The sequence below is a fragment of the Megascapheus bottae genome, chromosome 22 (genome assembly GCF_031878675.1).
Source record: "Megascapheus bottae isolate mThoBot1 chromosome 22, mThoBot2.hap1, whole genome shotgun sequence".
Lineage (NCBI taxonomy): Eukaryota > Metazoa > Chordata > Mammalia > Rodentia > Geomyidae > Megascapheus > Megascapheus bottae.
Genome location: NC_143530.1, coordinates 15,020,778 through 15,136,779, shown reverse-complemented (window position 1 = coordinate 15,136,779; position 116,002 = coordinate 15,020,778). Strand labels below are relative to the sequence as shown.

The 116,002-nt window shown below is 46.8% G+C and overlaps 8 protein-coding genes, 1 long non-coding RNA gene and 1 other non-coding gene across 15 annotated transcripts; 5 read left to right on the top strand and 5 right to left on the bottom strand.

Annotated features, from left to right (window-relative positions):
- Positions 1-8,975: 8,975 nt before the first annotated feature.
- Positions 8,976-24,441, top strand: Mog (myelin oligodendrocyte glycoprotein). 2 transcript variants are annotated; one of them, XM_090356159.1, is made up of 8 exons: positions 8,976-9,145; positions 13,006-13,353; positions 18,275-18,388; positions 19,946-19,966; positions 20,473-20,493; positions 21,222-21,338; positions 21,586-21,606; positions 21,906-24,441. In XM_090356159.1, the coding sequence occupies exons 1-8, from the start codon at positions 9,067-9,069 to the stop codon at positions 21,917-21,919; spliced, it is 735 nt and encodes a 244-aa protein (XP_090212285.1). In that variant the 5' UTR covers positions 8,976-9,066; the 3' UTR covers positions 21,920-24,441. The 2 variants fall into 2 exon arrangements, with proteins under 2 accessions (XP_090212285.1, XP_090212284.1); XM_090356158.1 differs by lacking the exon at positions 21,906-24,441 and having other exon boundaries at positions 21,586-21,869.
- On the bottom strand, positions 23,113-27,248 carry Zfp57 (ZFP57 zinc finger protein). Its single transcript, XM_090355239.1, has 3 exons — positions 26,761-27,248; positions 25,995-26,084; positions 23,113-24,263 (listed from the first exon to the last, which is right to left on the bottom strand). The coding sequence occupies exons 1-3, from the start codon at positions 26,885-26,887 to the stop codon at positions 23,113-23,115; spliced, it is 1,368 nt and encodes a 455-aa protein (XP_090211365.1). The 5' UTR covers positions 26,888-27,248.
- A 3,832-nt stretch (positions 27,249-31,080) lies between these two features.
- On the top strand, positions 31,081-65,288 carry LOC150047987 (uncharacterized). The gene is made up of 3 exons (XR_016539320.1): positions 31,081-31,204; positions 63,102-63,312; positions 64,443-65,288. It is a non-coding gene; the product is annotated as an uncharacterized LOC150047987 (long non-coding RNA).
- LOC150047989 (pre-mRNA-splicing factor ATP-dependent RNA helicase DHX16) lies at positions 40,894-57,881 on the top strand. Of its 2 annotated transcripts, XM_090356145.1 has the most exons (20): positions 40,895-41,256; positions 43,982-44,229; positions 44,551-44,713; positions 44,965-45,021; positions 48,131-48,385; positions 48,515-48,718; positions 48,802-48,993; positions 49,845-49,955; positions 50,125-50,240; positions 50,954-51,164; positions 51,317-51,415; positions 51,527-51,679; positions 53,636-53,776; positions 53,983-54,145; positions 54,238-54,356; positions 54,464-54,531; positions 55,643-55,805; positions 55,907-56,068; positions 56,227-56,403; positions 57,650-57,881. In XM_090356145.1, exons 1-20 carry the CDS (start codon positions 41,050-41,052, stop codon positions 57,776-57,778), a joined length of 3,138 nt encoding a protein of 1,045 aa, XP_090212271.1. In that variant the 5' UTR covers positions 40,895-41,049; the 3' UTR covers positions 57,779-57,881. The 2 variants fall into 2 exon arrangements, with proteins under 2 accessions (XP_090212272.1, XP_090212271.1); XM_090356146.1 differs by lacking the exon at positions 44,965-45,021 and having other exon boundaries at positions 40,894-41,256.
- Positions 56,551-56,654, bottom strand: LOC150047990 (U6 spliceosomal RNA). The gene has a single exon (XR_016539360.1). It is a non-coding gene; the product is annotated as a U6 spliceosomal RNA (small nuclear RNA).
- LOC150047988 (uncharacterized protein C6orf136 homolog) lies at positions 57,863-60,130 on the bottom strand. Its single transcript, XM_090356455.1, has 5 exons — positions 60,000-60,130; positions 59,482-59,570; positions 58,731-58,755; positions 58,246-58,335; positions 57,863-58,196 (listed from the first exon to the last, which is right to left on the bottom strand). Exons 1-5 carry the CDS (start codon positions 60,042-60,044, stop codon positions 58,083-58,085), a joined length of 363 nt encoding a protein of 120 aa, XP_090212581.1. The 5' UTR covers positions 60,045-60,130; the 3' UTR covers positions 57,863-58,082.
- Positions 65,289-83,826: 18,538 nt separating the features above from the next.
- Positions 83,827-86,154, bottom strand: LOC150047986 (uncharacterized). The gene is made up of 3 exons (XM_090356156.1): positions 85,741-86,154; positions 85,007-85,082; positions 83,827-84,578 (listed from the first exon to the last, which is right to left on the bottom strand). The coding sequence occupies exons 1-3, from the start codon at positions 85,962-85,964 to the stop codon at positions 83,832-83,834; spliced, it is 1,047 nt and encodes a 348-aa protein (XP_090212282.1). The 5' UTR covers positions 85,965-86,154; the 3' UTR covers positions 83,827-83,831.
- Positions 86,155-88,328: 2,174 nt separating this feature from the next.
- Positions 88,329-91,389, top strand: Polr1h (RNA polymerase I subunit H). 4 transcript variants are annotated; one of them, XM_090356165.1, is made up of 5 exons: positions 88,329-88,435; positions 88,515-88,670; positions 88,915-89,015; positions 89,624-89,733; positions 91,309-91,389. In XM_090356165.1, exons 2-5 carry the CDS (start codon positions 88,535-88,537, stop codon positions 91,331-91,333), a joined length of 372 nt encoding a protein of 123 aa, XP_090212291.1. In that variant the 5' UTR covers positions 88,329-88,435; positions 88,515-88,534; the 3' UTR covers positions 91,334-91,389. The 4 variants fall into 4 exon arrangements, with proteins under 4 accessions (XP_090212291.1, XP_090212293.1, XP_090212292.1 ...); XM_090356167.1 differs by having other exon boundaries at positions 88,335-88,431; XM_090356166.1 differs by having other exon boundaries at positions 88,344-88,435; positions 88,503-88,670.
- A 1,884-nt stretch (positions 91,390-93,273) lies between these two features.
- Positions 93,274-96,377, top strand: Ppp1r11 (protein phosphatase 1 regulatory inhibitor subunit 11). The gene is made up of 3 exons (XM_090356164.1): positions 93,274-93,549; positions 94,858-94,966; positions 95,877-96,377. Exons 1-3 carry the CDS (start codon positions 93,481-93,483, stop codon positions 96,077-96,079), a joined length of 381 nt encoding a protein of 126 aa, XP_090212290.1. The 5' UTR covers positions 93,274-93,480; the 3' UTR covers positions 96,080-96,377.
- Positions 96,378-96,724: 347 nt separating this feature from the next.
- Positions 96,725-102,433, bottom strand: Rnf39 (ring finger protein 39). Its single transcript, XM_090356162.1, has 4 exons — positions 101,914-102,433; positions 100,343-100,365; positions 100,042-100,133; positions 96,725-98,337 (listed from the first exon to the last, which is right to left on the bottom strand). Exons 1-4 carry the CDS (start codon positions 102,274-102,276, stop codon positions 97,757-97,759), a joined length of 1,059 nt encoding a protein of 352 aa, XP_090212288.1. The 5' UTR covers positions 102,277-102,433; the 3' UTR covers positions 96,725-97,756.
- Positions 102,434-116,002: the final 13,569 nt, after the last annotated feature.

The following is a 116,002-nucleotide window of genomic DNA, read 5'->3' as shown; positions in this document are numbered from 1 at the left end:
GTCAAGGGAGCATGACTTTGTGGTAGAGTGCTCACCTAACATGCACAAAGCCCTGGGTTCAATTTCTTGGTACCGCATACACACAGAAAATGCCAGAAGTGGTGCTTTGGCTCAAGTAGCAGAGCACTAGTCTTGAGAAAGCCCAAGGATAGTTCCTAGGCCCTGAGTTCCCCAGGATAGGCAAAAAACAGAAACAAAAAACAAAACAAAAAATCCTTATTTTGCCTCATAATCATGGCAGCGACACCAATATGCAAAAATGAAGTTTGTAAAATCATAAAATTTACAGCTGGGCACTGGTGGCTCACACCTGTAATCATATAATCATAGCTACTCGGGAAGCTGAGATCTGAAGATGGCTGATAGAAGCCAGCCTGGGCTGGAAAATATATGAAACCCTCATATCCAATTAACCACCAAAAATGTCAGAAGTAGAGCACTAGTCTTAAGCAAAAAGGCTTAGGGACAGTAAGCCCTTGAGTTCAAATTCCAAGACCAGCATAAATGAAAAATAAATAAATAATATTACATTTATGACAGCAAAAGCTAACAGTTAATATACTTAATAGTATTTGATTAAACTTAGAACTCAAGCAGGAAGTGGAAGAGGCTGCCTTGTCCCTCAGGTAATTTACAACTTGTCTTGCCACCCTATGGAGCGGTACCACCTGTTACTCTACTGACAAATATTCTTCCACTTAACAAATGTCAAAGTCTGGGGCCAGGAGCATAACAGCCTAGTGGTAGAGTGCTTGCCTAGCATGCATGATGCGTTGGGTTCGATTCCTTGGTACCACATACCAGAATTGGTGCTGTGGCTCAAGTGGCAGAGTGCTAGCCTTGAGAAAAAAGTGTCCAAGGACAGTGTCCAGGCCTTGAGTTCAAGTCCCAGAACTGGAAAAAAAAACAAAACAAAGCAAAAGAACAAAAAACAACAACAACAACAACAAAAAATGTCAAGGACCCAGTCCCTTTACTGTGTGTGCCCAGCAGAGGGCTTAACCTCAGGACCTGGGCAGGCTTTTTCACTCAAGGCTGGTGCTCTATCATTGAGCCACAGTTCCTCTTCTAGTTTTTTTGAAAGCTCATTGTAGTAGATAAGAATCTCAAGGAAGGGGCCGGGAGTTTGGCCTAGTGGTTTAAGTGCTTGCCTAGCATGCATGAAGACCCGGGTTCGATTCCTCGGTACCACATACATAGAAAAAAGCCGGAAGTGGTGCTGAGACTCAAGTGGTAGAGCTCTAGCCTTGAGAAAGTCCAAGGACAGTGCTCAGGCCCTGAGCTCAAGCCCAGGACTGGCAAAAAAAATAAAATAAATAAATAAAACTAGGAAAAAAAAAAAAAAGAATCTCAAGGAAGCTTGGTGTCATTGGCTCATGCCTGTAATACTAGCTACTCTGCAGACTGAGATCTGAACCGGAGACTCCAATTAACCACTAGAAAATGGGAAGTAGGGCTGTGGCTCCAGGGGTAGGGCTGTAGCCTTGAGCTGAAGAGCTCAGGGACGGTGCCCAGGCCCAAAGTTCAAGCTCCATGACCAGCCCCCCCCCCCAAAGAAAAACAAGCTGGAAGTAGAGCTGTGGTTCAAGTGGTAGAGCACTAGCCTTGGGCACAAAAGCTCAGCTTTGCCCAAAGCTGTTTTATCATGTCAACCAGCCTCTCAAAACAGTCCCTCCCGGGCCGGGAGTTTGGCCTAGTGGTAGAGTGTTTGCCTAGCATGCACGAAGACCCAGGTTCGATTCCTCGGTACCACAGGCTCAAGTGGTAGAGCTCTAGCCTTTAGAAAGTCCAAGGACAGTGCTTAGGCCCTGAGCTCAAGCCCAGGACTGGGTGAAAAAAAAAAAAAAACAGTCCCTCCTGGGGCTAAAATAGAGTTCAGAGATAGTTTCCAGGGTTAGTTGCTCTGAATCAAGTACATAAATGTAGACCTATGGGTGTTAGGCTGCAAGAAAGTACCTGAAGGCAAATCTACAAGCTGAAAGGGAACTAAATGTGAAGACTGGAGATGTAAAAAAAAACAACAACAACAACAAAAAAAAAAACAACCACCACCACAACAACTAAACAAAAAAGCTAATTTGCATTCATTTGTGCAATAAATTTATTCTATTACATACCCTCCCTAGCCTGTGTGTGAGAGGGTTCAGAGAAAACAAAACTACTGCCCTTCTGAGGCTAATAGTGTATGCACCGGTTCTAGACAATAAATGGTATCAGGAGAGGAGAAACAGAATTCCCAAGTCAAAGATAAAGAAACTGAGGTGTTAGCTAGGTGCAGTGGCTCAAGCCTGTAATCCTAGCTACTCAGGAGGCTGAGATCAGAGGATCAAGATTCAAAGCCAGCCAGGCATAAAAGGACCTGAGACTCTAATCTCCAATTAACCTCAAGAAAACAGGAAGTGGGGCTTGGCTCAAGAGTAAGGAGGTAGCATTGAGCTGAAGAGATCAGGGACAATGCCCAGGCCTAGTTCAAGTCCCATGACCCACAAAAAAAAGAAAGAAAGAAAGAAAGAAAGAAAGAAAGAAAGAAAGAAAGAAAGAAAGAAAGAAAGAAATTGAAATGGAGATGTCTTTAAGCTAAATCCCCAGAGTCAAAGCTGTCCCTAGGCAACACTTGAATCTGTGGTGCTCTACAATGTTCTGGGAAGGGTAGGCCTGGAATGTGCATCTAGGTATTGGTATAAGAAATGCTTAAAGACTATCCTCTAGTGTCATTCCAGGAATCCAAGTCAGAAAAAGGCATCTTATTGAATCTTTCACTTCCCAACCAAAACACCCAATATGTTGCCAGAAAGTTTAGAACAGCTAAATAAGCTCAGTCTTTGCATTCAGCAATAGAATTCAGGAAAAACATAAATATAATTGAAAAGTTTATTAGAAGATAAATAATAGGTGTTAATGGCTCATGCCTGAAATCCTAGCTGAGGAGGCTGACATTTGAAGATCCATGTTCAAAGCCAGCCCAGCAAGAAAGTCTGTGAGGCTCTTACCTCCAATTGACCACAAAAACAAAACACCCAGAAGGGGAGGTATCGCTCAAGTGCTAATGTTATCCTGGCACAGCGCCAGGCCCTGAGTTCAAGCCCCGACCCAAAAACCAAAAGTGAAGATTCACCCAGATCTGTCCTGACTTGACCACCAAGATATAATATTCAATACCTTCCCCTGCCTGTATTAAACTTTAGCCAATCCTGAGCAGACTATGAACCTGAGCTCAACCAATCTGAATGGAAAGGTGTGGCCCATTTCCTAAGTAATAAAATCGGGGCTATAGCCTGCCCATCCCATGCTCGTCACATTTTAGCTGGTTGAGTAACTATAGAAATAAATTTTGCCTGGCCAAGACAATTCTTTGTGTTCATGTCTTCAAGTTGTGACTCTGGTGATTCATGGATTCATATTTCTAACACTCTCTACCCACATTACATTGTCAGGAAAGTTTAGATTTATCAGCTGAGCATAGCATCTGCCAGCTGTATAGGCCTTACTTCTCTGCCTGAGTTTCTACTAACCCCGTATCACTTCTGCTGAGAAACTGTAGTTTCTTACCTGGGCCTACTGATTAAAAGGAAGATTAAAAACTAGGTACCCAGCCTAACTTTGTGTCTAGGTCCTTTGATCTGAGTCTTTCCTTCTACCGTCTTCAGTCACTTTGAGTTCCAGAAAGGACAGACCAAAATGCTGACTTCCTCAGATGGGCAATGACTTCTTAGTTACAAAATGTGAAACTGCCCTAAAGAAAGAGAACAGCTGAAAGTTCAGGACAAACCAGCTTCCAGGCCACAGTGACTTGTTCCCTGGCTTCACTCTGCCAGAGCCCCTTGGGAGAGCAGGACTGAGATAATAGTCTACCAAGCCACACCTGTGATGTGACTGAGTCACCCATCATTACGCACACCTCTCTTCCTTGGCCACACGTAATCTGTACCCTGAAGATGGCGGAAGCTGTACTCCAGTGCTGCCCTTCACCTTAGCTTTTTAGGTAGAACTCCTAGAGTTTGGGCCTGGGGTTTAAAACTGGCTTCATCTAACCCTGTTTCTAGTATATATCCCATCCAATATTCCAGATTGGAATACAAGAATTATGAAACTTGTCCAGTGCTGGTGGCTCAAGCCTGTGATCCTAAGGATTGCAGTTCAAAGTGAGGCCCACAGGAAACTAACCACCAAAAAAGCCAGAAGTAGAGTCGGACACCAGGGCTCATGTCTGTAATTCTAGCTACTGGATCTGAGGATCCAGGTTCAAAGCCAACCCAGGCAGGAAAATTACATGAGACTCATCTCTAATTAACCACCAAAAAGGCCAGAAATATGGCTCAAGTTGTAGAGGGCCAGCATTGAGCAAAAAAGCAAAAAAAGAAAAAAAAAGTTCAGGGTGCCAGTGGCTCAGGCCTGTAATCAGCTGCTCTGAAGGCTGAGATCTCGGGATCAAGGTTCAAAGCCAGCCCAGGCACAAAAGAACCTGAGACTCATCTCCAATTAACCTCTAGAAAATGGGAAGTGGGACTTGCCTTGAGGGTAGGGCAGTAAGTAGCCTTGAGCTGAAGATCTCAGGGACAGCGCCCAGGCCAAGTTCAAGCCCCATGACCCACAAAAAAAAAAAGACGATTTTTCTCCAATTAACCACTCAAAACCTGGGAGTGGCAGAGGCTAGCCATGAGCCAAAGAGCTCAGGGTCAGTGCCCAAGCCTGGACTTCAAGCCTCACAGCAAACAACCAAAGTAAAAAGCAAAGGGACAACACTCAGGCCCTACATTCAAGCCTGAGTACCAGCACAATTAAAATAAAATTAATTAAAAGAGCCTTAAGTCTAGAAATTCTAAGCAATGTAATTATTCCTCTATGCAGTTTTCATTGCCAGGAAAACAGATAGTTTGGACAGCAAAGGTAGGGTAGTGGGGGGAGGGGTAGCAATCCAAGAAATAAGCAGTTGCTCAGCTCCAAAATGGCCACCACCGCATTTTCCTGGCGTGGGGCATCTGCATAGTGACAGAAGGGCCATCACCAGGGGTCCACCCACCCCCCCTCCATGGGCCAGGTGTCAAATGGCCACCTAGGTGTGTCTTCCCATGAGCTATTGGCTAAGCAACATCACAGGATCCAGACGTCCTGGGGCAAGCTAAATTCAAAAGGAAGCAGACTATGGAGGGAAAGCAGTAGCCAAGAAGAACAGAAGCCAGAAGCAGCAGCCACCGCAAGAAGAGCTTGGCCAGTAGCGTGTGCGTGTCCAGGTGAGCTGGTCATCGCTACCTAGTTCTCTCCGCCCATCCCCACCCGCAGCTCCTAGGAACCAATAATCTATGGAGAACCCGATGACGTCATCGGTTGCTGGGCAGACTGCAAGCTTAGGGGCGGGAGGAGAGGGAAGAGGGTGATTCTCACACAAATGAAGTGGGTATTCCTACCTGGAAAGGAGGCAAGGACGATCGGGGAAAGAGGAGGAAGAAAAAGACCAGATGCTATTCCAGTCTAACTTCCATTCTATGCTGGCTTGAACATCCAGGGATGGGAAACTAATGCCTGAAGTCCATTCCTGCCCTGTCTGGACTGCTCTGAAGGAGATATTTTATTCTTTGTATTGAGCTGAATCCTGGCTTCAGGATCTTAAACCCAACTCTTCTCCTTCATTCAGGACAGCCACAGGACAGCCACTCTCCCACAAGGCAGCCATAGCACCTTGGTTAAAATCAGCACAAATCCATTCCCATTTCTGAGAGAGAAGAGGGAAAGTGAGCCCTAAGAGATTGGTTTCACCTGATACACCAAACTGAAGTGTGATTTATTTAAAAGATAACAATATTGATGAATTTCAAATAACAATAAGAGAAGACACAAGAAATGGAAAATATTGATAGATTCTTAAAAATTAAATCTCTGTTATAACACTATTTTGTTCCTTGCCCATTTGTGTTTTTAATTGGGGGCAGAAGAGTTAAAAGCTCTCATTATTAAAAAAAAAAAAAAAAAAAAAAGAGGGGCTGGGAATTTGGCCTAGGGGTTAAAGTGCTTGCCTAGCATGCACGAAGACCCGGGTTGGATTCCTTGGTACCACATACATAGAAAAAAAGCCGGAAGTGGTGCTGAGGCTCAATTGGTAGAGCTCTAGCCTTGAGAAAGTCCAAGGACATTGCTCATGCCCTGAGCTCAAGCCCAGGACTGGGGAAAAAAAAAAAAGTTATTCATGCAATGACTGTCCCCTGGAGCTCCCTCTAGTGACACATTACAAGTATATGCGACATATATTCAAAGAAAACTATAGATTTACTTTGCAAGGTGGGGAGATTTTCAAGGTATAGTCTTATTTTGTAACAATCAAAAATTTTTTTCAGTTATGGGACTTGAACTCTGGCCTGGGTGTTGTCCCTGAGCTCTTCGGCCCAAGGCTATCACCCTTCCCCTTGGCCTGTTGTTCCTGAGCTCTTCAGCTCAAGGGTACTGCCCTGCCCCTCAGAGCAACAGCGGGGGGGCAGAGTGAGGGGGGTCACTTCCAGTTTTCTGGTGATTAGTTGGAGATAAGAGTCTCATGGACTTTTTAGTACCCAGGCTGGCTTTGAACTGTGATCCTCAGATCTCAGCCTCCTGAGTATCTAGGATTACAGGTATGAGCCACCACACCCAGCTCAATTTTTTTTTCTACTCAGGTTGCTGAGAACTCAGGTTTAAAGCTACCCAGGGCAAGAAAATCCATGACACATTTATCTCCCCCATGAGCTTTTCACAGCTGACCTGCCCAGGCAATTCCAAGCCTTCTGCCCAAGGAAATTTTCTTTTTCTGGAAGGAGAGAATGTCCACTTGAGGGGAAGCCAAGATGCAGATCTTGACTTTCACCTTCACTGCTCCAGAACAGCCAAACTCTACTTTGTACCTGAACTCCAGCTGCTTTGGAGTGAGACAGTAACTCTGCTAACTAAAATTTGTCCCGCTAGCCACTTTTGCCTGTCTCAGACAAAAGCAGAAATATCTGGCCCAGGCACATTCCTACCCTTTACTTCCCAAACATAGGTTTTTGTAATTACAGAAATACTCTAGATTTGTGTTGTTCAATAGAGTAGCTGGTAGTTCTAGTGCTCTGAGAATGTAATCAATGAACCGAATCTTTTGTTTTGTTGGTCATTGGGCTGGACCACTTTGAACCATAGCATCACTTCTGGTTTTCTGGTGGTTAATTGGAGATAATTCTCACAGACTTTCCTGTCTGGGTTGGCTTTGAACCAACATCCTCAGATCTCAGACTCCTGAGTAGCGAGGATTACAGTGTGAGCTATCAGCACTGGACTGTTGAATCTTAATTTTAATTAGTTCCCATGGCCACTAGTGGTTAGTGATTACCATATTCTGGACAACTTGGCTCCAAGTTGTCCATAATGTGTGCGTGTGTGTGCATGTGTGTGTGTGTGTGTGTGTGTGTGTGTGTGTGTGTGTGTGTACTCAGGACTTAAGTACTATGCTTGATCTTTTTGCTCGAGGCTAGCATTTTACCACTTGAGCCATACCACCACTTCCATTTTTTTTGGTGGTGAACTGGAGGTAGTCTCACTGACTTTCTTGCCCAGGCTGGTTTCAAGCCACAATCTCTAAATCCCACCCTCTTGAGTAGCTAGGTTTACACCTGTGAGCCACGCTTACACCCAGCTATTATACTACTTCCATCTTGTTTGGTTTAACAGGGCATCTTTCACATTGGAATCAGGAGTCAGTACAGTGGCTCATGACTGTATGGGAGGCTGAGATCAGGAGAACTATGATTCAAACCCAGTCTAGGCAAAAGGTCCTCAAGACAGTCTCAACCAATAACTTGGTATGATGCAGAACAGCTGGAGGTGTGGCCCAGAGGTGAAGGATCTGCTCTCTAAGTGAGTAGGCCTTGAATTCAAAACCCTAGCACTGGAAGAAAAAAGAATGGAAATAGGGCTAAAAATGTTCAGTGCTACAGCATTTACCCAGCATTTTCAGAATCCTGGGAGGATTGGAACTCAGAACCTGGAGCAAATTCTGTTCTCACTTAGGCAGTTTTCCACTGACTCTAGATAAGGAAAAGGTCAAATCTTTGCTTTCCTCTCACATTCCTCTGTGACACCAACAAAATCAGAGATCAGTGCTAAAGCATCCTGTCTGCTAGCTCTGTCCCCTAACCCTGCCAAGACTGATCGCTGATTCTCTTCTTCCACTTGCCTTTCTGAGAATAGAAAGACCATCAACTGTGACGTCAGTCTTATGACTCTCCCAAATGTGGGGTTTTTTTTTGTTTTTTGGGGTTTTTTTTGCCAGTCCTGGGCTTGGACTCAGGGCTTGAGCACTCTCCTTGGATTTTCTCAAGGCTAGCACTCTACCACTTGAGCCTCAGAACCACTTCCGGCTTTTTGCTACGTATGTGGTACCGAGGAATTGAACCCGGGCCTTCATGCATGCTAGGCAAGCACTCTACCACTAGGCCAAACTCCCGGCCCCAAATGTGGTTTGTGGGGAAAGCTGACTAAGGCCAACTGACCTGCCCCATATCTCTGAGCACACAGAAAGATGACTGGATTTGCAGTGGTAGAGGAAGTTTGACATCTGGCTGAATGGCCGAGTAATGACAGTTATGAGACAAGAAATACAACTCCAAGGCCGAAATTCTCTGTCAGCCAACAACAATTGCTCTTCTTTGGCTAGCTCCTGAAGTCGAGAAGGAGCTTCACACAAACATTGGCCTCTTCTGCGGTCCAGTGACTGATGGATTCCACTAGCTAGCCCCTAGATGCCTGCTTAGACTGCATTGCTGGGAGGGGGAAATGGAGAAATGCTCAGTACCAGGCAGCCACTGCTCCATTGCTCTGAGGGGGATGGGAAAGGCGAACCCTGCTCATCCCTTGGTCTGTAGTCCTTTTGTGTAATTGCTGGGCAAGGGTGACGTGGGACTGTGCCTACTGGCACAGCTGCAGCAGGGTCCCAGTGGAGGCAGGGCTCAGGCAGCAGGGCCCTCCCACATCCTCTCTCGAACTTCTCAGGAGCAGAGGACATGCAACCCCAGGGCCTCTGCTTGGCCTGACCCTACCACGGGGTCTCTGTCCCCACTAATAGTGGAGATGGCCCTTTTATGGAGCACCTCTCTACCCACCTGCCTCCTTGCCCTTCTCTTTCTTCAGCTATCTTCTAGCTTTGCAGGTAAGATGTGTTTATTCCTGTTCTGCCCAAGATCTAACAACAGAAAAAGTCAGATTTTCTGAGCTAACCTCTTTCAGTCATCTTCAAATGCTGTATGACTTTCTTTTCTTTAAATATAGATCTACTAAAAGCCAGAAATGGTGCTGTAGTTCAAGTGGTAGAGCACTAGCCTTGAGGAAAGCCCATGGACAGTGCTCAGGCCATGAGTTCAAGCCCCAAGACTGGCGGGGGGGCGGGGGGGAATCAATACATACCTTACAAAATTACAACAAACAAACAAACAAGAGAAGGAGTGGGTTGAGAGGATTGAGTTAGAACATTGAAAAAGGTGACATTGATTAAGATGCATTATATTCATAAATTGCTTTTGTTGAATGGCAAATCCATTGTATAACTACTTACAGATAATAAAAATATTTTAAAAAAGCAGATCTACTGATGTTGCATTCTCCCCTCAGAATCTTCATGAATCCTTACAGAGTAGAATCGAAACTTGATTTCCCTGTGGCTCTTAGACTCCAGTCCATAGCTTCATTCATGTTAAGTACATGTTCCACCATGGAACTGGAGGTTTAACCCTGGTTAGAGTTTTCACCTCTCAAATGGAGACAAATAATTATCTGTTGGAGTTGCTGTCAGGATTAAATGAGGTGAGATCTATAACATGCTTAAAAACTGACATATTTGCAGTAAATTGATAAATGTTATAGCATCTTGCTATATTTGAATGCTTGGCTCTGCAGAGCAGAGGAGTCAATAAAGGGAAGTCCTTTCAGGGAGCCACCAACTGACAGGGAGCTGACACCAGCTCTCAGGGAGAAATCAGCCTCATCTCCTAGTAGCTCAGTCTCATTTGGGAAACTCAGCCTGTACAGAATAAACACCTGGAAGATGCCCAGAACAGGATTCAGAGCTGGAGTGAGGTTGAACTAGAGAGGGTGTGGTCTCACAGCCACACTAAGAGTAAACTCACTCAGCAGATAATTGTGAAGGACACAATGTGAATAAGAATGAAGTGCTGGGCCGGGAGTTTGGCCTAGTGGTTAAAGTGCTTGCCTAGCATGCATGAAGACCCAGGTTCAATTCCTCGGTACCACATACATAGAAAAAAGCTGGAAGTGATGCTGAGGCTCAAGTGGTAGAGCTCTAGCCTTGAGAAAGTCCAAGCACAGTGCTCAGGCCCTGAGCTCAAGCCCAGGACCGGCAAAAAAAAAAAAAAAAAAAAGAATGAAGTGCTGAGGAGTGGAGTGACAGTTAAAGAGGATGGAGTGACCAAAAGCAAAACCTCTAACCTAATGGAAACATAGGAATGAACTTTAGGGCGAGGCCAAACAGGAAGGCTCATGAGTGTCTTAAATGTCAAGATACTGTCTACCTTCCCAGGTGAAACCTGAAGGCAGGACTTAAGGACCAGAGAGAGGAATACAGCTGGCAGGAGAGTGGGTAGCAGCTGTTAGGACAACTCCATTCTAGAGCACTCCCAGTAGTTTCTTTGTAACTAGAGACTATATTGTGCTTTGTCTTAAGTATATGCTCAAGGGGGAGGAGGGAGAGGGGAAAAGCTCCTCCTAGGCTCTTGAATTCTATTTGTAATTTGGAGCTGGGGAACATATGTTGTGGGAGTCAAGGTCAGGGAGGGGGCAATCAAATGAAGAGAAAAAGAAGGGTAGGCAACACAATCATAATATTCAGTGTGAAAAGCTGAACCAGGTAAATTAAGGAGCTGGATAGGATTTAGAGAAATGGGAAAAGGATGAAAGGGATGACATTGATTAAGATGCATTGTACTCACCAACTGACATGAATCAAAACTCCTTTCTATAATGACTTAAGGATATATATATGTATATGTATATATATATATATTTTTTTATCAGCCTTAGGGCTTGAACTCAGGGCCTGGGCACTATCCTTGGGCTTTCTCAAGGATAGAGCTCTACCCTCTCAGAGCCACAGTCCTTAAGCCCCGTTTAAGCATAATTTTTAAAATTAGGAATAAAAAATAAAATGACGCTTAGAGCTGGGTGTTGTAGCTTAATCCTGTAATCTAGTGGTTACTCAATAGGATTGGAGGGTTGTAGTTTGAGGCCAAACTGGACATAAAAGTTCAGGAGTTTCCATCTGTATAAGTAGCAGGCAGTGCATGTGCCTGTCCTTCTAGCAGTAAAAGAATCACAAATGGGATTGTTGTGCAAGCTGGTCCACACATAAAGTCAGATCAGATCACAAAAATAACCAAGCTGGATGCTGGCAGCTCACATCTGTAATCCTAGCTACTCAGGAGGCTGAGATGCAAGAAGGATTTAGGTGCAAAGCCAGCCCAGACAAGAAAGTCCATGAGACCCTTATCCCCAATAAATTAGTAAAAACAAACAAAGGTCGAAAGTAGAGCTGTGGCTCAAGCAATAGTATACCAGCCTTGTACGAAAAGAAGCTCAGGGGCCTGGAGTTTGGCCTACTGGTAGAGTGCTTGCCTAGCATGCACGTAGACACAGGTTCAATTCCTCAGTACCATATACATAGAAAAAAAAGCTGAGAGTGGTGGTAACTCAAGTGGTAGAGTTCTAGCCTTGAGAAAACCCAAGGACAGTGCTCAAATCCTGAGTTCAAGGCCTAGCACTGGCAAAAAAAAAAAAAAAAAAAAAAAAAAAAAAAAAAAAACCTTAGGGCTGGGAATGTGGCTTAGTAATAGAGTGCTTGCCTATCATTTATGAAGCCCTGAGTTCAATTCCTCAGTACTACATAAACAGAAAAGGCTGGAAATGGTGCTGTGATTCAAGTGGTAGAGTGCTAGCTCAGGGGCAGTGCCCAGGCCCTGACTTCAAGCCCCAGGACTGGGGGGTGGGGGTGGGGAAACTGGGTGCTAGTCCTTTAATCCTCCCTACTCTGTAGGCTGAGATATGAGCACCCCACGTCAAAGCCAGCCCAGGCTAAAAGTCATCTGCAGTCATGCAGCAAGACTCTTATCTACAATTAACAATGGTGGGGGAGAAGGAAGCGGCCTTATGGTGAGGAGCCAAAAAAAGCGCCCCCATTCCCAGGTAGTAACCATCTTGCTGTTTATATAAACTATGAGTGACCCAAAAGCGCACATAAATTAAAGAAACAGAATTGTGGTGCCATTAAGTCCCAGGAACTGACCTGTCTGTGCTAAAATTAACCAAAACTCAGGTAAATTCAAGGGATGGCATTTGTTTTCCAAGCCATAAAACTACTCTCTGACAGTTGAATGGGCCATTAGCCCAGGGAGTTCCCTAATCCTTACCTTATCTCACCTGACCTGACTAACCCCCCCATGACTGTAAATCTGTGATTTTTGCTTTTAAAAAGACTGTGTGGACCCTAATTAGCAACTCCTTCGAGTTCCCTGCCTGGCTTGTAACCCGCAATAAACCTTGCTTTTGCATTCTCGGTGGTTTTCTTTGGGGACCCAGTCTCAGGGCACAACAATGGCTGAAGTGGAAGAGTGCGGAGCCTTGAGCTGAAAGAGCTCAGGAACAGAGACGAGGCCCAGAGTTCAAGCCCCATGATTGACAAAAATAAACAAACAAATAAATATAAAAATTAAAAAAAGAAGAAGCTCAAAGAAAGAGCACAGTTCAAGTCCCAGAATCTGCACACACACACACACACACACACACACACACACACACCCCTAATGTAAAAAGGGTTGGCGGATGGTTCAAGTGGTAGAGGACTTGATAAACCCTAATCCTATAAATAAACCAATAAATAGTTGTCCTTCTCCTTCCCTGTTTTGAAGCAGCCTGGCCCCCCCTCCCCAGGCACTTGTCTCACTGATGAAGGCTCCCCCGCTGACCCTCTGACCCTCTGTGTCTTCTCTTTGGTGTGTTGGACAGAACAGTTCAGAGTGATAGGACCAGGACACACCATCCGAGCTCTGGTTGGGGATGTCGTGGAACTGCCGTGCCGCATATCTCCTGGAAAAAATGCTTCGAATATGGAGGTGGGGTGGTACCGCCCCCCCTTCTCTAGGGTGGTTCACCTCTACCGAAATGGCAAGGACCAAGATGCAGAGCAGGCCCCTGAATATCGAGGCCGAACAGAGCTGCTAAAAGAGACTATTGGAGAGGGCAAGGTGACCCTCAGGATTCGGAACGTGAGGTTTGCAGATGAAGGAGGTTTCACCTGCTTCTTCCGAGATCATTCTTACCAAGAGGAGGCCGCCATGGAGTTAAAAGTGGAAGGTGAGTCAGGCCAATAATTAATAGGCAATACTATTTGTTGGAGTGGTCATGATTTCCCTCGAGACTTCAATTGTTCTTCCAACTAAGATCCTTCAACCCACACAGCTATACCACTGGGGATCTGTTTTGTAGAAAGACATATTAGTAAACAGGAACTGCTGTGCTCTCAGTGTCTGGTGCATCATTGTTTGGGCTGGGAAAGAAACTGGAATCAAAGCCAGTACCCAGGAGCAGAAAGTGACTAATTACATAAGGGTATCTGTACGATGAATATTGTGCACACATTTAAAAGGTTGTTTTGTTTGAGTCATTCCCATAGTGGATCATTCCCATAGTCCTAGTGACTCTGGAGGCTGAGATCTGAGGATCAAGGTTCAAAGCCAGCCTAGATAGAAAAGTCCTTGAAACTCTTATCTCCAACTAACTAAGAAAAAACCAGAAGTGAAAATGTGGCTCAAGTAATAGAGCACCAATCTGCCTTGAGCAAAAAAAAAAAAAAAAAAAAAAGCTCAGGACAGCACCCAGGCCAAGTTCAAGCCCTAGTACTAGCACAGGCATGTGTGTGCAAACACACACACACACACACACAAATTATCCTTGGTAAAAAATAGAGTCCATGTGAATGAACAAGTAGGGACTTACAAAAAGAAAGAGAGGGGCAGGGAGTTTGGCCTAGTGGTAGAGTGTTTGCTTAGCATTCATGAAGATCGGGGTTCAATTCCTTGGTACCACATATACATTGAAAAAGACAGAAATGCGGGGCCGGGAGTTTGGCCTAGTGGTAGAGTGCTTGCCTAGCATGCACGAAGACCCGGGTTCAATTCCTCGGTACCCCACATACATAGCAAAAAGCTGGAAGTGGTGCTGAGGCTCAAGTGGTAGAGCTCTAGCCTTGAGAAAGTCCAAGGACAGTGCTCAAGCCCTGAGCCCAAGCCCAGGACTGGCAAAAAAAAAAAGAAAAAGAAAAAGACAGAAATGGTGCTGTGGCTCAAGTGGTAGAGCTCTAGCCTTGAGAAAGCCCAAGGACAGTGCTCAGGCCCTGAGTTCAAGGCCCAGGACTGACAAAAAAAAAAAAAAGAAAGAGATATCACATGCAGATTTCTTCTCTTCATCCCTTCAGTTCTCCAGAACTCTTTTTTCGATGTTTTATGTGCTGGATGACTTGGGAGTTTGTTTATTTTCTTACTTAATCACAGGAAAAAAAAAAAGTATGGCAAGGTAAATTAGACAGAAGGAAGCTTTGAGAGTGAATTGCTTGTTCACTGAGGACTGTTCAGAGAGCCAGGGCCTCAGATCCTCTCCCCTGCCCCCTCCCCACCTGCAGTGCCAACATCAGACAATCTGACACTCTTGTCTCTGGGGTTGGGGGAGACTGCTGCAGTGTGGGACCAGAAGACAGCATTGTACGCTGAATAACAAAGCGCTATTTCTAGAGATGGATAGCAGGGACATGAAAATAGCTCTGTGTGTCACAAAATGTTCTTCAGGCAGCTGTTTTTCCTGGGGATTTTTTTTTTTAACACACAAAGAAGTTAGACGGAGAGGCCCCCAGTTTACAGATGATTCTCCTAGTTCTTGCTTAACAAATTCCTGTCACGAAGGCCTCCCTCAACGTACTGTTCAGCCTATGACCACCACGAGGAAACAAAAGAGGAAAAGAAAGAGGGGGAGGAGGATAAGGAGAAAAGATCTGAAACAAAACCCTTTTCCTCTGCCTCAAGGAAAAAAGTTTCTCTTCTGAGTTTATTTCTACCTTCCAAGCTCTGGGTAGCAAAACAGATATTTTTTTGTAAGATTTTCCTCTCTTTCTCTAAAATGTTTCCTCCCTCCTTCCCACCCCAACTTAAAAATGTATGCAAGAGTTAGATATAATGGCATGATGACTGGAATTCCAGCAGCATGCTAGGCTAGAGGCAAGAGGATGGCAAGTTTAAGGCAAGCCTGTATATAAAGAGACCTTGTCTCAAAATACAAGTAGTCACACATACAAAGTAAAGAGAATCTATCTTGCCAACCTGATTCCTACTTATAGCTCTCCTCCTGAGTTGCTAAGGCAAATCCCAAGAAGCATTATTTCATTGCTAAATGCTTGAGAATGTATCAAACATAAGACCACAACACAGGGCCAGGAGTTTGACCTAGTGGTAGAGTGCTTGCCTAGCACGCACAAAGACCTGGGTTTGATTCCTTGGTACCACATACATAGAAAAAGCCAAAAGTGGTACTGTGGTTCAAGTGGTAGAGCTCTAGTTTGAGAAAGCCCCAAGACAGTGCTCAGGCCCTGAGTTCAAGTTCCAGAACTGGCAACAGAAAAAGACCACACAAGGCTGGGAGCATGACCTAGTGACAGAGTACTTGCCTAGCATGCATGAAGCCCCGAGTTCGATTCCTCCATACAATATACACAGAAAAAAGCCAGAAGTGGTGCTGTGGCTCAAGTGGTAGAGTAGTGCTAACCTTGAGGAAAAACCCAAGGACAGGGCCCAGGCCCTGAGTTCAAACCCCAGAACTGGGAAAAAAAAATAAGAACACATAAAAAGAACCACAATCTAAAAGTCTATACAATCATCAAACATTCTCAAGAGATTCTGATATTTGAATGTTTTGTTCTTGGTCATGGGGTTTGAACTTGGGGTCCCAGAGCTCTACAACTTTGAGCTACAATGTCACTTCTAGTTTTCTGGTGGTTAATTGAAAATGAGAGTCTCAAGGAGTTTTTGCCTGAACAGGATATCTCAGCTTCCTGAGTAGCTAAGATTTATAGTTATGAGCTACTAGTGCCCAGCTTTATTCTGATTTTTTTAAATTGTTGGGGTAATATATAGAGGGGTTACAGTTACGTTCATCAGGTAGTGGGTACAATACTTCATGAACATTGATACCCCCTCCCATGTTTTTCTTTCACTTGCCCTCCCCATTCTGATTTTTTTTGGGGGGTCATGGGGCTTGAACTTTGCCTGGGCATTGTCACTGAGCTCTTCAGCTCAAGGCTACTGCCCTACTTCTCATTTTCTAGAGGTTAATTGGAGATAAGAGTCTCAAGTCCTTTTGTGCCCAGGCTAGCTTTGAACCTTAATCCTCAGATCTCAGCCTCCTGAGTAGCTAGAATTACAGGTGAGAGCCACCACCCCCGGCTCCATTCTGATTTTTTAAATATGTATTTTTACAAATGGTTTAAATAAGATCCAAACAGGCTCTACTGTTTGGTGGATGGTGTTTGACTCTATAATTTTTTCCATGGTCTGAATTTTACTGGTTGCATTCTACAGTGCTATCTAATACAATCCTCTATGCTTTGTATTTCCTGTCAACTGATGGATCTAGATCTATCTATCAACAGATCTAGATCCTGTCAACTGATAAACCTAGGTAGATTCATTTGGGCAAGTTTTTTTTTTTTTGGTCAGTCCTAGGATTTGAACTCAGAGTCTGGGCACTGCCCTTGGACACTTTTTGCTCAAGGCTAGCACACTTGAGCCACAGCGCCATTTTTGGCTTTTTCTGTGTATGCAGTTCCTGGGAATCAAACCTAGAGCTTAATGCATGCTAGAGGAGCATGCTACCACTAGACCATGGTCCAGGCCTTGGGCAAGTTTTTCGATGATGTTATATATCTGGAGGCTGACAAAAATCTTTTTGTCCATTTTTTTCTATGACTCTAATCTTTCATGAAAGTGTAAGAGATGTGCAAAAAATAAAAAAAAAGAAAGAAAAAGGAGAGAAGGGGAAAAAGAGAGCAGGAAAGAGACAGGGAGAAGGGAAATTACTCTTTATGTGTGTAATGCCCAAGTCTCAGGATGACCACCAAGAGACCACCAAGAGTCAGACATTACAAAATGCAAAAGCAAGGCTTTATTCAGGCCGGCTAGCTCCAGGCCTCTGTCCTAAGCATCCTCAGAGGGAGCTCAGGAGGAGGCCACAACCTGCTTTTTCACAGGGCTTTTAAAGGCAAAGACCACAGATTTACTGCAACACAGCAATCAGCTATTGGAGTGAGATAAGGTAGGGGTTAGGGACACTTCAGGGCAGTGGAAGCTAACAAGAGGTTCCCATGCCAGTAGAATCCTAATTAGCTGTCTGAGGGTAGTTTTATGGCTTTAGAAAACAAATGCCATCTCTTGAATTTACCCGAGTTCTGGTTAATTTTAACACAGACAGGTCAGTTCCTGGGACTTAGTGGCACCACAATTCTGTTTCTTTAATTTATGTACACTTTTGGGTCACTCACAGTTTACATAAACAACAAGAAGGTTGCTGCTTCAGAATGGGGGCGCTTTTTTTAGCTCCTCAATGTATAAGCTGTTTTCCATATGTATAGGGAATCAATAACATTCAGGAGGCCCGGAGTTTAGCCTAGTGGTAGAGTGCTTGCCTAGCATGCATGAAGACCCAGGTTTGATTCCTTGGTACCACATACATAGAAAAGCCAGAAGTGGTGCCGTTGCTCAAGTGGTAGAGCACTAGCCTTGATAAAGCCTAAGGACAGTGCTCAGGGTCTGAGTTCAGTCCCCAGAACTGGCGAAAAAAAAATAAAGTTAAAAAATTAAATAAATAAATATACACATATTATATAGAGAGATTAAATAAAATATATGTATATATAACGTTCAGGGAAAATATTCAGCCTAGAATTAACAACATTCAGGGGGGAAAATAACTGAACATATACTTTTCTTTGTCATTATTTCCTAAATAGCACAGTATGACATTTACATTGTTTTTAGTATTACAATCCAAAGACAATTGAAAGTATATGGAAGTGGGCTGGAAAGTAGCTCAGTAGTGCAGTACTTACTTAAGTAGCATGCTGTGGCTCTGGATTCCATCCCCAGCAGTGTCAAAAAATAAAGTACTTGGGAAGATGTGTATAGGTGTTGTGTGTTGGGAAAGCGGGCTGGGCAAAGTCAATTGTGCCTTTCAGACCCCTTCTACTGGATCAACCCCTGGGTGCTGGTTCTCATCGCTGTGCTGCCCGTGCTCCTCCTGCAGACGGCTATGGGCCTCCTCTTCCTCTACCTGCAGCACAGACTGAGAGGTATGCTGCTGGGCCTGGGCCCAATGGGGCCTTCCCTCATCCTTAGAGGCCTTGAACTCAGAGGCCTGGGCATTGCCCCTGAGCTGTCTGTGTTCAGGGCCAGCACTCTACCACTCTACCACCTGAGTCACGTGTGTCTATATAAAGAGTCTCAGTGATTTTCCTGTCCAAGCTGATTTCAAACTCCAATTGTCATATACCAGTCTCCACGTGCTCCCAGGTTACCTTTTGCGCGCGCGTGCTCGTGTGTATGTGTGTGTGATGAGACTTGAACTCTGCCTGGGCACTGTCCTTGAGCTCTTCAGCTCAAGGCTACCACCCTATCCATGAGCCAAGACCCACTTCCCATCTTCTAGAGGTTAATTGGAGATAAGAGTCTCAGGTCCCTTTTGTGCCTCGGCTGGCTTTGAACCTTGATCCTCAATCTTAGCCTCCTCAGTAGCCAAGATTACAGACTCGAGCCACCTCACCCAGCCCTTTATGATTCTGAAGTGAACGTTCTGTCAGTGTTTTTTAAACAGCTTCCTCCATCTTTTCCACTCAACACTGAGCACTTAGGTTCAGTTGTGGACCAAGCTGTTGTATCCAGAGCTTTCCTTCTGAGACACCTCACTGTTCTCCCCAGAGCCAATCCACTAAATGTTGACACCGCATTTACTAAAAGAACAAAGCAAGGAGAGCTTGGGACCTGGATAACTGGATCAACAATTAAAAAAGAATTTGGTGGCACTGCAATGGAACCCAGGGACTTAGGCATGCTAAACAGGGTTCTACGATTGAGCCACACTCCATCCCAACAGTGGAAACTTATCCTCTGGCCTTGAACTTATCTCAGAGCCTGATAACAAAAAGCTTTCAACATGGCTGAACAACAACAAAAAAGATTGAATTCCATCCTAGACACTGAACCATGAGCAAAACTCTCAGGTTCTCCAAGAGTGACAGCTGCTTGGTGTGTTGATATTCTCCCTTGTAAATCGCAGGGAATATTAAAGAGGATAACATGGAAAGTGCTAAATGCAGAGCCAACCACAAAGTACGGGCCTATTAAATCTAGCTTCTACCTTCTCATTCAGATTGGGAGTGGCTTCAGATTTACAAGTGACAGCCAGCAGGGTGGAGCAGCCACTTGACCAGAGAACTAGGAAGGGAAAAGAACAGTGGGAGGGAGATAGTAAAACCTGATGACTTGAAGAATTGCTGCTTGCCTAGACTGGTGGTGAAAGATGGCTTTTGCATTATTTCATTACTTGATCTACACAATAGCCAGATAAAGCCACCTCAACGCCTCCTAGTTTCTAACTTAAGTGTTCTTCCCAGTCACCTAAGGATGCTTCCAAGCTGCCCCCATAAGAGCCCAGAGTGGGAAGCGGTGCTGTGGCTCAAGTGCTACAGTGATAGCCTTGAGCTGAAAAGCTCAGGGATAGTGCCCAAGCCCAGAATTCAAGTTCCACAACTGACAAAATTATAAAAAGCCCAAGGTGCTGAGTGTGTGGAAGGGTATCCATCTCACACCAGACAATGAACTAATTGGACAATTGCCTTTTTCTGTTTTAGGAAAACTTCGAGCAGAAATACGTGAGTTCCAGGCTTGCGCTCTCTCCCACTCTCTCTCCTCTTAGTGCCTCCTGTTCGCTCTTTTGGCCTGGCATGTTTTCTCAGTCTCTGCATCTCTAATACCCCATGCTCCCTTCAGATGGGAAATTCGCTACTTAAAACTAACCAGGGATAGAGGTGCAATCCATTGAGATGCACTGTAACCACGTGAAGAAATGTCAGGAAAGCTCAGGCATACACAAGGGAAGAAAGACCACAACAGATCAGATTTTAGCCTTCTGTCCACTTCATCTTTCCTAACAGTCACAATAACCAGCCCCTTGTGCAACCAAAAGCCCCAAACTAACCAGTCAAGAATTGTCAACAACCTACTGTGCTTCCTTTGTCCGTAGTCTTCATAGAAGTCAAATCCTATAGCGTAGCCTATCCTGTCAGGGCTAAAGTCAGTCCCATCTGAAATTAACAAAAACCCAAGAGCTAGGACACCAGGATACTAGCAAATTCATTTCCCATTGTTCCTCTTTCAGAGAATCTTCATCGGACTTTTGGTAAGTACAAGTATTTCACTTGGGTTCCAGTCATCTGGGGAAACAAAGTTCCCTGGCTGCTGGTAGGTGCCCTCTTTTTCCTTTGAGTAAGCCATCATTTGCAACCAAGATTGGAAAATAATGGCAAATACTTCTATACCACTGTGTGTGCCTGTGTGTCATTCCTGGGATATGAACTTGGGACCTGGGCACTGTCCCTGAGCTTTTTTGCTCAAGGCTAGTGCTCTACCATTTAAGCCACAGCTCCACTTGCAGCTTTTTGGTGGTTAGTTGGAGCTAAGTCTTACAGACTTTTCTGTCCAGGCTGGCTTCAAACCATGACCAGCCAGATAAAGCGTCCTAAGTAGCTAGGATTACAGACATGAACCATTAGTGCTGGTTTTTGTTGTTTTTTTTAATAAAATCCATGGCTCATCACATTTAATAAAATCCATGGCTCATCACACACACACACACACACCACTAAATCCATAAAAGGTTGGTGAAAATAAGCTCATCACACTTAAAATCCATGGCTCATCTCACACACACACACACACACACACACACACACACACACACACACAAACATACCACTAAATCCATAAAAGGTTGGTGAAAATAAAAATTGCTGCTTTTCTCAAGTCCATCTTTAGCTGGTCTGAGACTGCAGGTTAGAAGTCTAGTAGGGCAAAGGGCAATGCGTGGGGCAAAAACATTGACATTGTTTGTTCTGGTGAATAATTCAGATCCCCACTTCCTGAGGGTTCCTTGCTGGAAGATAACACTCTTCGTAATCGTGCCAGTTCTTGGACCCATGGTTGCCTTGATCATCTGCTACAACTGGCTACACCGAAGACTAGCAGGTGCAGCGAGGGAACAGCCAACAGAGGCCACACACTAGTGGGGAACCCAGCCAGAGTGGGCAACTGGAACTGGGGCTCAAGATCCCAGAGTTACGATTTCATTCATTCTGTTCCCGTGCTCATTCCCTGCCCCTCAAGGAAACGGGAAAGAGGGCAGTCTGTCTCCAGTGTCCACAGGGAGGGTGGGAGGGAGGTGTTGCCTTTCACTGGTTATCTGCCTGTCTACCTGTTTCCTTTTTGTTTGCAGGACAGTTTCTTGAAGAGCTAAGTAAGTTCCCTTTTTTAAAAAAATCAGCCAAGAACAAAAATGCCCAGAAAGACTGACCAGAGGGTTGGGGGGGGGACCCTCTAGTGAGGGATAATAGGAGGCAGCTGTTGCACAAGTTTATAGGGGACTGAATGGAACGCCAGGCCACTCGTACCTGCTGCCTAATTTGTACTCAGCAGCCTCCTTTCCTGTTCTCTACATAAGATAGGTGACCCCAGAGGGCTTTTCATTTCTCTGGTTCAGTGGTTTCAAGGTAGAAAACAACTGACATAAATTTTCAAGTTCTTTTTTCCTTCTAGGAAACCCCTTCTGAGTGTTGACACATTTGGACAGCTGTGCAAGAATTTGGTTGGTCCAGAGTCTTTTCCTTGAGACCATGTCATCCATTCAGTGGACTCTGCCGTGGACACATTCCAATCTGCATATCCACACACACACTGAACTCCAAACAGAATTGACGTCCCTTCTGTCTTCTACTTTATTTCTTCCTTTCCCACTTTTTGTCCCATTTTTCCACTCCTCTCTTCCACCAGGAAGCGCTCTATGGCAGATCTCCTCTTTCCATCAGAGAACACTTACTCAAGAACAGAAAGCAACAGATGGGAGGTGCCGTGCCATGACCTGGAGTCTGAGAACCTCCTACTACAAATTACAGTCCATCAAGTTTACAAATGGTGGCTGGCTGCTTCTTCCACGACTCCAGCCATGAGCAGAGGATCAGAGTAGAGTTAGGAGTGATGTTGACTAAGCTGCAGATGAGAATGTGAACCCTTAACTAAAACCTAGGGATAGCTTCCCAGATGGATTCCACAGAATACTGCCAGATCCCACCTCGTCTCAGCAGCCTAAGGAAGAACTTCAGTAGCAAGTGATGAGAACCGGGCCATATGTTATCTCCGGTTCTACATCTACATCTTCTCTGTCCTTCTCCCCCTCCCCCCCTCCTTCTACCCCCCATTTCTCCTCTCTCTCCCCTTCTTCCTACTTATAACCCTATCACAGAATCTACTGTTTTATTCAACGATTACTACTTGGTGGTCTGTCAGACACAAAGAAACAAGCTAGGTGCTAATTGTTAATAATATGAGTTTCTATGTGCACACTTCCTTTCCCTTTTCTGTGTTGTATTTCTCTTATTTATCTTTCTATCTATTCTCAGCCCCTCAACCCAAGCCTCCAGGCCTGAGAGGCAAATCCTCAGCAAACCAGAGTTAAAATAGAAAGGCCTTCCCCCCCCCCAATTTATTCATTTTTGTTGGTTGTAGAGCTTGATCTTAGGACCTCAGTGCTGTACCTGAGATCTTTTGCTCAAGACTAGAGCTCTACCACTTTGAGCCAGCTCCACTTCTGCTTATCGAGCGGTTAATTGGAGATAAGTTTTACAGGAAAGTTTCTGCCCGGGCTGGCTTCAATCTGAGATCCTCAAATCTCAGCCCCTTGAGTAGCCAGGATTACAGGCATGAGCCACCTGCGCCTGGCTGGCCTTTTATTTATGTTTCAAAACCTTCATTTATCTTTTGCTTTCCTTCCTTTTTCTACCTTTTTCCTTCTTGTCCTCTCATCCTCTGGAGCCACGGGAGCCATTTCCTGATTGCTTGCAGTCCTTTGTAACCATGGGGGATCCGGAAGGTAGCCTAGCCAGTGACCCAGGACTACCCGGCATTCTGCACAGTTAAGTGGGAAGTGTGCCATAAGTTGTAGGCTTTTGCCTTTAGTCTTGTTCCAGTGATCCACAAGGTCCTCCTTCACCTTAAAACAGAGGTCACAGACGGGACAACAGTAGATTTTCTGTTCTGAATAGTGGAACTTCTGATGGTTGGACAGAGAGGCTTTGTCATTGAAAGTCAAGGTACAATGTGGGCAAGACAAGCCCTTGCTTCTTGAGCGCTTCACTGGAGGAGAGTTGGAAGTGTTACCTCCTAAGTCTATGCTACTGGAAGCTGAGGTTGTAGTGACAGAAGTTGGGGTCACATGCACAAGCCCCTGGGTGTGCCTTTGGCTCCTAAGTACAGGTTCCTGGAATCCAGTGGTGGAAAGTGGAAGCACAACAACAGAACGCTGGGTTCCAGCCACTGGCTCCTTCTCCTGATGTATCTTCAGATGGCGTTTGACCTCTGACCGGTCCCGGAAGCGCTTTCCACACACAGGACACGAGTGGGGCCGGTAGCCCAGATGAACACGGCGGTGCCGGCTCAGACCGGAAGCATCGCAGTAGGTCTTGTCACAGAGATTGCAACGGAAGGGCCTGTCTGCTTGATTCTGGCGCTTATTTTGTCCGGGGAGCTGGGAGTCCCCCTCCGACTGCACTGGGTTACTGATGTTACCCGTCTGGGGCCTCTGGACACCCGTCTGGGGCCTCTGGGTACACTTGTGGTTGAGCAATAGGGAGTGCCTGCTGAAACCTGCTCCACATCTGGGACAGGTAAAAGGTGGTCCAACTTGGGTGGTCCTGCGCACTAGGATCCTCCAGGTCTCGGCTCCATCTGGGGCAGGAGTCCTCTCATTGCCCTGATCTTGACCTGGTTCTCGATGTTGCGGCTGCGATGACTGCCGCCGTTGCCGCTGCGGCCTCTGCGGCCGCGGCTGCTGCTGCTGTTGCTGCTGCTGCTGCTGCTGTTGCTGCTGCTGTTGCTGCTCTTCCTCCTTCACTTCGCATCCTGTTGGGAAAGAAGAGAATTAACACAGGATTCACTATGACAACACATGCTTTCTTTTAGTGAAAGCCCCTGGCTCCATCCCTTCCCACCCAACCTATTTCACCCTCACCCTAGGACTCAGACCAGAATTAAGAACTAGGCTTTCCAAATTATAAACCAATAAAGGTCTTAAGCACCATCTGCCAATAATATGAGATGTCTATGTTTGAAATCAGTCATCTCTCATTTTTAGTATTGTTCACTCCTGCAAACATTCCATAGTACACAATAATCTTCTTCCCCGACTTCACCTTTCATTGAGTTAAGCATCAACCACAGTCCAAAAGTATTAAATGACCAAAAGAAAAAAAATTCTTCCACCCCGCCCCCTCAATGTTGGGGCTTGAACTCAGGGCCTGCATGATGTCCCTAAGCCTCTTTGTGCTCAAAGCTAGGGTTCTACCACTTGAGCCACAGTATTGTTTTGAGCTTTGAGTAGTTTATTAGAGATAAGAATCTCAGGGACTCTCCTGCCCCAGCTGGCTTCAAGTCAAGATCCTCAGATCACAGCTTTCTAAGTACCTAGGATTAGGCCAGGAGCTTGGCCTAGTGGTAGAGTACTCGCCCTGGGTTCAACTCCGAGGTACCACATACACAGAAAAAAAGCTGGAAGTGGTGCTCTGGCTCAAGAGGCAGAGTGCTAGCCTTGAGAAAGTCCAAGGACAATGCCCAGGCCCTAAGTTCAAGCCCCAGGACTGGCCAAAATAAATAAATCAATAAAGTACCTAGGATTACAGGCATGAGCCACTGGCACCCAGTTTAAAAAGAATTGAGAAATGCTACATTCATTTAACTTTTTTGTATATGATAACCATTTTATGAGTATTTAACCTTATTAACAGAATCCAAAGCTATCGGTGCTGGTAGTTTTGGGTATTACTGTTAACCTGGCTGGGTATCTCTTACCCATTTACTCCTGTCCCAGAAAAATGGCTCTCCTTTTCCAGCCCATCATCCCACTGCTTCATTTTTCTCCCCCCAGTTTTTTTTTTTGGGTGGGTCATGGGGTTTGAACTCTGCCTGGGCCCTGTCCCTGAGCTCTTCAGCTCAAGACTACCACTCTATCCTTGAGCCACAGTCCCACTTCCCATTTTCTAGATGTTAATTTACATAAGAGTCTAGGGTCCTTTTGTGCCAAGGCTGGCTTTGAACCTTGATCTTCAGATCTCAGCTTCCTGAATAGCTAAGATTACAGGCGTGAGAGACCAGGCCCAGCTCAAACGAACATTTTCTTCAGAAGAGTACCACTAATACAGCAATAGGATCTCTCAATTGCAACAAAGTAAATGATGTTCCCTTGTTTTGAAAGATATTCATCATGAAGTTAAGGGACGTGAGCCTTTAATTTCATGGTCCTTTCCAAGTCTAACTAGGCTGGAAAGGTATGTGCTAGGAGAGACTACAGAGCCTTGATCCTCTCAGTTCTCCATCCCTCCAGGAATGCTCCTAAACCCTTTATCATCTGCTCATTTGCACTTTTTTTTTTTTTTTGCCAGTCCTGGGCGTGAGCTCAGGGGCTGAGCACGGTCCTTGGACTTTCTCAAGGCTAGAGCTCTACCACTTGAGCCTCAGCACCACGTCCAGCGTTTTTGTATGTATGTGGTACCAAGGAATCGAACCCAGGTCTTTGCGCATGCTAGGCAAGCACTTTAACCACTAGGCCAAACTCCCGGCCTCATTTGCACTTCTTACCTGAAGGGAGACCCATGTTGTTTGGGGGACAGCGGTCTTCTCTCTCCTGTCTCTCCTGCCTCTCTTGTGCAAGCCGTCTATTTACATCTCCTTAAGGAAGAAAAATATTCTGGCTTATGAGTGGGAATGAGTTATATTGGTTCCAGACTTTGCCCTTTCACATCTGATGGAGATAACAGGCCATCTCCGATGTACCCATTTTAAAAACCTTAATTTAGATCACTTGCATGTAGGAAAATGACATTCAAAAGGTTAGGTCTTAGCAAAGTGCCAAGCTAGGCAAGCACTCTCCCACTAGACCAAACTTCTGGCCCCTGAACAGACAATTTTAAGAAGGTTTTTATTGTTACAAATACTGTCTTTGCTTTCTGTCTTTTTCTTCCTTCCTTTCTTTTTTGTTCCTGGGATTGAATTCAGGGCCTAGGGGCTGTCCGTGAGTTCTTTTGCTCAAGATTATTGCTCTACCACTTGAGCTACACCTCTACTTTTGACTCTGAGTAGTTAATTGGAGATAAGAATCTCACACACTTTCCTGCTTTGTCTGGCTTTGAACTGCCATCCTCACGTCTGTCTTCTGGCACTAGGATTTATAGGCATGAGCCACCAGCAACTGGTTTCATGTTAGTTTTAATTTCTTTTTCTTTAATCTTTAAGCTTAGTCTCTAGGGTCAGAGAGGCGGACAGTGAACTATTTTACCTGCCTAGGAAAACAGCTGCTCTATACCCCTAGGCCAAAGGGGTTCTCTGAAGGACCACAGCCTCTTACCCACATATGACAGGTTCCTCAAGGTTTCAGACATAACATCCAGGTAAAGGATCCTCTGACCTGTATCCAAACATTCCCACTCTTCCGGAGTGAAATTCACAGTCACATCCTCCAAGGACACTTGCATTTGGAAAAGCGGGACAGACTAGGAAAGTTTGTAAAACGCAGTCTCAAAGTTCAGAGAATTGAAACCTAAGAGAAAAATAAAACCATGGAATGAAGAGAAATATGGAGACAGGCACAAAAATCAGTAACTGTCTCATAGAAAGGAAACAATGAAGACAAAGAAAAAAAACGTGGCAGAAAAAGGTGATATACTGACTACAAATAGAAAGGGAAAAAATGGACAGGGAACAGTAGTAGCTCATGCCCGGAAGAGTATCAACAAGTGGCCGAGATCTGTGGATCAAAGTTTGAAGTCAACCAAGGCAGAAAAGCCTGTGAGACCCTTTTTTTTTTTTGTCAGCTCTAGGGCTTGAAGTCAGGGCCTGGGCACTGTCCTTGACGCTCTTTGCTCAAGGTTAACACTTGATTACCACTTAAGCTGCAGGGCCACTCCCAGTTTTTGAATGGCTAATTGGAGGTTAAGAGTCTCACAGGGACTTTTTGTCCAGGTTGGCTTCAAACTGATTTTCTGATCTCAGCCTCCTGAGTAGCTAGGATTACAGGCATGAGCCACCGGTACCCAGCTCCAATAAACTAAAAACAGAAAAGGAAAAAGCTGAAAGTGGAACTGTGGCTCAAGTGGTAGAGTGCTAGCCTTGAGCAAAAAAAGCTCAGGGACAGTGTTCAGGGTCAAAGTTCAAGTCCCAAGACCACTAGCACAAAACACACACACAGAGACAGAGAGAGATGAAGACAGAGAGACAGAGACAGACACAGGGATGGACAGACACAGGGACAGAGGATTGCTACACTAAAAAAATTTCAGAAAGTATTCAATGAAGATAGGGGGGTAGAAAGGCTTATTGGTCCTATTTCTGTTCAACTTGTAACATTCTGAGACTCTATAGAACTAACAGGCATGGAACAGATGAGCATTTCACAAGTCTAGGACCCAGTGCTCCTTTTTCTAATTTGTTCTCCTAATCTTTATCCCATCTTTCACCAGGAGTCTTTCTTGGCTTCTAGCAGGACTGCCGCCACCTGTCAAGCTAAGAAAGCAGCACCTTTTCCTGTAGTGTCTCTGGCTTTACTTCTGACTTGGCCCCCAGGACTATCTACTTCCTGCTAAGAAGGCAAATGTAGAGGTTCTGCTAGGACCTGAGGGTTAATATAGCTTCCTGTGACATATATTTTAAAGGGAAGTTTTCCTTGTTTGTTTCACTGTCCAAATCTGCTTTCCCAAGTGAGAAGACCTTTAATTCCCTCAAAGCCTGAGCCCAAAAGCTCAAGAACCTGATTTTTCCTGGGTTCAGCTACCCTGTCCAATAATGCCAGGCTGGGATTAGGTATCCCAGCATGCTTCTAGTTACTGGCTGGTGGCCCACCTCTAAGAACCTGAGGTGTGGGGGGAAACACACCTATAAGGAAAATGCTATCCTGAGGTAACAGTTCCTAAAGCCATTTTAAAAAGCTGAATGTGTGAATTTGTTCGAGGATACTCCAGATTCCCAGGAGAGACAGTGACTGCATCTGAGATCCAGGACCATTGAAAAGCAAGGAATCTGGCCTGCATCTGTCATAGCCACCTTGAGCAAATCTTTGTCTTCTTGGATATGCTTTCAAATCCGAGAAATGAAAATAACCACACTCTTTTAGGATGCTTCTCCCAGGACTGAATGCACAGTGTTTGCACAAGTCAAACCCAGGACCTGACTTATGCTAGACAAGGTAAAAACCTCCAATACGCCTATGGCCTGGATTGTGTATGCGTGTGCGCTTAGAAATTCAACTTAGGGCCTGGGTGCTGTCCCTGAGCCTTTTCTTGCTCAAGACCAGCTAGTTCATTACCACTTAAGCCACAGCTCAATCCTCAGTTTTTTAGCTTTTTGGTAGATAATTGGAGATCAAAAGTCTCAAAGACTTTCACCTGGCTTCAAGCTGATCTTTAGATTTCAGCTTCCTTAGTAGCTAGGAATACAGGTGTGAGCCACCAGTAACTGCATTTTTTTCTATGTATGTGGTACTAAGGAATTGAATCTAGGTCTTCCTGCATGCTGGGCAAGCACTCTTACCACTAGGTCAAATTCCCCGCCCCAGTAACTGGATTATTAATTCAGTGTTCCTCAATTTACAATGGGACTACATCCTCACGAGCCCACCATAATTTAAACACCATAAAGAAACCAATTTAATACATTTAATCTACAGTATAATAGCTTCCCCCTCCTAATCTCACGGCCAATTGGGAGCTGCAGCTGGCTGCCCTGACTCAAAAGGAAAATAAAAGTGTTCTATATACCACACATTGTTCAACTGGGAGCAAAATCAAAATTCAAAGTATTTCAACTGAACGTGTGAGGTTTTCCACCAACGTTACATTTTCAGTATCACAAATTGAAACATCACAAACCAGGGATCTTCTACACAGCTAATCCTTGTTAAGAATACAACAGCACTCACTTATTCAGGACTCCCCTACTCAGACACTGGAGTTTCCTCTTCACTTTTTAAAAGTTTCTGCTCCCACACAAACATGGCTACAGCCAGCCTCTTCCTGCTAATAGCAAACTCCCCTCCTTCCAGAGGCAAAGAAAAACGTTAAAAAAAAAAAAAGTGATCTCTTTGGGAAAGAGTAATGGAATTCAAAATATCAGCAATAAAAAGGAACATTTAGATTTCTAATTCATTTCACCTCCCTAAGATCTGAAGTTGGTTTTCTCTCCTCCTGCCTTCCCTACTTACAACTATGAAAGAACAGGGCTAGAATTATTTCCCCATTTTTCCAACAGCTTCAATTACGGTGTCCTTAAGATCCTGGCCCTCTCTTCATGCATCCTTAGGGCAGCTCTTCCTGAGGGTGAGTGTCAGGAAACAGTCCTTGGTGCTGATTCTAACTTCTGGGGGAACTCGCAGCAGCAGCAGCAGCAGCAGCCATCTCCGACCCTCCATTCCCTTTGATGGTATTTGGATTCCGGAGCTTAACAGGGCTCTGAAGTGCAAGTCTGGGTATTCACCGTGGGTTTATCTGCCTGGCCCCCACCCCTTCACAATGTAAACTCGCGGAGGGAACGTGTCGCCATCTTCCAGTCCTCTTAGTCCCCTCTCTCCCTTTCTTCTCCTGGTTTCTTTCCCACAGCCATATAGATATTTATGTCTGGGAGAGCTCAGTCCATCCAGCCACGTGAGTCCTTCGCCCCTCGGAGACGGAAAATGGCTCTTCTACATGGGTCCTCCGGAGCAGCCCGGGGAAGGCTGCGTGCGTGAGCTCCCCGCTCAGACCTTGGCGGTCCCCGCCCGGCCCCGGGATCACCGCTCCGGGAAGAGACTGGGGGCCCCCCTGCGAGCCTCCCGGGCGGGAGCCAAGGCGATCTGGGTGGCTGAGGCCCGCACAGCAGGTGCCCGTAACTCTCCGCGAGCCCGCCAACCTGCCCCGAAACATTCCCGATCAGCCAGGCGCAGGTGGTTCGCGCCTGCAGTTCTAGCTATCTTCCCCCTCCCACCCACCCACCTACCCACCCACACACCCCAGAGGGTTCGAAGCCAGCGCGGGCACTAAAGTCCGAAAGACACTTGTCTCCAACTAACCATCGGCAAAAGGCCGGGAGCGGGGGGTGTGGCTCCAGGAGTAGCGCGCCTGCCCCTTGGAGAAAAAGGCAAACCGAAGCCTCGGTGCCGGCACACACCCAGCACAGTCGCCCCGTTGCCCGTCGGTCCCGAAACTCCCATTCTGGGACCCCCCCCCACACACACTCTTGGCACGTGCTCGGAGCCCATTCTTCCAGGGCGCCGAGTTTCCAGGGTCGAACTCAGGTTTCCTCCAGGGCTGGAGACTGTCCCCGGGGACACGGCGCGGTCTCCCCTCCACGGCCGAGCGGTGTTCGGGGTACAGCCCCCACCCCCATCGGGCCCTAGCCAGGCCTGCGCGACTCCTCCCAGCGTTACTCACCGTCGGCGCGCCGAGTACGCAGACTCCCCGGGCCTGGTGTGGGGACCGCAGCTTCCGCCCAGCTCAAGCCCGAGCGCGCGACCCCGCCCCAGCTCCGCCTGCTTCCGCTCTCTCCCACCCTCCCAGCTATCCCGCCAACTGACCCACGTCGGGCCGGGGTCCCCACTCGGTGCGGACTCGGCACCCCGAGAAGCCGGACTCTGGGAGCGCACCGCCACGCGCGCCCCCCCCCGTCGCTCTGCCCCGCTGCGCTCCAGACGCCCCCTTACTTCCAGACTTACTTTACTCTAGCGAAGCGTGAGGACCAAGTGACACCCGCTTCCAAGGCACAGCCACCGCGGCCTGTGGGGCGCGGCCGAGGAGCGCCAAAGACAACGAGAACTTTGCAGAGGGGTAAGAGGCCAAACGGATATTTAAAGCAGAGGCGGCCAGAAAGCACCTGCGTCAAGTCTTGTATACTTTTCGCCAAGTTCTAGAATCCAATTCAACCCTCGCAATGCTGCTTCCCCTGATTAGCTCAACTGAAATCACAACCCTTAAGTTTTCGTTGCACTTAATTAGCACTTAATATAGTTGACTATACAAGTGACTACACATTTTTTTGTAAGCTGGATGCCAGTGGCTCACACCTGTAACCCTAGTTACTCAGGTGCCTGAGATCTGGGGATGGAGGTTCAAAGCCAGCCTGGTCAGGAAAGTCAATGAGACTATTATCTCCTATTAACCATCCAAAAAGCTAGAAGTGCAGCTGTAACACAAATGGTAGAGCACCAACCTTGAGCAAACTTTTGCTCAGGGACAATGCCCAGGCCATTATCTCAAGGTTCAGGACTGGCATCAAAAAATATTTTTAAAAAAGTAAACACAGACTTGCTGTTCTGATCATTTTCAAGAAAGGAAACATGCCTCAAGATGTTGAGCCTTGCCAAACACCAGATCTCACAGCACCAGAACTTAAAATCAAAGTCTCTACAGTAAAAGCAAATGAACTTGGTGGGAAAGGAGATGAGAGGCACAAACACTGGATAGAAAAGTGTTGTAATTTCCACTATTTTCATACTGCCATGAAACATGGCTAGAGATGAGGGTATATGTTCCATTATATATGAGGAAACTAAACCAGACTTTCAGTAAAGATGGGGTCTGACTTTGTTTTTTTTTTTTTTAGTCAGTTGAACTTAAGGCCTGGGGCACTGGTCCCTGAGCTTTTGTTTTCAAAATTAGCACTCTTAACACTTTGAGCTACAGCCCCCTTCTGGTTTTCTGGTGGTTAGTTGGTCTCAGACTTTCCTCCCTAAGCTGGGATTTCAGCCTCTTGAGTAGCTAGAATTATAGGAGTGAGCCACCAGTGCCCAGCTGACTTGCCAGCTCTTGCCTCACCCATATCTTAACTTGGTTCCAAATCATTTGATTTACAAAACAAGACATCCAGGCTGCACACCCTACTTTACTGATAGCACTGCTATCCTAGCCTGGTAGTCGTGGGTTTTTTTTTGGGGGGGGCATTAATTTATATTCCTACCTACAGAGTATAAGGGTCCTGAGCAGCAGGGTTCCCTCTCTCCTATCCTCATCATTTGTTATTTTGTTTTTCTTAATGATAACCTCTTCACTGGGGCGAGATAAAATCTCAGTGATAAGCTGAGCACTAGTGGCTCACACTTGTGAATCCTAGCTACTCAGGAGACTAAGATGTGAGGATCAAGCTCAAAGCCAGGCCTAGGAAAAAAATTTGTGAGACTCATTATCTCTTTTTTTTTTTTTTTTTTTTTTTGCCAGTCCTGGGCTTGGGCTCAGGGCCTGAGCACTGTCCTTGGACTTTCTCAAGGCTTAGCACTCTACCACTTGAGCCTCAGTACCACTTCCAGGTTTTTTCTATGTATGTGGTACCGAGGAATCAAATCCAGGTCTTCGTGCATGGTAGGCAAGCACTCTACCACTAGGCCAAACTCCCGGCCCAAGACTCATTATCTCTATTTAACCACCCAAAACCCAGAAGTGGAGCTGTGTCTGAAGTGGTAGAGTTCTAGCCTTGAGCAGAAAGAAAACTGAAGGACAGTACCCAGGCCCTTAGTTCAAGCCCCAGGACAGAGAGAGACAGGAATACTGACGATAACAGAAGCCCATGGGATAATACTAGAGGCAGACACAATATACTTCTGCATCCGTGTTGGGCACAGACCCAACTTGTCAATTCCTGTACACAAGCCTGGAGCCAACCAACCAACAATATGTGGAGACTAGGCTAGAGGATTTGGTGAAATGTGTTGACTGTCCTCCATGCTGCTTCAGACAACAGTCAGTGCTCACCTTCGTGTAAAACACAGCTTCTCCCTGTGCTCACACTTGTTCCCAACGGGTGTGAGTCAGGCTGACAGTATCATAGGTCTTCACTGTGGGGAGATGGTTCCGGGATAATAACAAGGAGCAGGTTTCCTGGGTCACTCATCTTGATAATTTGTACTACACACATCTCTTTTGGGGAATTGCCTCTTTTCAGTCTGCTTTTTCCTACTATTGGCTTTTTAATTTTTCCTGCCGATACTGATACAGGTGTGTGTGTGTGTGTGTGTGTGTGTGTGTGTGTGTGTGTCTGTGATGCTCAAGGTTACAGCTGATTTGTATAACAGTCCTCCTAGTTCTACAGTCCACAGCTAGGGTTTCAACCCTGCAGCAGGCAATATGTACTGGTGTTGTAGTTTCACTGCTGACTGCTGCCTCTCTTGTCTCCCAGATTCTTGTCCTAGAAACTTAAAGTGCAAAGAATTTTTTGTGTGTGGGGGTCATCAGGCTTGATCTGAAGGCCTGGGCATTGTCCCTGAGCTCTTCAGCTCTAGGCTACCACCCTACCCCTGAAGCCACAGCCCTACTTCCTGGTTTTTTTGTATGTGATGGGGGTCAGGGGGCTTGAACTTGGCCTGGGCTTTGTCTCTGAGCTCCTCAGCTCAAGGCTACCATCCTACCCTTGAGCCAAGCCCCACTTCTGGATTTTCTTGAGGCCAATTAGAGATAAGTCTCAGGTCCTTTTGTGCCCAGGCTGGCTTTGAATCTTGATCCTCAGATCTCAGTAGATAGGATTACTGGCGCGATCCACCACCCTAGCCCCATTTCCTGTTTTCTGGAGGTTAATTGAAGATGAGTCGCTCCTTCTTTAATAATGCTGAAGCTGGCTTTACACTACGATCCTCAAATCTCAGCCTCCTGAGTAGTTGAGATTACAGGTGTGAGCCACCTTGCTGGCCAAAGTACAAAGAATTTTACTCAGGACTATGTCATCCAAAAGATAGTGCAGGTTATCTTCCAGTAAGGAAGTCTAGAAAGTTTTACATTCTGATTGGTTATGTGCAAATAAAGCGAAGAACTGGTTCTATTCTGGTGCCTGTTGGTCCCAGGGCTTGAACTCAGAGTCTGGGTGCTGTCACTAAGCTTTTTTGTTCAAGACTAGCACTCTACCACTTCTGCCACAGCTCCACTTCTGGCTTTTTTGGTACAAAATGGGAGAAAAAATGCTCATGGACTTTGCTGGATGGCTTTGAACATCAGTCCTCAGATCTCTGCCTCTTGAGGAGCTAGAGATTATAGCAGTGGACCACCAGCACCAGGCAAAACTGTAGCTCACAATTAGGTCTAATTAGATCTGTCCCATGTCCACTAAGATTATAGAGAATCAGGAAAGATGTGGGATTCTTTTCCCTAGGATTGGGATTTTATAAACAGTCTTGCATTTTTTACAGTCTGGTCTCTTAAGCTTCCTGTGGGCTGCCACTCTACCACTTGAGCTTCACCTCTAACCCAACTTTTTACTGGTTAGTTGGAAATGACTCTTGAAGTTTTCTGCCCAGCCTGGCTTCAAACCAACCATCTTACCCGCTTGAATAGCTGTGGTTACAGAAGTGAGACACCAGTGACCAACTCTTTGTTTTGTTTTGTTTTGTTTTCTAAGATATTTTATTAGCATATCTTAGTTATAAAGAGTGGGTTTCCTTGTGACATTTCCATACATAGGTACAATGTACCCCTTTGACAGCCCCCATCTCTCTTCCTTATATCTACTTTTTTTTTTTTTTTTGCTAGTCCTCAGGCTTGAGCTTGAACTCAGAACCTGGCCATTGTCCCTGAGCTTCTTTTGCTACCATTTGAGCCATGGTGCCACTTCCAGCTTTTTCTGTTTATGTGTTACTGAGGAATCAAGCCAGGGCTTGATGAGTGGTAAGCATGAGTGCTAAGCACTCTACCACCAAGCCACATTCCCAGCCCCTCCCTCTTTCTTAAAGCAGTTTCAATAGGGCTGGGAGTTTGGCCTAGTGGTAGAATGCTTGCCTAGCATGCACGAAGACCAGGGTTCAATTCCTCAGTACCACATACATACAAAAAAGCCAGAAGTGGTGCTGAGGCTCAAGTGGTAGAGCTCTAGCCTTGAGAAAGTCCAAGGATAGTGCTCAGGCCCTGAGCCCAAGCCCAGGACTGGCAAACAAACAAACAACAAACAAAAAAACCAGTTTCAATAGATTTATTGTACCATTAAAACACTTGGGTATGTTCACCCTTGTTCATTCTCTCCATTTCCACCCTCTCCTTTACTCTGCTGATTACCTATCCCCCCCAACAAAGTCTGCTTCTTTCTCTCTTCTCTCTCTCTCTCTCTCTGTGCTGGTACTGTCCTTTAGCTTTTGTACAAGGCTAAGACTCTACCAATTGAGCCATAGCTCTGCTTCCAGCTTTTTGGTGGTTAAATGAAGATAACAGCCTCATAGCCTTTCCTGCCTGGACTGGCTTTAAACCACAGTTCTCAGATCTCAGCTTCCTAAGTAGGTAAGATTACAGGCCAAGTGTAAGCTACTAGTACCTGAATCTGTCTGTCTGTCTGTCTGTCTGTCTATCTATCTATCTATCTATCTATCTATCTATCTATCTATCTATCTGCATAACCATTCTATTGCTCTGTCTTCCCACCCCGCTATTATATCAGTAAGGTTCTTCATTTATTTTTTTTTTTGGATGTGGGACTTGAACTCTGGACTTGGGTGCTGTCCCTGAGCTCTTCATTCAAGTGCCACTTCCCGTTTTCTGGTGGTTTAGTGGAGATAGGAGTCTCTCAGACTTTAGTGCCTGAGCTGGCTTTGAACCACGATCCTCAGATCTCAGCCTTCTGAGTGGCTAGGATTACAGGTGTTAGCCACCGCACCGGACTACAATTTCTATTTCCTTAATGGTTGAGTGATATTCCATTTGTTGACTGTGTATCATATTTTCTTTATCCATTTATGTATTATTGGGCACCTCAGCTAACCTGGATATTGTGCGCCAGGCCTGTTGTGTTTTGTTTTTTGGTTTTTTTTTTTGTCTTTTGTAGATCATGTGTCTTCATCTCTGGGCCTGGGCGCTGTCCCTGAGTTCTTCAGCTCTAGGCTACTGCCATACCCCTTGAGCCACAGTCCCACTTCCCATTTTCTAGAGGTTAATTTGGAGATAACAGTCTCAGGTCCTTTTGTGTCCAGGCTGGCTTTGAACCTCAATCCTCAGATCTCACCCTCCTGAGTAGCTAGGATTACAGGTGTGAGCTGTTGGGTTTTGTTTGTTTGTTTTGTTTTTATTGGGACATGTAATTGACGAGGGACCATCTAGGATTGAAGAGTCTTACTGGAAGTAAAGCTGAGTGGATGGAGAGGTGCCTAAGTCCATCTCTAACTCCTCACTCCCACCTGTTTCCTCTTCTCCTCCACCTCAGCTCAAGATCTCCTTCAGTGAGACTGCTCTGGAGACCACGTACCAGTACACCTCGGAGAGTTTGGTACTGGAGGAGCTGGGTCCGGAGCCTGAGCCCCCCAGTTCCTCCAGCCCCCCAGAGGCCCAGCCTGACGACGAAGAGGATGAGGAGGAACTGCTGCTCCTGCAGAGGGAGCTCCAGGGCGGGCTGCGCACCAAGGCCCTAATTGTGGGTAAGTGGAGGAATGCTGACCCGAGGGCGCCGCCTGGTGTTACAGAATTAAGGGTGTGTGTTGGCATTGTAGTCCCAGGTTTACAAGCCACACCCACTTGCCATCCATGTGGGATCCTCTCCCTTCTCCCTTCCATTTGTCTCTAGGAGTCACATGGCGGCTTCCTCCAGTTTTGTTCAGTATTACTGTTGTCTGTTTTCTCCAAGAGAGAAGGCTGGGAATCCCAACTTTGTACCCCCATGAGTTATTTAATTCTGTTCTTCTTAATGGTTCACAACTGAAATGAACTACAGTTGTGTGGAAGAACTAAGGAGACGCCTCAGTGCCCCCCCCCCCCCATTGCTCCTGCTTGCCTGTTGTTTTTTAACTTTCCATAATAAAATTTGACATTGTTCCAACTCTCTTGCTGTTCCTCCTTGGGAAAAAAAAAAAAAAACTGCATGTGAGGGGAGATGGATGGTTAAGGGAAGGAAAATCTCATTAAGGGAAGGAAAAGGTTCACCTTTGATTTATAGAAAAGGTTCTGAGAACAAAAGCCATATAACGAATGATTGTTGTCCTTAATGTTCTATGTTATCTCTCATCTCTTTTGCTGTCCCTTGGGTATCTCATATTGTTACAGTTATCTGATATATTTGTTATGTGATATATTGGATTTATTTGTATTTGGTTATTTGAAATTGGATAGGGAAGGGGGGAAAACCAAGACGGGGAGGGGGGGTCAGGTAATGGGGACCAAGACATGTGAAAGGGTATCAATGTATGTGAATTAATGCACCCTCTATCTGGCAAATATCATGTAACCCTTTTATTAATTACAATAAAAATATTTTTAAAAAAAGAAAAAAAGAAAAGGTTCTGAGAAGCTAAGTGCTAGTGGCTTATGCTTGTAATCCTAGCTATTCAGGAGGCTAAGATCTGAGGATCACAGTTTGAAGGGAGCCCAAGCAGGAAAGGCCATGAGACTTATCTCCAATTAACCATCAGAAAATCAGAAGTGGAGCTGTGGCACAAAGTAGTGGAGTGCTAGTTTTGAGTGAAAAAGCTCAGGGACAGAACCAGGTCCTGAGGGCAAAGCTCACACTGACACCATTGGGTTCTGAGAAGCTGTGCATGGTTTCATGAAGGATGGCAAAGCCAGGAGGAAGGGCAGCTGAAGTAGTGACTAGACTGGAAATGCAGTGGGTAAGGAAGAGACTATTGCTTGAGTTACTGCAGAATCTCCATACCTGCCAACTCATAACTCATAGACAACATTATCTCTAGAATGAATGAATCGATGAAAAAAGCTAAACAGAAGCAGATATCAGCTGGTTCCTGGTGGCTCATGTCTATAATCCAGACTACTCAGGAGGTTGAGACCTGAGGGATCCCAGTTTGAAGCCAACCTGGGCAGAAAAGTCCCCGTGAGAGTCTCCAATAAAAAAAGCTGGAAGTGGTGCTATAGCTCAAGTGGTAGAGCACTAGCCTTGAGCACAAAGAGGACTGTGGGTAACACTTCTGTTAGGGTCCAGTCCCCCAGTATTAGGGTCCGTGACGAAGGGAACGAGTCTGACACAAAAGCAGAAGTGAAACAGACTTTTATTTTGCATCTAGCATGGAGAATCATATTGACCGATCAGGGCTGTCCCTAAGATGTGAGTGAGAGTGCCACCCTGCCTAATCTCACAGGCTACTTTTATAGGCCACCAGCCATGTGGCTGGGATTGGCCATACACAGGTGGCCATGGAATCTCAACATACTTGAGTGATGGTTGGGGCAACCACTGACACCTTTGCTGTGTGAACTGACCTATCATCAAGGTGGGCTTCCTGCACACTGCCCTGACGACAAAGGAAAGGGAGGGAGTTTCCTGGCAGGCCAAGGGGGTAGGGTGGGGAGGAATTTTGGTAACTCCACCTGGTTTAACTGCTCTTGTAATCTGAGAATTTACAGCCCCTGCCTTAAGTAATCGTTTGTCCTGAAGATGGGAAATGCCTATAGGGGATGGGTTTTGGGGGAAGTCAAGAAAGGGACCCCTTCAAAACATCTATTTTACTCCTTGGACTCTGCCTTGTTGAGACCGAGTGTCTTCATGTGGCCCAAACTGATCTCAAACAATCTTTCTGTCTCAGCCTTGCAAGTACCTGCAATGAAGAGCTGTAGCTAAAAATAAAGAGCTGAAGCTGAGAAGCTATAGCTAGTCTGAATCCATCTTGTTTAAACTACCTCCATCTTGCAGACAGCTGGGAGATGATTTCCCCTAAACCCTGCTGGGAAGGATTACAAAGTGCCATAAGCTGTTCTCTCAGAGACTTAGTGGAGACAGCGGAAATTCTTCTCCAAGTCAGTAGCCATGAGGTATTCACTCAAAGACTTAGTGGACACACCTGGAATTCGTCCCTGAGTCAGCAGCTGTGCTTCACAACAGTTTACAGTTAATAAAGCAGATAAGGGGTTAAGGAGTCCATCAGTGTAAGGGTTAATTAACTATAATATTATGAAAATGGAGATTCCCCAGACTTGTTTGTTCTGTACCATAAAAACTGTCCTGATTCTGTGCTCAGGGCCTCCAAACGTCACTGGCTTTCATGGGCGCGGAGGACCAAGCTCAAGCTTGCTAATAAATGGCTCTTTGTGGCTTGCATTGGTCTTGGTCTCTGGTGGTCTTTTGGGGGAATCTCGAACTTAGGGTACAACACAATCACAGGCACAACCAACATACCTAGCAGGGTTTTTATATTTGTCTTGATTTTAGCTCTTTTATTAGACAAAGTTGCGTAGTTATAAGCCCATCACTGCAGATTGCAGTGACAAAAATTAGAGCCCCCTTTTTTAATTAAAAAAGCAAAATCTACTAGAAAATTGATAATATATCTGTCAAAAACATCTCAAGCCAGGCACCTATGGCTCATGCCAATAATCTCATCTACTTAAGAGGCTGAGATCTGAGGATTGTGGTTTCAAAGGCAGGGCAGGCAGGAAAGCCTAGTGAGACTCATTAATCACCAAGAAGCCAGAAGTAGAAATGTGGCTCAAGTGGTAGAGTACTAGCCTTGAGCAAAAAAGCTCAGGGACAGCACCCAGGCTCTGAGTACAAGACCCAAGACTGGCAGATAAATAAACAGTATAAAGTAGGGTTACACAAACTGTCGCAGATCTGCAACCCACCGGCTGTGGACAAGGTGGTAACAGAGACCAAAACAATGCAACTGAGGATTGGTGACAAGGGGGGACCTGTAGCCTTCTGCCAGTTTCAGATGGTAAGTTTCCATTAACCTGGTTTTTATTGCCTTTAGTTCAGGGAAATATGTGAAGAAAGTCAGGTATAAGCTTCAACAAGTGACATTTTATATATAAATGATAGACTACTGCATCCTCTACCAAACTAAAGCTAAACAGTAAACAGCTTACAATATGCATAAACCATAGTCTACCCAGTTTAGGGTGGAATTAACCCACAATCAGAATAGAAATCTGAAATCTTGTTAAAAGAGGACTGCTTGATCTTTCTAGGAAACTCCAAATCCTTTCTGGTCTCACAGCTTGGCTTTGCATTGTTTTATTTTATTTTATTTTTTTTTACAGTCCTGGGGCTTGAACACAGGGCCTAGGCACTGTCCTTAAGCTTTCTCAAGGCTAGCACTCTACCCCTCAAGCCACAGCAGCTTCCAGCTTTTTCTGTTATGTTAATACCAAGTTATTGAACCTAGGATTTCATGCATGCTAAGCAAGCACTCTACCACTAGGCCAACCTCCCAGGTGCTTGGTTTCTTGATTGATAGCATTCTCAGACCTCCATCTCACAATCTTGACAACCTTCTCAGTATCTGCGGCTTCAGATACAAATCCACTTTGCCAAATTTTTATTTATATATACACATACACACACACAAACAAAACCATATTTTCGAATAAAACATTCTATAAAACATTTAACGTAATATGAATATATACAACATAATAAAACATATATATATATTTTTTTAAGAGTCAAGGTCTCCCCATTCTGTTAAATCAATGACTGCCCAGCATCCACGTACTGACCATTAGGGGGCGACCGAGAGGTCCCATACGAACGGAAGTGAAAACGTATTGCCTCAAACGAGATTCGGCGAGACTTGGACTCTGTCGGCCACCGTCGCGCTTTAGTCAAGAACGGGGCATTTGTTTCCGGGCTCGAGCGGCGCGGAAGACGGTTCGTGGGACGGTTTAAATCCCACCTGAGAGGCAGCTCGGCTGCAGAGCCAAAGCTCCGAGCTTCGGCCGCCGCGGCTCGGCGGGCTGCGCGGCCGGGAGCCGAGAGCGCGCGTGCGGCCATGGCGGCGCCGGCGGAGCTGGAGCGCTGGGTGCAGGAGGAGCTGCACTCGGTGCTGGGGCTGAGCCAGCGGCACGTCGCGCGGTTCCTCATCGCCAACGCGCAGCGCTTCGCCTCCCCCGAGGAGTTCCTGCAGCGCCTGGAAGACACCGACACGCTGGACCTCAGCGGGCCCGCGCGGGACTTCGCCCTCCGGCTGTGGCACAAGGTGTGCGGGGCGGGCGCGGCGGGGCGGCGGGGCGGCGCCCTGTGAACCGTCGGCAGCGTCTCCCGTCCTCCCTCCGTCGTCGAGGCACCGCTCTGACCTGCCCCAGCTCCTCCGCGTCACGGGAAGGGCGCACGCGTAGTGCCCGGGGTGAGGACGGAAAGGGGACGGGCCCGCCTCGGCGGTCCACGGGCCGGGACTGGGATGGCCGCGGGGGCCGGGGCTCCGGAGTGGGGAGTGGGCGAGGGGGAGCTCAGCGAGGCCCAGGCCCCGGTGCCCCGCCTGCAGACACGCACGCCGGCCCGCGCCTGTGCGGTGTGGGGCTTGACCCGGGGAGCCAGGCCCAGGCCGGGCTTCGTGAAGTGCTGGTTTTGTTGTTCCGCCCTTCACCGAGCCCTTTCCTGCAAGGCCCTTCCTAAATTGCACATTTGAATTCATAGCGTAAAAGTTGTTTCTGTGTTTCTTCCCTCGTCCTCCTCCTCTCCCAATTCTCCCCTTTTTTTCCTCTCTCTCTCCTCCTTTCCTCTTCCTCCTCCTCCTCCTCTTCCTCCTTCTCCTTCTGCTCCTTCCTATTCCTCTTGGTGGTACTGAGAGTTGGACTCAGGGCTTGTACTTGCTAAGCTAATGCTCTACCACATGAGCCCCTGCTTCTACTTTTCTAACAAGTTTCCAAATGATTGCTGGTGGTCCCCGAACGACAAGTCAAATAACCAGTCTCTAGAGGGTGTGTTAGAAACTCTGTGGGAGAGCTGAGGAAGGGAGAGTAGAGATCAAGGAAAGCTTCTCCCCAAAGACCTGGAATCTGTCAGGATGAGACTGGGGAAAATGTAGGTATAAAGGTAGGCTGAGGCCTGGGAATGTGACCTAGTGATAGAATGCTTGCCCAGCATACAGGAAGCCCTGGGTTTGATTCCTCAGTGACTACACAGAGAAAGCTGAAAGTGGTGCTACCAGTGGTAGAGTGTTGAAGTACAGGAGCCAGGCACCAATAGCTCACACCTGTAATTGTAGCTTTTCCAGAGGCTGAGATGTGAGGATAAGGTTCAAACCAGCCTGAGCACAAAAGTTTGTGAGACTCTTATCTCAAGGTTAGCACTCTGGAGCTGAAGAGGTCAGGGACAGTGCCCAGGCCCAGAGCTGAAGTCCTAGGACTAGCAAACAAAAACAAACACGACCCCCAAAAGGTCTGGGCTTCCTTGTCTTCATATTCCTTCTGCCCAGCAAGTGCTCAGTAAGCATAGACTCTGAATAAAAGTGTACATATGAAAATGACCCTATATGATGCTTAATGAGAAATGAGGTGAACAATGTTATAGAAGGAACTTGGATCTCACTGGCAGGGCACTTGCCTAGCATGTGTGAGGCCCTGGGTTGAATCCTCAAGACTGAAATAAATAAAAAGAGCAGCTGGGTGCTGCTGGCTTATGGTATATAATCCTAGCTACTCAGGAAACTGAGATCTGAGGATTGCAGTTCAAAGCCATCCTGGGAGAAAAAGTCTATGGGACTTTTGTCTCCAGTTAACCACCAGTGGGGTCAGTGACCTTGGACCTGCACAATTGAGTACACAAGGATGTAAGCCGTTTTCATGATTTTGGGCTGTGTCAGTTGCTTCTCATTTAACCTATTTGAGACTAGATGGCTGTTTTGTACAAATGTAACTCCTGGCAGTGTCCTGGTTTAAAGAAAGGTATTTAAGGTTGGAACTTGAAATTAACAGTGCTACAGTCTTAAGCTCACCTTAAGCTGGAGTCTTGGGCTGCGAACTTAGGCTGTAGTCCTCCCAGCCCATCTTTTTCGTCTTCTTCTTTTCCCAGGCTTCAGCCCCAAGGCTGCCGGCTAGCTCTGGCAGATCACAGTCAAAGCCAGTCTGGGCATGAAAGTCTGTGACTCTTATCTCCATTTGACCACCAGAAAACTGGAAGTGATGCTGTGGGTCAAGTGGTAGAGCACTAGCCTTGAGCTGAAGAGCTAAGGGATAGGGCCATTGCCCAGACCCAGGGTTCAAGCCCCACAACTGACATTAAATAAATAAATATGTATAACACCAAAAGTAAGTGCCATGAGCCTAAGGACACTATATGTCTGTTAACTAGGTTGTCCCAGGAGTCTGGTTCTAAGCCATGCATATGAAGGGTTTTATGTAGGAATGGCTTACTCATTGGGAAGAACAGAGCTATGCAAAATGTTCATGAGGTCAGAGATTTTTTTTTTGCCAGGGCGGTGGAGAGGGAGGTCGGTCATGGGGCTTGAACTCAGTGCCTGGATGCTGACCCTATGCTCTTTAGCCCAAATCTAGTCCCCTACCACTTGGAGCCACAGTGCCACTTCTGCTTTTCTGGAGGGTAATTGGAGTTAAGAGTCTCAGACTTTGGTGTCCTGGCTGGTTTTGAACTGTAATCCTCATATCTCAGCCTCCTAGTAGCTGGGATTACAGGCGTGAGCCACCGGTGCCCACCTGAGGGCGGAGATTTTTGTCCCTTCTTTATTTCTGTATTCATGGTCCTGTGCATGGGACAGGCTTCAGTAAATGTCTTTTACGCATCAGTAGATGACTAAAAGGAAGCTTAGCATGTAAGGGGTCCTTGTCCAATCTGATGAAGTCAAGTAGCAGAGACTGAAGGCTGACTTAATATGACTTATTTCCTTCTTTACATTAGAAACAGAGCTTTGTGGGGGGCCAAGATCAGGAGTTGTTCATACACCGCATTGTCTCCTTTATTGGCAGGTACCACGGAAGCCGGTGGTAGAAAAGCCAGCTAGGGTGGCAGAGCGAGAGGCTCGAGCCCTGCTAGAGAAGAACAGATCTTACAAGTTGTTGGAAGACAGTGAAGAGAGCAGTGAGGAAACTGTGAATGAGAGTAAGAGCAGCCTCCAGAAAAAGCGTAAAAAGCGGAAGCATCTCAGGAAGAAACACTATGATGAGGAGGAGGAAGAAGAGGAAGACATTTCTGAAAAAAGGAAAAGGAAGACAGGGTAAGTGAAAAACTTGGGGAAAAAGGATGGAGCAATGGATGATGGGAAACTCTCCCTCTCTCCTTCTGTCATGGGACTTGAACTCTTGGCCCTGGCACTGCCCCTGAGCTCTTCAGCTCCAGGCTATTGCCCTCCCTCTTGAGCCACAGCGCCACTTCCAGTTTTCCAGTGGTTGATTGGAGATGAGTCTCATGGTCTTCAGTGGCCAGGCTGGCTTTGAACCGTGATCCTCAGCCTCCCGAGTAGCTAGGACTGCAGGTGAGAGCCACCACGCCCAGCTCTTTTGGAAACTCTTATTTGATGCTGTGGTCGGGTCTGCAGGGAGAATGAAGAGCAGACAAAGAAAGCAGAATCAGAGGACGAGTGGGAGCGGACAGAACGAGAGCGCCTTCAGGACCTGGAAGAACGTGATGCCTTTGCGCAGCGAGTTCGTCAGCGGGACAAAGATCGGACGCGCAATGTCCTGGAGCGCTCAGACAAGAAGGTACGAGCCGCTTGTTCTGTCCTGTCCATTCCAAAGTCCTGACTGTAGAGACAGTGACCTCCAGGAGTGTGTTACTCTGTGGTGCGAGGACCCCTGCAGGCCTCCTGGCAAAGGTGACTGTGTGTACAACACATCGATGCCTCACTGAGAGGAGTACAATGTCTACCATGTTTGGGACTCTAAGAGGAAATGGCCATGGGTGTGAGGGCTTTTTTGCCTCATGCCCCTCTCCACTCTTGGTTTCTTCTCAGGCTTATGAAGAGGCTCAGAAGCGCCTCAAGATGGCTGAAGAAGACCGGAAAGCCATGGTGAGTCCCAGGGGTAAGGAACCTGAGATCAGAAAACAAAAGGAAGGACTGCATGATGGTTGGCCATAAGGAAGGGTAGGCAGAGGAGGTGCAGTAAGGATGCTGGTGGATGGGCAGGCCTCTAGAGGACAGACCTGATTGACAGGACGCACTGAGACAAGACTTGAGTGGTAGAGGGGAGAAAACCACCACACACACTCTCTGATCTACATACATTATACATCAGGAAGTGAAATGTGACTTTTTTTGTCCAGGACTTAATGAGATCTTAGGCAGCTAGAATCTTCTGCAAGGGGTGCCTGGAGGATCAGGATGGCTATCTACCACCCAGAGCATGCTGACCAACCACTCAGCTTAGACATGCTGTCTATAAATACCCTCTTCCCACCTATGTTGGTGTTCCCTGTGGTTTTCTGATCTCCTTGAGGTGGTGGTCTTGTGAGAAGGGACAGAGCCCGTTGACTCATGAACTTGGCTTTTCCTTTTTTGGGTCATGGGCTTGAACTCACTCTGGTAGTGACCAGCTCAAGGCTACCACCCTACCTGTGGAGTTACAGCCCCACTTCCCGTTTTCTAGTGGTTAATTGGAGATAAGAGTCTCACAGTCTTTTAGTACCCGGGCTGGCTTTAAACGATGAGTCTCAGATCTCAACCTCCTGATTAACTAAGATTACAGGCATCAGCCACTGCACCTGGCTATGAACTTGGCTTTTTTTGATGTGAAATTCAGGTAGAGTAGGCAATTTCCCAAACACTTGATTCCATAGGTCACACTTAAATTTCTGGAAAGAATTTTTATTTCCGGGTGGTAATGGAATTTGACTTAGACGTATTGCACTTGCTAGAAAGGTGTTTCACCACTTGAGCCATACTTCTAGCCATGGTTTTGCTGGGTACTTTCTGTTGTTGTTGTTTTGTTTTATTTTGCCAGTCATGGGGCTTGAATTCAGGACCTTGCTACTGTCTGTCTTTGAGATTGTTTTGCTGTAATTGAGAAAATTCTGCCACTTGTGCCACAGAAGCACTTCCAGTTTTTTCTGTTTATGTGGTATGAGGAATGAACCCAGAATTTCATGCATGCTAGGTAAGCACTCTAGCACTGAGCCACAACCCCAGTTCCATTAGTTTTTTGTTTGTTTTTGCCAGTCCTGGGGCTTGAACTCAGTGCCTGGGCACTGTCCTTGTGTATTTTCTCAGGGCTAGCACTCTACCACTTGAGCCTCAGCACCACTTCCTGCTTTTTGCTATGTATATGGTACCAAGGAATCGAACCCGGGTCTTCGTGCATGCTAGGCAAGCACTCTACTGCTAGGCAAGCACTCTACCACTAGGCCAAACTCCCGGCCCCGCCCTTATATTTTTTAAAGAGAGCTTCTTGCTATAACTTATACTAGCCTATAACTCAAAATCATCTTGGAATTACAGACATGCCCCACCATATCCAGTTTAAATGGTTATCTCTCACCTTATCTCACCTCTCACCTATCACCTATGAGGTTGAAGGTGCTTTATTGTGGTAATCAGAGTAGATTATAAGCAAACTCTATTTTAAATTTTCATAGGAAACACAATGTAGTAACTAAATAGAAAAGTAGAAAACAGAAACAGTACTTTCTGACTGTGGAGCATTGGTTGGCTTTGTTTCACAGCAGGGAGGTTTTCCCAGTCGCATGAGAGACAAGAAGGTGGATCATGGCTGGAGTTACCAGGGCCCTGGGAAACCTGGGTCAAAAACCAGGTGACCAAAGCATAGGGAGAGGTTAATCCTAGAAAGCCATATGCCCATCATATGAAAATTCACCCAGGTGCTGGTGGCTCATGCCTATAATCCTAGCTACTCAGGAGGCTGACATCAGAGGATCACGGTTTGAAGTTGGCTCAGGCTGGAAAGTCTGAGATTCTTATCTCCAGTTAACCACCAGAAAACCAGAAAAGGCACTGTGGCTGTGGTGGTAGAGTGCTAGCCTTAAGCACAGATTCCCAGAGACAGTGCCCAGGCCTTGAATTCAAGCCCCAAGACCAGGGAAAGAAAAAAAGCAACAAGAGACCCGGAGTCTGGCCTAGTGGTAGAGTGCTTGCCTAGCACGCATGGAAACCTTGGTTCAATTTCTTGGTACCACACAGACAGAAAGTGCACCACACAGACAGAAAGTGCACCACACAGAAGTGGTGCTGTGCCTCAAGTGTTAGAGCTCTAACTAGCCTTGAGAAAACCCAAGGACAGTGCTCAGGCCCTGAGTTCGAGGCCCAGGATTGGCAAAAGAAAGAAAAAGTGCTGAGCATGGTGGCTCACACCTGTAATCCTAGCTACTCAGGAGGCTGACATCTGAATAAGGTTCAAAGGCAGCCCGGGCACAAAAGGACCCAAGAGTCTCATCTCCAGTTAACCTCTAAAAAACGAGAAGTGGGGCTTGGCTCAAGGGTAGGGAGGTGGCCTTGAGCTGAAGAGCTCAGGTACAGTTCCTAGGCCAAGTTCAAGCCCCATGACCCACACAGAAATTAATAAAAACCAAAAACAAAAAGAAAACCTTTTTCCTCTGCTCTAGTTCCAATATATATATACATGACTATTATATTTCTATACACACATATGTCTGTATATATATCTGCATATAGAAGCACATATTTTTCTATAAAAACATGTATGTATAGGTGTGTATGTGTGTATATATGTTTATCTGTTAATTCCTCCTACCCAAGCTGCAGCCATTGAGTTCAAGACAATAGCTGAGGCTGAGTACTACTGTCACCCTAGAGATTTCTGTCCTTGTCTCAGTGATTGGCAGTGTGTGATCTGTGCTTTTGAATGGTTGGTAAGTCTGTTTTCCCCTTAATAATACTTTGAATAAACTAGTAAGTGAGAAGTGAGTAATTGCCTTGATACATCCATCCTGACAAGAGATTACTAGCGTGCATGAGATGTGTCCAGAAGAAGATGGCTTCCAGCTCAGTACTGCTTCTGGAAGGCAGTGTGCAGGGTCAGTGCTAAGAGGCCAGCCTTGGCCTGCATTAGAGGGCATGGTTCAGAGCAGGGCGCAAGCTTGCATACTTGGGGTGGGTAGGGTAAGGTGTTCCTGCCACTAGGATGGACTGCCCCTTCCTTCCATAGGTCCCTGAGCTGCGGAAGAAATCCCGCCGAGAGTACCTGGCCAAGCGGGAGCGAGAGAAGCTGGAGGACTTGGAAGCAGAGCTGGCTGATGAGGAGTTCCTCTTTGGAGATGTGGAGCTCAGCCGCCATGAACGCCGGGAGCTCAAATACAAGCGGCGAGTGCGGGATCTGGCCCGCGAATACCGGGCAGCTGGTGAGCAAGAGAAGCTGGAGGCCACCAACCGCTACCACATGCCCAAGGAGACCAGGGGACAGGTGAGCTGAAACATTCACAGGATGGAGCGTGCCTTGGCTCCTCCACGAGGAGAGGTAGTGATGAGAGGAGGCGCTGGGCACAGAAGGCCACCCCTGTTTTCTGGTGTTTACCTGTGGCTCTTTCCATAGCCAGCGCGAGCTGTGGACCTCGTGGAAGAGGAATCGAGCGCTCCTGGGGAAGAGCAGCGGCGATGGGAGGAGGCCCGGCTTGGGGCGGCATCACTGAAATTTGGGGCTCGAGATGCTGCCTCCCAGGAGCAGAAGTATCAGCTAGTGCTGGAGGAGGAGGAGACCATCGAGTTTGTCTGTGCCACTCAGCTGCAGGGTGATGAGGTAAGAGGGAAACCAGGACAATAGGAGGACGACCCCCCACCCCAAGCTAGCCTGTCGCTCATAGCCCTCCTTTTCTTCCTTAGGAGCCTTCAGCTCGCCCTCCATCAGTACAGGCCCAGCAGAAGGAGTCGATCCAGGCTGTCCGTCGCAGCCTCCCTGTGTTCCCGTTCCGAGAGGAGCTCTTGGCTGCCATCGCTAATCACCAAGTCCTCATCATTGAAGGGGAGACCGGCTCAGGGAAGACCACCCAGATCCCACAGTACCTGTTTGAGGAGGTTAGTCACCACAGCCTCCTGTCCAGGGCATTAGGGCTCACAGTCCTGTTCAAGCTCTGTTTTATAACTGAAGGGTTGTTCACCTGTCTTTTCTACTCGATCTTGTGGCTCTTGAGAAGAAAGATCATCTTTGCATCTCCTCTCATGGTAGGCGTTCACTACACTCAGGGGGAAAGGCCTAGGAGACAGATGGAATGGGCTGCATGCAGGTCAGGGTTGTCTTCATATTTCATCCCAGCATGGCCTCCTGGGTACCAGAGAACAAGGAGTTAAAGGGCTTGTGTCCTGTGCATTGTACCCTTTTTTTTTGCCACGCAGGGGCGTCATGGAGCTTGAACTCAACCTTGGTACTATCCCTGAGCTCTTTAGCTTAAGGCTACTGCCCTACTCTTGAGCCAAGCCCCACTTCCTGTTTTCTAGAGGTTAATTGGAGATGAGACTCTCTGGCCCTTTTGTGCCCGGGCTGGCTTTAGACCTTGAGCCTCAGATCTCAGCTTCCTGAGTAGCTAGAATTACAGGAGTGAGCCACCACGCCCCTTGTGTTGTACCTTTTTTGTTCCCCATTGTTTCTGGGCTTGCCTTAGCTGATCTGTCCCTTTCTAGCTCAGAGTTAGCAAAACCCAGACCTTGATGACGACCAAAATGGTTAGCTGCAGACCCAAATGACTGCAGGGCTGGCTAAGCACCTCTTTGGGTCCTGTCTCTTGTCCTGTTTGCCTGTCTTTCTCCTTTTCAGCCTTTCTCTTCTCTCCTTTTCCCTAACCTTCCTGGGTTTTGTATCTTCTTTGAAATGTGGCTGTCTCTAGGAGGCATATTTAGTTAGCAGTTACTTTTTCTCTTTTGTCTTTCAGGGCTACACAAAGAATGGTATGAAAATCGCCTGCACCCAGCCCCGCAGAGTGGCAGCCATGAGTGTGGCCGCCAGAGTGGCCCGGGAGATGGGTGTAAAACTTGGGAATGAGGTGAGCTATGGGAATTCAGGGGCGAAAGGATCTGCTAGGGTGGGAGACTCAGTCCTCATTGCCCTTGGGTCCCACCCCTGGGAGTATGCTTTGTACCCTGTCCCCTGTCCTCACGTTCCCCTCAGGGGACATAAGTTCACTCTCAGTTGCCAATGATCCTTGTCACCAGGTGGGTTACAGCATCCGCTTTGAGGACTGTACATCGGAGCGAACAGTCCTCCGCTACATGACCGACGGGATGCTTCTCCGGGAGTTCCTCTCTGAACCCGACCTCGCCAGCTACAGGTACACGCAGAGGTCTGATCTGGACTTCTTCCTACTCAGCTGTCCTCTCCTCCTTCATCCTTTAATCTTCTCCCCTTCCACGTAACCATTGCCTTCTGAGCATCCCATCCAGTCTTGATTCCGTTGTTGAAATAGTCCTCTAACTGACTGTAGGTCTGGCAGAGTGGTACTGTGAAGACTGGAATTCTTTGAGACCAAAGGATATGAAGGGCTATTAGACAGAAAAGCCTCAGGCCTTGTGCCAGGTGACTCAGTGGACTCTGGAACCTGAGGGATTAAGATTACAGGGTGGCACATCAGTTCTACACCACAAGCAAACTCTTGATGGACTCAAAGATGTCTGAGTTATCCCAACCCTGGCTTCCCACCTCTGTATCCTGGCCACTTTTGTCTGTGTTCATGAGTCCTTTGCTTCTGTTTTCACCCTTTTTCTTTCTTTTTTTTCCCCCTACCCCTAGTCCTGGGGCTTAAACTCAGGGTACTGTCCCTGAACCTGTCTCTGTTCAAGGCTAGCACTCTACCACTTGAGCCACAGCGCCGCTTTCAGCTTTTTCTGTGTATGTGGTACTGAGGAATCAAATCCAGAACTTGATGTATGCTAGGCAAGCTCTCTACCCCTAGGCCATACTCCCAGCCCCGCTCCTTTTCTTATAGGAGGCCTGGTATTGAGTTCCAGATCTCCTCCATCAATGCTGCTCCCATTCCTTCCCCAGCGTGGTGATGGTGGATGAAGCTCATGAACGGACCCTGCACACAGACATTCTCTTTGGGCTGATCAAGGATGTGGCTCGCTTCCGGCCTGAGCTCAAGGTCCTGGTAGCTTCTGCCACACTGGACACTGCTCGGTTTTCTGCCTTCTTTGATGATGCCCCTGTCTTTCGAATCCCTGGCCGCAGGTTTCCAGTTGATATCTTCTATACCAAGGTGCATACTTGGGAAGGATGGATTTAAGTGGGAGGCAGAGAAGCTGGGGCCTTTGGGAGGGGAATTGTGGGAAAATGTATGCTGAGTTGGGAGAAGGGAAATTTGTCTATGCCGTGGACCCTCCCCCCCAGCTCTGTCCTCTTCCTCCCCAGGCTCCAGAGGCTGACTACCTGGAAGCCTGTGTTGTGTCTGTGCTGCAGATCCATGTGACACAGCCCCCTGGGGACATCCTGGTGTTCCTGACTGGACAGGTGTGTGTGCTATAGTGGGAAGGGGCTAGTATATCCCTAGGGAAGACGACAGGGCAGGGTGTGGGTCTCCATGACTTTGGGATAGCTGATGCTCTTGTACCCCACATCTAGGAGGAAATTGAGGCTGCTTGCGAGATGCTCCAGGATCGCTGCCGCCGACTGGGCTCCAAAATCCGGGAGCTCCTGGTGCTGCCCATTTATGCCAACCTGCCCTCTGACATGCAGGCCCGAATCTTCCAGCCCACACCTCCTGGGGCCCGAAAGGTCAGTTGAAAAAATCTCCACTACTTTTTTTTGGTCTGTCATGTGGCTTGATGTCAGGGTGTGAGCACTGCCCCCTGGTACCTTCTGCTCAAGGCTAGCACTGTACCACTTGGAGCCACACATTATGTCCAAGAAACCCCCACTCTTTCCCCCCTCCACTGTGCACAGGGTGGGTGGTGGAGCACAGGCCTGTGCTGGGCACTCGTGCAGATGCGGCTGAGGAGCAGCCAGGTCCTCTTCCAGGCTGTAGGAAGAGGAATGTGATGGACACTGAGACTAAGTACACAAACCAGGTGTGACACCACAAAGGTTGAGGGGATGGGAAGCCCTTAGTATGCTGGGAGGTAGAATATGAAATGGAACTTGGAGAAACCAAAGGGAAGATACCAGAGGGAGGCCTGAGGTGTGCTGGAGGTGAGAGTGTGAGCCTCATGAAGGCTCATTAGAATAACAGTGGCCCAAGACCATCCACTGTGCGCTGAGATGCAGGGGACTTTGCTTTTGGCAGAGTGGCAACTAAAGGATTGTAAAGTGGGTTTGGGGTGAGCGCAGTGGTGGAGTACTTGCCTAGCATGTCCCTCATGTTGGAGGGTCTGGCTCCTGTCCCTAACACTGCAACAACAACAACAGTCAACAAAGGGATGAGTAACACAAAGTCTAGCCTAGCCTCAGAACTTGTATCCTGATAGGAGGAAATCGTGCACAAGCTTTTTTTGTTTGTTTGTTTGTTTGTTTTTGTCAGTCCCGAGGCTTAAACTCAGGGCCTCAGTCCTGTCCTTGGGCTTTCTCAAGGCTGGCACTCTACCCTTGGGCCACAGCACCACTTTTGGCTTTCTCTGTGTATGTTGGGACCAAGCAATGAAACCAGGGCTAGGCAAGCAGTCTACCACTTGGCCACACTTGCAGCCCCAGAAAGCTTCTCTGATGAGGAGAAGGTGAGGAAGACAAAAAGAGAAAGGAGTCAGGCTGCTGCCCGGGAGAAGAGCTCTTTAGAAGGAACAGTAAGGAGCAAAAGTGCTAGAGGAGGTTGGAAAGGCAGCTGGGGCTTAGGGCCTTACTAGTTAAGGTTCTTGGATTGACTTTTTTTTTTGGGGGGGGGGGGGGGCGCTGTCCCTGAACTCTTCAGCTTAAGTCTACTGCCCTACCCTTGAGCCAAGCCCCACTTCCTGTTTTCTAGAGGTTAATTAGAGATAAGAATCTCAGGTCCTTTTGTGCCCGGGCTGGCTTTGAACTCTGCTTCTCAGATCTCAGCCTCCTGAGTAGCTAGGATTACAGGTGTGAGCCACTGCACACAGCTTTGGATTGACTTTTGCAGTGAGGAAGCTGGCAGTGATGTGACAGGTTTCTACGGTAAATGACCACTGTGGCCAGACACTGGTAGCTCATACTCCTGCCTACTCAGGAGGCTAAGTTCCAAAGGACTATGGTTCAAAGCCAGCACATGCAGAAAAGTTCAATAGACCCCTTCTCCATAGTCAACAAATCAGGGCTAGAGGTGTGGCTGATGTGGTAGAATGCAGGTCTAGCAAGTATAAGGTTCTGAGGTCAACTCTCAGTATCACCCCTGGGCTAGGGAAAAAGGGACCGTTCAGATGTCCAATGAACCCTTGGAATAGAAGCCAGGATGTGGCTGTAGGGAGGCTGTTCCAGGAAGCGGTATGTGAGGGTGAATATGGAAGTGGTAGCAAGGAGGATGGGGACAAGAACCTGCACACCACTATCGCCCATCTCTGGAAGAAGAGCCTGGTGTACTCTCCATTTTCTTCCTGCACTGCGTCCCTGCTGACCCCATTTGTCTTACCTGTTTGCCGGTCTTCTCACCTTCTGGTCTTAGTCATTAATTCCTCTGCCTCCCCCCGACACACACTGCCCTTGATTCTCCACTCCCAGCTTTCCAAGATTATTCTTCCTGAGTAGCCAGTGGGGGTTGGATTGATCCCATGTGCTTGTCCTCAGGTGGTTGTGGCAACCAACATTGCAGAGACTTCACTGACCATCGAGGGCATCATTTATGTACTGGATCCCGGGTTCTGTAAGCAGAAGAGCTACAATCCCCGCACAGGCATGGAGTCGCTCACTGTCACACCCTGCAGCAAGGTCAGCCTTGGTCACCATGGGGTACCATGGGGTAGGGAAAGGCAGAATTGTCCCCTCAGGGGACAACTCAGAAGCAATGAGGGTAGCCCCACTTAGGGGAGAGGAGAAGAGCAGTTTGCATCCTCAGATTTCTTGCCTAAATACTGCCTTTTCCTCTGTCTTCCCTGACCCCATGATCAGCCAGCCTACCTGTCCTTACTTTCCAGGCCTCAGCCAATCAGCGTGCTGGGCGAGCAGGTCGAGTGGCTGCAGGGAAGTGCTTCCGCCTGTACACAGCCTGGGCCTATCAGCATGAGCTGGAAGAGACCACAGTGCCTGAGATCCAGAGGACCAGCCTGGGCAATGTTGTGCTGCTGCTTAAGAGCTTAGGTGAGTGGGTTTCAAGGTACTCTGGAGAGGCAGGGAAGGGGTGAGCTCCCTGGCCTGTATGTTGGGTCTTTATCCTTCACGTCTTTCTCCAGGGATCCATGACCTGGTGCACTTTGACTTCCTGGACCCTCCGCCATATGAGACCCTGTTGCTGGCTTTGGAACAACTGTACGCTCTAGGAGCCCTCAATCACCTTGGAGAGCTCACCACGGTGAGGTGGCTGGGTGGCAAGGGCTGCGAGTGGATAAAGTGAGAGACCCCTGTTGAATGAAGCAGGGAAACTGCGGGAAGACTCACCTATCTCTTTGTTCTTCTTAGACTGGTCGAAAGATGGCAGAGCTGCCTGTGGACCCCATGCTATCTAAAATGATCTTGGCCTCTGAGAAGTAAGTCTTCTGCCGTTCCCAACCCCAGAGATGCTGCTCTGACTCAGGGGTCATCTCTTCCTCTTTTTCTCTTCTTGATCGTATTGTCCTTTAGCAAATAACAAGGTGTTTAAAACTCTCATTGTCCCCCTCCAAAATCTATTGTATGAAATACCATCACAGACATGTGCCAGTGGATTGGACATGTAATCCTAACTTCTCAGGAGGCTGAGATCTGAGGATTGTGGTTTGAGGACAGTCCAGGGAAGAAAAGTCAGCAAAAGCTTTATCTGGAACTGACTGCAGGTGTGACTTAAGTGGTAGTGTGCTAGCCAGGAGTAAGCATGCCAATCAAGAGACCAAGGCCCTGAGTTCAAGCCACAGTGCAAAACAAAAAAAACCACAAATAAAATATCAACACGATGTGCTCTTGATCATAATATTAAGTGGATAAGGTTGACAACACAGAAAATCCTGGGCTGGGAATGGAGGTGGAAGATTTCCTTCTGTAAGAGGTAGGGAGATAGGGCTGCTCTTCCTGCTTGCTCATTCCTGAGGTTTCAGGCTGGAACATGTAGATGTTGTAGCTGTGTGACTCCCTCTTTAAAGCCATTCCTCTACTGTGGTTGTCAACTCTCCCCAGGGCACACACCATACCTTTCTACAAAGCACCTTCAGAAGTCCCCAGTGCTGGGTCGGGAGCATGACCTAGTGGTAGAGTGCTCGCCTAGCATGCATGAAGCCCTGGGTTCAATTCCTTGGTACTAGATACACAGAAAAAGCCAGAAGTGGTGCCATGGCTCAAGTAGTAGAGTACTAGCCTTGAGAAAGCCCAAGGAAATGTGCCCAGGCCCTGAGTTCAAGCCCTGGGACTGAAAAACAACACAAAAGTCCCCAGTGCTTTTCCTGGCCCTGCCTCAGGTGCCATTATCCTATATAACAGGATGGTTACACTATGGCTCCCCACTCATCCCTACAAAGCTGCTGCTGCCACCACCAAAACAAATTCCCTGGGGGATTTGTAGCCACTGTCCTAACTAGCTCTTCCACGTAAGACTCCACCAGTGATCACTCTCAGTGTGTGCCTCTTCTTAGGTGCCGTGCTTTGAACTGTCGTTCTTTTCCTGTTCAGGTACAGCTGCTCAGAGGAGATCCTGACAGTGGCCGCCATGCTTTCTGTCAACAACTCCATCTTCTACCGGCCTAAGGACAAGGTTGTCCATGCTGACAATGCCCGTGTCAACTTCTTCCTCCCTGGTGGAGACCACCTGGTTCTGCTAAACGTGTATACACAGGTCAGTGGCTTGCGTGAGTGGGAATGTGGGGACGTGGGAGACTGTGGTCCTCTGGTATACTGAAGGAGCCTTCACTTTTCTTTTGAACCCTCTGTGTCTAGTGGGCTGAGAGTGGCTACTCCTCCCAGTGGTGCTATGAGAACTTCGTGCAGTTCAGATCCATGCGCCGAGCCCGGGACGTGCGGGAACAGCTGGAAGGGCTCTTGGAGCGTGTGGAAGTTGGGCTGAGCTCCTGCCAGGGGGACTACATCCGGGTCCGCAAGGTCAGTGTTTCTTCACTCTTCTGCCGTCTGCCCAGAACCCCCAGAGGATTACAGGTGTGAGCCAACACACCCGGCTTCCTTTGTATTTCTCTTAGCCTTAAATGAGGGTCCTCCCTGCCTGTCTGACTCCATTGACTTTCTTCTTGCCTGCTCCCTAGGCCATCACTTCTGGTTACTTTTACCACATAGCACGGCTGACACGTAGTGGCTACAGAACAGTGAAGCAACAGCAGACAGTGTTCATTCATCCCAACTCCTCCCTCTTTGAACAGCAGCCGCCCCGCTGGTTGCTTTACCATGAACTTGTCTTTACCACCAAGGAGTTCATGAGACAGGTAAGGCATTATTATTTGCCCAAGTAGGGGGAGATTGTGTGGGGAGATGGGATGCTGACAAGCTAAGAACCAAGATTCGTGTTTCTGGGACTAGTACAGAAAAATACACTGTTTTCATTTAGGATCAGATGGAAAAACTTTTTTAAACAAAATATGGAACACTTGATGAATTTGCCTGTAATCCTTATACAGAGGCCATAGTGATCTCTCCATTGATCCAATTTTAATATCTGTGCTAGAGAAGCAAGCATGACCATTAACTTTTCTTTTACATTATTCTCATTTATTTCAACCCTACAAACATATGTAAAGTATTCCAATGACATCAATTCTTAATTTCACTTTGTAGCTCCTCAAAGCTTGCTTCCAAGCTGGGCGCTAGGGGCTGACACCTCTAATCCTAGCTGTTAAGGAGGCTAAGATGCGACCTTTGAACATCAAAGCCAGTTTCCTGGAACAATAAAGTTTCAGTGTGACTCATATATCAGCTAAGCACTCAAAAAATCAGAAGTAGAGCTACAGCTCAATGGGTAGAGCCCTAGCTTTGAGCACAAAGACACCACCTATGCCAAGTTGAAGCTCCACAACCAACCACAAAGCTGGCTTCCCCATTCATACCTGCCCTCCTTCATTTCCTGGGCAGAGGACACACAAGCCACCTTCTATTATGAGTTTTCAGGCTCAGCTGCCCTAGGGGTTCCAAAAGACATTCTCTCTGTCTCTCTCTCTCTCTTTTGGCCAATTCTGGGGCTTGAACTCAGGGCCTGGGCACTGTCCCTGAGCTTTTTTGCTCAAGGATAGTACTCTACCTCTTGAGCCACAGCCCCACTTCTGGCTTTGTCTGTGTATGTGGTGTTGAGGAATCGAACCCAGAACTTCATGCATGCTAGGCCACAATCCCAGCCCCCAAAAGACATCATTTCTAACAAGTGGCTTGGTGTATTCTAGCATCTGAGAACTGTAACTCATATTCAATGACACTTAAATGTGTGTTAATGTGTTTAAACATTTCAGTGTTTGAGGTATTTGGATTACGATGGTAAGTAAAGCAGATGGGGGTCTGTCCTCGAGGATCTTTTCATTTCAGTTTGTTCTTAGAGTAGCTTACTTGATATTTTGAATGTAAAGCTGTATCTGTGCTTTAGGTATGTAACCCAGCCAGTACCTTTTCCCAGCCCTGCACTCAATGGGAAATGAACCTGGTAGACCCACACACTTGGGATTACTGATCTTTTCTCTCTTCTAGGTGTTGGAGATCGAGAGCAGTTGGCTTTTGGAAGTAGCTCCCCACTACTACAAGGCCAAGGAGGTCGAAGATCCCCACACAAAGAAAATGCCAAAAAAAATAGGCAAGACACGCGAAGAACTGGGCTAGAGAAAAGGACAAATGGAAAGGAACACAAACAGATCTTGATACCAGCACTTTTTCTTTCTGTACATTGTTTAATACCTGTTAAATAAAATTATTTTTGAGTAAAGCTTGTGTGAACTTTTGGGATGCACAGAAAGTGACATCTGAAGTTCCATCTCATACCATCACGTAACTATTATTTACAAGTCAAGTTACACAGCATGAGATGGGAAGGAAAGGGGAGGCAACTGGCTCTGCAGATCTTTGCTGTCTCCACCTCCTCTTGTGCGTAGCGAAGTTTTCAGTGCAATTCCACCCAAGTTCTGGATCAGGCTTTGGGACACAGGTTTAAGCTGGGCTCGGGCTCTGACAGCCCCAGAGTCACCAGAGCTCCCACTAGCAGCTTCTTCACAGGTGATGGAGGTGAATGTGAAGGCATCATCTGCAGAGAGAATAATGAAGTGAAGACCCCACCCAGCTCCAGAACTTACTTTGTCTAAGTGATGTCGGCAAATGAGGCCACTGGAATTCAGGTGGAAGGTGGAGAAGGCATGGTAGGTCCCGGCAAAGGAAGAGACTTTCTAAAGGAGAAGCTACTGTCCAAATGCTTAATTAAAGGAATTTTTTTGGTCACTTGTAGAGCTTGAACTTGGGGCCTACATGCTGTCCCTGGGCCTGTCTGTGTTCAAGGATGCTTTACAGTGCCACTTCTGGTTTTGTTTTTGTATTCCTGGGTCATGGGGCTTGAGCTCTACCTGGGTGCTGTTCCTGACTTCTTCAGCTCAGAGCCAAACCCCATTTCCCATTATCTAGAGGTTCATTGTAGATAAGAGTCTCAAGTCCTTTTGGTCCAGGGCTGGCTTTGAACCATGATCCTCAGATCTCAGCCTCCAAGTAAATAAGGTAAATAGGATTACAGGTGTGAGAGATAAGTCTTACAAGGAATTTTCTGCCTGGACTGGCCTCAAACCCTTACTCTCATATCACAGCCTCCTGAGTAACTAGGATTACAGGCATGAGCCACCAGAACCCAGCTTCAAGCATCTAGAGAATGGTAGGTCCCACTAGTTCACCCAGTGCTGCCTTTGACTTTAATCATCTTACCTCAACCTCTTACAATCCTATCCTGCCAAGTTTGACCACCTAGGGAATCTTAAAAATCCCAACACTCAGGGCCAGAGTTTGTCCTAGTGGTAGAGTAATTGCCTAGCATGCACAAAGACCAGGGCTCGATCCCTTGGTACCACACACAGAAAAGCTAGACGTAGTGCTGTTGCTCCAGTGGTAGAAGTGTAGCCTTGTAAAGCCCAAGAACAGTGCTCAGGCCCTGAATTCAAGCTCCAGAACTGGGGCACACACACACAAATTAGCAGGATCAAAAAAAAACATACTGGGGCCGGGAGTTTGGCCTAGTGGTAGACTGCTTGCCTAGCATGCATGAAGACCCGGGTTCAATTCCTCGGCACCATGTACATAGAAAAATCAGAAGTGGCCCTGTGGCTCAAGTGGTAGAATACTAGCCTTGAACAAAAGCTCAGGGATAGTGTGCAGGCCCTAAGTTCAAGCCCTGGGAAGAGGGGTGAGAGGGTGGAGGGGTGTGTGTGACTAGTGGATACCACACTGGCTTCTGTTCAAAGAAGGGGAAGAACTTGTTTGAGAAGCAGCCTAGAACCTTGTGGGGGGAAAAGGGACTAGCGTACAGCACCTCCCCCTTGCCCGATTCTCACTTGGTTCGAATGTTGAGGATCCCATTGATGAACTCCACATCTGATGAGTAGAGAGAGTAGTCGTGGGAGTGAAGCAAGAGACTGGGGAGCTGGGGGAAGAAGATGGCGTCGACTCAGTGGGAAAGAAAGCATGCTGTTAGGTCTTAAGCTTACTGCGTTTTTTTATTGTTTTTTGAGAGGCGGCCTAACTATGTAGCTCAATCTGGCCTTGAACTCCTTCCGCATCTTACTCCCTCAGCCTCTGAAGTGGTGGTGTGGCCTCTGCCACCATACACCAAGCCCAGCCTTTTACTTTTCTATTTGTAGGGCTCAGCCCCCTCCAAGGGCAGTGCCATCTGATCCTGTGCTTACCCTTCCTCAGTCCAGATGAAAGAGCATCTTCTTCCTCTGGACTGTGTTTAAGGGACTGTTGTATATCTGCCTTCTGGTCTAAGAAGGAAATCAGGTCTCCAACCTCTCTTCAATGATTGCCTACATCCTTTCTCACTACAGACGAAGGCCACTTGGAACAGACTTACCTCTTGTCTTAATTTCTCATACATCACGGCCAGGTGCTCTTGCATCCTGGGATCTCCTGAAGGCGTGGCAGGGGAGGGCTGGGCAGCTCCAGGGGCTTGGAAAGGTATCAAAGCCCCAGGAGGTCCCTCAAAAAGGCTCCTAAGCCCATCCAGGCATCCACTGTGCAATTCAGGTCCTGGCTCCTCCACCCCCTTTTCCGGAGGGAGAGCCACCCATGGTGAGTTGAGGGTCAGGGTAGGAGAGAGAGGAAGAGAGGGAATTTGGGAAGAACACAGGATTGGAGGACGTGGGGGTAGAGGGGACCAGAAAAGAGAAGATGGACAAGTGTCTTAAGTGGTAGAGCACTAGCCTTGAGCAAAAGAAGCTCAGAAGGGGAGAGAGAGGGAGAGGAAAAGAAAAGAAAAAAGGAATTTAAAGGCTTGGTTAATGGGAAGAACGGGTCAGTTTCACTGCGTAGGGTGACCGGAAGGGATAACCATGGCGATGTCCCAAGCAGAGGGAACAGTCAGTGCCACAGCCCTCAGGTGAAAGTGCACCTGAGGGCTGGCTGTGCAACTGTGACCTGGCATGGCCAGAACTGGGGAAGACACGGAGGTCAAGGAGAGTGGAGACTGGCATAGTAGTAGGAGGGCCCTTTAGGCTTTAACCAGGCTCTGGCTTTTGCTCCAAGTGAGATGAAGAGCCTAGGAGTGACACATCCAGTCCCTGCTTTCCATAGGGACCCTCGCATCATATCCCAGACAGCCCCCAGAACCAGCGGGCAGCCACAGTCCTCACACCCCAGCCCCACGCCTTCCTTAACACTAGCCCAGAAGATCCTGTGGGCCTCTCCAGATAGTTCACAGGGAATCCTCCTATTTGTCTATTGCTAATCCCAGAGTTAATCCCGCTGTGTCATTCCCACCCCCCTCCCCACAGTGCCTTAAGAAGGCAGAGGGGAAGGTGGAAGGCTCAGGGAATGGCTAGGCTCACCTGCTTTTGGTACAGCCTTTTTAGGCGGCAGGATTTTTGACATCTGCACCCCCTCTCTTGCCCTCTGTGTTGCCATCCTTTCCATCCTAGCCCTAGTTTTTTTTTGTTGTTATTTTGGTCAATTATGGAGCTTGAACTCCACAACTGGGTCTGGATGCCAATCCCTGAGCCTCTTTCTGCTCAAGGCTAGTGCTCTACCACTTGAGTCACAGCACTACTTCTGGCTTTTGCTGTTTATGTAGTACTGAGGAATTGAACCCAGGGCTTCATGCATGCTAGGCAAGCACTCTACCATAAAGCCACATTCCCAGCCCTTGATTTCTTTACTTTGTGGGGATTTTCTTTTTGCCAAAGTTTGAACTCAGAGCCTTAAGCTTCCTCTGGGCTGGCACCCTACCACTTGAGCCACACCTCTAACCCAACTTTTTACTGGTTAGTTGGAAATGGAGTCTTGAATTTTTCTGCCCAGGCTGGCTTCAAACCAACCATCTCAACCACTTGAGTAGCTGTGGTTACAGAAGTGAGCCACCAGTGACCAACTCTTTGCTTTGTTTTGTTTTCTAAGATATTTTATTAGCATATATTAGTTATAAAGAGTGGGTTTCCTTGTGACATTTCCATACATAGGTACAATGTACCCCTTTGACAGCTCCCATCTCTCTTCCTTATCTCTACTTTTTTTTTTTTGCTAGTCCTGGGGCTTGAGCTTGAACTCAGAACCTGGCCATTGTCCCTGAGCTTCTTTTGCTACCATTTGAGCCACAGTGCCACTTCCAGCTTTTTCTGTTTATGTGTTACTAAGGAATCAAACCAGGGCTTCATGAGTGCTAAGCACTCTACCACCAAGCCACATTCCCAGCCCCTCCCTCTTAGAGCAGTTTCAATAGATTTATTGTACCATTCAAACACTTGGGTGTGTTCACCCTTGTTCATTCTCTCCATTCCTCCCTCTCCCTTACTCCCTCCTGCTGATTACCTATCCCCCCACAAAGTCTGCTTCTCTCTCTCTCTCTCTCTCTCTCTCTTTCTCTCTTTCTCTCTCGCTCTTGCTGTCTCTCTTTCTCTCTCTCTGTGCTGGTATTGTCCTTTAGCTTTTTGTACAAGGCTAGGATTCTACCACTTGAGCCACAGCTCTGCTTCCAGCTTTTTGCTGGTTAAATGAAGAGAACAGCCTCATAGCCCTTCCTGCCTGGACTGGCTTTAAACCACAATTCTCAGATCTCAGCTTCCTAAGTGGCTAAGATTACAGGCCAAGAGTGAGCTATTCATGAATATATGAATAACCCTTCTATTGCTCTCTCTTCCTCCCACCCCTCTATTATATCAGTAAGGTTCTTCATGTTTGGTTTTTATTTTTGGATGTGGGACTTGAACTCTGGGCTTGGGTGCTGTCCCTGAGCTCTTCATTCAAAGCTACCGCCCTACCCTTGGAACCACACTGCCACTTCCAGTTTTCTGGTGGTTTATTGGAGATAGAAGTCTCTCAGACTTTAGTGGCTGGGCTGGCTTTGAACCACTATCCTCAGATCTCAGCCTCCTGAGTGGCTAGGATTACAGGTGTTAGCCACCGCACCTGGCTACAATTTCTGTTTTCTTAATGGTTGAGTGATATTCCATTTGTTGACTGTGTATATATCGTATTTTCTTTATCCATTTATGCATTATTGGTCACCTCAGCTGACCCGGATATTGTGCACCAGGCCTGTTGTGTTTTTCTGTTGTTTTGTTTTTTGTTTTTTTGTCGGTCATGGTCTTGATCTCTGGGCCTGGGCGCTTTCCCTGAGTTCTTTAGCTCTATGCTATAGCCCTACCCCTTGATCCACATCCCCACTTCCCGTTTTTTAGAGGTTAATTGGAGATAAGTGTCTCAGATCCTTTTGTGTCCAGGCTGGCTTTGAACTCTGCTTCTCAGATCTCAGCCTCCTGAGTAGCTAGGATTACAGGTGTGAGCTGTTGGAGGGTTTTGTTTGTTTTTTGTTTGTTTTTATTGGGACATATGATTGATGAAGGACAAGGGGGGATCTAGGATTGAAGAGTCTTACTGGAAGTAAAGCTGAGTGGATGGAGAGGTGCCTAAGTCCACCTCTAACTCCTCGCTCCCACCTGTTTCTTCTTCTCCTCCACCTCAGCTCAAGATCTCCTTCAGCGAGACTGCTCTGGAGACCACGTACCAGTACACCTCGGAGAGTTCGGTACTGGAGGAGCTGGGTCCGGAGCCTGAGCCCCCCAGTTCCTCCAGCCCCCCAGAGGCCCAGCCTGACGACGAAGAGGATGAGGAGGAACTGCTGCTCCTGCAGAGGGAGCTCCAGGGCGGGCTGCGCACCAAGGCCCTAATTGTGGGTAAGTGGAGGAATGCTGACCCGAGGGCGCCCCCTGGTGTTACAGAATTAAGGGTGTGTGCTGGCATTGTAAGTGGGCTTTGACCTCAGACCTCAGCTGCTCCTTTAACCAATGGGAAAAATTAAATACACATCAGATTGTAAAACCATAGCTCTTACCTAGTACTTCATTTTAAGCATTGTGATTAAAAATGTAAGAATTAAGCCATCATTAAAAAATGTAACCATTAAGCCAGGCCCCATGACCCACCAAAAATAAATAAATAGTAAGAGATCAGGCAGGCTTGAGTTTAAATTCTAGCTTGTATCTTGTGTGTAAGAACAGAACACATCTAATTAATCTGGTCAGAATTTGTCACTCATGAAGGGAGGTTAATAAAAACTATACCCAGGGCGGGGGTGATTGCTCAATGTTAGATTGTTTTCCTACAATGCTTGAGGCCTGTGTTCAATACTCAGCAATACAGTAGTAGTAGGAGGAAGAGGAATAATAAATATCCCTTGCAATGTGAGAGGATTGTGAAACACCTAGAATTCTAGTTAGATATTATATTACCCAGCCTCTCCCAGGATTATTGTGAGGTTACAGGTATAATGCCTAGGGCTGGGAATGTGGCTTAGTGGTAGAGTGCTTGCCTGGTATTCATGAAGCCCTGGGTTCAAGTCCTCCATGCTACATAAACAGAAAGAGCCAGAAGTGGTGCTATGACTCAGGTGGTAGAGTGCTAGCCTTGAGCCCAAGAAGTTCAGGGACAGTGCCCAGGCCCTGAGTTCAAGGCTCAGGACTGGCAACACACGCGCGCGCGCGCGCGCATACACACACACACACACACACACACACACACACACACGAATTTCTAGCCAGGTGGTAGTGGTGGTGGCTCCTGCCTGTAATCCTAGCTACTTAGGAAGCTGAGATCAAAGCAATCCAGGGCAAGCAATGTGATCCTCAGCTAAGCAGCAAAAAGTCCAAAGTGCAGCCATGGCTCAAGTAGTAGAATGCTAGTTTTGCAGGTGCACCCCAAGACTTGGAAGACAGAATAGCACTTCCTGTGTGCCAAGTGCCTTTAGTTCTGGGAGTGGGAAGAAGGCACTCATCCATTCTCTCTCCTGATCACTCCTCTCTTGCAGATGAGTCCTGCCGGCGGTGACCCATCTTCCAACCATGGGGACATACCTCACTCTTTTCCCTCAACTGAGGATCCTGGAGCCCAGACATTTCAGAGCAGACAAACCCTGAAAATGAGCCTGGCAAGAAAAGGGCAGCCAACATCTTCCAGCTTGCTAGTCCTATTCCATTTCTGGAAGCAGAGCCAACTGTCCAATTTCTAACTCACCCCTGGGTCCCTGGTGGGGTCAGACAGGCTGGAGCATCCATAGGACGTCCAGGAGTGAGCACCAAGAACTCAGCTGGGGTGGAGATGGGGTCACTCCTCCCCACACTGTCCTCTGACTCTGCAGTACTCACTGGGGACCCTGCGGTTTAACCATCACCCAGGAGGGCCTAAATCCTACTGCAGATACAAGTACATCTCCCTATCCTCACCACTCCTTCCCTAGGCCACCACTCCTTTGTTAACAGCTCCTGCCTCTTGTCTGGACCACAGCCTGGTTTACAAATCCCACCAACTCCTGGGCCCCATTGCCAAAGTCCCAGGTTTACAAGCCACGCCCACTTGCCATCCATGTGGGATCCTCTCCCTTCTCCCTTCCATTTGTCTCTAGCAGTCACATAGTGGCTTCCTCCAGTTTTGTTCAGTATTAATGGGTCTCAGTTTTCTCCAAGAGGGAAGGCTGGGAATCCCAACTTTGTACCCCCATGAGTTATTTAATTCTGTTCTTCTTAATGGTTCACAACTGAAATGAACTACAGTTGTGTGGAAGAACTAAGGAGACGCCTCAGTGCCCCCCTCCCCCATTGCTCCTGCTTGCCTATTGTTTTTTAACTTTCCATAATAAAATTTGACATTGTTCCAACTCTCTTGCTGTTCCTCCTTGGGGGGGGGGAAAAACACTGCATGTGAGGGGAGACTGATGGCTAAGGGAAGGAAAATCTCATTAAGGGAAGGAAAAGCCAAGGTTCAGTTTTGATTTATAGAAAAGGATCTGGGAAGCTAAGCGCTGGTGGCTTATGCTTGTAATCCTAGCTATTCAGGAGGCTAAGATCTGAGGATCACAGTTTGAAGGGAACCCAAGCAGGAAAGGCCATGAGACTTATCTCCAATTAACCATCAGAAAATCAGAAGTGGAGCTATGGCACAAAGTAGTGGAGTGCTAGTCTTGAGTGAAAAAGCTCAGGGACAGAACCAGGTCCTGAGGGCAAAGCTCACACTGACACCATTAGGTTCTGAGAAGCTGTGCATGGTTTCATGAAGGATGGCAAAGCCAGGAGGAAGGGCAGCTGAAGTAGTGACTAGACTGGAAATGCAGTGGGTAAGGAAGAGACTATTGCTTGAGTTACTGCAGAATCTCCATACCTGCCAACTCATAGACAACATTATCTCTAGAATGAATGAGTCGATGAAATAAGCTAAACAGAAGCAGATATCAGCTGGGTCGTGGTGGCTCAAGTCTATAATCCAGACTACTCAGGAGGTTGAGACCTGAGGGATCCCAGTTTGAAGCCAGCCTGGGCAGAAAAGTCCCCGTGAGAGTCTCTAATTAAAAAAAAAAAAAAAAAAAAAGTTTGGGCCAAGAGTTTGGCCTAGGGGTAGGGTGCTTGCCTAGCATGCACGAAGACCCAGGTTCGATTCCTCAGTACCACATACATAGAAAAAAGCCAGAACTGGTGCTGAGGCTCAAGTGGAAGAGCTCTAACCTTGAGAAAGTCCAAGGACAGCCCTGAGTTCAAGTCAAAGACCAGAAAAAAAATTCAGAGTGAAGAACTGTAGCTAAAAATAGCTAAAGCTAGTCTGAATCCATCTTGTTAAAACTACCTCCATCTTGTAGACAGCTGGGAGATGACTTCCCCTAATCCCTTCTCAAAGGTTTACAAAGTGCCTTAAACTATTTGCTCAGAGACTTAGTGGAGACATCGGGAATTCATCCCGAGTCAGCAGCTGGGCTTCACAACTGTTTACAGTTAATAAAGTAGCTAAGGGGTTAAGGAGTCCATCAATGTAAGGGTTAATTAACTATAATATTGTGAAAGTGGAGATTCCCCAGACTTGCTTGTTCTTTTTTTTTTTTTTTTGCCAGTCCTGGGCTTGAGCCATTTCTGGCTTTTTCTAAGTATGTGGTACCAAGGAATTGAACCCGGGTCTTCGTGCATGCTAGGCAAGCACTCTACCACTAGGCCAAACTCCCGGCCCCCAGACTTGCTTGTTCTGTACCATAAAAACTGTGCTGATTCTGTGCTCAGGGCCTCCAAGTGTCACTGGCTTTCATGGGCGCGGAGGACCAAGCTCGAGCTTGCTAATAAACGGCTCTTTGCATCTTGCATTGGTCTTGGTCTCTGGTGGACTTTCAGGGTGATCTCAAACTTAGGGTACAGCAAGAGAATACTTTTTGCTAAAGAGTTCTAGTATTCTTGCCAGGTGAGGTGGCTCCTACCTGTAATCCTAGCTACTCAGGAGCCTGAGATCTGAGGATCGCAGTTCAAAGCCAGCCTGGGCATTAAAGAACGAGAGACTCTTATTTCCAATTAATCACTAAAAAATGGGAAGAGGGGCTGTGGCTCAAGGGCAGGGCAGTATCCTTGAGCTGAAGAGCTCAGGAACAGTGCCCAGGCCCAGAGGTAGGGTGGTACCCTTGTGCTGAAGAGCTCAGGGACAACGCCTAGGGGGAGTACAAGCCCCACACCCACCAAAAAAAAATACACAAGCCACGTGCTGGTTGCTCATTCTTGTAACCATCTATTGAGAAGACTGAGATTTGAGGATCCAGGTTCAAAACACACCCTAGCAGGAAACTTGGGTGGTCCTGCGCACTAGGACCTTAAAGGCCTTAGCTCCATCTGGGGCAGGAGTCCACTCATTGCTCTGACCCTGACCTGGTTCTTGATGTTCCTCCTGTGGCTGCCGCTGTGGCTGCGATGGCTTCCATTGTTGCTGCTGCTGCTGCTGCTCCTCCTCCTTCACTTCGCATCCTGTTGGGAAAGAAGAGAATTAACACAGGATTCACTATGACAACACATGCTTTCTTTTAGTGAAAGCCTCTGGCTCCATCCCTTCCCACCCAACCTATTTCACCCTCACCCTAGGACTCAGACCAGAATTAAGAACTAGGCTTTCCAAATTATAAACCAATAAAGGTCTTAAGCACCATCTGCCAATAATATGAGATGTCTATGTTTGAAATCAGTCATCTCTCATTTTTAGTATTGTTCACTCCTGCAAACATTCCATAGTACACAATAATCTTCTTCCCCGACTTCACCTTTCATTGAGTTAAGCATCAACCACAGTCCAAAAGTATTAAATGACCAAAAGAAAAAAAAAAATTCTTCCACCCCACCCACCTCAGTGTTGGGGCTTGAACTCAGGGCCTGCATGATGTCCCTAAGCCTCTTTGTGCTCAAAGCTAGGGTTCTACCACTTGAGCCACACCATCAGTTCTAGCTTTGAGTAGTTTATTAAAGATAAGAATCTCAGGGACTCTCCTGCCCCACCTGGCTTCAAGTCAAGATCCTCAGATCACAGCTTTCAAAGTACCTAGGATTAGGCCAGGAGCTTGGCCTAGTGGTAGAGTACTCGCCCTGGGTTCAACTCCAAGTTACTACATACACAGAAAAAAAGCTGGAGGTGGTGCTCTGGCTCAAGAGGCAGAGTGCTAGCCTTGAGAAAGTCCAAGGACAATGCTCAGGCCCTAACTTCAAGCCCCAGGACTGGCCAAAAAACAAAAAAAAAAAGTACCTAGGATTACAGGCATGAGCCACTGGCACCCAGTTTAAAAAGAACTGAGAAATGCTACATTCATTTAACTTTTTTGTATATGATAACCATTTTATGAGTATTTAATCTTATTAACAGAATCCAAAGCTATCGGTGCTTGTAGTTTTGGGTATTACTGTTAACCTGGCTGGGTATCTCTTACCCATTTACTCCTGTCCCAGAAAAATGTCTCTCCTTTTCCAGCCTATCATCCCACTGCTTCATTTTTCTCCCCCCAATTTTTTTTTGGGTGGGTCATGGGGTTTGAATTCTGTTTGGGTGCTGTCCCTGAGCTCTTCAGCTCAAGACTACCACTCTATCCTTGAGCCACAGTCCCACTTCCCATTTTCTAGATGTTAATTTACATAAGAGTCTAGGGTCCTTTTGTGCCAAGGCTGGCTTTTTGAACCTTGATCTTCAGATCTCAGCTTCCTGAATAGCTAAGATTACAGGCGTGAGCCACCAGGCCCAGCTCAAATGAACATTTTCTTCAAAGGGGTACCACTAATATAGCAATAGGATCTCTCAACTGCAACAAAGTAAATGATGTTCATGATATTCATCATGAAGTTAAGGGACGTGAGCCTTTAATTTCATGGTCCTTTCCAAGTCTAACTAGGCTGGAAAGGTATGTGCTAGGAGAGACTACAGAGCCTTGATCCTCTCACTTCTCCATCCCTCCAGGAATGCTCCTAAACCCTTTATCATCTGCTCATTTGCACTTCTTACCTGAAGGGAGACCCATGTTGTTTGGGGGACAGCGGTCTTCTCTCTCCTGTCCCTCCTGCCTCTCCAGTGCAAGCCGGCTACTTACATTTTCTTAAAGAAGAAAAATATTCTGGCTTATGAGTGGGAATGAGTTATATTGGTTCCAGACTTTGCCCTTTCACATCTGATGGAGATAACAGGCCATCTCCGATGTACCCATTTTAAAAACCTTAATTTAGATCACTTGCATGTAGGAAAATGACATTCAAAAGGTTAGGTCCTAGCAAAGTGCCAAGCTAGGCAAACACTCTCCCACTAGACCAAACTTCTGGCCCCTGAACAGACAATTTTAAGAAGGTTTTTATTGTTACAAATACTATCTTTGCTTTCTGTCTTTCTTTTCTTCCTTCCTTTCTTTTTTGCTGCTGAGATGAACTCAGGGTCTAGGGGCTGTCTGTGAGTTCTTTGCTCAAGATTATTGCTCTACCACTTGAGCTACACCTCTACTTTTGACTCGTTGAGTAGTTAACTGGAGATAAGAATCTCACAGACTTTTCTGCTTTGTCTGGCTTTGAACTGCCATCCTCACATCTGTCTTCTGGCACTAGGATTTATAGGCATGAGCCACCAGCAACTGGTTTCATGTTAGTTTTAATTTCTTTTTCTTTAATCTTTAAGCTTAGTCTCTAGGGTCAGAGAGGCAGACAGTGAACTGTTCTACCTGCCTAGGAAAACAGCTGCTCTATAGCCCTAGGCCAAAGGGGTTCCCTGAAAGACCACAGCCTCTTACCCACATATGACAGGTTACTGAAGGTTTCAGCCATAATATCCAGGTAAAGGATCCTCTGACCTGTATCCAAACATTCCCACTCTTCTGGAGTGAAATTCACAGTCACATCCTCCAAGGACACTTGCATTTGGAAAAGCGGGACAGACGAGGAAAGTTTGTAAACGCAGTCTCAAAGTTCAGAGAATTGAAACCTAAGAGAAAAATAAAACCATGGAATGAAGAGAAATATGGAGACAGGCACAAAAATCAGTAACTGTCTTATAGAAAGGAAACAATGAAGACAAAGAAAAAAAACGTGGCAGAAAAAGGTGAAACACTGACTACAAATAGAAAGGGAAAAAATGGACAGGGACCAGTAGTAGCTCATGCCCGTAAGAGTATCAATAAGTGGCCGAGATCTGTGGATCAAAGTTTGAAGCCAACCAAGGCAGAAAAGCCTGTGAGACCCTTTTTTTTTTTTTTTTTTTTTGTCGGCTCTAGGGCTTGAAGTCAGGGCCTGGGCACTGTCCTTGACCCTCTTTGCTCAAGGTTAACACTCGATTACCACTTAAGCTGCAGGGCCACTCCCAGTTTTTGAATGGCTAATTGGAGGTTAAGAGTCTCACAGGGACTTTTTGCCCAGGTTGGCTTCAAACTGTGATTTTCTGATCTCAGCCTCCTGAGTAGCTAGGATTACAGGCATGAGCCACCGGTACCCAGCTCCAATAAACTAAAAACAAAAAAGGAAAAAGCTGAAAGTGGAACTGTGGCTCAAGTGGTAGAGTGCTAGCCTTGAGCAAAAAAGCTAAGGGATAGTGTTCAGGGTCAAAGTTCAAGTCCCAAGACCACTAGCACAAAACACACACACACACAGAGACAGAGAGAGAGAAACAGACAGACAGAGACAGAGACAGGGACAGGAACAGGATTTCTACACTAAAAAAATTTCAGAAAGTATTCAATGAAGATGGGGGGTAGAAAAGCTTATTGGTCCTATTTCTGTTCAACTTGTAACATTCTGAGACTCTATAGAACTAACAGGCATGGAACAGATGAGCATTTCACGAGTCTAGGACCCAGTGCTCCTTTTTCTAATTTGTTCTCCTAATCTTTATCCCATCTTTCACCAGGAGTCTTTCTTGGCTTCTAGCAGGGCTGCCGCCACCTGTCAAGCTAAGAAAGCAGCACCTTTTCCTGTAGTGTCTCTGGCTTTACTTCTGACGTGGCCCCCAGGACTGTCTACTTCCTGCTAAGAAGGCAAATGTAGAGGTTCTGCTAGGACCTGAGGGTTAATATAGCTTCCTGTGACAAATATATTTTAAAGGGAAATTTTCCTTGTTTGTTTCACTGTCCAAATCTGCTTTCCTGAGTGAGAAGGCCTTTAATTCCCTCAAAGCCTGAGCCCAAAAGCTCAGGAACCTGATTTTTCCTGGGTTCAGCTACCACTGTCCAATAATGCCAGGTTGGGATTAGGTATCCCAGCATGTTTCTAGTTACTGGCTGGTGGCCCACCTCTAAGAACCTGAGGTGTGGGGGGAAACACACCTAAAAGGAAAATGCTATCCTGAGGTAACAGTTCCTAAAGCCATTTTAAAAAGCTGAATGTGTGAATTTGTCCAAGGATACTCCGGATCCCCAGGAGAGGTAGTGACTGCATCTGAGATCCAGGACCATTGAAAAGCAGGGAATCTGGTCTGCATCTGTCATAGCCACCTTGAGCAAATCTCTTTGTCTTCTTGGATATGCTTTCAAATCCGAGAAATGAAAATAAACACACTTTTTTAGGATGCTTCTCCCAGGACTAAATGCACAGTGTTTGCACAAGTCAAACCCAGGACCTGACTTATGCTAGATAAGCTAAAAACCTCCAATACACCTATCACCTGGATTGTGTATGCGTGTGTGCGCTTGGAAATTGAATTGGGTGCTGTCCCTGAGCTTTTTCTTGCTCAAGACCAGCTAGTCCATTACCACTTAAGCCACAGCTCAATTTTCAATTTTTAGCTTTCTGGTAGATAATTGGAGATCAAAAGTCTCAAAGACTTTCACCTGGCTTCAAGCTGATCTTTAGATTTCAGCTTCCTTAGTAGCTAGGAATACAGGTGTGAGCCACCAGTAACTGCATTTTTTTTCTATGTATGTGGTACTAAGGAATTGAATCCAGTTCTTCCTGCAGGCTAGGCAAGCACTCTTACCACTAGGTCAAATTCCCCGCCCCAGTAACTGGATTATTAATTCAGTGTTCCTCAATTTACAATGGGACTACATCCTCATGAGCACACCATAGTTTAAAACACCATAAAGAAACTCATTTAATACATTTAATCTACAGTATAATAGCTTCCCCCTTCTAATCTCACGGCCAATTGGGAGCTGCAGCTGGCTGCCCTGACTCAAAAGGAAAACAAAAGTGTTCTATTTACCACACATTGTTCAACTGGGAGCTAAAATCAAAATTCAAAGTATTTCAACTGAACATGTGAGGTTTTCCACCAACGTTACATTCTAAGTATCATAAATTGAAACATCACAAACCAGGGATCTTCTACACAGCTAATCCTTGTTAAGAATACAACAGCACTCACTTATTCGGGACTCCCCTACTCAGACACTGGAGTTTCCTCTTCACTTTTTAAAAGTTTCTGCTCCCACACAAACATGGCTACAGCCAGCCTCTTCCTGCTAATAGCAAACTCCCCTCCTTCCAGGGGCAAAGAAAAACGTTAAAAAAAAAAGTGATCTCTTTGGGAAAGAGTAATGGAATTCAAAATATCAGCAATAAATAGGAACATTTAGATTTCTAATTCATTTCACCTCCCTAAGATCTGAAGTTCGTTTTCTCTCCTCCTGCCTTCCCTACTTACAACTATGAAAGAACAGGGCTAGAATTATTTCCCCATTTTTCCAACAGCTTCAATTACGGTGTCCTTAAGATCCTGGCCCTCTCTTCATGCATCCTTAGGGTAGCTCTTCCTGAGGGTGAGTGTCAGGAAACAGTCCTTGGTGCTGATTCTAACTTCTGGGGGAACTCGCAGCAGCAGCAGCAGCAGCCATCTCCGACCCTCCATTCCCTTTGATGGTATTTGGTTGGCATACAGGATTCCGGAGCTTAACAGGGCTCTGAATGTTAGGGTCCGTGATCAAAGGAACGAGTCTGACACAAAAGCAGTCTAGCATCAAGAATCATACTGACCAGTCAGGGCTGTCTCTAAGATGTGAGTGAGAGAGTGACCTCGCCTAATCTACAAGCTACTTTTATAGGCCCCAGCCATGTGGTTGGGCTGGCCATACACAGGTGGCCAATGGGATTCAACATGGTTGATTGATGGCTGAGGAAACCACTGACACCTTTGCTGTTTGAACAGACCTATCATCTAGGTGGGCTTCTGGCACGCTGCTCTGAGGACAAAGGAAAGGGAGGGAATTTAGCTCCCGCCTTGGGTCAAGTCCTCCTTTGTCATGAAGATGGGAAATGCATATAGGGGATGGATTTTGGGGGAAGTCAAGAAAGGGGTCCCTTCATTCCCCCCCCCTCATTTTGGAAAATGAGTCAAATCCTTGACTCTTCTTCCAACTCCATGTCTTCTTGTTGTAAGGGAGTATATTGAGCCTGTAGTACTAGCATTTTAACCGCTCCAATCCTCTTTTGTATGAACTAGATCAAGGCATGGACCAGGCACGGGCCAATTGTGACTAATAAAAGTAACATAATTATTGGACCAGCCAGGGGTACCAGCCACCAGGCCAAGGGGTTTTGAAGCCACCCTAATTCTATGTTAACTGGAGAGCGTTGATGGAGCCCTTCACAAAGCTTGTCTAAAGTTTTTATGTTTTCTTCCACTAGCCCAGATTCATTTATATAATAACAACACTCTTCCCTTAGGAATATGCAGGTCCCACCCTCTGCAGCTGTGAGGAGGTCTAATGCCCTTCAGTTCTACAGGGCTACTCCTGCTAGAGAGTTAAGTTGTCTCTGCAAGGATGCCAGCGACACTGAAGAGGCACGAGTGGCCTCATCCAGTTTATCCTCAAATTCCTGTTCTAATTTCGCCTTAGGGCACCCCCGGCAAATGCTGCCCCTCCCACAGCAGTGACCAGGCTTACCCCTTCCATCATGGGGATGAAGACTGCCCTTTTGGTCAGAGGGTGGAGTAACAACCTCTGAAGAATCTCTCCTCTTGTGTAGAGTTAACTGAGGAACCGCTGTTACTAAAATACAAGGGGACATGGTTTAATATATGGCCACAAGGTTCCATTACACCAAAACATGCTGCCAAGGGGAGATACTAGGTTGCCTGAAACTTTTTGCCATATTCCACAAGTTGAGTTGGTTGGTAAGACTAAGTTCCCACAATCGGGGAGGGGGAGGGAGGGTGTTACAGTAGCAAATGTAAGTGAACTGTCCCTCTGGATCCCATTTAGGGACTCCAGAAAGTGACTCCTGACATTCAGTCACCTTTTGTGCTGGAGGATTGAAGGTCTCTGCTGACAGGGGAACTGCCATGATCAGAGGTCTCGTTAGGAGTGCACACAGGAAACACTGGGTAAAGTCTACTCCTCGAACAGGCCGATTAAGTAAGTCCACAGATTCTTGTACAACCTGAGGCCACGTATGGAGGGAGTGTTTGGGCATTGCTAGGCTCCCTTTCTGTGCCTTCAGTATTTGAGACTGTAGGAAATCTTCAGAATCCAAAATACTTTGTTGTACTGTTCTTGGATCGAGGGGTGCGGGGGTGAGTTCTCGTGATATAAACCACACTGCTTCCAGGGGAGTTGAGGCTATAGAGTAAGAACGATATATCTGCCTCGACTCCCAATTCCCACCGCTTATCCCATGGATCTGAAATAGTTAACTTCAGAATACATGTCCCTTCACAATTGGGGGGGTCCCATGTGAATAAAAGTGACCTGGGGTCCCCAGTGCCATGTATTTTACAGGACCAATAGGGGCAACCCCCATAATAATCTGTATATGTAGCCCCTTGTTTATACCAGCTCTGTGTCTGGTCGTAGAGAAAACATAAGTACAACTTAGTTATGGAAGGGCCCCCCATTATGGTGGAGGAATCTACTACTTTAGGTTGTATCTGAAAGGAAATGGGTCCCGAGCACCCAGTTATAGGGCAGTCCCCCCATCCTATGACCACATTTTTGTCCGCACAATAAGTTGCCCCTTCTGTTTTCCTGTTCTTAAATCGTCAGTGATAGCTGCTGGCATTGGGAGTGTAGAAGCAGAAACCAAAGATGAACAATGCCAGGGGCATTGTCTTTTGAACCTTAGCTTTAGTCCACGGTCTGTGGGATCCATTGGCAGTGGTTCCCATTCCTGGGAGATGTTCTTGTCCTGGGCTCGTTTGACATGACACGTGTGAATCCAAGTCCTAATGCCTTCTACTTTCACCGCCGTAGGGGTGGTCAGGATGACAGTGAATGGCCCCTTCCAGCGGGGTTCTAGGTTTCCCACCTGGTGGCGGCATATCCAAACCAAGTCTCCAGGTAGGTAAGATGCAGCTCCACCTCTGTCTCAGTGTGTGCAGCTCAGACCCCTGCGTGGGCTCTTCTCAAGACAGACTGTAGCGCCTGGAATGACTGGAGCACAGATTGGTCAGTCATTTCTGCCAGGACAATTTCTTGTAATTGTGGACAGAGTGGGGGGGTCTTACAAACATTATTTCAAAGGGGGTAATCTTGTTCAGGTAGGGTGTACTCCGTACCCTAAGGAGGGTGAAGGGAAGATCCACCCATCCTCCGCCAGTCTCCAGAATTAGCTTTGTCAAAGTTTCCTTAAGAGTCCGGTTCATTCTCTCTCCCTGTCTGGAGCTCTGTGGCCAGTAGGCACAGTGTAGTTTCCAATTTGTGCCCACGGCTCTGGCCAGTGCTTGTGAGACCAGGCTCACAAATGCAGGGCCATTATCTGACCCGATTGCTAGAGGCAACCCACATCTAGGGATTATTTCTTCTAATAACCTGTTAGCTACCACTCCTGCCATCTCATGTTTGGTGGGGAAAGCTTCCACCCACCCTGAAAAGGTGTCTACAAAGACCAACATATATTTGTGCCGTACTTTCCCTGTTTTCATTTCTGTAAAGTCCACCTCCCAATAGATTCCTGGTTCTCTGCCTCTTTCCCTCCTCCCTCTTCCCATCCTGGTCCCTCCTGCATTTACTGCTTGACCTTGGGCACATCTCTCTACCACATCCTGAGCCATGCGCCCTACCTTAGAAACCTGAAACTGCCTCCCCACTAGCTCCTTGAGTTTACGTGTTCCCAAATGGGTACCCTGGTGTATCTGGCCTACTAATTTCTTCCCTAACCTTCAAGGAACAATTATCTTTCCTGTCCTGGTCTTAGCCCAGTCCTCCCTCATAGTCTGATTTGGTCCATTTCTGCAAATACTTTAAGTCCTCCTCAGAATAGTCTGGCTTCTCAAGTAGGGTCGGTGCTGGGAGTGTGACCAGCTCTTGTGCCATGTCTTGAGCCTCCTGTTTTGCAGCTTGATCTGCTAATTGGTTTCCTTTTGAAACAAGATCATTCCCCTTTTGGTGCCCTGGGCAGTGCATGACAGCCACTTCCTTCTGGTCGCAAATAGCCTGAAGAAGGGCCAATATTTCTTCTCTATTTTTAATTCCTTTCCCTTCCGCTGTCAGTAACCCCCTTTCTTTGCAAATAGCCCCATGTATGTGGAGAGTAGCGAAGGCATACCTATTATCTGTGCTGATGTTGACCATTTTACCCTTAGCCATCTGAAGTGCCCTAGTCAGTGCTATTAACTCTGCTTTCTGTGCAGAGGTTCCATGAGTCTTTCAGTAAAGATGGGGTCTGACTTTTTTTTTTTTTTTTTTTTTTGGTCAGTTGAACTTAAGGCCTGGGGCACTGGTCCCTGAGCTTTTGTTTTCAAAACTAGCACTCTTAACACTTTGAGCTACAGCCCCCTTCTGGTTTCCTGGTGGTTAGTTGGTCTCAGACTTTCCTCCCCAAGCTGGGATTTCAGCCTCTTGAGTAGCTAGAATTACAGGAGTGAGCCACCAGTGCCCAGCTGACTTGCCAGCTCTTGCCTCACCCAAATCTTACCTTGGTTCCAAATCATTTTATTTACAAAACAAGACATCCAGGCTGCACACCCTGATTTACTGATAGCACTGCTATCCTAGCCTGGTAGTCGTGGGTGTTTTTTTTGGGGGGGCTGCACTAATTTATATTCCTACCTACAGAGTATAAGGGTCCTGAGCAGCAGGGTTCCCTCTCTCCTATCCTCATCATTTGTTATTTTGTTTTTCTTAATGATAACCATCTTCACTGGGGCGAGATAAAATCTCAGTGATAAGCTGAGCACTAGTGGCTCACACTTGTGAATCCTAGCTACTCAGGAGACTAAGATGTGAGGATCAAGCTCAAAGCCAGCCCTAGGAAAAAATCTGTGAGACTCATTATCTCTTTTTTTTTTTTTTTTTTTTTTTTTTGCCAGTCCTGGGCTTGGGCTCAGGGCCTGAGCACTGTCCTTGGACTTTCTCAAGGCTTAGCACTCTACCACTTGAGCCTCAGTACCACTTCCAGCTTTTTTCTATGTATGTGGTACTGAGGAATCAAACCCAGGTCTTCGTGCATGGTAGGCAAGCACTCTACCACTAGGCCAAACTCCCGGCCCGAGACTCATTATCTCTAATTAACCACCCAAAACCCAGAAGTGGAGCTGTGTCTGAAGTGGTAGAGTTCTAGCCTTGAGCAGAAAGAAAACTGAAGGACAGTACCCAGGCCCTTAGTTCAAGCCCCAGGACAGAGAGAGACAGGAATACTGACGATAACAGAAGCCCATGGGATAATACTAGAGGCAGACACAATATGCTTCTGCATCCGTGTTGGGCACAGACCCAACTTGTCAATTCCTGTACACAAGCCTGGAGCCAACCAACCAACAATATGTGGAGACTAGGCTAGAGGATTTGGTGAAATGTGTTGACTGTCCTCCATGCTGCTTCAGACAACAGTCAGTGCTCACCTTCGTGTAAAACACAGCTTCTCCCTGTGCTCACACTTGTTCCCAATGGGTGTGAGTCAGGCTGATAGTATCATAGGTCTTCACTGTGGGGAGATGGTTCCGGGATAATAACAAGGAGCAGGTTGACTGGGTCACTCATCTTGATAATTTGTACTACACACATCTCTTTTGGGGAATTGCCTCTTTTTTTTTTTTTTGCCAGTCCTGGGCTTGAGCTCAGGGCCTGAGCACTGTCCTTGGACTTTCTCAAGGCTAGAGCTCTACCACTTGAGCCTCAGCACCACTTCTGGCTTTTTTCTATATGTGGTACCGAGGAATCGAACCCAGGTCTTCATGCATGCTAGGCAAGCACTTGAACCACTAGGCCAAACTCGCGGCCCCAAATTGCCTCTTTTCACTCTGCTTTTTCCTACTATTGGCTTTTTATTTTTTCCTGTCGATATTGATGCAGATGTGTGTGTGTGTGTGTGTGTGTGTGTGATGCTCAAGGTTACAGCTGATTTATATAACAGTCCTCCTAGTTCTACAGTCCACAGCTAGGGTTTCAACCCTGCAGCAGGCAATATGTACTGGTGTTGTAGTTTCACTGCTGACTGCTGCCTCTCTTGTCTCTCAGGTTCTTGTCCTAGAAACTTAAAGTGCAAAGAATTTTTTGTGTTTGGGTCATTGGGCTTGAACTCTAGGCCTGAGCATTGTCCCTGAGCTCTTCAGCTCTAGGCTACCACCCGATCCCTGGAACTGCAGGCCTACTTTTCGTTTTTTGTGTGTGTGGGGGGGGGGCGGTCAGGGGGCTTGAACTTGGCCTAAGCGTTGTCCCTGCGCTCTTCAGCTCAAGGCTACCATCCTACCCTTGAGCCAAGCCCCACTTCTGGATTTTCTTGAGGCCAATTGGAGATAAGAGTTTCAGGTCCTTTTGTGTCCAGGCTGGCTTTGAACCTTGATCCTCAGATCTCAGCCTCCTGAGTAGCTAGCATTACAGGCGTGGCCACTGTGCCCAGCCCCATATCTCATTCTCTAGAGGTTAATTGGAGATGAGTCGCTCCTTCTTTAATGCTCCAGCTGGCTTTGCACTGCAGTCCTCAAATCTCAGCCTCCTGAGTAGTTGAGATTACAGGTGTGAGCCACCTTGCTGGCCAAAGTACAAAGAATTTTACTCAGGACTGTGTCATCCAAAAGATAGTGCAGGTTATCTTCCAGTAAGGAAGTCTAGAAAGTTTTACATCCTGGGCTGCATTCTGATTGGTTATGTGCAAGTAAGTCGAAGAACTGGTTCTATTCTGGTGCCTGCTGGTCCCAGGGCTTGAACTCAGAGTCTGGGTGCTGTCACTGAGCTTTTTTGTTCAAGACTAGCATTCTACCATTTCTGCCACAGCTCCACTTCCGGCTTTTTTGGTACTAAATGGGAGAAAAAATTCTCATGGACTTTGCTGGATGGCTTTGAACATCAATCCTCAGATCTCTGCCTCTTGAGGAGCTAGAGATTATAGCAGTGGACCACCAGCACCAGGCAAAACTGTAGCTCACAATTAGGTCTAATTAGATCTGTCCCATGTCCACTAAGATTACAGAGAATCAGGAATGTGGGATTCTATTCCCTAGGGATGGAATTTTATAAGCAATCTTGCATTTTTTACAGTCTGGTCTCTTTTGGCTAAGCCAACAATGCCTTCTACTGCAAGATGTGATACAGGAGTCTTGAGCCCTAATTCATTAACTTTTTTTTTTTAATTGAAAAAGTGATGAGTTGGGTGCGGTGGCATGAACCACTGGCCCCTAGCTTGTACTACTACTACTAATAACAGTAATTATTATTATTATTACTAGCCCTGGGGATTGAACTCAGGGCCTGGGCACTGTCTCTGAGCTTTTTTTTTTCCTCAAGTTTAACACTCTACCACTTGAGCCACAACATTACTTCCAGTTTTTCTGTGTAGATGGTACAGAGGAATGGAACCCAGGGTTTCGTGCATTCTAGGCAAGCACTCTACCACTAGGCCACACTCTCAGCCCTTGTACTAATTATTTCCCCCCCCATGGGCAGGGATTGAATTCAGGGCTCCCTTGCACATTCTAGACAAATATTCAACCACTAAGCTATCCACAGCTCTATGCTACTTCTTTTGGCTTAAAAAAAAAAATACACAATTGCTGGGTATGGTGGCTCACGCCTGTAATCCTAGCTACTCCAGAAGCTGAGATCTGAGGATCAAGGTTCAAAGCCAGCCCAGGCACAAATGGACCTGAGACTCTTTATCTCCAGTTGACCTCTAGACAAGGGGGAAATGGGGCTTGGTTCAAGCTTAGGGCGGTATCCTTGAGCTGAAGAGCTCAGGAACAATACCCAGGTGGAGAACAAGCCCCACACCTACAAAAAAAAAATTACACAAGCCAGGTGCTGGTGGCTCATTCTTGTAATCTTAACTATTCAGAAGACTGAGATTTGAGGATCGAGATTCAAAACCAGCCCTGGCAGGAAAGTCTGTGAGACTCTTATCTATTAACTAAAAAAAAAAAAAGCCAGACATGGATCTGTGGTTCAGAGTGTTAAAAGTGCTAGCCTGAGCAACCAGCATTAAAAAATTATAGAGAAAAAACTGTCCTGTTCTGTGGCTTGCCTTTAGACAAGACACCTCAGTCTTATAGGACTGAGCTGCCATTACCTGTGCAATCTGTATTAATTCCACTAAATGTCAGAACAAGTGGAGCTTAAGGACACCATTGGAAGGAAGAGGAAACCTAAAGTGGACAGCATGGCTGCCATAATGCATCGTAGGATCTTCGTGTTCCACAATCAGGGATCAGTTGGCTCCTCCGTGAGTAGCACACACCTAGCTCATAATAGCTCACAACTGCCTTCTAGTCCTTGCGAGTGAGAAGCCCCCAAAACTCTTCCCAACAGAACCCATTCCTCCTATATGTATTCACTGACCTCTACGTTGCTTTGTATCTGCTTCCTCCTCTCTGCTCCTTTTGGCCTATCATGTCCTGGTGTCTCCAGAGGCCCCACTTCCCATGTTAGTACTCTGGGGATACCCTCACTTCTTCCCCTCCCTAAGTGCAGAAAGCTTGCTCATGGAAGGAGCAGCAATAAGGTATTTTGTGGGCACACCCTCAACCAGGAAACCAGCTTCTCTAACTTGGAGATCTCTTTCTACCTTGAGGCAGAGTCCATCATGCCTCAATGGAAAAGAAAACTATGTCATGTGGATTTGGGAAACAAGACTCCAAACCTAACAGGACTTTGGAGACATGGCCTGGACCAGTTGCTGGACCCTGGGCATGACTTGAGAAGCCAAGACTTGAGATGAAAGGGAATTTCACCTCTCCTCAACCCCGAGGCCACAAGGGGGCACTGCTGCTCTGCCCTCATGGAATGAAGCCAGGAAGGGAACTGGGTTGCTTTGTGTGATCTGAACTGGGCAGAGATGACCATCCATATGGAGATGAAGATGCTTCTGAGAACCCTGGACTGCAGAAACAGTTGAAGAGAGGAGTGCTTCCAGGAGTCCTCTGTCTGAAGGTTCCATCTATTCTCCCAACAACCCCTTTCTCTAGTCTGTTAATAACTGAAAACTCTGGGGAGTGGGGGGAATTCTTACACTCAGTTCTTTTCTGAAGATCTGTGTGTGTGTGTGTGTGTGTGTGTGTGTGTGTGTGTGTGAGTGTGTGTGTGTGTGTAACTGTGGATTGAATCCACAGCATTGTACATGCTAGGCAAATGTGAGTGCTCTACTATTGAGCTACATCTCCAATCTTTGAGGGCTACTATTATTTTCTTATTTTTATTATTATTATTGCCAGTCCTGGGGCTTGAACTCAAAGCCTGAGCTTCTTTTGCTCAAAGCTAGTACTCTTATCACTTGAGCCACAGTGCCACTTCCACCCTTTTCTGTTTATGTGTGGTACTAGGAATTGAACGCAGGCCTTCATGCATGCTAGGTAAACACTCTAACACTAAACCACATTCCCAGCCCTATTTTGAGGGCTATCTCCAAAAAAAAAAAGCTGGGCGCAGTGGCTCACACCTGTAATCCTAGCTACTCAGGAAGCTGAGATCTGAGTATCAAGGTTCAAAGCTAGCCAGGGCACTAAAGAACACGAGACTCCAATTAGTCTCAAGAAAATGGGAAGTGGGGCTGTGGCTCAAGGAGTGGGGTCACAGCTTTGAGATGAAGAGCTGAAGTGCTCAGGGACAGCGCCCAAGCCCTAATTCAAGTCCCATGATGGACAATAAATAAGTAAATAAGTAAAAATTTTTTAAAAATTGTCAGTCCTGGAGCTTGAACTCTGGGCTTAAGCTTTGTTCTTGAGCTCCTTTTGCTAAAAGCTTTGCTCAAGGCACTCTTAACATGTGAGCCATAGCACTACTTTCTGCTTTTTCAGTGATTAATTGGAAATAAGAGTCTTTCAAACGTTCCTGCCTAGCTGGCTTTAAACCATGATTCTCAGATCTCAGCCTCCTGAGTAGCTAGGATTATAGGCATGCGCCACTGGGGCCCAGCACAAAAATACATTTTTTGTATATCATACTCTATTATCATCTTTACTATATACTCACCCCAGCTCATAAAACAATGTCATGTAATTTCCCTTTTCATTGAGAGTTCTACTGTCTTAATCCTAAATGCAAGTATCTTGTTTATTCTCAACATGGTCAGATGGTCTATGCTCAAATAGCCCATAGAAGGTAATAGAAGGCTGTGAATCTTCTGACTCTTCTCTGAACTCCCTTAGACATGTGACCCACCACCCAAGTTCTGAAGGGGAAAAGTCCTGGATTTCTACCCTGTGGAGGTCACTTTGACCTGGCAATTGGGATGGAGACGACCAGACCCCAAGGGCATGGAGTTTGTGGAGACCTGCCCTACAGGGAGCAGCTGCAGTGGTATCTTCTGGGGAAAAGCAGAAATACACATGTCACATTCAGCAGGAGAGGCTGCCTGAGCCTGAGAGGGGGAAAGGAAGGGATGAGGACATAAAGCCTGTGATCAGGAAATGCATTATCTAGAGATTGTCTGCTTTAGTTCTCCTTGGAAATGTGGTCACCAGAGCTGTGGCTTGATAGCCACAGTATTATGAGGAGGGAGAAAAGCACAGGTAGGGAAGGGCTAATATAGGTAGGGAAGGGCTAATATTTCAGTTTTCTTTTCCCGCTGGGATACCTATTTTTTGGTCAGTCGTGGGGATTGAACTCTGGGCCTGGATGCTGTCCCTGAGCTCTTCAGCTCAAAGCTACCGCCCCACCCCAAGGCCTGGGCATTGTCTCTGAGCTCTTCGGCTCAAGGGACTGCCTTACCCCTGGAGCCACAGCGCCACTTCCAGTTTTCTAGTGGTTAACTGGAGATGAGTCTCATAGTCTTTAGTGCCTGAGCTGGCTTTGAACCACAATCCTCAGATCTCAGCATTGAGTAACTAGGATTACAGGCATGAGCCACTGCACCCAGCCCCCGATGGCATATTCTAAGTGCCAGATAAAATGTGTTCATCTCCTGTTTTGTTACTATGAAGCACCATTAACATGTGCATGCTTACTCAGTCTCTCATAAATTTTATGAGATATTAGTCTCACTTTACAAATGAGGAAAATGAATATCAAAAAAGATAAGCAGGCCACTGAGCACTGGTGGCTTATGATTGTAACCATAGCTGAGATCATGGTTCAAAGCCAGCCTGGGCAGGAAAGTCCCTGAGATAGTCATCTCCAGTTAACCACCCCAATACTGGAAGTGGCGCTGTGTAGAATGCAACGCTCAGGGACACTGCCAAGCCCTGAGTTCAAGCCCCATGACAAATAACAACAACAAAAAAGCCAGTGAAACACAAAATGTATAAGCAACTGGAATAAACACAAAGCAACTAAAATCTACTCTTTTTTGCCAGTCCTGGGCATGAACTCAGGGCCTGAGCATTGTCCTTGGGCTTTTTTTTTTTTTTAAGGCTAGCACTTTACCACTTGAGCCACAACACTACTTCCAGCTTTTTCTGTGCATGTGGTACCAAGGAATCAAACCTGTGTCTTTGTGCTAGGCAAGTACTCCACCACTAAGCCAAACTCCCAGCTTATCTGGTACTTCTTATGTGATACAAATGGTAGTGTTCACTGAATCCTCGAGTGACATCTGGTAAAATAATACATTCAAGGGACACGATTCATCACAAAAACACTGAAACTTAGCTAATTTATTTGTCTTATTTGACTTTTCAAAAAGGGTGGCACAGCTAAGAATTTTCTTTCACATGATTTTAAACACATATTCACTTCCTTTCTATTCTCAGACTTTTCCATAAGAACATTCACTTTAATCAAACTTCTACTGCATGGCTGATAAAGTGGATATACAATGACTCTTTCAAACTCTTTAATGTCTTTCTTTACTCTCTTGTACTTCTCATGTGTAGACAGCTGGTCTTGGCTTTTTCTCAAGATCCGGTCCCTGAGCTTTTCCTCTGTAATTCCTCTCCCTCGAGTCATTCGCTCCTGATGATCTTTAATTTGTCTTTGTTCTCTCTCCTCTACCTGTTTTCTTCTTTGTACTTTTGGGATCAAATGCTCTTCCGGAACAATTTTTGGTAATGTTGTTTCACTGGGGGGTTGCTGTTGTCTATGAGTTTTGTTCTTAAATTCTTTAGTCTGTCCTGTTCGATGTATGTGCCTTTCTATCTGTTTCCTCTCTCTCTCCATTGCCCAAGAGTATGGTTTGGGTTCCTGTATCCTTAGTATTCTTTCACACTCCACTTCCGCCTTTAAATCCATGCCCTTTTCTGCAAACATTTCCACCATTCTTTCATTATAGTGAGATTCTGCTCTGGCAAGCCAGTAGTCAAGAGAAACAGCTTGCTCCCTACAGAGTGTTTCAAGCTCCTCTTGGCATTTTTGAGTTATCAAGTGTCTTGCTGCTGTTGTATGCACACCACCTAGATTCTGTTAAAATGAGGTTCAAAATTTCATAATGTGGTAATCTACTTACTTTGAACACATTTAAACAAAAACATACTCTCCCTAATAACACCTAGAAAAGATAAATGCTCCTTGTATTTACTTCTATGTAATCATTTTAATTTTACTCCCTTTACTCTCAGGCGAACCTGGAAGTTCTACAAGTGTAAATGGCCATAACCAACCAACTATATGTGAGTGTGTGTGTGTGTGTATATATATATATATATATATATATATACACACACACACACACACATATGTATATTCATATATTTGGGAATTTTCGAAATAATACTTTGTTGTATAACCATGGAAATGGCTGGGAAACATTTAGCAGTCTAGAAGGGTGAAAATGTCACTGGGCTCTAGGTAGTCTCACACTAAATGATAACTAAAGATAACTCATTTACCAAGATCTGTTTCTCCAGTGGGGACTGTTGACCTGCAGCAATCCTAGGATCTTTAGATACATGAGCCCAGGCCAATCTAGAAGATAAAAAAAGCCAAGGTAAATTAGAATGTGGGATATGTCAGCATATCTGCTCATTATTGCCTGAGACAAAGAACCAAATTGCTTTGGCCAAAACCAAGTCATTTCCCCATGAGAAATGATTCCACTTTTATAATGGAGAATAAGGAATGCTTTTTAATTTTGTTTTTGCTGGTCCTGAGGCTTGAACTCAGGGCCTAGGCACTGACCCTGAGCTTTTGTACTCAAGGCTAGCGATCTACTATTTGAGCCAAAGCTCCACTTCCCATTTGTTGTAGTTAGAGATGAGTCTCATGAACAATCTTGCCCTGGATGGCTTTGAACCATGATCCTCATATCTCAGCCTCCTGAGTGGCTAGGATTACAGACATGTGCCACAGGTACCAGGCCAGGAATGCTTTTAGTAAATAGAGAATCTTTCTTTTTTCTTTTTTTTGCCAGTCCTGGGCTTGAGCTCAGGGCCTGAGCACTGTCCTTGGACTTTCTCAAGGCTAGAGCTCTACCACTTGAGCCTCAGCACCACTTCCGGCTTTTTTCTATGTATGTGGTACCAAGGAATCGAACCTGGGTCTTCATGCATGCTAGGCAAGCACTTTAACCACTAGGCCAAACTCCCGGCCAATAGGGAATCTTTTATATGGACTCAAACCATACTTCTCCTGTGGATTCAGTGTGAACCATTCTGAATCTTGTATTTGTGATTGGCAAGGGAAAGAAACAGGATCCTTGGTAAGTCCAACTATATTTCTGTAAGATTGTTCAGTCTCCAAGTCTTTCTTGTCTTCTGAGATAATTTTAGACCTTTGTTTTATCAGTCGGTTGTTTTTCTGCAATTTCTCAAGTCGCGCCTTCTGTGCCTCTATCAACACATACAGCATCTCTACTCTGCTCTCTAATATTTTGAGAAATTTGCTCTTTTTTGCCTACCCATCCCTCTGTTTGGATGCTTGAGGTTATCAGCCATCCATCACCCTAAATCCATTTTGAGATAATTCTCTGTTGAGCCGAGGATGGAAATTTGAGTTATTCCAGGTTTATTTATAGCACAGACTGATGGTCTACATTATGAACTTTTTACATGTTTATGAGGTCATATTTAAGTCACTGAGAATGCCTGGCAATTCCCTTTGTGACTTATGTGCCACTTAACAGTGAAAAGCAAAGGCTAAATGTGAATTCTAAAGACCAACAAGGCTAAATGTGAATTCTCATTCCACACTTTCTTAGTGTGTCACTCAGGGAAAGTCCCCTCTGAATCCTAAATAGAGACTGGCACATGCTTGACATATGGTAAGTTCTCAGCAAATGGTAGCTGTCTGATACCTAATATTTAGTCTCATAGACTTCTTAGGCACATTGTTATTTTTAAGTGACCACCTTACTTTTACTTTACTTTTATTTCTTTATGTATAACATCTATTTGGCATTAATTTGTGATCCTAAATCCTCTAGACTACTTAGTTATCCTTATCACATATCTATGTATCTCTCATAGATAATAACATTGTATCTTTTTATTCAAGCATTTACCAATCTTCCCTAAAGTTCATGGGAATTCTTTTTACAGGCTTGGCTCAGTTGCTATCATTTTGTACTTAATACACCTTTTGTTCTAATTACTCATTTGTGTATTCTGAGTCGGATTTCAACTGTGCAGGCCCAGACTCAGCTCAAAGCCTGGCATAATTGCTTAATATTTATTGAACAGATTGTAAGCTCCTAATGGAAAAAGTCCTTGCCTTATAATACTTGAGTTCTTTTATTGCATTAGGGTAGTATTCATTCATGGTGGATGCTGAATGTCTGTTTGACTATAAAGGAAAGGATGTGGCTCAGTTGTAGAGTGCTTGCTTTGCATGCACTAGGTCCTGTGTTTGCTACCTAGCACTGCCAAAAAGATGTGGGAGGGATTTAAATTTAATTTTTATCTGAAAGGAGCTAAACAGAGTAAAAAATTAAAACTTCCTGTTATCATTAGCTCAGTAACAGATCTCCCTTTATCAGACGGAGAAAAAGAAACGTACGTTTTACCATTAGGCGAAATTATGGAATTCCTCACTTCAGCAGCTTGCTGCTGAGAGTCTTATCCCCTTCATCATGTCTCAGGTTTATTGCAGGAAAAAGCACATGGAATTATCTCCCAAGGAAAGAACAAAGCTTGTATCCGTATCCTGCAGAGGAGAAAGCAGTGATGAGTACAAAAGGTGCATGTAAAGGAGCTTAACTGCAGCTCTCAAGTTGAGTGGTTGGTTGTAGGAAGGCTAGAAGGAACTAGATACTGTCTAGATACTGTCCCTTCGGGACAAATTTCTACTTACATTGTAAGCTTTAGGTGACTAAGAATAGTAAGAGTTCCCAAAGACACTTATTCCCATGTTTTCTAAAAGATTAGGGGATGACAACTGTCAGTCCAATGGTTGACAACAACGATTTGGAGTTAGATGAATGGGGAGGTGTGGTATGAAGGTGTGTGTGTGTGTGTGTGTGTGTGTGTGTGTGTGTGTGTGTGTGTTGGGGGGGTGTCTTACGATCCGTAAGACACCAAGCTGCCTCAAATTTTATGGAATCCTAGTCTTACCCATTTGGCAGACACATAAAGAGAGACAATCTAATCCATTCCTGTTACACCACCTCCACAACCTGAGAACTCCATTAGAGTTCCACTTATTCCCCCCACTCTTCATTTTGTTCTGTACTAAACATCAGCCACACTACTCCGGACCCCCCCCCCCCTAAAAAAAAATAAGTGGATGGCTTCTGCCCGGAGGACCCAAAGAATACCAGAGCCGATCGCCCGCGGAAAGGCTTGTTTTTAACCACTGCACAGCCGCAATACAGGGAGGGGAAGGTCTCAGGAACCGCAACCGGGATGGACCTCTCTCGACGGCGCAACCAGAGCTCGGCCCATGAGGTACAGTTTTCGGGGAGAACTGTAACCACCGCCCCGTGACGAAGTCTCTGTAGAATGAGAAAGAAAAAAAATGACGAAGTATCTCAGGCTGGGGTGCTCGTTGGTTAAGCCAGCCGCAGAAGCCCACCTTTTCATCCTCGTCGCTTCCTTTCCCCTCACCACAGCCCCGAGCGGAGCCGGGCATCGCGCTCTGACGCCTCGAGAGGTTTAGATCGCGCGCGCTCCCGAGCCCGGGCGCGACTGGTTATGACGTCACTCCCCGCCGACGCAGGCCGCGTCGACGCTCTAGCCCGCCGGGCGCGCTCGCTGCTCCTCCGCCAGCGCCGGGCGGACGCTCTAGCCCGCCGGGGCGGACGCCGTCGCCTCTTCCGCTGGCTCCCCGGCGCGGAGCTCAGGCTTCTGGTTAGGGATTTCGGCTCCTGGGTCTCAGAGGTGTAGGTGAGGGGGGTCTCGGGTCCCCCCCCCTCGAGCTCGCGCGCTGTTTCTTCCCGTGATGTACTTGTAGTTCTCTTTGCAGCCCTCGCCCGCCTGTCGGCCATGGACGTGGGCAGCACTTGCTCCAGCTTTCATTCGGACTTGGATTTCTGTCCGGATTGCGGCTCGGTCCTGCCTTTGCCTGGGATCCAGGATGCGGTCATCTGTACTCGCTGTGGCTTTTCTGTCAGCGTGCGGGGTGAGAGGGTCCGGCGGGATCCCTCAGAGGAGGGCCTGGCGTGGAAGGGCGGGGAGGCGCAGGGAACCAGAGGGGAACTCTGGTGCAGGAATCCAACACTTGTTTTGTTTGGTTTGGGGCGGGGGAGATCAAAAACGGAAAGGGTGGGATGCAAAAGCGCCTGGCCTTACCCGGGCGGGGGGGGGGGGCGTTGCGGGTATTAGTTGCCACCGCTATTCTCACCATGTTTTTATGGCCCATGCAGACTTCGAAAGGAAGGTTGTGAAGACCTCAGTTGTGTTCCATAGCCTGGGAAGTACCATGCCTATGTCTATGGAGGAAGGACCAGAGTCGCAGGGACCAGTAGTAAGTGAATGAGATCAAGAACTGACTCCATAAAGTGGTGGAGGGAAAAAAAAATGACACGAGAGGCTGGAAGCGTAGCCTAGAGTGCTCACCTAACATGCACAAAGCCCTGGGTTCGATTCCTCAATACCACATACACAGAAAAAGCTGGAAGTGGTTCTGTAGCTCAGGTGGCAGAGCACTAACCTTGAGCAAAAAGTGTCCAAGGACAGTGCCCAGGTCCTGAGTTCAAGCCCCAGGGCTGACCAAAAAAAAAATGACATGAGGTGGTGGTGGTGATTACAGAGATACCAAGAGAAAAAGAGGGAGAGTCTTCAAAAGAATGTGATAGCTCACTTCTTATAAAAAAGTATAGAGTTAGCCAGGTGCAAGTGGCTCACACTTGTAATCTTGGCTACTCAGGAGGCTGAGGTCTGAGGATTATGGTTCAAAGCCAGCCCAGGCAAAAAAAAGTCCCTGAGACTCTTATCTCCAATAACCTACTCTGAAACGTGGCATAGTGACTCAAGTGGTAGAGCACACCCAGAGTTCAAGCCCGAGGAGATGTGGAGAGGAGGGGAAGTGTGAGCTATGATTAGGTCTAACTAATGCACCAGATTCTTTCCTAGGTTGATAGGCGCTGCCCACGATGTGGTCATGAAGGAATGGCCTACCACACGAGACAGATGCGCTCAGCTGATGAAGGGCAGACTGTCTTCTACACCTGTACCAAATGCAAGTAGGTATCCTTTTCCTTCCACCTGTCCCAGAGTGACAGACTTTTTTTTGTGTGTGGGTCATGGGGCTTGAACTCAGTTTGGGCGCTGTCGCTGTGTTCTTCAGCTCAAGGCTACCACCCTATCAGTGAGCTAAGCCTTACTTTCCATTTTCTTCAGGTTAATTGGAGATAAGAGTCTCAGGTCCTCTTAGGCCCTTGCTGGCTTTGAACCTTGATCCTCACTCAGATCTCAGCCTCCTGAGTAGCTAGGATTACAGGCATGAGCCACTGCGCCCGGCCTAGTGACAGACTTTGTTTGTTCATTGTTACATGTCACTCTACCACTTGAACCACATTCTCAGCCCTTTTTCTGATTGTTTTTTGTTTTGCTTTTGGTTTTCTTTTTCTTTTCTTATTTCTTTTTATCTCACTTGTGGGGCTTGAACTCTGGGCCTAGGCACTATCCCTGAGCTCTTCAGCTCAAGGCTAGTGCCCTACACCTAGAGCCACAGCCCTACTTCCATTTTCTAGTGATTAATTAGAGATAAGAGTCTCAGGTTCTTTAGGGCCTGAGCTAGCTTTGAATTGCGATCCTCAGATCTTAACCTCCTAAGTAGCTAGGATTACAACCATGAGCCACTTTGCTGGCTTCTGTTTGAGAATTCTGTTTTTGTAGTGATAATGCTGCCTTCTATTTCTGCTGAGTCATATTCTGTGATTTTTTGATTATCAGGGTATTTTCAGAACATTTTTAAACTATGAGAAATCTTGGAGGCCTGAGGTATTATTGGTATTTGTGTCTTTGTGTGTGGGGGGGTGGTGGGAGGTGGCACTCCCTAGGGAACTCTGGGTCTGGCTTCCTTCAAACCCTGATGCCCAGATCTCAGCCTCCTGAGTAGCTAGGATTACAGGTGTGAGCCACAGGTGTGTGCAACAGTCTGTATAATCTATGTTGGACTCTGGAACCTCATGCCTATACCTCCAAGATCCTGGGATAACAGACATTTGCCAAAATGCCCAAATCCTAAATCAGCATTTCTAGATTTTTCCAGTCCTGGGGCTTGAACTCAGAGCCTGAGCACTGCCCTTGGGCTTTCCTCAAGACTAGAGTTCTACCACTTAAGCCACAGCACCACTTCTGGTTTTTTCTATGCATGTGGTACCAAGGAATCAAACCCAGGTTTTCATTAAGAATATTTTCCAGTCTCTGCTTGTTTTCTTAACCTTTTATAAGCAGAAGATTTTCAATATATAAAAAAAGATTTTTGGGCTGGGAGTTTGGCCTAGTGATAGAGTCTGAATTTTAAATTTTTTTTTTTATTTTCTTGGTGAAATAATGGCTTTGAAGTCACTATTCTGTTCCTCTGATTCCTGAGATTTTTATGAGATTCACTTTAGCCTTTGATGTTTGTGTACTTCAGACAAAACACATTTTTAGTTATTTGGATGTTGGGATTGGAAGGATTTGTAGAGGAACCAGCTCTTCACAATGTCATAAATAAGACTCCATCCTTGGATATGTAGTTGAGTAGCTTATTTTACACTGCTAGAAGCTCTTCCTTTGGTTGAATGTAACAACTCCCTTTTTCTCCATAGGTTTCAGGAAAAGGAAGACTCTTGATCTGTTTTTCTGGATAAGTCAGCAATTATCACCCTCCTCCTCCTCAGAAGGTGAAAGTTGGGTCCTCATCCACCTCTTTGTTTGCAGTGCTTTGCTCACAAAGAAGTATTTGGATCATTATGTAGATACTACCATTGTCCCCCCAAACAAGTCTTATCCCTAATCGATTTAATTAAAATTATATTTTTCTATAAAACCTTGACATGTTATTTGTAATCTTATTCTATGAAGAATTTAAATGAGCTTACAAATAAATGTTTGTAAAGTAGGAAAAAAAAAGCCCACAAGGACAAAATCAGAGCCAGAAATGTGACTGTTAAAAAGAAATGATCAACTATTTGATGTTAACAAAAAGAATAGCAATTATAAGTATTCCCTCACTGTCTAAATCTGGTTCCTGAATGAAGGAAATAGAAACTGGGAATTTGATGACGGAAGCAACATAATGTTGACTGGGACTGTTTGGCACATAGATAAAAAAAATTCAGATATTAAGAGGTACACTTGCAGTGTAACGTAGGTGGGCACTTTGGACATTGTTTTACTGCCCATTAGCTAAATATATATTCATTGTAATAGATTTTTTTGTTGGTCATGGGGCTTGAATTCAGCCCGAATGCTGTCCCTGAGCTCTTTAGCCACAGCACCATTTCCAGTTTTCTGGTGGTCATAGGGCTTGATCTCTGCCTGGGCACTGTCCCTGAGCTCTTCAGCTCAAGGCTTCCACCCTACCCTTGAGTCAAGCCCCACTTTCTGTTTTTCTAGAGGTTAATTGGAAATAAGTCTCAGGTCCTTTAGTGCTGGGCTGGCTTTGAACCTTGATCCTCAGATCTCAGCCTCCTGAGTAGGATTACAGGCATGGCTGTTTTTGTTTTTTTGAGATAGGATCTCCCTCACTTTAGGCTGGTCTGGAACTCATGATCTTCCCTTCTTGGCTCCAAGTATAGCAGGCATTCAGCACCAAGTTAGGCTGGGACTTGCCTTTTTTTTTTTTTTTTTTTTTTTTTTTTTTTTGCCAGTCCTGGGACTTGAACTCAGGGCCTTTGGACACTGTCTTTGGATACTTTTTTGCTCAAGGCTAGCACTCTATCACTTGAGCCCTAGAGCCACTAATGTACTGAGGAATCAAACCCAGAGCTTGGTGCTTGCCATGCAAGCACTCTACCACTAGGCCACACTTCTGGCCCCTTTCCCATTTTTTTTCTTTTCCTCCCTTCCCCTCTCCTCTTTTCTCCTTTTTCTTTTCATATTAGGGCTTAAACTCAGGGCCTACGTTATGTCCTTTAGCTTTTTTCTTCTCAAAGCTGGCTAAAGCTTTACCACTTGAGCTACAGTTCCATTTCTGGCTTTCTGCTAGCTAAATGGAGATAATTCTCACAGACTTTCCTGCCTAGTCTGGCTTCAACTCCATGATCTTCAGATTTCAGCCTTCTGAGTATCTAAGATTATACCACTTGTGCATTTGTTCAACCTTTGTCTATTTCTAAGCCCCCCTTACCTTCCCCCAAAAGATAAACAAGATGAAAATAACAACAAAAAACTCTCCTGATTCCCTTTCTTGGAGTTTATTTTAATAAAGTTAATATGATCAGATGTACATAGGCATTGTGCCTTTCTGTTCCTCTCCGAAGAGTATCTTCCATTGAAAAACCCAAATGGAACAATAAGGATTCAGGCATTGGTCTTGATCCAGTCTCCACGATACCCCTCCACTTCACTACCCAGGGTTAAGGCCGAGGGGAGGACTGGCTCAGAACGCACGCCATTAAAGCTGATCCAACTCTGATCTGGCGTGAGGCCTCTCCCCTGTCTCCCTGCTGCGCTTGCGTGCTGCCGTGTTACGGCGGAACCAAGCCAGCGACGCCTGCGCTGTAACGCCCCCGTGGGCACTGCGGAAGTTGACTCGGGGGACTGCAGAATGCGTCACACCCGGAAGTGCAAAGCCGGAAGTGGAATTAGGTTATTCCCCCGGGGTGGGGAAACAAGAGGCCCAGTAGGAGGGGGAGAAAAAAATAAATAAATAAAAAAGCAGAAGATCCTGGCCACTACTGTGAACCGGATACCGATTCTCTTAGAACTCAGACACAGCGACAGGGAAGGGTGTCTCATCCCCCTCCCTCCCCTCCTCCCTCTTCTCAGCCCTAGCCATGGCTGAGGCAGGGGCTGGGATGAGTGAGACCGTCACTGAGACAACGGTTACCGTGACAACCGAGCCCGTGAGAAAGGCGGGGAGTGGGTGGTGGTGGGTGGTACTGTTTAGGGGTCTGGAAGATCCCCTTCCAGGAGGGAGGGAACAGGGCTCTGGAAAGTTGTTGGAGGGCCTGGGCATCGGGGAGGTGTGGGGTGGCTCGCCAGGGACCGGAGATGTCTTGACTGGCAGACATGGTGCTAGCGGCCGATCCAGCAACCCGTAGTGGGGAGTTAGAACGAGGATGTAGCTGTCGTTGTTTGGTCTGGTGGTCTGTTTAAGTAATAAAGGGAAATGGAGGGTTAAGGACCAAGGATGATGCTGGGAGGAAATGAAAGGCTGCGTGAGGAAGCAATAGAGGAATTGGCCCAGAAGCGTATTTTTCGTTAGATAATCCTTGAATCCAATGATGACCGAGCGTGGAAAGAATGGGGGAACCAAATAAGATAGCACTGTGAAATATTAAAAAGGTTTTTATCTAACTAGGAAACTACGTTCATAAGGCAGAAGATTGCATTAGGTTTAATAATCTGAATTAAGGGAGGTTAGAAGTAATGGTTACAGGAAATGCCATGATGTTAGAGAAAAGACGGGTAATAACGGAGGCTTGAAGATGAGAGAGGTACAGATGAAGCTTTCTTTTTATTTGGTGGTATTTTTTTCTTGCTTGTTTTTGTTTTGCAGACTTGTGCCACTAAACTTGGCAAGATTTTTGTTTGTTTAATGGGAAAAAGAATAGAGAAGGTCTTGGAAAAGAAAAGGAGATCAAAGATGAGTTACTGGAACTGAGAAAATCATTTGCATAAGGAATACCATCCAAGATGATGTAGGGAAGAAAATGAAGAAATATAGGATTATATTTTCATTTGAAGATTTGCTGGGACCTTCCGTATTTTGGGAATTATGTCTTTTCTGGATAACAATGGTTATTAAGAATAGTAAATCATACTTAAGGATTTGCCGAGGTTAAAGGCCTATCCCATTTTGCTGTTTTGTTGATGTCATTTTGTTTTGTTTTTGTCAGTCCTGGGCTTGAACTCAGTGCCTAGGCACTGTCCTTGAGCTTTTTCAAGGCAAGCGCTCTACCACTTGAGCCACAGCACCACTTCTGGCTTTTTGTATGTGTATGTGGTACTGAGGAATTGAACCCAGGTATTTGCGCATGCTAGGCGAGCACTCTGGGCTCCAGCCTATCCCATTTTTATCTTCTCCCAGCACTAGGCTTTTCTGGTGCTGTATCATCTGGTGGTACTGATTGAACTGGGAAGTGAAGAGGAAGCGATCTGGGAGGGAATGTAAAAGATCAGTAGGAACAAAACACTTCTCAACCTTCTAGGAGAATCGGAGCCTAACCATCAAACTTCGTAAAAGGAAGCCAGAGAAAAAAGTAGAATGGTCAAGTGACACTGTGGACAATGAACATATGGGGCGTCGTTCATCAAAATGTGAGTAAATTGTGGGCCCACAGAATCCCTAGATTCTTCTGCTTTCTCATGTTCACTGGCCTCCCAGTCATTTTCTTAGTGGCTTTCTTGGGCACTTCTCAGGGAAAAGAGATTAAAGTTGGAGAGAAGAATGGTAGGGTAGGGCTAGAACTTTGAAGTTCCAGGCCTGATAACAAGGAGGTATCAGAGATGAGAGAAATAGAGCTTCCGTTTTTGGCTTTTCTAGCAGAATAAAGTGGATGTGTGTCTGAGTTCTGATGAGGGGAGGGAATGCTGAAGAAGCTATATTCAGGAAGGTGGGAGGAGACAGTGATAAAAGTAGGAATTTTCAGAGATCCAGTGGGAATTGACTGGCTGTCTTTTTGTTTTTTCTTCTATCTTTCCTTTCTTTTTTTTTTTTTTTTTGTTAATTGTGAGGCTTGAACTCAGGACCTGGGCACTGTCGTTGAGCTCCTTTGCTCAAGGCTACCACTTTAAGTCACAGCTCCACTTCCAGTTTTTTGAGTGGTTAATCGGAGATAAGAGTGTCACAGGGGCTTTTCCTCCGTGTTGGCTTTGAACCATGATCCTCAGATCTCAACATCCTGAGTAATTAGAAATACAAACATGAGCACCAGTTCCTGACCTGTTTTTCTGTCTGTCTGTCTGTCTGTCTGTCTGTCTGTCTGTCTCTCTCCTTTCTTTCTCTTGCTCTCTTTCTGTTTTATTTTTTGGCAAGGTTTTGCTGTATCTAGGCCAGGAGGGCCTAGAACTCACTCTGACTGACCCAGGGTACCTTCATATACACTGTTCTTCCTATCTTACTCAGCCTCCCGAGTGCTGGGATTACTGGTATGTGTCACCATGCCTGGTTCTTAATTGAACATCTGTTCTTCCTCTTTTATAACTGGGCTCCTCCCTCCAAATGCAGGCTGCTGTATTTATGAAAAACCTCGGGCCTTTGGCGAGAGCTCTACTGAAAGTGAGGAGGAGGAAGAGGAAGGCTGTGGTCATACACACTGTGTACGGGGCCATCGAAAAGGACGGCGTCATACAACTCCAGGAGCGACCCCTACTACCCCTCCTCAGCCTCCTGACCCCTCCCAGCCTCCTCCAGGGCCAATGCAGCACTAAATTCCTCTCCCCTACCATTCCTGTGTCTGTCTGGCCCTGAATGTATCCATGTGGCTACCTGAAACTAAACCCTTGGTTTGACCCCTTATGTAGCTCCCTCCTTCCCTCTCTGTCTGATAGGGAGAAGAGGAAGAGGAGAATGGACAGAGGTCCTGGAATCCTGACTTGCTGCTATTCCAGAACCCAGGCCTTTGGGTTCCCCTAGCCTTCATTTCAGCCCCTTTGTCCCTGAGTTCCCACTCTTATAGGGATCTAGGCATCTTGGTCCCAAGCTCTTCCCTTTATTTTCACTGCCAAACTGCCTGTCCTGGGATCCAGTTATCTTGGCCCCCTGCACTGTCAACTTGAGTCCCAAACACTGAAATTGGATTTTCAATGATCCCAGCTTTCACTGCCAGGATCCCAGCCAGAATCCAGGCAAATTTGCTCCGGCTGTGCTTGTTAAGCTTGGCTTAAATATCTTCCATTTATGCACATATATAGTCTAATTCTTAGTGCTTGCCTGTGGGATATGAGAATTTATGGGAGACCACAGGGCTCCCAGCACTTCCCCTGCCCTTAAAAGGAGCCTGTGGAGAGGTCTTTGCCAGTCATTCACACCTCTAATGGAAAGTGGAACAGGTCTTCTCTCTCCACCCTATTCATTTGACCAAGGTTTCCTGCCCATGCTGGCTTGAGACTGATCACTTGAGTAAAGAATTATCTCAGCCTTTGGTCGATCAGCTTCAGAGACATCTACTACAGCTTCACAGCCTGGGTGGCTGGGAGAGGAAAGCAATGGGAGACAGCAAAGAGAAGGGGCATGGCCCTTATACTGTACTCCTGCCCCTTTCTTCCTGAACTTTAATGTCTCTGCTAACCCAAACGTTCAGCTGCCTCAGCCCTCTCCACCCACTACGGGGATCTGGTTATCATTTTCCAGGCCTCTTGCCATGCACAGTTACAGACATCAGTCACATCTTTGCCACCACTGAGATCTCATTTATTGCCACAAATGCACAAAATAAATAACCCAACATCACAAAACGTGTTAAATACGGGCCCATTTATACATACGGGAAAAGATATGAGTGTATGTACAAGGATGTCGCTGTCATTCCCAGGTTGAGGAGAGGGGAGGTAGCACCATTAAGTTTTTCCTTTTGGGGGGGCGGGAGGGGAGGAACTTTTAAGAGTTTTATTTTTGTTTTTAATGAAAAAGGCTATGTGAGTATAAACAGTCATGGAAGAAAGATCAAGTAAAACTGGCTTGCACACCCGCCCATACACACACACACACACACACACACACACACACACACACACGAGTGTAATTTGGCTTCCTAGGGAGGAGGTTCTTGTGTCCTGAGGGAACGCCCCGAATGGGTCAGGAAGCTCCAGTCTTCCAGCCGTGGAGGAGGCACTGGTCTTTTGAGGCCACAGTAAATACTGGGCTGCTTAGGAGTCTGAGCCCATCCCCAATCCAGGCCCGGAATAGTACAGAGAGCGCAGGGGATGGGTGAGAGCAAAGCTGCAGCTGCGGCGGCACGGAAGGATGCGCAACCCTGGAGGCCAGCCGGAGTCAGCTGGGGGAGAATGCGGGTTGGCTGGGGAGGCCATGGACGTGGTCACTCAAGGGAGTGATTTCTCCACGGGAGAGGCTGGCTGGCCAAGCTGCGGTGGGAGCCGGGGAGCCTCTCAGCTTTCTCCCGGCACAATCCGCAGCGGCGCGCGGGGGTCGCAGGTGCACAGCAGGGGGAAGACGCGCTCGCCCAGCGGCCCGGGCGCCTGGAAGGCAAACAGCAGGTCCAGCGAGCGGCCGTCGTAGAAGGCCACGCGGCCGCGCTCCCAGTCCAAGTCCACGCGGATGCGCCGCGGCGGGGGCCCCGCGCCGCCCAGCAGAGTGGGCTCGGGGGCGGTGAGGGCCCACAGGCGCCCGCCGCGGCCCTCCACGGCCCACACGGCCTCCGCCGGGCACAGCCGAATGCGGCCCTTGCGTTGCACCGACTCCCCAGCCGCGCCCACGGCGTAGCGACTCTCCCCGTCCTCCTCGTCCTCCCCGGAAGAGTCTCTGCCCTCGGCGGCCTCCGCGGTCTCCACCTCCCAGCAGTGGCGGCCTGCCCCGAAGCCCTGCGCGCCCAGCACGGCTGGGAGCTGATCGAAGCGAGCGGGGCTGTCCAGGGGCGCGGGCGTCCCCGGGGGCGCCAGGCGCACGCTGCGGCGGTCGGAGGACACGAGCAGGCGGCGGTGGGCTGTGCCGGGGTCCAGGGTCAGGTCGGCTGCAGGGGAGGAGGCAGGGAGAGGCACCCACTCAGGAGGCGGCCACGGAAGGCATCCGGCCTGCGCGCTGACGCACCTCCGTGCCTTTGAACTTGGGGAAGGATGGTGGGACCCAGTCAGAGGGGCACGGCGCCGAGGTCAGTCAAATGTGCGTTTCGTGGTGTTGGAGGAGTGAAATACTTCAATCGGCTGTATCTGGGGTGGGGCGCGGGAGCTGGGTCAGCAGGGTGGGGAAGGTGGAACTAAAGCAAAGACTGATACCTGATACCGGAACCCCAAGTAGCCGAGGGGAGGGGCACACGGAGGAATCCAAGACATCCTGCAAAACCAGCCCACCCACCTTTGGGCATGGGTGGCTTATTTCTACAAGGGGCGTGGGGTAGAGGGAAGAAGAAAGTAGAGATAGCCAAAGGGACCAAAAAGAAAGCCCCAACTAGCCCTGTGTGTATGGAACGCTTTAAGGAACGATATCTGGAATTGGGGTGCCAAACGCAATCAAGGTCAGGTGGGAAGATGGGCAGAATATCTTCTCTATTTACTAAAGGGTGGAGAGCATCTTTGGGAGGGAGCAGGGAGGGAGGGAGGGGAGATGGTGGAGTTCTTGGGACCGTTCTAGACAAGAGTAATAGAGACGGTGGAAACAGAGAGGTTTCTGAGAGGCAGGCAGGGTCATGCGCTCCAGAGGTCTGTTTAAGTGTGATTTGCTAGAGGATAAGGGCTGGAATAGGAGAAAGTAAGAACAGATATTGTTCTGGCTTAAACTGTGCCTCCACAAATGAAAGTACTCCAGCATCCCTAAATTGACTTTGTAGAGTCTTTATAGAGGTAAGTAATTTAAAAATGACATCATTGGGGGGGGTCCTAATCCAATCTGATCTGTACCTTGTCAAAAGGGGAAATCGCAACACAGACAAATGTACACACAGGGAAAACCATAACAATGTGAAGAGCATCTATAAGCCAAGGAATTGCTGAAGCTGCCACTAGCTAGGAGAGAGGCATAGAACTGACCCCTCTTTAGCTCTCAGATGGAGGGAGCCATTAATGTTGATGCCTATCTGTTGATTTCAGATTTTGACTTCCAGGTTTTGAGATTATAGAAACCAACAGGGTACTTGTGGCTTATGCCTGTAATCCTAGATATTCAGGAGGATCAAGGTTCAAAGCCAGACAGAAAAGGTCCTGAGGCTCTTATTTCTAATTAACCAGCAAAATAGCCAAAAATGGAGCAATGACTCAAATGGTAGAATACTAGTCTTCATTTAAAAAAAGAAATCTAAGGGCCAGTGCCCAGGGTCTGGGTTCAACCCCTAGTACCAGCATATACCGGAAATAAAATGCCATACCTAATTGTATTACTTTGTTATAGTAGTTGTAAGAGATTAATGCAAACATCAAAGTGGAGCAGCTAAAATGGAGCAAATTTAGCACATTCTCTCATTTGGTTCCTTTTCTTTCTTCCTAGTCTGGTGCCTGTGGCTCACATCTCTAATCCTAGCTATTGAAGGGCCTGAGATCAGAGGCGAGAGGTTTGAAGCCAGCCTGGACAAGAAAGTCCCTGAGACTCTCCTCTCCAATTAACCACCAAAAAGCTGTGTCTCATGTGGTAGAGTGACAATCTTGAGGGGGAGAAAAAAGTAAAGGACAGAACCCAGTTTCTGAGTTCAAGTCCCAGGACCAGCAAACAAAAATGCTTTCCTTACCTGTAAGTCTATGGAGCATGTTTTTGACCACTGGATAATCTTCAGGGAGATCTTCCTCTGAGTTAGATGACTTGGATCTTGGGCCATCAAACCTGGACAGATGAGGAGAAAGGTTAGGAAATCATTAGACAACCCTCTATCTGATGTCCCTACTCCTTACCCACTCACTTCTCTGGAGCAGAATCATGTGATGTCACACCCCTCCCAATAAACCTTCCTGTAAGATGGGGGAGGGGACTGCTAGGTATGGCTACCACTAGTGAAAAAGTGGAAAAGCAGAAACAAGAACAATGGAACTCACCGTCTCCATGTCTTCCTTATATCCTGGGATGGGGAGAAGAAAACAGGAATGTGAGTGTTGGGTTTAGTACTGTGAGAAGTCCCCCCTCCCCAACCCCAGCTCTGCCCCAGGTGAGCTGAGTAGGCCATGTCCCCATCACCTCCAGTGCTCTTATTTTTTTTCCCTTTAACTTCCTTCCCCCACGTCTCTCTTCATCCTTTTTCCTGACCTTTCTACCATCACCCTTTCTCACCCCACGACCTCTACCCCCAATGCCTTCTTTGTCTTCTTTGTCTTTCTCAGTGCCTTTCTTGCTTCCAGAGTCATTAACTTTTCTGCTCCTGTCTCCCCAGCCCATCCTGCCTTTGTCAGTGGCCCCAACCAACCCATCATCCCGAGTATGTCTCAAGTGTCCACCTCCTCCTGCTTGGTCACCCAACACACCCAGGGCCCTTGAACTAAGAGTTGGTACATCAAATCCTTACAATAAAGCTGCTTCCCCTCCGGTCATAAAAGCCAGTGGCGTTTATTGGGCTCTTTGTTTTGTGTCTCCATCATGACCAAGGAGGCAGCTGGACTAGGGATGTCCTAAGATGCCCAACAAATCTTGCAGAGACCCAAGACCCATTGGAGCCAGAAGAGGGCGCTGGATTATCTATCTCTTCTCCAAAAACTGGGATTTCCCTGCACCCCAACACAGACTCTTCCTCTTCACTGTTTAAAAAGGATTCTTGGGGCAGGCCAGTATGGTGGGGAGGGGGAGAGAGGAGAGGAAATGCAATTTGCCTAATTATGCCAATTACACCTAGACTAATTAGGCCTGTGAAGACTTCAAAGGGCTAAAGCAAGACTCAAGTCAGGCTGGGCTGTTGGGGACAAGCCAGTCTCAGATGCCTGGGGGTCGCCAAGCAAATGGGGTTAGTGGCCAAGGAATTTGGTACCAGGAAGGGCAACACGATGGAAAGCAATAAAGCTGGGATGTGGAGAGTCAGCCGAGACCCTAGAATTTGCTCTGGAGACCTGGCTTCCACCTGTCACCACCCCTGCCTGGGGACCTGGGAGGAGCTGAGAACAACATCACAAAAAACACCCAGCTCGTCTAGGGCTTGAATTCAGGAACCTCCACTCCCACGATGCTGTGAAGGTTTTTGGATGTGATCCCTCTCCCTCTAGCCTTCCGTCAGGCGACTCCTTTCCCTCTCCACCATAGCTTTTTTCTGCACTCCTTTCTCCAGTCTCTCCCCCTTGGCTGGCTCAATCTCATCCTTTGGGTCTCTGACGCTTCCCCGCGCACATCCAAGAGTCACTAGGAGTTCTCCAGAGATCCCCACGTCCTCTCTGCTACCCAACCCGCTTCTCCCTCTCCCAGGTCTCTGTCCAGAGGACCAAGAACCAACTCCTTCGCATCATCCTTCCAGGACATCTGGGCGGCCTTCTCACCTTTTCCCTTTCTTTCCCCAGAAGCCTAACACTTCCATAAGGGCTTTATTTTTATTCTTCTGGCGCGCCAGGTGCCACCTCCCCGACTTTGCCACCAGCAGCTGGGGAATCTCGAAGCCCATCTCCCCGCCCCGTCCCCGGCCGCCCCTCACCTCTCCATGCGGGTCCAGGCAGCCCATGGTGGGGATGCGGCCCCCGCGGCGTTTCCCGGTGCGGGCCCCGGGCTCCGCCAGCTTCTCGCGCAGCCCTCGGCTGATCCGCACCTCCACGGCCAGCCGCACGTTCGACCTCAGGCTGCGGCGGGCGCACGGCAGGCCGCAGCGGGGGCAGGCGGTGGGGGGCGCGGGCGCGCCGAGCGCCGGCGGGGCCCCCCAGCAGCGGGCCAGGCACGCGCGGCAGAAGCTGTGCTCACACGCCAGAAGCACTGGGTCCTCGAAGGGGCCCCCGCACAGCGGACACGTCGCCAGCTGCTCCAGACGCTCCACCAGCCCCGGGCCCAGCTCAGGCGCCTCCATGGGAAGCTGGGGTCTGGGCGCCACCCTTTCCAAGACCCCCGCGGTCGCCGGCGACAGAGCAGGTGGCCGGCCGCCCCGACTGCTGGCTGACTCGATGGCCCTCTCTCCGCCTCCCTCATGAACTTTCTGCTCCAGATCGGCTCGGCCTTGGCGAGTCTCCCCCACCACGTCAGGCTTTATAGGGAGGGAGGAGGCTCGGGCAGGAGGTAAACATCCCGCCTTGCGTAACACCTCAGCTGGTTCTCCCGCTTCCCTCGGTGAAGTTTGGGGAAGGAGGGCGGAGAGGAGAACACAGCCAGGTCCCCGCCCCCGAGAGGTGGTCACCAGGAGGCGCTCGGGGCACCTGGGGAGGGGTTGGGGACCGCGTAGCCCCCCTGTCCACCCCTCAGAGGCCAGGGGCTCGCCTAGCCCGGTGCCTGTGGTGTGCGGATGGGCAGAGTGCCCCAGGCTCGCTCCTGGCATTGGCGCACACATCGCCAAGGCGTGAGTCATTCCAGGTGGCTGGCACACCCACATCTGGGGGCCTGGGGCCGGAAGCTCGGATCCTGGTTGGTGTGGCTTTGGCAGGCCTCGAGTGTTGGTGTGTGGCTGTCATTCTCGGCGCCTCTCTGCTTGGCCTCTTCCTTCCCTATTAAGGGCCTAAGGACACTGTGGAGCTTTGGGATAAGGGCTGGGGGCAGGCGTCCACATTCCTGCCTCAAGGAGTCCGGGAAGGGCTCTCGCTGGCGCGCAGGGCCTCTCTTCACTTTCTTCTTGTGTCTTTCTCATCCTTTCTTGTCTTTGGTGTGTTCTTATCTTCATTTTTCTCTTTCTCTCTTTCTTTGGGATGGCTCCAAGGGTTGTCAATTTGTCTTGGTTCCCTGAGACCCAAAGAGCAGGGCTTGCCAAGATCACTCACTAAGAGAATCACCAGATTGTGGAGCCGTAGCCACCATACCCACATCTTCTTCTTCTGTCCCAGGTATGACCTCTTACCACTGCAAACACCTGAAGCTCTCTCTTGCCTTCTGCTCCCCCCACCACCCCAGTTTCTTTCCTTATAACTCCTTTCTGTCTCCATCCTTTTCTTCTCTCTTTTTCTTCTTCCCTGTCCTTTCCTCTTCCTACCCTCTCTTCTCTTTCTACCATGCCTTGCCTCTTTGGACCTGCTACAACCTTGGAGAGTTGATAATGTTTACCCTTGTCTCTCTACCCTCGTGATCATGCACACTGCTAGACAGCGTGCGTGTGTGTGGTTATTGATGTCCAAAGGTCACTCTGCACACACAGATACACTCTTGTCGTGCACACAGCATGCGCATATCTCAATGGCTTCATGTCCACTGACAATCACTTGTACTGAAACCCCGGATTGTCTAGGGGATAGAAGGACATGCTCAACCAAAACATGGAAAGACACTCTGTCATTAGTTTTACTGCCAGCAGTAACAATAATACCAGAGTGTGGAGTGTTTATAGGGCAGCAGCACTTTATGACATACCCCCTCCAGCACCCTTCTTCCTCCTCCCTATACCGATTAGGAAGATGCTCAAGTATGACACAGTGATAAACAAATCTGCACAAACAAATGTATGCACCTTTGTTTGAAAACAACACTCCCTGCTCAGTGCTCATAAAATGCACAAGCAAAACTTAAACACAACACCACAAGGATGACCAAAATCTATTTGCAAAAGGTACATTTGTAGGCTATAGTAGGTTAGAATCATTCTTCCTCTCTCCTTCTCCCCCTCCCCAATAAAATGATACCACATCCCATTTCTTGGAAACTGTGACTATGTTACCTTATTTGGAAACGGAGAATTCATATGTAGCTGGAACAATTAGTTGAGCTTAAAGTAGGAAAACTATTACATTGGTCCACAGAGCACCAACATAAAAAGCACAGGGCCTGACAGTGCTGGCTTTGAAGATTTGAGAGAAGGAGCCATGATGTAAGGAAGCCCTCAAGCCCTTCTCCCTCTCGCTAAAAGACCTCTAAAAGCTGCCTCTAAAAGCCACAAAAGCCATGGTAATGGATTTTCTACTACAGCATCCAGATAAAACCACGCCCTGCTCACACCTTGATTTTACCCAGCGAGACCCTGTCCAGACTTGTGAACTGCAGAACTCTCAGACAATAAATATATGTTGTTTAAAACACTTAAGTTTGTGGTGATTTTGTTACAGCAGCAACAGGAAACTAATATGCACGCTTGCTCTTTCACCCTAGATCTGTGGCTCTTGGGCTGTCTGCATTAGCCTAGATTTTTGCTTGTTTAGTTTGCTTGCTTGCTATGGAACAAAGTCTCATTATGTAGCCCCATGCTGGCCTCAGACTTGAACTTTTCATATGCCATGTACCACTGTGCCCGGCTGCACGTGGCTGTTTTTGCTCCTCACTGCCGGTCCTGCTTTCTGAATCTTGCTAGCCCTCTTGGCCTTGTTGGCAGTGCTTTTTGTATCTTTTCCCCCATGGATTGTTTCATTTTCTTGGCTCCTTTGTCTGGATCTTGACAATGAATTTTTTTTTTCCAGAACTCAGCCTGAAGAGCAAGGAAAATGTCTCTGAGTCCTTTCAGGAACCTAGGAACCTCCTATCTACTGTCACCAATGCAAGTGTCCTGCTAAGGCCCTCAAATAATTCTCTAGTCAGCTCTTCAGTCTGGAGGGGGGGAGTACTGGGACTTAAAACGGAAGGTCTGGACCCTGTCTCTGAGCTTTTCTTATCAAGGCTAACCTTCAGTCACTTGAGCCACAGCTTTCTGTTTTTGTGGGTTCTTTGGATATAAGAGTCTCACAAATTTTCCTGCCTGGGCTGGCCAGTCCTTAGATCTGAGCTTCCTGAGTTGCTAGGATTAGAGATGTGAGCCACTAGTGCCGGGCCTAGTTCAGTATCTTGACTGCATGATAAAACCCAGGAAACTGGGCCAGGAGTTTGGCCTAGTGGTAGAGTGCTTGCCTAGCATGCACAGAGATCTGGGTTCAATTCCTCAGAACCACATACATAGAAAAAAGCCAGAAGTGGTGCTATCGCTCAAGTGGTAGGGCTCTAATCTTGAGTGTCCAACGACAGTGCTCAGGCCCTGAGTTCAAGCCCCAGGACTCAGGGGTGGTGGGCTGGAGCGAGGGAGAAACAACTGGGAAACTGTCAAACTGCTGCTGAGCAGGTGACATTTCGAGCTCATTAGATCGAACCTCTCGGGATGGGTTCCAGCCATGGGTAGTTTTGGAAGCTCTTGCATGAAGTCTTGCATGATGGGGTGTGCAGGTGGACCCACCCCTCCCATTTCATTCCTCCTGCTCTAGCCGCATGCAAGTGCCTTATATTTTCCATTCCTTGAACAAGCCAAGGCACATCTGGCTGCACAGCTTTTGCCCTCATTGTTCCTTGTGCTCAGGGCCCCTCTTCCTCCATGCTTCACTCGGCTCCCTCCAGCCCCTCATTCCCATCTCCAACCAAACATAACACATGCAGAGACCTTTTCTTCTGTGTCTTTTTTTTTTTTTTTTTTGCTATGCTAGGGATTGGACACAGGGCCTTGCACATGCCAGGCCAGCCTCTATCACATCCAGCTGCACAAAGGGCTTTTTTTTTTTTAAACCTACTTATAGCATTTTCCTCAAAGTAATTCACCATTTCTGTATACAAAATATTGCCTTGGTCATCACTATCATTTATTACTTCTATCCAACAGATGCTAAGCAGTAGAGGGATGGGAATAAAACCTTTATTGCTACTCAGTGTGCAGCTCCTGGAACAGAGTCTGGCACTTGACATGCCTCAAGCCAGTTGTTGAGTGACTCATCACTGATTGGGTAAAGTGAGAGGATTCTTTGACTGGGCTGATTGTGTGTGTGTGTGTGTGTGTGTGTGTGTGTGTGTGTGCGCGCGCGCGCGCGCGCGCGTGATGGGGCTTTAACTCAGAGTCTGGGCACTGTCCCTGAGCTTGTTTGCTCAAGGCTAGCACTCTACCACTTTGAACTCCACTTCTGATTCTCTGGTGGAGATAAGAGTCTCATGGACTTTCCTGCCTGGGCTGGCTTTGAACTGTGATCCTCAGATCTCAGCCTCCTAAGTAGCTAGGACTAAGGCATGAGATACCAGTGTATGGCCACTGATACCTTTTATTTTTTATTTATTTATTTTTTGCCAGTCCTGGGCTTGAGCTCAGGGTATGAGCCCTGTCCTTGGACTTTCTCAAGGCTAGAGCTCTACCACTTGAGCCTCAGCACCACTTCCGGCTTTTTTCTATGCATGTGGTACCAAGGAATTGAACCCGGGTTTTTGTGCATGCTAGGCAAGCACTCTACCACTAGGCCAAACTCCCGGCCCCACTGATACCTTTTAAATGCCACACAAAGTGATTCTTTTCCTTTGTAGTCAATAGATCCTCCTCCCTGGCACGTGTTCATGTGATATGAAACTTGGTGCTCCCAGTCCGGCTGCAGCTCATGAGCCAGCTCTCATTCCCCTTCTATAACCAGATGAAGAATTTCTGAAAACAATACTTCACTTCACCTTTATATTTATTTATTTATTTTTTGCTAGTCCTAGGGCTTGAATTCAGAGCCTGAGCACTGTCCTTGGTCTGTCTCAAAGCTAGGGCTCTACCACTTGAGCCACAGCACCACTTCTGACCTTCTCTACGTATGTGGTATTGAGGAATTGAACCTAGGGCTTTGTGCATGCCGGACAGGCACTCTACCACTAGACCACACTTCCCAACCCACTTAGTCTTTATACACCTGTCTATCACGAGTTCACACCTCATAGCTCTGGGGCAGGTAAGAGGAAAGGTATTTGGATACAGAGTCAAGCCAGAACAATCTCCCTTGTCAGGCTCTTCTTCTTCCCCAACAATTCCATATTTGATTCTGTAATCCCTTGTGTCTCCAGAGAGCCAGAAGGGTGGAGGTGATTTTGTGTATATATTGGCTTGGCTTGGTTTGCTCCAATTGACCCTGACTGGATCCTGCCTCTGTTAGCATGCATATCTTCTCCTTTCCTGAGGAGGGGCCGCCCCACCCCCTTCCACTTCCTTCAACAATGTCTATGTGTGATACTGAATTGCAAATGAATGACAATGAGGGATATTAGAGATGGGACAGATCTTAGACTGATGTTTCCTTCCTTTTTCTTCACTCCCCCTTTTGTCTTTCTCTCCTTTTAATTATGCTTTGTTCTGTCTTGTCTCCACACAATTCACCTGTTTTTAAACCTTCAAGGGGGAAGAGATACGTATGGAGGTGTTTGGGAGACTGATGACAGAACAGTCACGGTCCCTGCCCGAGGGAAGTGTGATAAAGCAGCTAGAGTGTATCCATCATCTGCCCTAATCTATCATTACTGCATTAGGTAGTCTAATGAGGCAGATAGGGCGTGCCCATCTTCAGGTCTACCGGGGGTAGGGGGCTGCAGATGGAGGGGTTTGGTGACAGATTGAAGCATGAGTGGCAAGGATTGCAGAGTCAACTTGTAAAGGAAGGGAGGGTTGAAGGAAAGAGAAGTGGAAAGCCTAAACAAAGAATGGGAAACATCCTTTGTGAGAAAAACGAAGTGGAAAAAGAAAGTCAAGGAGAAACACACCTTCAGGGGACCGCTATTCTTTACAAATTGCCACTCATAATAATCTTCCCAAAGGAGTTTCCTCCTTCCTTCCCTCCCACCTTCCTCCCCTCCCCTCCCCTCCTCTCTTCCTTTCTTTACTGTGCCAGTACTAGGGTTTGACTCAGGGCCTGGATGCTGTCTTTTAGCTTTTTCAGTCAAGGCTGATACTCTCTCACTTGAGCCATGACTCCAGTTCTGGTTTTTTGTTTTTGTTTTTGCTAGTTAAATGAAGGTAAGAGTTCAGCTGATTTTTCTGTCTGGGCTGGCTGTGATCTTCAGATCTCCACCTTCTGAGCAGTTAGGATTACACACTTAAGCTACCAGCAGCGGGTTCGCAAAGACTGTCTTTGGTTTCCATTGAATCTATGATGGCTCTTGATTCTTGGCTTTCCCTCTTCTATTCCTTGTGGAAGCCTCTTTCTTCCTTTTCTTTAAATCTTTGCTTAGGAGTAACAGTTTCTCTGAGAGTTGTGGCTTCTTCAAGTTCATTTGTTCTAACAACATCCTGGTCACTGTTATCATTACTTCCTTGTTCATCCTTTAAATATCCATGGTTTGTCCTTTTCTTCCCAATACTCCATAGGCCTTCTTGTCCCCAGCTTCTTAGCAATATTCCTTTAACAGCTGTGAAGTCACTCATTCATTCCATTTAATCATTCAACAATTTACTAAACACCTACTAAGTGCTTAGCAATGGTGTAAGAGTTGAAGCTATAGTGGAGAACAAGCCAGATACAGTCCCTGGTTCTCCACCAATTTAAATTCTATTGGAAAACACCAAGAATAAGCAAGTAAACAAATCAGCAAGTTAATTATAGATTCTGATAAGTGCTTTGAGAAATGTAAAGTAGAATTAACTGGAAGAGGTGTACTCTACTTTTCATAGGGAGATACAAAAGCTGCTTTGAGGAGGTGACATCTGGCCTGGGCCTTAATTAGTGATGGGGATTCAGTAGTAAGACAAGTTGAGGCAAAGCCCTCTACGTAATAGCAATGGCTGTTACAAAGGCTCTGAAGTGGGTATGATCTTGATAAAATTTGAAGTGTAATAGGAATTAACATGGATTGGAGAGATACCAAGAGTCAGGCTGTATAAGACCTTAGAGATCCAGACAAGGACCTGGGTATTCAGGAAACATCAGAAGTTAGAGCCCAGCTCCACAAGGAGCAGAAGAAACAAATGAATGGTCATTCCCAGCCACACTAGGGACTGGAACGAGTAGAGCACTTCAGAGTATATTTTATAGATAAAACTGACAAGAGTATTGGTATGGATTTTGGAGGATGAAGCAAGGAAAGTCAAGGATGAGTTTCTAATTGCTGGATTTAGACAGCAGAGTCCATACAAAGTGCTATGAGTGAAATGAGAGAACCTATGCTAAGTTCCTGTGGCTCATGCCTTGATTTCTTATTGATGCAGATGGCTGGGGTCTGTGGATCAAAGGATCATGGTTCAAAGTCATCCCAGGAAGGAAGCACGTGAGACCATTAACCTCAATTAACCAGCAAAAAAACTAGAAATGGCCTGGTATGGTGGCTCTAAAGATTTGAAACCAGCCAAGAAAGGAGTTAGGCAGGAGTTGGGCAGGAAATTCTGTAACTCTTATCTCCAATTAAGTGCACACGTGCGCACACACACACACACACACACACACACACACACACACACACACGAGAAATGAGAAAAATTCTTAACAGCTTTAACTGTTGAAATGGAATCATAGAGAGATAAGGACAGAGGGATGAGATTTCCTTTCCAGTTAGACAAGAGATTGCAAGGACTGCTATTCCTCAACACAGAATCTTACCTCACAAGCACTCAGTGTGTGTTCTCTCCCTTACTTCCCTCCTTGTCATATTCTCCTTATTCTTATCCCCTTCTCCTGCTTTGTTCCCATCTTATTTCCTTTTGTTTTCCTTCTTGCCATTCCTGGGGCTTGAACTCAGGACCTGGACACTGTCCCTGAGCCTCTTTGACTCAAGGCTAGCACTCATTTGAGCTTCCAGTTTTGTACTGCTAATGGGGTACTGAGGAATCAAACCCAGGGCTTTATGCATTCCAGGTAAGCATTCTACCACTAAGCTCATTGCCATTTTATTTCCTGAGCAGCAGATAAAGGGCAGCCACTGGCATAGCTATCCTGTTGGAAGCTAGAAATGGAAAGCTTTCCCCGACTCTGTGATTCACAGCATCCCAGAGGACCCAGGGAAGGGCCGAGTCTGAGGGAATGGAGATGAACTTGGACTGAAGTAGCTGAGGAGGTAATAGAGGAGGAAGCAGGCGTCATCTTCCAGCATGTAGGAAAGCCACTCATCCTAACTCCTTATTTAAAGTTGAACCAACTGAAGCCAGTTTACTCTTCTGCCTAACCTAAACAGCACAGCATGAAGGGCCATTTATACCATGCGAGAACTGGCTTTTTGCTCCAGATTTGGCTCAATTGATTACTTCTATAACTTTATAGTATAAGCAATTGCATATATTACATGGAATAATTATCTTAAGGAGCCAAGGAAATCACTTGTATTCATGCATTCCATAAATATTTATTAAGTACTTACTACATGCTTATACTATTGGGAGCTGAGAATTCAGCAGAGAACAAAGTAGACAAGAAAGATCCTTTCTGGAAAATACATTCTGAAGATTATTGATAAATCAATATGAAAAGTATATGGTAAATATATTCATTTACATATGAATACACAATGTTTACATCTAAATAAAATGTGATACCTTAGGGGTGAGAGCCCATTCTAAACATGAAATTCGTACTTTACAAACAGCCTGGAAGGTGTGTGTGTGTGTGTGTGTGTGTGTGTGTGTGTGTGTGTGGTGTGTGTGTGCTGGTCCTAGGGCTTGAGCTTTCGGCCTGGGTACTGTCTGAGATTTTCTGCTGCAGGCTAGTGCCACTTCCAACTTTTTGGGTGGTTAATTGAAGATAAGAGCCTCAGACACTTTCCTTCCTGGGCTGGTTTTGAACCACAATCCTCTGACCTCAGCCTCCTGAGAAGCATGAACCACCAGTGCCTGGGAAATTTTCCATGTCTTCGTTGTTTTGTTTTGTTTTAATATTGCACTGATCTCTTACCTGATCCAGGAGAACATATTGACTTTCCAGTAACATGGAGGAAATTGGAGGCAGTGTAAAGTAGGAGGCTTGTTTGCAAAGATCAAAGTCTGCCTGGGAGACAGAGTCAGGGCTCCAAGTAGATTTCCCCCCAGCACAGCTGGACACCTGACTCCCAGGGACACAGCAGCAAAGAGCCTGGGAGACTTGGACTATGAGTCAGAAAAACCAAGTCAGAAACATGAAAGGAAGCGTGATGTCCAGTAAGGGAGACTCGGTGACAGAGATAGCAACACAGAGAGTGACCTAGAAAAGCCAAAGGAGCTGAGAGCCAGCCTGGCGTGACTCTAGGTCTCAGCCCACATGACACTCTCCCTCCCTCCTTCCCTCCTTCCTCCCTCCTGTCTTTCCTTCCTCTTCCCTGGTGACCTATTGTCAAAATATCACTGGCACGCTGCTGGCATCCAGCCTGCTAATTAGTTCAGCTGTCTCTCCCTCTGACTTCCTTCAGGGCTTCAGTGATAACCCCCCAACTCACTCCCCTAGCCAGCCCTGCCCCGCCTCTGTGAGAGGAAAACTGGCCCCAGGACCTGCTTTAGACTCTCAGCTCCCCTCATCAAGGCCCTCCCTACCCAAAGCATAGCATCTGGCACCCTTTTATCTGCCATCTCTGAGCACCTTTGCCAGCGTCCTGAATACCACGCCCATACCAGGCTCCTCTGCCCCAAGGCAGTGTGTGGGGCACAAAGGACAGGGAGGGGCTTTGGGGAAGCAGAGGGTAAGAACCCACAAAAGATCTGGGGATGGCTCAGAGGAGGCTGTAAGATGGATGGACGCCTGGGAGGATCAAGAGGAAGGCTAGAGAAGTGGACACTGAGGAGTGAGTAATTAGGAGAGGACAGGGACCCACAGGTTAGGTGGAGTGGGTGGGAGGATGAAACACAAGCATCAGAAGGGACATATGCGGTGGGTGCAGCCTGGAAGAAGTGATTGGGTCCAGGGCAAGGACTTCATTAGGTTTCCCATAGAGTTGGAAGTGGAAGTGAGATAAGAGGTGACAATTATTTTTACTTTTCCTTTTTTCCAGGGGCCAATACTGAGATTTGATTTCAGAAAACTGAGTGCTGTCCCAGCTCTACTGCTTGAGCCACAGCTCCACTTTCAACTTGATTTAGAATTTAATTTAGAGTTAAAAATCTCATGGACTCTTCTTTCCCAGGCTGGCTTTGAACCTCAATCTTCAGATCTTGGCCTTGCAAGTTGCTAGGGTGATAGAGGCATGAACCATTGGTACCCAGCCACTTTACCTTTGAAAGCACCGATGTGTGTTTTACTCCTGCATCCATTCAGCATACATTATAGATGTCTTTGCTCCTATTTTACAGATCAAGAAACTCAAGCTCAGAGAGATGAAGCAAATTACACCAAACCATACAATTATAAGAATATAAATTATCTACCTGTTCTTCATACTGCAGCACCTGTTGCTTCTTAAGGTGGCCTGCTAGATAGAAGAGGGAGACTAGACTGTTAGGAAAGTCAAAACTTTTTCATCCTACTGGTATTTACACCTCTTTTCTGCCCCCTTTTTCTTACACGTGATGAACTAAGATACTAACACAGTGTGCCTTCAAAAGACTGAGCTTCTAGTGAAGGAGTGATGTAAGTTGTAGAAACCAAATGGGGTGTGGACCAAGACTAAGGCTCCTCTGGGGGAGGGCAGCTTATGGAAGCTTTTACAACGAATGTCTGGGAAGAGGGAAACCTTGTACCAGTCCATAGTGGGAGGGGGCAGGCGAGGGCCTGTCAGGCAAAGCTAGTAAGCACACTGTGTGGGAGAGTTGGGTGTGTTCAAAGAGAACAAAAGCAGGATGTGAAGAGAAACTGGATGGAGAGTGTAAAGAAATGATAGGGAGGAGATTGATGTTCCACTCAGGATCTATTTAAAATCGGTGCATGCCCATTTGGAAGAGTTAGGAGAATGCTACAACCACGGAATTATGGGTCACAAGGGGGTTCTCCATTATGTTAGACTGATAGGAACTTAAGTGAAATAAGGAAATAGCCATTGCACATTCCTGTATGCCAGATGGCATGCACAATGCATTTGTAGATGTTATGTAATTCAATCCATGTAGCAGTTGAAAAGAATGAGGAGAGGCTGAGGGTGTATCTCCATGGTAGACCTAATGCTTAGCATGCATGAGGTCCTGGGTTCAATCTCCAGTACTGGAACAAAGCAAACAAAGCAAAGAATGAGGAAAACCTATTTGAGTTGCCATGGAAAGATCTTTAAGACCCATGGTTAAAAGAAGAAAAGCAAGCCAGGCATCCATGGCTCATACTTGTAATCCTAGCTACTCAGGAGGCTGAGTTCTGAGGACCAAAGTTCAAAGTTGTAGTGGGGGCGGGAGAGGAGGTAGAGGCAGGAAAGTCTATGAAACTCTTAACTCCAGTTAGCCACTGATAAACCAATGGAATTGTAGCTCAAGTGGCAGCCTTGAGTGATAAAGAATGATAAAGCTGAAGGACAGGAGCTGGGAATGTGGCTTAGTGGTAGAGTGCTTGCCTAACATGCGTGAAATTCTATTCCTCAGGACCACATAAAGAGAAAGGCAGGAAGTGGTGCTGTGGCTCAACTGGCAGACCACTAGCCTTGAGCCAAAGAAACTCATCAGAGACAGTGCCCAGATCCTGAGTTCAAGCCCCAGGATTGCTCAGGCCCTGAAAGTGCAGTATCAGAACAAAAATAAAAAGGAGACATCCATCTTTTATCCTAGGCAAATCTCAGAGAGTTTTGAAGTGAATGTGAAACACACACTGAGTAAATATGTTACAGAGACCTTTCTGGCTGCAGGTAGAGAGTGGAGTGGAGGGGGTGTGAGAGACCAGGACGACTGCATACATCTGGAACGTGGGAATGGAGAGGGGCGAGGGGGTATGCGAAACCATCTGAGGGAGTGGGTGGGCAGCAGATCTGGATGGGGCTGATCAAAATAAACAAGCATACTTAGGTTATTTTAGGATGTTAATAGAAATAATACATGCTAATGGCTATTAATTAAATAGGAAAAAACTGGCAATTGTTATCCTATCCCTTCTTTCAACTATTTTAGCCAATTTGATCTGGGACATTTATGATATGATTCCTACATGAGCTTCTAATTTTAAGGATCACCTACTGATTTACTTTTATTATAGCCTCAAAGAGAAAGATAAGGGTGCCAGGAGTTTGGTCTAGTGGTAGAGTGCTTGCCTAACATGTACAAAGACCTGGTTTCAACTCCTCGGTACCACATACATAGAAAAGCCGGAAGTGGTGCACTAGCCTTGAGGAAAGCCCAAGGACACTGCTTAGGCCCAGAGATCAAGCCTAGTACTGGTGCAAAAAAAAAGAAAGAAAAAAAGAAAAAAGCTGGACCTGGTGCTGTGGCTCAAGTGTTAGAGCTCTAGCCTGGAGAAAGCCCAAGGACAGTGCTCAGGCCCTGAGTTCAAGCCACAGGACTGGCAAAAAAAAAAAAAAAGAAGAAGAAGAAGAAAAGAAAAGGAAGAAAAGAAAGACAAATTGAGCTGCCATTAACTCACACCTGTAATTATAGATAATCAGGAGGATGAGATATGAGGATCAAGATTGAAAGCCAGACTGGGCGGGAATTTCTGTGAACTTCTTATCTTCAATTATCATCAAAAATCTGTAAGTGACAATGCCTAGGCACTGACTTCAACCCCAGCATCAGTACCAAAAAACCACCACCACCAGCAACAAAAAATACCCACTTGATCCACAAACAAACATGATATTTTCCCATCCTTATTATTCTTACTTTGTAACTATTTCAAAAACTTATATACGTCTTAGTATACATGGAAATACACATAAAATATCTGAAGAACCACAGTAAAAGCCAAAGGAGACTTTCCTCCTACCTGCCTTGTTTAAATTCTTTACAGATGAATACATAATTACTCATGTACTTAAAAAAAGGAATGATCTACACAATACTAGAAGATAATTATTGTTGCCCATTACCCATAGCTTACAGATGCAAAGTTAAAGTTCGTTCGGAGAATTAAGTAATTTGTTCAAGGTATTACAACAAAGACATCTGAGAAAAAGCAGACTTGAAGCTAAAGAAAGAAAGGGATAGGAGCAGAGAGCAAGGTAGAGAAAGCCAGGCATTGTGTATGTGTGTAGAAGGAAAAAGAGGTAAAGACCCTTCAAGAACAAGAGAGCTGGGGTGTGGTACCACACGCCTGTAATAGCATATTGGCACTCAGAAGGCTGAGACAGGATGATTGTCTGTGGCTGTCTTAGGCTGTATATTGAGACTCTTTCTCCCAAACAAGGCAAAATCCAGAGTTGATCTGTGGCAGACCAAGGATAATGAAGACAGAGGCGGCAGTGGCATCAGAGATGTCCAGTTTGAAGGTTAAGAACACACTGAAGGTTCTGTGAGGGAAAGGGGAATCACCCACAGACATTCTGAACTGAAGGATGAAAGGTCACAGCCCCACATCCTTAAAGAGCCCCAAGAACTCAGCAGCCAAGCATCCGTCAGGCTGTTGATTTATTCCACAATGAGTCATTGGTCCCTGAAACTGACAGCCAGGGTGAGGTCACTACACCAACAAGAACAGAGCAGAGACAAAAAGGCCCTTGGGGTCCAGGGAGCTGAACCCGTCCAGTCAGAGGCCTCAGTCACAATGCCAACAAAGAATTCATATCTAATAGCTTTTCCTCAGGGCTCCCATGGATAGTTAGGGGAGTCACTGAAAGGCTGTGATTCCAGGCAGGGTACAAACAAAAACAGCCCAGACAAGAAAACAAGCTGCTGTATCTTGCCCTAGGAAAGTATACGCTCTTCTAGTAGGAGAAACCTCAGTGATCCCCCCAAGTAAGCTGGCTGGTTCCTAGCTGCAGTTCGGAATCACCAGGGGTGAGTTCACCTGGTGAACTCATAGCCACAGAAGAGGTGACCACAGAAGCAGCATTGCTAGCTCAGTGACCTTGGAATATATGTCTGGTTTGGCAGTTGGCTATCACAGAGATTAAACAAGACCTTT

Coding starts and splice junctions, on each gene's coding strand:
- LOC150047988 (XM_090356455.1), bottom strand. CDS start 60,044: ATGCAAGAGCACCTGGCCGTGATGTATGAGAAATTAAGACAAGAG. Junction 58,756..59,481: donor ATCCTCAACATTCGAACCAA/GTGAGAATCGGG, acceptor CTGTAATCCTAG/TTACTCAGGAGGCTGTGATA. Junction 58,197..58,245: donor GCCGACATCACTTAGACAAA/GTAAGTTCTGGA, acceptor TTCTCTCTGCAG/ATGATGCCTTCACATTCACC.
- Mog (XM_090356158.1), top strand. CDS start 9,067: ATGGCCCTTTTATGGAGCACCTCTCTACCCACCTGCCTCCTTGCCCTT. Junction 9,146..13,005: donor GCTATCTTCTAGCTTTGCAG/GTAAGATGTGTT, acceptor TGTGTTGGACAG/AACAGTTCAGAGTGATAGGA. Junction 18,389..19,945: donor CCTGCAGCACAGACTGAGAG/GTATGCTGCTGG, acceptor TTTCTGTTTTAG/GAAAACTTCGAGCAGAAATA.
- Rnf39 (XM_090356162.1), bottom strand. CDS start 102,276: ATGGAGGCGCCTGAGCTGGGCCCGGGGCTGGTGGAGCGTCTGGAGCAG. Junction 100,366..101,913: donor GCCTGGACCCGCATGGAGAG/GTGAGGGGCGGC, acceptor TCCCCATCCCAG/GATATAAGGAAGACATGGAG. Junction 100,134..100,342: donor ATAAGGAAGACATGGAGACG/GTGAGTTCCATT, acceptor TCATCTGTCCAG/GTTTGATGGCCCAAGATCCA.
- LOC150047989 (XM_090356145.1), top strand. CDS start 41,050: ATGGCGGCGCCGGCGGAGCTGGAGCGCTGGGTGCAGGAGGAGCTGCAC. Junction 44,230..44,550: donor AAAAGGAAAAGGAAGACAGG/GTAAGTGAAAAA, acceptor TCGGGTCTGCAG/GGAGAATGAAGAGCAGACAA. Junction 56,069..56,226: donor ACTACATCCGGGTCCGCAAG/GTCAGTGTTTCT, acceptor CCTGCTCCCTAG/GCCATCACTTCTGGTTACTT.
- LOC150047986 (XM_090356156.1), bottom strand. CDS start 85,964: ATGCTGTATGTGTTGATAGAGGCACAGAAGGCGCGACTTGAGAAATTG. Junction 85,083..85,740: donor ACACTGAATCCACAGGAGAA/GTATGGTTTGAG, acceptor TTTATCTTCTAG/ATTGGCCTGGGCTCATGTAT. Junction 84,579..85,006: donor CACTGGAGAAACAGATCTTG/GTAAATGAGTTA, acceptor TCATTTTAACAG/AATCTAGGTGGTGTGCATAC.
- Polr1h (XM_090356165.1), top strand. CDS start 88,535: ATGGACGTGGGCAGCACTTGCTCCAGCTTTCATTCGGACTTGGATTTC. Junction 89,016..89,623: donor CAGAGTCGCAGGGACCAGTA/GTAAGTGAATGA, acceptor ATTCTTTCCTAG/GTTGATAGGCGCTGCCCACG. Junction 89,734..91,308: donor TACACCTGTACCAAATGCAA/GTAGGTATCCTT, acceptor TTTTCTCCATAG/GTTTCAGGAAAAGGAAGACT.
- Zfp57 (XM_090355239.1), bottom strand. CDS start 26,887: ATGCAAGTGTCCTTGGAGGATGTGACTGTGAATTTCACTCCGGAAGAG. Junction 26,085..26,760: donor GAGGAACCTGTCATATGTGG/GTAAGAGGCTGT, acceptor TTCTTCCTTAAG/GAGATGTAAATAGACGGCTT. Junction 24,264..25,994: donor CAACATGGGTCTCCCTTCAG/GTAAGAAGTGCA, acceptor CTTTCCCAACAG/GATGCGAAGTGAAGGAGGAA.
- Ppp1r11 (XM_090356164.1), top strand. CDS start 93,481: ATGGCTGAGGCAGGGGCTGGGATGAGTGAGACCGTCACTGAGACAACG. Junction 93,550..94,857: donor TTACCGTGACAACCGAGCCC/GTGAGAAAGGCG, acceptor TCAACCTTCTAG/GAGAATCGGAGCCTAACCAT. Junction 94,967..95,876: donor GGGGCGTCGTTCATCAAAAT/GTGAGTAAATTG, acceptor CTCCAAATGCAG/GCTGCTGTATTTATGAAAAA.